Here is a 131,592-nt window from a genome sequence, read left to right as displayed (position 1 = left end):
GCTTTCCACGCTCTCAAAGCTTGAAATTTCAAAATATTATATTCATAGATGCAAATTTCAAGATGTCAACCCTAGTTTTCAAGCTTACAAGAACATGGTGAAAGTTAAATTTGGCACAGAATATAAAATTGCTGAAAGCAAGGGAAAACTGGGTAACCATTTTAAGAAATTTTCCTTTGATCTTGGTTTTTAATGGGATGCAATTTTCATTTATCATGGTGTGTTTTATATATTTTTACCCCTTTTTTCAATTTTCTTTTTCTTTTTCTTGCCATGGTGGACCATGTTATTTGCACTGTGATATGGGAAAGTTTTCAGTGTTTTGTTTTGTCACTTGTCCTGCATGTTTGTGTGTGGGGTGTCTGGGGGGGGGGGATTTGTGTTGTGTGTAGAAAATCCCTGGTCTAATTTTTTGATGCACTCGTAACCAACATGAGTTGCTTGATCTTATTATGCATGTTGTATGGTGCTGATTCTGCCCACCCATAGCAGGGGGACCCAACAGTTGCCTTTGTGTTTTCATGCTTTTGCTGGGCTACCACTTCTTTTTCTGCTTGCCTTTTTCATCACTCTTGGTAGTGTAGCATTTGCTCTTTTTTTTAAATAATTTTTTAACAGGGGTATTGGTTGGGTCCTGTTGTCATGGTGGGGCGGTATTATTTAAATCTCATTGTCATAATCTGATTGTATCTTTGCATCTATCTTGGTTACCGTTATTAAGATGGGGTCTGGTGGACCATGTCTGTATGTTCTTTTTTCCCTTCCACCAGGTCCAAGTACAGGTGAATAAAAATGGGAAAAAAAAAAAAAAAAAAAAGCTTGAAATTTCACATCAGAACTCATACTAAAGAAAACCCATATCAGTGTGAGTATTGTCAGAAATGCTTTACACACCCTCATAGCGTGAAACGTCACATCAGAACTCATACGAAAGAGAAACCATATCAGTGTGAGTATTTTCAGAAATGTTTTGTTTATAGCGACCAGCTCAACAAACATACCAGGACTTGCACTAAAAACTCTAAACTCTCTAGTAGTCTTGAAGATCACATCAGAACTCATGTTCAAGAAAACCCATAGCAGTGTGAGTATTGTAAGAAATATTTTGCATTATTACCTTAGGGGCTGTGCAACAGGGCGTAGCCAGCTTTCTTGGTCAGGGGGGCAAAATAAAATTTTGAGGATACAGACGAAGAAAATTGCAGTTGCATCATACAATACATAGCGACTGTATGTCTTCGAGCTTCCCGAAAAGGGCCTTATTTGGATGATATCCGCACCAACACGAAAAAAAATGGTATTTTACACTATTTTTCGCCCATTATCTGGCTAAAAAGGGCTTTATTGTTACAATGTGCTTGGCGTGTAGCTTGGAAAATTTTTGTATTTTACACTATTTTGGCCCTGAATTTTGCTAGAAAAGGGCTCCTTGCCCTTTTCTTTTCCCTTTGCCCTCCTGATTTTCTCTTTCATTTTTTGTCAGAGGGGCACTTTTTTTTCTTTTTTTTGTCAGGGGTGGCACTCTGCCCCCCCTGCCCCCCCGCTGGCTACACTCTAAATTTCAAGGATTTAAAATAAATCCCAAGGGACTGTGATTAGGGACCAATCAAGTGTTAGATTTAAAATTAAATCTTTAAGATTTAAATTAAATCTTTTAGATTTAAAATTCAAATCTACAAGATTTATTTTAAATCTAAAATTGATTGGTCCCTAACTACAGTCTTAAGGATTTATTTTTAAATCCTTATAATTTAGAGTGTACGCTACTGCTGTGCAATAATTATGTGTACCCGTCCCCAGGGTGGTGAATTCTCAAAATGGTCTGCCAAAAATTGCTTTGCTCCCACCCCTTTTGATGTGCCAAAAACCTTTGTCCCCCCCCCCCTGTTATACATGCAAGATTTTGGGGAACCCGAATTAAAAACCTTATCGTAAAGTGCGAGCGCATCAAGTAGGAAAATTTGCATATTTGAATGTGATGTTTTCCTACACATGTTTATGGCGTAATATAGAAACAGTGGCCAAAATATCTCTGCCCAAAATCGCTTCCCCATTCTGACCTGCCAAAAATCAATTGACCCCCTCCTTTCGACCTGCCAAAAAATGCTTGCCCCCTATAATTCACCACCTCGGGGTACACATAATTATTGCACCACCCCTTAAAATGCAGGGGCGGCCTATCTGCTGTGTAATTCGCCACTTGCACGGTTCCGCCATTATGCACTATATGCGGGAGAGCCTCGAACTGGCAGCATACATGAAAGGAAGAATTACGTAACCTTACACAGAATGTTATATGACTGGTTCAATTCCCATTCATGTATGCTGCCAGTTCGAGGCTCTCCCGCACATAGTGCATAATGGCGGAACCGTGCAAGTGGCGAATAGCAGGACATCAGTTAATGACTGATGAGATAATAAATGTAGGGATCATAGCAGATACATGCCTGAGAAAATGTATAATACATAAAGAAATGGAGCTCAGGAGAGAAAAAAATCGGAACCGTTCGGATTCAAAGAGTGCACTCACGATTACATGTTGTTGAGTTCACCACACGCCACAACAGCTCATAGTGGATCTGCCGGCAAATTAAACATGTAATGATTTAAAACAAAATTAATGGTTAAAAAAAAATTAAGCCCCCACCCCCCATTTTTACATCAGGCTCCCTTATTACAAGTGTTTGTGAACGGTCCCTAAGAGGCTGGTCGAGTGCAGATCTGTCGGAACACGCTTTTCAATACGGAATAAATCCCTCCTCATTGTGACATCCAAGCAGCAAAGTTCATTTCCCATTGAAAAAGCATTATCCAAACGGATCTACAGTCGACCATTCTTCTAACAGTCTGCCGCCTGGACAACCAATTCTTTAGAAATGCTTAGTCGCGCTAAAAGTCGATCGATACATGTAAAATCAGCACAATTCAGAGATACACCTTTTTGCTATGAAATTAATTTTCTCGGTCAAATATAAAGCAATATTTTTTTTTTCTTCAGTAATGTCAGTTAAAAACTTGGTGCTTGGATATAAATTTTTTTTTTAATCCTGGTGTTAAAATTAAGCATCAAATTGTGTCTTTTAGTGTGATATTTTTGATTTTTATAGGCCTTGAATTCGCCTGCGAGCTTTTTACGGAATTCATGTTTTAGCGTCTCAAACTAACATAGTTTGCTAAAGAAAGATATTTCCCACCTCTGTAAAGCACATCGTGTGGGTCTATATGTTATAGTTTTGTCAGAATTTCCGTTTTTGTTTTACCCTTTTTCCATTCAGTCTCCGAAAATGTCAAACTAAGTAAAAGTAGGCAATGGTGAGTACTTTTATCTCGAGAGCAACCAGCTGAAATAGTCGATATTTCCTTTGTTGTTATCCAGGTCAATTTTTCATTGAAAGCAAATTGCCCGACCAGCGATTAAATCCCCAATTGGGTGTTCTGGTTAAACATGATCAGTAGGAGCGCTATAGGTCTGGGAATTTCTTTGCTATATTGAAGTTCTGGCAACACTATAGCCATGCCGGTATTCCTATTAAACCCAGGGATATCGATCCACAATGCTAGTACTAGCCTTTAGATTTCACGTGTTGATTTAGAAATTTTTTCAGCCGACAGTGAAAGATGGTGAAATCAAAACGGAAATTCTGACAAAACTATGATATATAGCTCACGGTGATGTGCTTTAGAAAGTTGGGGAAAATCCTTCATTAGCGAACTATATTACTTTGAAAAGCTAAAAGGTTGATCCAAGAAAAAGCTCGCGGGCCGAGCTGAAGCCTATAAAAATCGAATATCTTACACTAAATGACTGAATTTCAGGCCTAAGTTTAACACCAGGATTTAAAAAAAAAATCAGTATCAAGCATTATAGTTTTTCCAGCCATTTACTGAAAAAATGAAAATTATTGCTTTTCATTTGGCTGAGAAAAATTTTTTACACTGAAAAGGTGTAACTCAAAATTTTGCTCATTTCAACACCAATTTCGATCGTTTGTATTGCCTCATTAAATGACTGAGTAAGCCTTGCAGAACAAAAGAATCGGTTGTGCAGGTAGCTGACTGCTAAAGCCATATTGTATAACATTTGCTGAGGACGACACCCTCAATATTTTTCAAAATTCTGATTTTTTTTTACACGATTGTAAATATGTAGTAACCAAACGTACCTTAAAAAATCAAGTCTTTAGCTGTAGTTGTGACAAATTTGAGATTTTGAAGAAAACAACAGAATAAATTGTTCAATTAGGCCGTATAAAATTAACGCTTTGGTTCTCGTTCAGAAGATTTTCATGAATGGATGAGGGAGGGAGGTTTTTTTTCAATCCAATATAAAATGAGCATTGTCAGTAGTTTTAGGTCTTTTCCAACAGTGCTCGAGGAATGATGAGGCCCCTTTTTTATCAAATAAACCCCCTAGAGTACCATAAAAAGACTTGGAAGTGATCCTTGTTTTCTAATAAACTTTGTATGACTTGTATTGAAATTTCCTAAATTATTCCACAAAAAAAAGTCGAAAAAAAGTGACAAATCTAAAAAATAAATAAAAAAAATCTGACAAATCCCAGAAATTGAGAAGAGAGAAGTCGAGAACCAAAACATAAATTTTATACGGCCTTATTGAAATATTAGTCAAATGCTCACGTGATATCCATAACACTGTAGTTTCAAATTCTTATAGGCCTACCATTACGTACCCCCTTGTGACCCCCACCCCAGGGACGGATTTAAGCAGTGGCCCGGTGGCCCGGGGCCAGTTGATTTTGCTTCGGGCCAGTAAACTTCCAACAATGCTGGCCCGGCGGGCCACTAGATTTTTGATCCTTATATAACTCATATGAGGCAAGATATAATCAGTGATGGACACAATTGGACACAGTTTCTGCTCCACTTGTCACCAGTGTGTAATTTATATTTAATGATTTTTTTTCTATTTATTCTTATCCTTGCGTTGCAAGCAAGTTGGAAATATACGGCCGCTTTTTACGGCGATAGGCCTACATACTATTTCCAAGCTCTTTCATGCTCTATCTGATGATGATAGCGATATCGCAAATACCGCATACTTGAACCTTTTCTTTTGTGAACTTTTGGAACTATAGATTAAGGAAGGACTACTGACTGAACTTGTGTTAGTGACTAGTCTCTCTATATTGAGTACGCTCAAATTAAAATGTTCAGGTTTGCTTGAATTAAGGTGGCACCATCCTGGAAAAAGATTTTTTAGGGTCCATGGTGGCACAGAATAAAATAATGTTAACACACAAGTAACATGTGTCAAGTTTGGTAATTGGTATAGTCTCTAACTTTTAAAAGTCGCATTGGAACGTGCAGGCCCGTAACCAGGATTTTTAAAAAGTGGACTTTTGTTCAAAATTTGGACCTTTTTTGACCGACAAGGACTGAAAACCTCTATTTTTCGCTTGCTACGCTCGTGAATGGGACTTTTGGGTCATAATAGGGGACTTTGTTTTTTGGCATTTGGCGAGGGGGGTGTTCACAACTGCTTCTTTATTTGCACTTTTTGCAGTAGAACATATTGAAAAAGTTGGGCCAGTAAATTTATTGCAGGGCCAGTAGATTTGCCGTTTCACTGGCCCGGAGGGCCAGTAGAAAACTGAAACCTAAGTCTGTCCCTGCCCCACCCCACCCACCCCATGGACTCCTTTGGGCACATAATTATTTTAATTGGCATTTAGGGGCTGTGCAATAATTATCATCCCCCTCCCCCGTAAAATTTCCAAACGGCTCGCCAAAAATCACTTGCCCCTCCCTCCGCCCGCCAAAAAAACTTTGCCCCCCCCCCTTGCACATGCCCGATTTTTGGGATCCCAATTTGCAAACATTAAATGGTCTATATACATGTTGCGAACGTAGCAGGAAAATTTGCATATTGAAGCGCTTCCGTATGGTTTTCCTAAGCCTTTTTAGAGTGTTTTATTTAAAAGGCGCCCCAAGAATATGTGCCCAAAATCGCTTGCCAAAAATTGTTTGCCCCCCCTTTTGGCTCGCCAAAAATTTCTTACCCCCCCCATTTTATCCTCCCCAGGGCTCATAATTATTGCACAGCCCCTTACTAACATGTTCACCTGACCTATACAAGCTAAAAAATTTTAAAAGGCAGAAATTGTCAAATATCATGTCTATATATAGGGCAACTCACAGAGCAACTAATACAGATATGACCTGATTTCAGATAATATGTAAAACAAGTTCATTTTATGCATTATGTGATATTTGTGTACAATTGGAAAAGGACAATAGGCCTACTGTTGACTAATAAACTAGAGGAAAATAAATACAATCATGAGTGGTCGCATTTATTCTTTGTGTGTAATGGCAAAGTTATAACCTTCATTCAACTAGCATAGCTTAAAAGTTAAACCTTTTAGATGTGGCAGTCCGGGGGCGTTATTTCTTTCTGCAACCATAATGGGCCGCAATGCGATAATACATAGTACATACATGTAATTATAGGCCTATGAGGCTAGATATAACACGAGTTTATTACCATTATTATTTCCTCTTACTTAATAAAATAAAAAGCAATCGATAGAATTAAAATTCTACAACGGTTTACCTGGGGTTTCGAACCCACAATCTATGTATCCATAGTCTAATGCCTACACGACTGTGCTATGATTCGTTGTGCCAGAAAAGCTCAGAAAGGTGTTTGTTTATGATACTTATTGATTACGGAATAAAGTGCATACACACAATATACTATTACTAGTATATTAGTACTAATAAATACGTATATAATCCTAACCCTAACCCTAACCCTAATCCCTAACCCTAACCCTTACCCTTACCCTAACCCTTACCCTAAACCCTAACCCTAACACTAACCCTAACCCTAAACCCTAACCCTAACCCTAACCCTAAACCCTAACCCTAACCCCTAACCCCTAACCCGTACCCTAACCCTAACCATAAGACCCTAACCCTGACAATAATGAACCTTGCCTCGGACTATGCGGTTAGTGATATATTGCGGCCCATTATGGTTGCAGAAAGAAATTAAGCGTCCGGGGGGGCACTCCAACTTTGGAGGTGACGCATATGTAGGGCTGTTAAGACCCCCTGTTTCAGCGTCGCTGTCCTGACCCAAAGACCCCATATTTTTTTACGAACACATGTTCTGTCACGCGAAGACCCCCTATTTTTTCATTTGATCTGTAACCCAAAGACCCTTCTACTTCAATTTTAACAGTAACTTTCATTTATCACAGATTTTGTTACTTATTTTGAGAAAACAAAGAAATTTGAAGTAATTTAGAACTAGAAATTCGATTTTCGAGGTTTCTGTGGCGCTGTTAATTCGGCTCTCACCCAAAGATTCCATTTAAAAAAGGGTCATGTTCTCACCCAATGACCCCATATTTTTTACATTTTGCTCTCACCGAATGCCCCTTAGTGCGAAAGTGCCAGCCCTACACCTACTAGTATATCCATTTCAAATTGTAGTGCCCCCCGGGTGACAGTATGAGTTTTGTACCCAAGTAACACTCAAAGGTCACTAGGGCTGTGCAATAATTATGAGCCTTAGGGGAGGGTAAAATTAGGGGTCAAGAAATTTTGGAGAGCCAAAAGGGGGGTAGCAATTTTTGGCACACATTCATGGGGCGCCTTTTGAATAAAACGCTCTAAAAATGCTTAGGAAAACAGTACAGAAATGCTTTAATTGTGACCGTCAATTTTGCAGCGGGCAAAAACTCAATGAAGTTGTATTTTACACTATTTTGGCTGATTTTGGCCCATGATCGGGGTGAATTTTGATGGGAAAGGGGCTCCTTGCCCCTTTTTCTTTGCCCTCCAGATTTTCTCTTTCATAGTTTTAGCGGGGGGGGGGGGCAACAAAAAATATATAAATGTATTTAAAAATGCCCATTTTGAGCTTAAAGGTGTCATTTGTAGCCAAAAACAAGCAGGGCCTATATATTTCTTCTCAAATAAATAAATAAATAAATAGCGTAAAAATTGGCAATTTTGATTTTTTTTAATGATAAAAATCATGAAAAATACGTTTTGACCCAAATTTTACTTCAATATGGTACCGCCGGTACATGATAGAATATTTTTGTTCACAGACCTCCGATTCATAAGTTATATGCCCTCTATCTATTATATTATTCAGAGCAAAAGGTTGCAATGAGTCCATTCTTTTGAAGTTGTATGGTTATTTGACATTTTGGGGTAAAAAATTTTTTTTGGGGGGAAGTCACAAATTTTTTTGACCGTGTGTGTAAAGAAGGCGATGGAGTGCACACAAATTTTGTATTATATAATGACAGATTGTGCGCACATTTTGATTGTTAAATTAATAGAATGGCGTGTGTCACACGTGTAGCACGCAAAAATGTTGAGTCACCAGCCCTTAATAATTCTATAACCCCTATTTTGGGTGTTCAAAAATTATAACCCCCATATATTTGGTCTAAAAATTCTATGGCACCCCCCGTATATTCATGACCCACCCCCTTCCGAAGAAAATGATAGCCCTAAAGGGCTGTGCAATAATTATGAGCTCCCCTGGGGGTAAAATTTCAAACGGTTCGCCAAAATTGCTTGTGCCCCCCCCTCTCGGCCCGCCAAAATTGCTTGCCCCCCTGTCGGCCCGCCAAAATTCTTTGCCCCCCCCTTGTGCATGCCAAATTTTTGGGATCCCAATTTACAAACCTCAAATGGTCTAGCGCAGCGAGCAGGAAAATGTGGCGTTTCCGTACCGGTACTGTTTTCCCGGGGGGGGGGGCACTTCCATGACAGATATGCATCATGTGCCTCGGGATAGACCCCCTTTTTCAAACCGGCTCAGGGCCGGATTTACCATAGGGCCAAATGGGCCCGGGCCCAGGGCCCCCAAATTTTGGGGGCCCCCAAAATTGCTCTGTGCAGTGTGCATCTTCCATTTTAGCCGAAAAACACCATGTTTTGGGCCAAAATAGGGTACAAAAATTGCAAAATTTTGCGCGCTTCGCGCGCACTGGCCTGTTATTTAGCAAAATTCAGCTTCAATTTGGGAAAAAAATAGTCTAAAATTTAAATTTTTTCGCGCGCTTCGCGCGTAAATGTCCTAGTAGAATCTAAAAACTTGGCTACTTGAGTGCACATGCCTTCCACGGTGCGTTTGGGGGCCTCCAAATTTTGGTCTGGCCCAGGGCCCCCAAAAAGGTAGGCCTAAATCCGGCCCTGAACCGGCTTGTACCCAATGACCCCCTTGTTTGTGTTATGGTCCTACCTATTACCCAATGACCCCCTTTAAAAAAATTCATGTACTCAATGACCCCCTTTTTCTATTTCCTGCTATACCCAATGACCCCCCCCCCTTTAATTCCCAAATTTAGGTGGTATTTGTGTTCTCCTCCAGAAATAATGAGATTTTTCACATTTCCAAGGTGGCCAAGTTGTTTTTACGCAGTTTGGCACTTATTTATGTGTACTTTTATGATACTCTTTTGGCAATCCTGTACTCAATGACTCCCATTTTACTTTTTGTTACCCCAATGACCATCCTTTTTCCAAAGTTTCATACCAAATAACCCCATTTTTATTCAGGTTGTGTACTGAATGACCCCATATTTTTGTAATTACATTTGACCTGAATGCCCCCTACTTTTAACATGGCCGAGGCACATCCCTGCCATTTCAGATAGGGAGTGCCTCCCCCGGGACTGTTTTCCTACTTTTTAGAGCGTTTTATTTTCCCTGGGACCCGGGGGGGGGGCACTTCAATGGATATGAGGTGTAGGGCTGGCGCTTTCGCACTAAGGGGCATTCGGTGAGAGCAAAATGTACAAAATATAGGGTCATTGGGTGAGAGCATGATTTTTGGCATTCGGTAAGAGCAAAATGTAAAAATATGGGGTCATTGGGTGAGAACCATGACCCAGAGCCGAAACAGCGCAACAGAAACCTCGAAAATCGAATTTCTACTTCTAAATGGCTTCAAATTTCTTTGTTTTTTCAAAATAAGTGACAAAATCAGTGATAAATGAAAGTTGCTGTTAAAATTGAACAATAAGGGTCTTTGGGTGACAGATAAAAAAAAATAGGGGGTCTTCGGGTGACAGCATATCAAAACGTTTTGGCTGTGATAGACCCTTTACAAACTGCGACTTATTACTTATTTCCAACACTCTTTATAGGGATCAGAAGGTCAAACGAGATCTGTGCATATCGTTCTGTGCAGGCTCATGTTACCAGTCTTAACCTTTTGAAACCTCACTATACCAACCGCCTCACTGCACGTATTGTGTACAGAGTGCGGAAAGACCAGTGGTATCTGGTTCACGCAGAGGTGATTTGGGGGTTGCTGTATTAAAAGTTCAATACTAGTTTTTTAGTTTTTCCGCTGTTTGCGAGTGAGATACTTGGCAAATCAGATTCTTTCTTAGATGATAAGCTTGGAAACATCCCAAGCTCCAATTGGATACCAGGAAGCAGGTATACAAATGGTGTCATGACGTTGAAAGGCTTTGAGACAAATGGTCAAAATACATAGAAAAGCAGTGAAAAAAGCTGAAAAACGCGGATTGCAGGCAGAGAATGAAGCAATATTAATGCATAGGTGAAGGTGAATAAAAATTATTTGCGAGTAAACAATATCATCTACATTATTGTCGATACGATCATAAATTGCAGGATATTCTCATGTTTGTTTTGGTGTAAAGAAGCATGATATAGGACTAATAATTTCAAAGTTATGATTTTAGTAATACAAATGTTTTGAAAAAATGTCTGATTTTTGTTTATGTCAATGGATGGTTGTAATGGAATGAAATAAGAAAATGGTCAATGGCACTTAGGGTACCCTAACGTTTTGATATGAACATGTGTTCGTAAAAAAATATGGGGTCTTTGGGTGACAGCGACTCTGAAAAAGGGGGTCTTAACAACCCTACATACGCATCACCTCCAGATTTGGAGTGCCCCCCCAGGGTTATACAGGCGCCGCATGAATGTGTGCCAAAAATCGCTTACCCCCCTCTCGGCTTGCCAAAAATTGCTTGCCCCCCCCTCTTTCGGCTCGCCAAAATTTCTTGCTCCCCCCCCAATTTTACCCTCTCCAATTTTACCCTCTCTCCAACATTCCAGGCTCATTGCACAGCCCCTAATGGCCTACGGGCTGTGTGTAATATGCATCCAGAAATTTTGCTATTTGGACTGAACAGTGAGCTGAAATGGTTTAGATTTTACAGGTTTTAGTCGAGAAAAACTCTTTGGAACAAGTCAAGATGAAATTGGTAAGTTTAAATCGCTAATATGTATTGACAGTGTTGAAAAATTAGGTACGAGTCTCCCAATTTAGGCTGTAAACTTGAAGCAAAACCCGAGCAAAACAAAAGTCATTCAAGTTGCATCAAAATTCGTCACCCTTGCATCAAAGCATACACATTTGCACGGGTACCCCGAGAAATCTTTCCGAAATTACAGGTTTACAAATTTTCGCATTACCATAACCACTCGGGTATAAGCCCACCCCCTAGATGGCAGATTTCACTTCAAAATGGGGGTGGGCTTATACCTGAAGGTGGCCTTATACCCGGGTGGTTACGGTAATTAATTTACTGTAATGTGCACCCAGAGTATGTCTACTTGTATACAGCCGTTCTTCCGTGAACAGCTGTTTACTGTACTACAGCAGGGTGGAATTTCGGCGGGAGTCCAAGAGTCGACTCTCGCAGAGACTCCCGTAAAAGTCCTATTGCGAGAGTCCATGTGGACTTGCGCTGGAAGTGATCGGCTCAGCGAACTTACATTTAAGTTCAACGCACCTTAAAACTCAAAGCCTGCAAAATATAAAGGAAAAGTTGCCAAAGATGCAATGACATATATATGAAAGTGAGAGTATGATGACACATATTAAAAACTTTTGTTACTATGTTACATGTAGTTTATTTGTTAGTTAGTTTGAATGCATTTTACGTAGGCCTACATATAATACATGTACCTTTTGGACTCCCGCAAGATTGTACAACAAGAATCCAATTACGGGAATCCATGGACTCTCGCAAAACTCTCTTGCGAGCAGTGTTTACTCAGAGGCAGTATGTCTCAATTTTGGCCATGTGAAAATTATTTTTGGCGCACACAAATTTGCAATGCTGTATTACAATTAGTCAATGAGGAATTACTGAGCCAAAATTGGGCCAATTTGGGAAGAAAATGTTTCATTTGGCGCAACCAATTTCCAGAGAGAGTAAACACTGCTTGCGAGAATCCACTTGGACCCCTGTGGCACTTTACGAAATTCCATCCCTGCTACAGTCATGATTGACAGTTAGTACAGCGTCATGAGCGTCGCTATAATTCACCAGCGAATGTTTGTCGGTTTTCACTCATGTGCACCAAATACAGCCCTCGAAATGGTCTACTTTTAGCGGACCTCAACTGAACTCCGAAACATTTTAGTGATAGTTAAAAATGTGATCCCCAACCCTTTGTTTACCTTTGGATGAATTTAGTCTCTGTGTCGTAAAATGCCCGGCCATCATCATCAATCACCATCAGTCGGCTGCAGAACAGGTGACTACAAGCTTTCTCCAACTATTGCGATCTTGGGGGCAAGCCAAACAATTCCGTTAGGCCCTTCACAATTGATTCTTAGTTTCCTGTTTCATGGTTGAAAACAAAGGATGAGGTGACTTTTAATTGTTAATTATCTATTACTTTCTTTATTTTAAAACAAGTGGTCGCGACCTACATCAACCCGTTTTGACAAGAAACACGCATTTAATTATTTTACAACTATGTTTGATTTTAGTAACATAAGTACAGTTTTGTCTTTGTTTATTATCATTATAGTTGATATGAGCAAAGTCAGAAAGTAGCAAATGAAAGTCATTAAAATCATTTTAAAAGAGAAAATCCAAAATAAAAATTAAATAATTAAATATTTTGCAATTCTCTATTTTGGACGCGGGCGGGAAACAGACTAAGAATCAATTGTAAAGGGCCTTAGTCTGCAGCAAAATGCCCCGTACAAAAATAGTCTTGCCAGCAATACTTCAGTCTTTATCATAAACATTTATGACATATCTACGGACCTGAAGTCTTGCAGCGATACATGTACAGGGATGCACTGTACGTTTAAGAAATCCAAACTTCAAGCATCAAGAAATATGCCCAAACTCTGGTACAATGGGATTAAAATCATCCATGCAGGCCAAAACTGACCTTGAGAGAGTTCCTCGGCTACATCCTTGGAGCCCAAAATGAGCCCACATATTGTGATGTTTCTTATTTGTGGAACAGATATCAATAGAGTGCTGTAACCATAGAGTCTATGGTTACAGTTACTGGAACTAGGTACAAAAATAGAAATGGCCACATTGCTTCAGTCCTGTTAATGAATATTTCTTCTGTACTCCAATTGTTCCAACGTGGACGTCACATTGTATTTTATGATAGTCTCCTTCACAGCCAGTTTGTGTCAGTCTGACGCTCGTCGATCCTAACAAACACGTGATAGCCATAGGCCTACAGTCTGGCCCGAGACTAATTTTATGAATGAACTAATTTCATCACTCGTGACCCATTTCAAGAGCCATACGCATGCGCGATGGAGTTCTTAGACCCACCATTTTGCCATGTGCATTCTGCTTGCTAGATATAGCAGGTGAGAAAAATTACTTTTTGTTGACGTTTATCAAACAAAAGTTTCGTTTACGGGTCTGAATACAGGATTTCAATTTTTTATTAATGAAGCTACATGTTGTTTTGAGGAATTTAACAAAGCTTTTTTGGGGAAGTTTTGATTTTATTTCAACTGGTGGTGTAGGATCACCAGTGCAGACCTTCATTTCTATAAACTGGTGGAGCTCTATTAATCACTCTCCCAACTTTATTATGGAGCTCAACAAGGAGCTCAATTTACAATGTCCAGCATTTAAAACGTGATATTTTCAAGAAACCAGGAGCTTGATAAATAGCACTCCTGAAATGTTGTCAGGAGCTCTCTGAAGAGCTCCGGAGCTATAGAGCTCCTTAAAAATGAAGGGCTGCAGTGTTCGATTTACCAGAAAAAAGATACTTGCATTTGTGCAGGTAACATAGATCTACCTGCACAAAGTGAAAGTAACTTTCACACAATTTAACCATGTAAAATAAGAAGTTTGTGCCTTGAAACTAATCATCTTTTTTATAGATGAAAAATAAAAATTGGTGTCATTTTATAAGGGATATTTATATTAATTCTTTGATTTAGAGGCACATTGTATGTTTTAGATTCCAACTGTATAACTACCGTAACCACTCGGGTATAAGCCCACCCCCCTAGATGGGCAATTTCACTTCAAAAATGGGGGTGGGCTTAACCGGGGAGGGGCTAGTAGTTGAATTTAAAAATAAGAAAAATCTTCCCCATTTGTATATGCCCAATGTATCAGTAATTTCTATCATCTTTGGCCTATGGAATGTTAATTTTTAACTGATATTTTTTTAATATTTGGTCTTAAATGAGAAAGAAAAGCATTGATATGATTTAAGAACTAAGCCAAAATGACTACTGGGCTTGTACCCGAGTGCACCCTTGTTCCCCGAATGGTTTGAAAAACAGGGGGTGGGCTTATAGCCGAAGGTGGGCTTATACCCGAGTTATTACGGTACTAAAATTATATGCACTTGTGCCTGTACATTTGAAAAGTTACCTGCACAGAATCAAAGTTACCTGCATACATGTATACGCAGGTATGCAGGTGGTAAATCGAACACTGAGGATCACAAGCCAAGGTGAGTGAATTCGGGATGAGGTTTTCTTGTTTCAACGATAGCAGGATATGAGACGTAAGCTAAAAAGATCATACACATGCGTGGTGGTGTTCTTGAATTCTTGAGCACAAAAATGCCAGTTGTTGCATCTTCTCAGGCACAAGCCCATACCGTCTAAAAGAAAAAACAAAGACTTAAAAAGTGGGTTTTCTTATTTCTAAAGATTCGCAGTTTTCGTGAGATGCTAATTTCTATTGTGTTAATTTCTGATTGTGACGAACATGCATGTATTCATGTGAAGAGATTCATCAGGTTTGTAGATAATTATAATTTGGAGTTTTCTTATTACAAAACCAAATTTTTGACACTGACCTGACAGTTTCGTATGTCTTGGACGGCATACTTCCTCAGAGTCATACTTGCCTCTGAGGAAATATGTCGTCCAAGACATACGAAACGGTCAGGTCAGTGTCAAAATGTGGTTTTGTAATAAGAAAACTCCAAATTATGCATGTATTCAATTCTCTCTCACTTCAATGGACATGGTGAATAAAAATTATGGCCATCGAGGTTGTGTCACTGAAGTCATGAAAAGATAGCCTGTTTGTAAATTGTTCTCAGAAAAAAAAATCAGGGTTTTCTATCTATGGTGCTCTAGCTGAAATACAGCAAGGTAGTATGTGTAAAACGTAAACCTGTATATAGCTAGGGTATCTCGAGCTACATCTACTAACTAGTACTAGTTACTACTAGGCTCAGACACTTAGACAGTGACAGTTTTATAGTAACTACAAATTTCGAACGGTTCTGAAGTTGTAGGACTTGCCATGTCGCAAAATATTAGTTGACAATATGGACGAGATAAGATTTTTGATTCTCCTTTTTTTGTATTCTTTGTGTCATTTTGTCAACAGTATTGTTTATCAGAGAACCCCAATGCACCATGTCTGCTGCTAACCTTCAAGGGAACAAGCATCATGCTGGACTGTGCTCTAGACTTGTCTCCTCTCATGCATTTTCTACCACTAACATTGGTACCCAGGTAAGGTTGATAGTTCTTGGTGGTCTGTGCCTAGGGTGGGAAGGGGAGGCAGGGTGCGTGCAGAACCTTGAAAAGCCAAAAAAGTGCTTGAAAGTACTTGAAAATCAAAATGCCTTTTCAAGGCCTTGAAAGTCCTGGAATTTTGTTGAAAAGTCCTTGAAATTTATGGAAAGTCCTTAAAGAAAAAATGTGCTGAAACAATAAAAATTTATGTTACAAATAAGTAAGAAAAGAAGTTTGGAAATAAATCTGTCTTGTAGGCCTATATATTTTTCATTTTATGTAGGCTATATATAGGGGCCTACATATTAACTCTCTCTTGACTCATATATTTCCAATTTTAAAATGAAAATTCCTTAGAACCCTGACTGGATGACTCGACTAGATAAAGGTACTCATTTAACATGCATGTGGTCAAATTTTTATCTTATTGAGAACACCTTTTCATGCCCAAAATTGATAAATTTTAGTCCATTATCGGACCAGCATGTTATATGATTGTGTCGGTTTTGCGTTCAAAAACTCATCTCTTTTTCCTCAATGAATATTACCCAAGTAAGAAGTATGTAATGCGTATTAATGAACGATGACGTTTGAGATGATGCTGGACTGATGATGCTGATGCTGTATAGGCCTATATGTTATACTCTAATATCAAGTCATGTTTAAGTCTAAATGGAAACAAACTTCGGTCAAAGGTTTGATATGAACCTTTTAGCTGTATCCTTTGGCTTTGTGTAGATGTCCTTGTGAACATGGGGGTGGGGTGGGGTGAGGGTGAGTGAGTGTGTAGGCCTATGTATTTCTTTTGGGATAGGCCTACTATTTTAGTCCCAATTTGTAATGACATCACTCTGTATGTTTAACATACTGAATTTTACAAATTACTCTCATCATACAATGTATTCTTCATGCACATTCATTAGTACCCCCCATGTGGGGGCCCCTCCCACATACCGAAGAGGGGTGGGGTCAAAAATTTGATGAATCATTGTTTTTGTATTGCGCATTATTATATATATCAATTTCAATCATGTAGGCCATGTTATTAGGCCAAAAAAACACTTTGAAGAATGTCTCTCATGTACAAAAGTATAGGAAACTAAACATTTAAAACCATGTTTTTAGGATGAAGGAAGCATTTTTCAAAAAAAGTCTGAAATAGGTTTTTATGTCAAAAATGGTCTCTTTTGGGGTGCTAAATATGCTAAAATGTTTGTGGTCCTGAAATTTTAACCAAATAGCACATTGACCATCTGGCCCAGGATGGGGTGCCAGTTGGTGGGTGGTGTGGGGTGGGGGTGGTAGTGGATGCAAGCACAAATGGTTAATTATTGTTTTATTTTTCTGCTTCACATCAACATCAGCCATATTGGTCATGTAATAAAGCCAAAAAACATTTTTTAAGAGGGTCTCTTGTGCATAAAAGTATAGGAAACTCAAAACTTTAAAGCCTGTTTTCTGGAAGAAGGAAGCACTTTTTATTAAATAGTGTAGAACAAGCCAGGAGCTTTGAAATGTTCTTTTTACCCTCTGAAATGGCCTTTCCTGTGGTGCTAAATGTACAGAAACCATCTGGCTTCGGGGCTTCGTTCCCTCAACCCCCACCGGGCTTCGCCCTATGGACCCCACGGGGGGGCCCTTAAGTGAGCCCCTGGACCCCGGCCATTATCGTGAGCCACGCTCACTCCGGCCATAAGTTTCCCTATTTCTAGTTTTCAAAAGTTGGCAGGTATGCCCTGGGCTGCTGCCCCTAGACCACTGGGTATTTTTCTACATTTTTATACACACCTATCTCTGGGTCGTTCCGTTCAAGGGTACTTGAAAATTAATTTTTGGGTACTTGAAAGTCCTTGAAAAGTCCTTGAATTTGAAATAGAGGTGGCTGCACGCACCCTGGGGAGGTGATAGGTGGGGTGGTTGGGGTGGGGATGACAGGAACAAGCATCATGCTGGACTACGTACTGGACATGTCTCCTCTCATGCATTTCTTACCACTCACATTGGTACCCAGGTAAGGTTGATATTCTTGGTGGTCTGGGCATAGGGTGGGGAGGGAGGGGATAGGTGGGGTGGGGATGGCAGGAACAAGCATAATGCTGGACTATGCACTAGACTTGTCTCCTCTCGTGCATTTTCTACCACTCACATTGGTACCAAGGTACATTATAAGGTTGAAGTTTTTGATCATAGTTTCAAAAAATATACACCGGATTTCTTTTTAAGTAGGTTGTCAATTTTCAGTGGCCTTAACGTTTGAAAATGGCCAATGTCCCATTTTGCATAATTTTGAAGTCTTGAATTTGTGATTTCAACAATTGGATGACTGACACTACTTGATGTTTGTTTTCTTTCAGTGCAAGGTTGTCAAAGCTTGCAACATGGAAATCCAGTGACAATGTAGCATCTAAAGCACTCAGCCAGGTAAGATACGCTTATAATCATAACAACTTCTTTCATTGAAAATATATATTTGATTCAATTATGTACAAGTACTGTGAAAGTGGAATTTTTTGTGATTAATTTTTCGCACTTTTCAATTTTTGAATTGTTTCTCTTGTTTTCATATTGCTATTCTTAAGTTACCTTACATTGACTTATATATACAAAAGGAATATTTGTGTGTTGTTACTGGTATTCATTGTTCGAAATAAGCAAATCTGTTTGTCCCCGTACCGTATCCAAAACTCACTGTGGACAAGTACGATGAGCCATGCACTTGTCCGATGGACAACCAGATATTTTACCTCCAAAATCACTATTTTAAATAAATTATAAAAATAATAAAACTGGACATAAATTTGGAACTTGTCATGTTTGAACTTGTCATGGATTAAATGGTAAGTCTTTTTATCACCAAGATGTGTAGATCACTGTTAGCACACAAATATGCTATTCGCTGTCGTAGTGCACGTTACAATATGACCGTTGCCAGGTCAACTGGATCACGCTTTCTTTGTTACGAACCACTGATCGAAATGATCACAACACAAATGCCTATGGCATATCAAAATTCGGAAAACAGGTGTATGAGCCCAGGCTTGGAGCAGTAACCAATGGTTACTAACGTGCACTACGACAGCAAATAATGTCTGCTTCTCCAGCATGCTCAGTTCTGAATTAAATGGTTTAATTAATCATTTCACTGAGTTAACTGATAGTGCCAGTGATTGAGATTCACATGATCAGATCATCATCATCATCATCATCATCATCAGTCGGCTGCGGAGCAGACTACAAGCTTTCTCCAACTATTGCGATCTTGGGAAGCGAAACAATTTAGTTTGGCTGCAGGATCCCTTCAGTATCTCCCAGGAGGTGCTGGACATACTGTAAGTACTGTGTGCACGGCCGTCCCGGTTTCATGTTTCATATTTTTTCACAGGCTCACCATCTGCAAGACGCAGTTTATGGCCGAAAAATTTGAGTTGATGAATCTTGACTCTGGAAACCAGTGGAGTGGTGTTGGTCAGGTTGATCAGATCAGAATGGTCAATTTGGGAGTCAGTGCTCACAGGATTTCCAGAGCAAATAAACATGAAACAAATTTATTTTTTGCACCCCAAAAAATCACAAATTTTTGGGACAACTGAAATATTTTGAGGACAAGCAGAATATCTGCTTACATGTAGGTTGTCCTCAAAAGTGCAAGTTCTTCTAGTAGTACATACCATTAGTTAATGACAACGTGTTGTTGTTGTTTTTTTGACAGGATTTAAGGGAATGCGGTGGTCAAGTGTTTGTTGACAGCGAACCAGAGGTTTGTGTACCAGAGGTAAGCTTAAAGGTCCGTGCAACAATTTGCTTATTCGGAGGGTCGTAAAAAAATCACCAAAATTCAGTTTTTTGCATCTTGTTTTTAAAAGTATCATAGTGGTTGCATGGCTACGATACTTAAAAAAAGTTGCAAAAATCTGGATTTTGATGATTGTGGTGTGCAGCATGGTATATACAAAAAGCTGAAGTGGCATACAAAACTTGGTAGTTTGGTGTACCACCCAGAAAGTCATATACTGTTCTATGGGCTACTGGGATTCACAGTTTTGCATACCAAACCAGTGAATCACTGCAGCAAGTTAACTCAAAACCTAGATTAAGAATGTTCTGATGATGTAGAAAACATCATTTGTTACAATTGGAAATAAATGGATGATGTTAAAAATGGAGGCGACTGAGATTGTTTGCAATAAGTGAAAGAGTATCTAAAGCTGCCCTCGTGAAATAAACCACACAAACGATGCGGAAGCATTGTTATTAAACGGTGATGAACAACAGTGAAACATGATTGAATCCCTAAATCACAAACTGGGGTTAAGTGATTTTACAGAGAGGTCTGTCATTTGCACAGAGACCTGTGAATTTACTGTGCCCCTTGCCCCACCCAACTGATCTGGTAATATTTGGTGATTGGTGATAACCTTTACACATACATTAGGAATCCTGATTAATTTGGGGTATTTCATCATTTCAAAGTTTTCACTACCCCTGTGGAATATGTTGGAAATATGGGGAGTATGTATTTCAAAGCGAATGAGTACCGTACATTAGGCAGCTCCATTTGAATTTCATACATCTTAGAAAGATTCCATATGTTAGCTTACAGAGAGAAGGTGAAATTCAAATACAGGGTGTCCCAAAAAAAGAGGCCCCTCATTGCGCCCTCTTTTTCTCCTATTTCTGAAAAGTTGGTCAAATATATTTTTGGTATGTAGAGAAACCTTAAGTCGTTAGCTTTAATAAACCAAAACAATTATATCAATCGGCTCACAACTTTTGAAGATATGCTCTTTTTAAGAAATGTACCAGTTTTTCACTCTGTCCACGGAGAAGGTTTGGCTACTTCAAAGATTGAAAAGGAGTACACATACCATGCATGAATATCAAACATTTCTCAATGATAACTTTATAAAATAACTTTATTTATGGAATGGGCTTTACCGGTGGGTTTATGGGCAATGGATTTTGTTAATAGTGTCATTAATTTGTGGGTAAAATGGATGCCGAATGGGACTTCTTTTGCTTTACTTGCAATTACTTATTTCTTCTTGGTTCTTTATGCCTTCTTGTTTTATTATGTTTCTTACTTTCTTACTTTTTTTTTTTAACAACATAAGTCATTTCTCTTTTTAGGATAAAAGGTAGCCCTAAAAGGCTGTTTGGTTTGTCTTTGGTTCTTCTGAAGTGAGTTTACTGTGCTGCTCTGCCCTCTACCTTGTTGCCTCCTTGGCGAATACAGGTTTCAGCCCTGGTCATCATTGCATCAATTGCATCAATTGCATTGCGTACCATCAGCTGACCATCCTTGTGCGCCGGATACTTGCGAATGCGCCGGATACTTTTGCGAAGATCTTGGATTTTGCCACAAAGGAAAAAATCAAGTGGTGAGAGGTCTGGTTATCGTGCAGGCCACTCCACAGCATGCGCCATCCCAACCACTCTGTTTGCTATCCGTGGACAGAGTGAAAAACGGGTACTTTTATTCAAAAGAGCATATCTTCAAAAGTTGTAAGCCGATTGAAATAATTGTTTTGGTTTATTAAAGCTAACGATTAAAGGTTTCTTTACATACCAAAATACATTTAATCAACTTTTCAGAAATAGGAGAAAAAGAGGGCGCAATGAGGGGCCTCCTTTTTTTGGGACACCCTGTACATGTAGTTAATGTGCTAATTCCAATTGAAATTTGTACATGTACTGCCCTTGTGGGAAATATTTCCAACATCTTCCACAAGGGTAGTGTGGAGTTTAAATGGAATTGCCTATTTTTGTATCAAATTTGATTCCATTAAGGGGGTACTACACCCCTGGTCAATTTTGTGCCTATTTTTGCATTTTTCTCAAAAATTATAGCGCATTGGTGACAATTAAGATATGCATTTTGTAGGGGCAAGGACTACAACTATTGCTCTGAAAATTCAGCAACTCAAGGCAAATAGTTATTGATTTATTGATCAAATACTGGTTTTCCCTCATTTTTGACTGCAACTCCACAACTGCTGTCTGTGCTGAAATAAAATTTCCAGTGCAGTAGTTGTAGTCCTTGCCCCTATAATATACATATCTTACTTGTCACCAATGCACTATAATTTTTGAGAAAAATGAAAAAATTGGACAGGGATGTAGTACCCCCTTTTAAGCCACTTTTTTTTCTATTCTTTGCATATTTCTACATATACAGATTGGTATAGTTGACATGTCTACTGTAGATGTCATCCTCATCTCCAACCATCACAATATGCTGGCATTGCCATTCATTACAGAGGTTTGTACCCTTAAGTAAATTTGTATAATTCTTCCATAGTCTGGGACATGCTGATGGGCTGATGACTAATGGGTCAAATGAATGTCTTGTTGTCATGAGTGTTGATCAGCCAATCAGCATCAACAGCGTGATTGTTTATCACTTCTGCATTCACGGTCGTCTGTACAGCATGCACAGCACAGCATGCACAGCACAGCATGCACAGCACAGCATGCACAGCACAGCATGCACAGCACAGCATGCACAGCACAGCATGCACAGCACAGCATGCACAGCACAGCATGCACAGCACAGCACAGCATGCACAGCACAGCATGCACAGCACAGCATGCACAGCACAGCACAGCATGCACAGCACAGCATGCACAGCACAGCATGCACAGCACAGCATGCACATACCATTGAAGAATTTAAACTTTATTCTACCATAAAACAGTTTCTGTTTTGTTCAAAATAAGAGCATTGAGTTATAGTGAGCCATCATAGACCGTTTATGGTCAATGGAGCTATGCATAGGCTAAACCCAGGAATGTGTTGACTTACTTGAATAGATAGAGGCTAATGACTGAATACGATTTTGTTGTAGTACAAAGGACAACAAGAAATGTCTTTAAAAAAGACAATGCCTCCAAGATACCAGTGGACACCTTTTGTTTAGTTAAGGAGATACTTATAATGCTTGGATATAGATTTTTGTCTGATTAAAATATGCGAGTCCATTTTCTCCTAATACAAGACTGAAAATTTTATTTTAATCGGATATTCGGTTACCAAGATACCAGTGGACACCTTTTGTTTAGTTAAGGAGATACTTATAATGCTAGCTTTAAAGTACCGCTATTGGATATAGATTTTTGTCTGATTAAAATATGCGAGTCCATTTTCTCCTAATACAAGACTGAAAATTTTATTTTAATCGGATATTCGGTTACCAAAATATGGCCTGTCAAAATGGAGCGAACCCAAGTCGTTGGCAACAACTTTCTTTTATTTTTGTTATGCAATGTTGTCAAGGTAGGCCTTATTTTATATATGCAAGACAGAATTATGCAAAGTAAAATTTTCAGATAGGCTACAAAATAAGATATAAAACCCATGGATGCATTTGGCAAATTTGAACACCACTGCAACAGTCCGACACACCGCTAGTCTGAATCTGAAAACACTTTAACAGTCCGACACACCCCTAGTCCGAATCCGAAATACACTGCGCTAGTCGAGTCTGGAAAACACCCGTCAGTCGAAACTGCAGAAAACCTAGCGGTAGTCCGAATCTGAAAATCACAGCGCTGGTCGAATCTGAAAACACGGCGCTAGTCCGAATATCGGACTAGCGCAGTGTTTCTAAATTCAGATTGAATAGCGCCATGTTTTGCAAATTCGGACTAGCGCAGTGATTTCAGTTTCGGACTGGCAGAGTGTTTTTTAGATTTGGACTAGCGCTGTGTTTTCCAGATACTGCCAACTGCCAAGGGCTAGTAAAGGACTAGCCCCGGGCCTAGCCCTAGACTAGTCATGCTAGCATCATGCACTCAGTCATGCACTACACATAACTGTGCAACATACAATGTAGATTTGACCATGGAGGTAGTAGGGTTCTGTTTTGTATTTTAATTGAGGTCAAACTCATGAACTTACCATTTAAATGTTGATATCAAGATGAACAGAAATTAATAATCCATTCTACTTTCTAGTCATAAACTGGCAGGGAGCTCACTGTTTAGTGTCATGTATGGTCACTGATGGTCATGAGTTTGCAATATTGAAATTGTTATTGAAATCAGTTTGCTAGCCCCGGGCCTAGCCCTAGACTAGTCATACATGTATGCTAGCATCATGCACTCAGTCATGCACAACACATAATTGTGCGACATACAATGTAGATTTGACACAGGTGCTGTTTTGTATTTTAATTGAGGTCAAACTCATGAACTTACCATTTAAATGTTGATATCAAGATGAACAGAAATAAATAATCCATTCTACTTTCTAGTCATAAACCGGCACGGATCTCACTGTTTAGTGTAATGTATGGTCACTGATGGTCATGAGTTTGCAATATTGAAATTGTTATTGAAATCAGTTTCTTCCAAGTTCAAGATAAAAGTAACATGATTGTATTGAAATGTAAGTTATAAACATTCTTCCTGCTGTCCAGCGGGTATGAACTATTATTACACGCATGCACAGCACAGCATGCACAGCACAGCATGCACAGCACAGCATGCACAGCACAGCATGCACAGCACAGCATGCACAGCACAGCATGCACAGCACAGCACAGCATGCACAGCACAGCATGCACAGCACAGCATGCACAGCACAGCACAGCATGCACAGCACAGCATGCACAGCACAGCATGCACAGCACAGCATGCACATACCATTGAAGAATTTAAACTTTATTCTACCATAAAACAGTTTCTGTTTTGTTCAAAATAAGAGCATTGAGTTATAGTGAGCCATCATAGACCGTTTATGGTCAATGGAGCTATGCATAGGCTAAACCCAGGAATGTGTTGACTTACTTGAATAGATAGAGGCTAATGACTGAATACGATTTTGTTGTAGTACAAAGGACAACAAGAAATGTCTTTAAAAAAGACAATGCCTCCAAGATACCAGTGGACACCTTTTGTTTAGTTAAGGAGATACTTATAATGCTTGGATATAGATTTTTGTCTGATTAAAATATGCGAGTCCATTTTCTCCTAATACAAGACTGAAAATTTTATTTTAATCGGATATTCGGTTACAAGATACCAGTGGACACCTTTTGTTTAGTTAAGGAGATACTTATAATGCTAGCTTTAAAGTACCGCTATTGGATATAGATTTTTGTCTGATTAAAATATGCGAGTCCATTTTCTCCTAATACAAGACTGAAAATTTTATTTTAATCGGATATTCGGTTACCAAAATATGGCCTGTCAAAATGGAGCGAACCCAAGTCGTTGGCAACAACTTTCTTTTATTTTTGTTATGCAATGTTGTCAAGGTAGGCCTTATTTTATATATGCAAGACAGAATTATGCAAAGTAAAATTTTCAGATAGGCTACAAAATAAGATATAAAACCCATGGATGCATTTGGCAAATTTGAACACCACTGCAACAGTCCGACACACCGCTAGTCTGAATCTGAAAACACTTTAACAGTCCGACACACCCCTAGTCCGAATCCGAAATACACTGCGCTAGTCCGAGTCTGGAAAACACCCGTCAGTCGAAACTGCAGAAAACCTAGCGGTAGTCGAATCTGAAAATCACAGCGCTGGTCGAATCTGAAAAACACGGCGCTAGTCCGAATATCGGACTAGCGCAGTGTTTCTAAATTCAGATTCGGAATAGCGCCATGTTTTGCAAATTCGGACTAAGCGCAGATGGTTTTCAGTTTGGACTGGCAGAAATATTTTTAGATTTGGACTAGCGCTGTATATTCAGATACTGCCAACTGCCAAGGGCTAGTAAAGGACTAGCCCCGGGCCTAGCCCTAGACTAGTCATGCTAGCATCATGCACTCAGTCATGCACTACACATAACTGTGCAACATACAATGTAGATTTGACCATGGAGGTAGTAGGGTTCTGTTTTGTATTTTAATTGAGGTCAAACTCATGAACTTACCATTTAAATGTTGATATCAAGATGAACAGAAATTAATAATCCATTCTACTTTCTAGTCATAAACCGTACGGATCTCACTGTTTAGTGTCATGTATGGTCACTGATGGTCATGAGTTTGCAATATTGAAATTGTTATTGAAATCAGTTTGCTAGCCCCGGGCCTAGCCCTAGACTAGTCATACATGTATGCTAGCATCATGCACTCAGTCATGCACAACACATAATTGTGCGACATACAATGTAGATTTGACACAGGTGCTGTTTTGTATTTTAATTGAGGTCAAACTCATGAACTTACCATTTAAATGTTGATATCAAGATGAACAGAAATAAATAATCCATTCTACTTTCTAGTCATAAACCGCACGGATCTCACTGTTTAGTGTAATGTATGGTCACTGATGGTCATGAGTTTGCAATATTGAAATTGTTATTGAAATCAGTTTCTTCCAAGTTCAAGATAAAAGTAACATGATTGTATTGAAATGTAAGTTATAAACATTCTTCCTGCTGTCCAGCGGGTATGAACTATTATTACACGATGATTGCGGCCTAGTCGAGCCTAGCCTGCATGTCAGTCTGTCTGCTGACTCACCGCAAAAATACCTCCAATTTTGCACAAAACAATCCATGATGTCAAATTATCACATCCAAAGTGTCGCCATGAACGTCAGCTTCAACTTCTCCAGCCAAAGTTTTTCCATTGATAATCAGGTTTCATGTAATCATGAAATTAAACATTGTTTGATGTGTATTCCCATTGCCACACACAGCATAACGGTTGTCCGACTTGATTTCTACGATATTGCTGATGTGATGAGGCTACAATCCATAATTAAATACCGAATAAAAAAATACTAGTTTGCGTCTGACGTCATGACAAAGGCGCTACGAGATTGGTCGCTGACCTGCGCAGTATGGCATTTTTGGTCTGGTTGACAGGACGGCATACGCAAGCTTGTCTTTTTAATTCGGTCTTCAATTATACAACATATGAGTTTAAAAAAATTCTAATGCATAATTCATGAGCTCGATAGACCCGCACCATTGGCGCCATGTGCTAGGTGTTTCTAGAATCCCTATAGAATAAGATTAATTTTAATGCTAATTTATTGCACATGCTGAGGAAGCGTGATTACCTTTTGAACATTCGGAAATGGCGATAGGCGAATTTATGTATGGCGCAAAGAGGTGGGGGATATATATTGGGCTCTCGATATTGGGCGGAAATTAGAGTACTTGTCAGAATATAAATGTGTACAATCGGCCTACTTGCCGCGCAATGTGCAGCATTTTAGGTGTAAATTTCAAAGCATACTACCTCCTGCAGAGGCAGAAAAATCAATGCAGATGCCCTTTAATATTTTAACCAGAACAATGCATTAATCCCTGAAGTTGGAGTGCATTGTGATGGGGAAATAATTAAAGGGCAAGTGACCCAGCTGTGAATAACTAAGTTGATGATTCATACAAGTCACATCACATAGTACCTTTTACAGGCATGAGAATTTTCCTTTTTATGAGGAATCCCATTTTTTTCCCCAAATTTCTGTGTTTTTATTTCTTTTTAGCCTGTTTTGAGCATTTTTCCATATTTTACACACTTTTTCCTTTTTTTCAGAATTTTCTTTCTTTTTCATTGAAATGTATTCTCATGCCTGTCTTTAAGGCCAAAAAAAAAAAAGGTTTGTCTCAAAGCTCACGAGAAATTTAAAACAAATGCGAAATGCGATTTTTTAATTTTTTTTTTTTTTATTCGTGACTTTTTTCATGGTATTTTAAGAAAAAAGTCTGATTTTCGCCGATTTTTTCTAGAAAAAACTATAAAATTTTTTTTTTTTTTTGAAATAAAACAATTTCGCATTTGTTTTTTGTCAAATCGTGGGATTTTACAAGCAGCAGCAAGCTTTGAGACGAACCTTTTTTTTTTTGGCCTAATGACAAACCATCTGCTACCAAAGTGTAAGATTTGTAGAGACATGTTTCTTCATTTCATTGTATGGACAAAAAGGAGATAGAATGTGTTATCCCCCCCCCTAAAAAAATCATACAACAGAACAGGGTGTAGGTTTTAGAGCCACTGGGATTCAAAATGTTGCTTCTTATATCCAAATTGCTTTGCCAGTGTTATGCAAAGTTAGAAATAGAAAGAGATATAATCTATTCCAGTTAAATTCCATACACCCCCTATGGAAGATATGACCTTAACCTCCCACACATGCAGGGAGTGTAGATTTCAAATGGAGTCACCCATTCCAGTAGGCCCATTTGAAATTCACACAACTTGCGTGGAAGATTAAGATCACGCCTTCAGTTAGGGGATGTATGGATTTCATCTGGAACAGCACACAGTTTGAGTGATGGGACCCCCTTAAGGCCAAAAAAAAAGTTGTTGTGTTGCCCTCAACCGTCCGACCCTAAATCTTTTTTTTTTTTTTGAATGATGATTTTTACAGATTTGTTCAAAAACTCAATGTTTTTCACTTAAAATTAATATTTTATTGAAAGTCTAGTCTTTAATTGATGTCTAACAGGTATCCAGAAGGCAAAATTGACAAATGTCCTCTCATTGAAGAAGCATTATTTAATATTTGAGGGGATTTATAAAAACTAAAGGTTTAAAAAAAAAAAAGAGAGAAATCCGACCGTCCGACTCAAATTTCACATTTTCCCACTTGAGGGCAACACAACAATATTTTTTTTTGGCCTAAGATGATGATCAAATCACACCACCTACCTTCAATGACGTCCTTAGTTTATTTCTTTGTTTCATTTTTTGATATTCTGACATGATTTATTTCTCTTACAGTACTCTGGATTTAAAGGCACAATATATGCTACAGAACCCACACTGCAGATAGGAAGGTAAGCAACAAACAAACTTACAGTAGAAATTTCAATCACACAGCCTGACATAGCAGGACGATTTTTTGCGTACACTGGGTTTCGTTTGGCAGTTGAGGATATTTTTTGGCAGTTGATAATATTTTTATCTGCTGTATTTATCTGGAATGGTTTGTAGCTAATCACTGATTGAACATTTCAATGAGGAAGAACATTTTTAGTGACCACTACATGTATGTTGAGGGTTGAGAGGCAAAAAGCCTTTCCTTTGTGAGTTAAGGCATTCTGCTTCGCAACCCTCGATATACTTCTCATCCAAACCAGGAAACAAGATTATTATACAGAGAGTACAGGTTAGTGTTGGGTCGATTTCAACAGTACAACTTTGTATTTTTCTTGCATTCAGGCAAATGATGGAGGAATTAGTTGAATACATGGAGAGAGTTCCCAAGAGGCGGAAATCCACCCAGTGGAAGAAACCTAATATCCTAAAGCTGCTTCCCGCATCACTGAAAGACGCCCTCTACTTGTCGTCATGGAAGAAATGCTACACTAAACACGATATTAACTCATGCATGTCAAAGATTCAGAAAACATCTTTTGGAGAAAAGTTGGTAGGTTATCATAATAAAGTGCATTTATCCCAATGGGCACCTTTCTTTACAACACTCTGTATTGGTTAATTACATAATATAATCATTTGAGTAACCAATCAAAATAAAGCTTTTAGACCTCTTCACAATTTAAGCTTAAAATCTTCTTCAGTCCTGTGGATTATTCTTACCTCAATACATGATATATCCCTCTTTGTAAACAATCAAAATAGTTCTTAGAGGCTACATGGTAGTGTCCATGCGGTTATGTCCAACCCATTTGAAGAGGAGAGTGAACTACAATTCCAATATATTTCTTCAAACTAAATAAGCAAGACAATTGCAATGTGGTACATGGACGTAGCAACATGTACATGCAGTTTGATGTTCTTTGAGTACTGTGTAATTGATGCATGTATTTATGAAGTGATGCAAGCTAAGTCGGGATTTTACTGTCTTACCGTATTTCCTTGAATAGTGTCCCCCTTCAATTAAATGCCCTCACTACTTTTTTCTACCAAGATGTTTCAAAAATGCTGATGCTATCTTATGGAGTAAGCTTACCACACATTGTCACTAATGACATTAGTAATTGGCGAAAATCTGGTCATAAAGCCAGAAGTGAGCCAGATGTCATTGTTCCTACGTTCATAGTTCGTCATTTCAGCATGAGTTTTAAGCTAACCTAATGATTTTAACAGGAATTATCTTTCTAAAAATGATCTCTAATAAACACCCCCTTTTGGAAAATGCAACCCCCCCTGGGGCGACTATTCGAAGAAATACGGTAAAAGTAATTTCATCTTGAAATACCCAATGTTCCATTTATGCTTTTTTATATTTTCAACAGTGAGTAAGGCCGTATTGTTGCCGTATAATAAAGCACACTCTAAATCACTGTGCTGAAGTTTTTTATGATTTTCCTGCCTGTTTAAGGCTGACCAGCCTTTTTGTGTTGTAATATGACTGTTTTTAATCTTTTCTTCAGCCTTTGTACGGTGCATTGACTATGGTCCCAATGAGTTCAGGGTTCTGTCTTGGGAGCAGCAATTGGGTCATACAATCACAGTTTGAAAAGGTAAGTTTAGCAGATACAAGCACCATATTGAATTGTCATGCATGGGAAGATGTGACCTTAATCTTCCACATAGGGGGTGTGAATTCTAGATGGGGTTACCTCAATGGTAGACTCCATTTTCAATCTACACCCTTGTGTTGGAGATATAATCTTAACCCATCCCATGGTTTTTATGCTATCGGAAGGGAAAGAAGAAATGACAAAGGAGAAAAGATGAACAAATAAGTCACTTGGTACCCCCCGGGATTTGAACCTCAGACCTCTCCCATGCCACGCAGAAGATCACCAGCCTCTAGCCACGGGGGTTACGCTGGGCCGGACAGGGTTTTCCCTGGATATATATGACTTGATTGTGTCATCGCATCACGTGGAATGCATGCACGAGTAGTGGTTTTAATAGTGACCTTCAGTGAGGTCTGGTTGGGTTAAGATTAAGGTCACATCTTCCATAGGGGGGTGTATGGATGTCAAATATGCCAGGTTATTGCCATGTGCACTGCTTATTACATGTAGAGCAACAACAACAAAAACATACATTGTGATTAAGTTTGTAGGGTGCATGGTGAAATAATCTGTATTTCGCCTTCCAGATTAGATAAGATTAATATTAGGGCTAGGATTAAGGGATTGGGATCATAGATGGGGTGATGACCACCACTATACAGTTGTTCATTCCTTGGACTTTCATTCGTCACTACATAATTATTTGGATTAGGGTTCAGATTAAGTGATTAAAGGCATTAGGATTGTGGTTGGGGTGGCAATTCCCATCATACTCATGTTGGCTCTTTTCTGCGTTCTTTCAGATTGTATACATGTCAGGGTCATCATTTCTAACCACACATTCAACACCCATCAGCCAAGAACCTCTCAAGAACCCAGACATCTTACTGCTTCTTCGTTCTTTGTCCTTTCAGATTGTATACATGTCAGGGTCGTCATTTCTCACCACACATTCGACACCCATCAGCCAAGAACCTCTCAAGAACCCAGACATCTTACTGCTTACTGGAGTAACACAAACACCAACACACAACCCAGATAGCATGCTGGGAGAATTCTGTAGTAATCTCAGTAAGTGTTCATATGAAAGGGAAAAAGAAGAAGAAAGAAAGTCAGAAGTGGCAATACTACAAGGTTTTCCGAATAATGCAATGTATGCAACTCTGGTGACTCTTGAGTTGTCTTTAATTCATGAACAATGGAGGCTCCTTGTTATCTTTGTGGTGACATATACAAACCATTCAGATTGCAGGGACTGCCTTTTGGATTTGCAGGAGAGCATTTAGTAGCTCTTCTGGAGCTTTTAAGGAGAGCTGTTTAGGGCATTTACAATAGAATGTAAGGAGAGAATGGTCAACTATTGGAGAACTACAAATCACTCTCCTATATCAGATTTAAGGAGAGCAGTAGAGAGAGATTGCTCTCGCACTCCTCAAAAGGCAGTCCCTGAGATTGTGCATCGGTTATTTAATCCCGTAGATATTTGTGACGTGTCATGTCAAAAGGAGACACTTTTGGGCAGGATCGTAAATGGAGATATAGCCAAAAATCTGCCCGAAATCTGTTGCGAATTTGTAATGTTATTAATGTTAAAAATATTGTCTGATAATTTCAGACCGAATATAACCGCATCTTGTATTTTTTGAGACATTTTTCAAGGTAATTCCTACTCTCATCATTGTCAATAATATTTTTAAAGACCGATATCTCAATTTCCAATTTTATAATACCATAACTTACGAACTCAATATCTTCGCTTAGGAATGTCCTATTTTATTTGGGAAAACGGCGTTGTGGAGCAAAATATCTCTTTATTTAAGATATGTAAAAATCTCAGAATTGATAACCTGCCCAAAAGTGTCTCCTTTTGACATGACACGTCACATTTTTGCTTGTATATTTCAGCCGTCACCATCAAGAATGGAGGCAGTGTGTTAGTTCCCTGCTATCCATCTGGCGTCATTTATGACTTATTTGAGTGCCTCTCTGGGTCATGGACTCTGTAGGCATACTCTCACTCATTTATTGCTAGCTATTGTTTCTTTATTTCAGCCGTAACAATCAAGAATGGAGGCAGTGTATTAGTTCCCTGTTATCCATCTGGTGTCATTTATGACTTATTTGAGTGTCTGTCAGGATACATGGACTCTGTAGGCCTGATGCAAACACCAATGTATTTCATTTCACCAGTCGCTGATAGCTCACTAGCATATGCACAGATTTTCTCTGAATGGTAAGTACCGTATTTGTCCGAGTATAGTCCCACGTTCGAGTATAGTCCCATTTTTTTTTTTTTAAGTTTTTTTTTTTGGTTTTGGAGTGTCCCTGGACCTAGACCTAGATGCTAGGATCATTCATGGTTGACCTAAAAAGAAAAATTTCAAGATGTTTTGTATTTTTAATATGAAAATTGATAATTTGTACTCATGTCATTAATGATTCAAAATGCATTCAAATTCATTAACTTTTTTTGAAATTCGAGTATAATCCCACCCCCCAATTGTGAACATTTTCACCTAAAAAACGGGTGGGACTATACTCGGACCAATACGGTAATGATAGACACTGACCCATTTCTTTAGGCAATAGAAACAAATTAACCAAGAAAATTTTAAAACTTTCAACGGAAACTGAAGGCAAATAAATAAATATTTACCTGCTAATATTTTCGGTAACTAACTGTTACCATCCTCAGGCAGTAATGACTGGCTGACTGTCTTCTTCACACTTGGATGATTTTGGTGTTTCTAGAAGACAGTCGTAAATTCTTGGAAGATCCCGGCCCCCGTCTCTGTTGAGCTTGACTTGTTTTTCCTGTCTGATGGCTATGGACTCCTTTATCTTGCGATTTAGGAACTTGCTTTCCTTCTTGACAATCTTGATATTGGGGGAGTCCAATTTGTGACCTGTGTTCTTAAGATGTTCTGCGACAGCAGAACTCTTGAAGCCAGAAACAAATTAGTTTGAGCTTTCGATCAACCATCGATGCTTGGTCGATAATTATTATTAATGAAATCAATTAAATGACTATTGTTAATTGTGATAACATATGAATCTTTGCCTGTATTAACAATATAAATTAAGCATTAATTCTGACTAATTAGTTGTTAGTTCATTAATAAAAAGCATCAAAGCAGCATCGGCGGTCGATCCAAAGATCAAACCAATTTATTTCTGGTGCCTTAAGTCATGCAAGGGTTATTGTAATGTAGGATTGTACATTTTTTTTAATTATCATGTGTATTTCCAAAAAAAAGAATCCAAAAATATGATTATCATGTGTATGAAAGGTTGAATATAAAAATATGATAAACTGATATAAAATATATCTAGCTTATAGCTTGTTAATTACTTTGTACTCACAAGTTTTAATAATAAAACAACCATATTCAAAGACCATGACTGGTCAGTTCTCAAATGGTCACGCTTAATCCATTGCAAATATCTTTGCATACCGAGTGAGCTCAAATGACCGAGAAGTAGATTTTGATTGTAGTATGATACCAGTATGGGGATAACTTTTACAATTAGATCCACTGTCAGCATGTCCTCTTTTAAGAGCCAGCTCTCTGAGTGGTACAAGAACAAACTAGAGGAGAGTTTTGATCCTTACAACACATGCTCTTGGGTTACATGTTGCCAGTGTTCTGTTGTTGTAGGCTTGTGTAGGTTTTTTTTTTTTTTTTTTTTTTCTTCAAATATTTTGGGAGGGGGAGGGGGTGTCCTCATTGTTTTGATCCTTGGTGGGACTGTCCTAGAGGTGCTTTGCACCTGTTAGTCCTTGCCTTTCACTGGTGCAAAATTTTATCTATACTTCCTTTTTTTTGTATGTACTTTTGAATATTCATGTGCAATATATTTTGATGTTATATTATAATTATTGTATATACCAGTGATCAGTGTTCGAAATAAGCACTTATCCTCTTGTCCTCTTGTCCAAAAATCACTGGGGACAACCATATTGAGATATGTACTTATCCTCTGGACAACCACTATATTTTACCTCTTAAATATGACACATTTTGGGGACAACCTGAAATGTTTTGAGGACAAGCAGAATGTATGCTTTAGTTGTCCTCAGGACAACCTCCATATTTCCCTTATTTCGGACACTGCCAGTGATAAAGTGTAATAAATAAATAAATAAATAACTTATTTTTTGCAATCTTATGCAACAGGTTATGTGCACCCAAACAGTCCAGGGTGTATCTTCCTGAGCCACCATTCCCTCATGCAGAGCTGATCAAGAATGGCAGGCTAGAACACTTCTCTTCATTACATGGTTAGTATAAATTGATTGCTTTATTTTTATCTATAAGGCCAAAAAAAAAAGATTGTTTGTTTGTCCACGTCCGACCGACCGTGTACCCTGATCCCGACCGCGTTTTTTTTTTTTTTTTTTTTTTTTTTTTTTTTTTTTTTTTTTTTTTTTTTTTTTTTTTTTTTTTTTTTTTTTTCTTTTTTTTTTTTTTTTTTTTTTTTTTTTTTTTTTGGCATCGATGGGACATCGTATAAAACAGTGGTTAGTATAAATTTAAAGAAAGAAAATGTAAAGAAAATGAACAGTATACCATGCAGAACCATCTCAAGAGTACCAGTCTTCAAATTGTCAGTTTCAAGTGCAATATCTGTAAAAAAAAAATTTAAAAAAAATCCGACCTACCGACCCAACTGTTTCATAAGCCTTTATGGACAAACAAACAATTTTTTTTTTGGCCTAACTGCAAGGTTGAGCGTGAACAGTTGTAAGCTCTATCAAAACTAAGAAGCACCAGACAATAATAACTGCATGCTATCTCTTTTGTGGTCATTTCGGGAAATCGGAGGAGTTTGTTTTGGACCGAGGTAAAAATCAGAACAATAGCCGAGGCCTAACACAAACCCCGGCAATTTCACACAATGACCGTAAAACAGATGGTGCAAAGTTATTATTGTCATTTATTTCCACCATTTTATAAATTTGTTTCATAAAAATAACACAATATTTTGTCTTTAAGACCATTGAAAATGTATCTCAATTCCAGTTGCAATTTTATTATTATTATTATTTTGCTTTCCTTTATGACAGGTGATTTTAGCAGTCAATTCAAGACACCGTGTGTGGTATTCGCTGGTCATCCGTCATTGAGATGCGGTGATGCCGTACATTTCATTGAATTATGGGGCAAATCTAGTAATAATACCGTCATCTTTATAGGTAAGTATTAATTTGCATAATTTCCCAAAATTATTTGAATGCTCACAATGTAATAATAGAGTAAGAAAGTACACAGTCATATGAAAGCCATAATGTGTGATTTGCATAAAGAATAAGATTCCTATTTAAATGTTGGTTTTTACTGAACACATTATCCCCTTTTTAATTTCGAACCAAACAAATGAGGGAAAACAAAGACAATTGCTATTTCACCCCAGAGCCTACAATGCGTGCTCACCGATCGTATTATTATCATTAATATTGGCATAGCTTCACACATGCACAGCTAGGACGAACAAACAAGACGTAAGACGAATAGAGATATGCACACAGTTTATACGTCAAGATGTAAGACAAATATCAATATGCACACAGTTTATACGTCACTGATTCAGTGATTCAATAATACACATACACGCGATGTGTTTAGCCACCACTCGATCTGTGAACTCTGAATAAAACAGGAGATCTCCGGTTTTAATATAAAACTTAAATTTTACTGTAATTAAAGCACTTCAGGCTTAGTCTTTCACATGGTATTTGAGTACACCATTTGGCATTACAATCATACAAAAAGTAGAAATTCAAACTAATAATTGAGTGCGTCGATGTGGAGCAAATCTCACATTAGGCAAAAAAAAAAAAATGTTTGTTTGTCCATAGAGGCTTATGAAACAGTTGGGTCGGTAGGTCGGATTTTTTTAAATTTTTTTTTTACAGATATTGCACTTGAAACTGACAATTTGAAGACTGGTAAATAAGTCAAAACATACAGCACTTTACTGGTTTAACTCTTGAGATAGTTCTGCATGTTATACTGTTCATTTTCTTTACATATTCTTTCTTTAAATTCATACTAACCTTTTACTAGCACATTCAACTCAAATCAAAAAAAAAAAAAAAAAAAGACACGGTCGGGACCAGAGTACAGGGTCGGCCGGACGTGGACAAACAAACAATTTTTTTTTTGGCCTTATGGCGTTACATGTAATTGGAAGATTAAATGCACACTGACATTTTGAATATTGTACAAAAGAATTCCTACCCAAATATTTGATTTTCAGGTTATTTTTAAGGAATTATAAACTTTTTAATTTTCATGCCAAATTCAACATAATCCTGAAATTAACACTTGGTATACTCATAACATTAACTGAAGTAGTTTAAATAATCGTTTATGCCCATATATTTATACCCCTCAATTCAAATGTTTACAATGAATAATGATCCGACCTACCGACCATACAAATTTTGGAGCCAAAAGGGCAACTCCTTGTTTTTCAAGACCTTATCAATGCAAAAATTGTGTCTGTATTTCTTGTGTTTTTTCACAGAGCCTGGCTTTCCTTACTTGGAGGCATTAGCACCATTCCAGCCATTGAGTATGAAGGCTTGTTGTATCTCATAGATACAGTGATGAGTTATGCTGATCTCAAGACCTGCATCACTGATTAATGCAATATTTTGATACATGTCTGTATTGTTTTCTTTCCATAGAGCCTGGTTTTCCCTACTTGGAAGCATTAGCACCATTATTTCAGTCATTGAGTATGAAGGCTTGTTGTATCTCATAGATACAGTGATGAGTTATGCTGATCTCAAGACCTGCATCACTGATTAATGCAATATTTTGATACATGTCTGTATTGTTTTCTTTCCATAGAGCCTGGTTTTCCTTACTTAGAAGCATTAGCACCATTATTTCAGTCATTGAGTATGAAGGCTTGTTGTATCTCATAGATACAGTGATGAGTTATGCTGATCTCAAGACCTGCATCACTGATGATTAATGCAATATTTTGATACATGTCTGTATTGTGTTCTTTCCATAGAGCCTGGTTTTCCCTACTTGGAAGCATTAGCACCATTCCAGCCATTGAGTATGAAGGCTTGTTACTGCCCTATAGACACAGCCATGAGTTATGCACAGGCAAACAAAATGATCAAAGATCTTAAGGTAAACTACATGGTTTGTCTCTCTATTAATATTAGACTATGCCATAGTCGAATTTTGATTTAAATAAAAATTTGTTATTATTAATAATGATGAACGCATCCTGTTGGAGCTCAAAATTTTACTGATGTGTATATTAATAGTAAAATGGTCATAAAGAGTTTATATAATTAGTGACAGTAAAAGTAATTACTTATGTTATTGAATGCAACATATCTTGAATAACGGCTCACTTTAATACTGAACAATTCTGATTTTGGAATCCACCAGTTTATTCGCTAAGGCCCGATTAAAAAATTCGACTATGTACTTTGACTTTTAAGCAGAACTTTGCCTTGGGACTTCGTTCTCTAAAACACACTGTCAATCATACTTGTTTATCAATCAAATCTAACCACAAGCACTAAGGATGGTGGTACAATACGCGCTAGATGCGTACATTCATCCACCAACTTTCGCGCCAGCACAAAAGCACTGCATTCCATAGATAGTTGTGTACCATGTATAGTTAATGGTAATGGCATGTGCCCGGAGGATTTAAACAATAATGAGATCTGGGGGACCAATCACAAGCCAGATTCATTTAAAGATGCATTACATCATGACCAATTTTAGTTAGGCCAGAAATTGGCCTAACTCTCCATAAAGTCCTGTGTTAAAGATATTAACCGCAAGTCAAAGTCAGTAGTCCACTTGGGAAGCTAACAAACAGAGGGAGTACGGTGACTGAACTAAAGATCAGATGTGAAAATCTATCAATTTTGCACAAATTAATTAAGCTTAAATGCAATAGCCAGAATATGCACAATGGGCAAGTGGACTACGGAGAAGTCTACTCTATTATAAGAGCATATAATATGTTTGTTTGTTTAAATGTGTATCATTGTGATACAGCCTGTACATCAAGTACATTATTATTAACCCCCTCATTGCTACAATATTCAACAGACTGATAGCACCCAGTGGCAAATGAATTAAGAATGTGCCTATATTTTCTTCTTCTCCACATAGCCTCTTCATGTGGTAGTGCCAAATAAATACCAGAAGCCACCAGTATCACAACCATTAAGGACTGATTTAGTCATTGAAGCAGTAAGTAGCCAGTAGTATCAATAGTTACATCTAATAGTAAACCCTAACCCTAACCATTGAGAACTTTGTGACAGTAAGCAGCCGTAAGTACATGTGTTTAGCTGACCAGGGTCAAATGGGGTATTAAATTTGGATCCTTCATTGAAGCGTACAAATGGTCAACTTATGGGGAGCGATTCAAAATCGGGGGCCTCCTGCTCCCATTAGGTATGCCACTGCCCTGTCTGCAGTCTTCATTCTTGCTTATGCCAATAGCTTACTAGCAATCGTAGCTTACTAGCAATCGTAGCGAGTTACAGAATTATTGCTAGCCATCAAATTGCATTCGCAGTAGTAATTTTATAACACTGCTACCAGTGTTCACTATCGATGGTGAAGTCAACTGGTTGTGACTTGATTCTGCACTTAATTTAACCGACAGAAATATGTCACAAAAAATATAAAAATACAGGCTTTTATAAACTCAACCCAGAAAGTATCGAAACGATTATAGATGGTCAGATATATCGGGAAATGAAATATATAGCAAACATTTATTTAATGTATATAAAGCGCAGCTTTCTCCTGCACATTTTGATACCTCTTTTGTTGCTCTACGATATCATTTAGTCGAGTTATGGCCGCTTGAGTGGCTTCAAGTCGGATTTGGAAAGTTGCACTTACCTCCTATTCAAGCCAAATGCGTTCGTCGTGTACAACCCCCCCCCCCCCATACACACACACACACACAAAATCAAGACAAAGGACACCGATGTGCTTTATTTACTTAACCATGAACTTTACTTTATTTTACTCCTTCGACTTCCAACTCCAATACTTGCTACCCTTTACTTATCTCGGACTTATCTCATGAACTCTTTCTGCTGAGACATCTCAATACTTGGTGTGCCTACCATCACTGGATGCGCCGAAGACCTTCTAAGGTGGTGTCAGGCTTGATTACCTTGTTAGCTTTCCTCTTAAGAGTATCCCACAAGTGTTCTAGTGGATTAAGGTCAGGGCTCTTTGCAACACGCAACACACATACTCGATTTGAATTTGGCGGACAAAAGCAATGGTCATTTATTGGTCACAGTACAACGCATTTGGCTTAAATAGGAGCTAAGTGCGACTTTCAAAATCCACCTTGAAGCCACTCAAGTGCCCATAACTCAACCAAATGATATCGTAGAGCAACAAAAGAGGTATCAAAATGCACAGGAGAAAGCTAGGAGAAAGCTGCGCTTTATATACATCAAATAGGTTTTTGCTATATATTTCAGTTCCCGATATATCTGACCATCTATAATCGTTTGGATACTTTCTGGGTTGAGTTTACTTTTGTTTACCATGCTCATCACCATCAACTCAGTATTGGGCTATTCCAGTTGAAGACTAGACTGCTGCCCTCAGTCGTCAACCGTCTGGATTGACGACTGAGAAAACTACGACGTGGAAAAAAAGTGACGGATTTTGCAACAGGATTCCTGTGGCATAGAGCATGCGCAGTTGTGTCCAAATTGACCTTTTGACCGAGTTTGTTGTTTTTAGAAGTTCAGAGCGCGATCTTGTCACAGCGACGCGGTACACAGGCGCCGCTAGTCAGTCGGCGCACTGGCGCACAAGCAAAGTCGCATTGAATAGTTTTCAGAAGTCCGTCATGATATTGGCTGTAAGATAATCAGTCGTCACTACGAAGCATACACAGTACATGCGAAGTGTAGACGGCTGATTGGAATTAGTCTAGTTGAAGACATGGCGTTAATCTTCCACACAGGGGGTGTAGATTTCAAATGGGGTTATCTGAATGAGTGATTCCATTTGAAATCACACACCTCCTGTGTGGGAGATTAAGGTCATGTTATCCTTTCTTTGGCAGGTTTGGATTTGTCTAGGTATTTTAAAATGATTCTCTTTCTCAGAATCATTTAAAAACATCTCTTAAAACATTGTTCTAATCTTGCAGCTTAATTGAATTTGCTACTTAAACATGTTGTTATTTCTGTTGTTTTGTTTAGGATTTTTAGGAAAAATGAACTACCGCTTACAAACTTTGACCTGCTATTCTGTCATTTAATTCCTAGGACCCAGCACCCATGTCATTCCATAGAGGTGAAGTACTGAATCTACCCATCAGGAGACATTCAGAGAAAATTGAACTTACACCAGAGGTAGGACAATAAGATACAGAATGAAATAATTAAACAAATGAAGGAATGAATGAACAAATAAATGTAGGAATGACTAATTGGTAGGACAGATATAGATAGAACATACTACTAGGGGTGGGCACTGACCCAAAAAATGTTCAGGAAGCAGTTTTTGTATGGCCAAATTTCATCAGGAAAAAGAATCTGTAAAAAAAAAATTCACTAGATGAAGTCTTAGGTCGGGTTTTGGCGAAAATTCAAAATGGCCGCCAAAATAGGTGTTTTTTAGGGATTTTACCACTATTAGTATAGTTTTAGGCCAAAAGCACCAAGTAATATGTCTTTCTATATGCTTTTGAGGCCGCTGATTCCATATCTGCCATTAATATAATGGCCATATGAATATCTAGATGGCTAAAATTCAAAATGGCCGCCAAAATAGGTGTTTTTTCAAGATTTTGCCACTTTTTGTATAGGTTTAGGCCAAAAGCACCAAGTAATATGTCTTCCTATATGTTTTGAGGCTGCTAATTCCAAATCTACCATTTCTATAATGGCAAAATGAATATTTAGGTTAGATAATGGTAAAAATTCAAAATGGCCGCCAAAATCACCTTTTAAAAAAAGACTTTCTGCGGACAGTGAGCCATTTATATTAATACATTGAGTAATGTGTCTTTTGAGGTGTTTTCATTTCGCAGACTATGAATCTCTACTCTATTAAGCGATATGATTAATAGTGGCAATAATCACCTCAGATAATACATTTTATAATGGTACATGAGGCACCATTATGTTAAATGTACCGCACCAAGGCATTTGTTTTTTATATTATTGGTAGACACGACTGCAAGCTACTGCATATGGTGTCAATTGTGTCATTTCAGCTTCATAACAGCTCACCATATAACAGCGGAAAAGCAAATATGAAGCCATAATATCGCTAAAGTGTTGCTGGATCACCGGGTAGTTCAGCTCTACAGCAAGGAATGCATGGTTAAGTCTTTCGCAAATCTAAGAAATGGATCCTTTGTGATTGGTAGAATGATATTTCAGTGTCCAAGGGCTAAAAAAGACAATGAACAATATAAGCAAATGGTGCCAGCCAAATTGAGGCAAGTGAAATGACAGAGGACTGGATCAAGAAGAGTGTCTGATGACAGCATAATCTCTGGGCAAAAGAGTCCTCGCTGACTATGACCAATTCAAATCTCTACTCAAAAATCTGAAGATTGGTTTGATGAAGTCGGGCAATTCAATTGGGATATGAACGAAAATACTTAGGACATATGTGCAAAAACAGATACCTACTAAAAGAAACAGAAGCAGAATTTGATGTCAAAAATGACTATAGAGGACGAAATCTACATGGACAATTGCATCGGGGAATACTTTTTACAAAGCTACTTTCAATGTTACTGTTTCCAACTCATGGATCCGATGGTCATGTAAGGAGCATCCAAAACCGAATCCGCTGAAAGGGCTAGAGAAAAATGCGAGAATCAGAAAGATAGAGAGAGAGAGAGAGGAAGGTGTTGCCAAGAGACTGCAGATGTAAGCCTTGAATTTTCGACATAGCCAGTGGTCATTGTATTTCTTGCTACGCTAGGCCTAGACCCATCGACCATGTGGTCACTCACCTATCATGTCATTGAGCTTGTGACCAGCAGGTTTTGTGTATCGTTGCTGCGGTGACAACATTGTCTGCTCTATCGAGCGAGTGTTGGAGATTGAGAATGTCCTCCAAGTAGCGGTTCATGGCTCAGCGACTTGGAAATGTGTTAGACCTCCATTTGACCTCCGTTGTTTGGAAGTGGAAGCAATATCAGCTCTGTTTGGCTCAGGCTCTGCATCATCACTGTTAATAAAGTGTCACTTTGAAAATCAACATTTTCTTGTTCCCAACTCCTGACCAAAGACAATGTTTACTGTGTGAAATATGATGCCCGCTAGATCATCCAGACTGACTTCATAGTCTGGTAGACATGACCATCTATCTGGATTTGATTTACCACAGCTTAACAGAGCTCGGAGTACTTAATGGCATGCTTCTTGTAGTCTAATTGCTAGTGTATAGGCATTCAAAGTGCTCAACTCTGACAAAATATTGAAGTCAGGGTATACCAACTTGTTTATTGGATTCAAGGCATCCTGCATCTGTAGGCTCTTAGCAACACTTTCTTCTTTTGGCTGACATTGATTATTTGCGAATATTGGCTACTGTCTCTTTGACACTGAAATATCACTCTACCGATCACAATTCAAGCATCCATTTCTTAAATTAGCAATAGACTTGAACTTGCATTCCTCATTGTAGGGCTGATCTACCCGCTAACCCAGCAAGACTTAAATAGCGATATTGTGGCTTCATGTTTGTTTTTGAGCTGCTATGGTGAACCTGAAATTACACAATTGACATACAGTTGTCCGTACTAAAAAACCTTGGTGCAGTACATTTGTCATAATGGTGCCTCTTGTACCATTATGAATATATTATCAGCTATTGCCACAATGATTAATCAAATTTGATTATTATCGAGTAGAGATTCATAGTCTGCGACATGAAAACACCTAAAAAGACATATTTTTATTACTCAAAATAAATGGGTCCCTGTCAGCAAATTCTTTAAAAAAGGTGATCTTGGCGGCCATTTTAAATTTTTGCCATATTTTGATCTAGATATTCATATGACCATTATATTAATGGCAGATATGGAATCAGCGGCGTCAAAAACATATAGAAAGACATATTACTTGGTGCTTTTGGCCTAAAACTATACAAAAAGTGGCATAATCTTGAAAAAACACCTATTTTGGCGGTCATTTTGAATTTTAGCCATCTAGATATCATATGGCCATTATATTAATGGCCGATTTGGAATCAGCGGCCTCAAAAACATATATAAAGACATATTACTTGGTGCATTTGGCCTAAAACTATACAGAAAGTGGCATAATCTTAAAAAACACCTATTTTGGCGGCCATTTTGAATTTTAGCCATCTAGATATTCATATGGCCATTATATTAATGGCAGATTTGGAATCAGCAGTCTCAAAAACATATATAAAGACATATTACTTGGTGCATTTGGCCTAAAACTATACAGAAAGTGGCAAAATCTTGAAAAAACACCTATTTTGGCGGCCATTTTGAATTTTCGCCAAAACCCGACCTAAGACTTCATCTGGTGAAATTTTTTTTGACAGATTCTTTTTCCTGATGCCATTTGGCCATAGAAAAACTGGTTCCTGTGTAAGTTTGCAGAAAAAAGTCCTTGTGTGCCCACCCCTAATACTACAGAGGGTATTAATTGTAGATTGGATAAGGAAATGAAGGCATGCTGTACACTGATGGTTTGGAATATATTTCCCTAGTCAGATTTGACCTTTGCAATCAGTGCATGGTAAAGCTAATAGAATAAACACTTATGGTAGCTTAGAAGGAAAAATATCACTTCTGCCTGAGGATAGTAAAACAGATCGGTACAGAAAATATTTGCAAGGTAAATGAAAATTTATCTTCATTAGTGTCCGTTGGAAGTTTCAAAACTACTTTTGTTTATTGAACCACTGGAATGTATGAGCCTGCACTGCTGAAAAAAATCTTATTGCTAATTTTTTTCAGAACTGAAACCCTACAACCTCCAGTCATAAAGAACTGCCAGAGAGGTGTACACAGCTGTTGAGCAAGGGCAAGAAAGTGGGGCTGCAGAAGTTACAAAAATGGGGCAAAAGTTACAAAAAGTGGGGGAAAAAGTTACGGTGTGGTGGCCATGGCCCCCCAGATCGCCCAGTTTGCAACGTGCTTGGGTGTACATGAACTGTGTCCTAGACTGTCACATTTGTATAGTGACACCCAGCGTTGCCAAACCCGCGATTTGATAGCCCAATTGGGCGACTTTTGAAGATTTTTCCTGCGACTTTTGACAATTTCCTGTCCCATAGAAACCAATGGTTAAGAAAAAATTTGGGAGACTTTTCAACATTGGCTCCCGCGACTTCCGATAGTTTCCTGCCCCATAGAAACCAATGGTAAAGAGAATTTTTTCTCGATTATTTGACCCGCGATTCGGGCTGAAATCTTTTGGCAACCCTGGTGACACGCCATGCCAGTACATGCCACCTATTTCTGTGTTTAGCCGATGCCATTTAATTTCATTTGTAACCAAAATTTCCCTTTGATATTCTTTATTTAGCTTGCAAACAGCTTAGCCCCAACAGAAGTAAAGCCTGGTATATTGGTGTCTACAGTCACAGGAATCCTGAATGCAAGAGATAATAGGTTTATACTAGAGGTAGGTAATCTAAGGGTGTGGGTGTGTGTGAGGGGGGTGTGCATATGTTAGGTGTGTGGGGGTGTGCTTAGACCCAACAGAAGTAAAGCCTGGTGTATTGGTGTCTACAGTCACAGGGATCTTGAATGCAAGAGACAATAGGTTTATACTCGAGGTAGGTAATCTAAGGGTGTGGTGTGTGTGTGAGGGGGTGTGCATATGTTGGGTGTGTGCGGGTGTGCTTAGACCCAACAGAAGTAAAGCCTGGTGTATTGGTGTCTACAGTCACAGGAATCTTGAATGCAAGAGACAATAGGTTTATGCTAGAGGTAGGCAATCTAAGGTTGTGTGTGAGGGGTGTGTGCATATGTTAGGTGTGTGGGTGTGCTTAGACCCAACAGAAGTAAAGCCTGGTGTATTGGTGTCTCCAGTCACAGGAATCCTAAATGCAAGAGATAATAGGTTTATACTAGAGGTAGGTAATCTAAGGGTGTGGTGTGTGTGAGGGGGGTGTGCATATGTTAGGTGTGTGCGGGTGCTTAGACACAACAGAAGTAAAGCCTGGTGTATTAGTGTCTACAGTCACAGGGATCTTGAATGCAAGAGATAATAGGTTTATACTAGAGGTAGGTAATCAAAGGGTGTGGTGTGTGTGTGAGGGGGGTGTGCATATGTTAGGTGTGTGAGTGTGCTTAGACACAACAGAAGTAAAGCCTGGTGTATTGGTGTCTACAGTCACAGGGATCTTGAATGCAAGAGAAATTAGGTTTATACTAGAGGTAGGTTCTAAGGGTGTGGTGTGTGTGTGAGGGGATGTGTGCATATGTAGGGTGTGTGAGTGTGCTTAGACACAACAGAAGTAAAGCCTGGTGTATTGGTGTCTACAGTCACAGGGATCTTGAATGCAAGAGATAATAGGTTTATACTAGAGGTAGGTTCTAAGGGTGTGGTGTGTGTGTGAGGGGGGTGTGCATATGTAGGGTGTGTGAGTGTGCTTAGACATAACAGAAGTAAAGCCTGGTGTATTGGTGTCTACAGTCACAGGGATCTTGAATGCAAGAGATAATAGGTTTATACTAGAGGTAGGTTCTAAGGGTGTGGTGTGTGTGTGAGGGGGGTGTGCATATGTAGGGTGTGTGAGTGTGCTTAGACACAACAGAAGTAAAGCCTGGTGTATTGGTGTCTACAGTCACAGGGATCTTGAATGCAAGAGATAATAGGTTTATACTAGAGGTAGGTTCTAAGGGTGTGGTGTGTGTTTGAGGGGGGGGTGTGCATATGTAGGGTGTGTGAGTGTGCTTAGACACAACAGAAGTAAAGCCTGGTGTATTGGTGTCTACAGTCACAGGGATCTTGAATGCAAGAGATAATAGGTTTATACTAGAGGTAGGCAAAGTAAGGGTGTGGGGTGTGTATTTGTGGTGAGGGGGTGTGTGCATGTGTACGGTGGGGCTGTGTGGGTGTGTTAACTGTCAGGAAAAGTTTCTGTCCATTTGAAGCAAAAATAAGGTAAAGTGAAAGAAACACCACTGACCATTTTGTCTGTGAACTTCTATGGAGGACTTATTGTGTGAATTATGACAAACTTGTACAAAAATGCACCAAATTTCATATACTGGTATCAATCTTTGTCAATTTAGAGAGTTTGGTAGCAAATTTGGTATTAAATTGGAGCTAACAAGATTCTGCAGACGACCTTATCAATCAAAATCTGGTTTTGGTGTAGGACAGGTTAAATAAGTGCAGACTTTCTTTTTGTGTTACGTTTATATAGCATGATACAATGAGATCTTAACTCTCTTCACGCGGGTGTCGACTGCAGACGACAAGTTTCAAAAAAATTTTAAAATTCAAAAATTTCAGAAATGTAAATTTTCATGACCATATTTGGAATCAGCATGAAAATGCATTAAAATGAGTACAAACAAGCCTAGTATTGATTCAGTAGTTCTTAAGATAGCTCTTGATATTTTGAGAAAATATTTCAAAACTTGAACTTTTTCCATTGAGGCGCATGGCTAGCATGCAGAGCATTAAATAAGGTTATTTGATGAGAGATGATGCCATACAGAGTGTTGTATAAAGTGTAGTCCGTTTCTAAGGTACTGAAACCTGATTTCATTTTAATTCACGTAATACAAAACAAGAATGGTATTAAACTGTAAGGTTGCAATTTGCAGAAAAAAGGATAAGAGTTGAGGCAAAATGTTTAGAATCACACCTGTGGATTAATTTTTAGAATCTCACCATTATAGTCACTTGATTTTTGTATCAATCTATAAATATCTTTATGCAAAATTCTTTTTATTTCAACAAATTAATTAGCAAGACCAAAATAATACCATTAATAATTTATATATATATATATATATCCATTTTGTTAATCTGCAGGAACTCCCCAGGCCACCCTCCAATGGTGCTTCCCAGTCTCCGGTACCAAGGAAGAGAAAACGAGATGATGATCTGAGTGCCCTGAGTGGCGTACACCCTAAGCAGTATGTGTATGGTACACTAGATTTAGAGGAATTTGTGCAAAGCCTTATTAAGGTAGGGTTGATATTTCATGAAAAACAGTGGCTTTTTCGACGGGAATAAGCAAACTATGATGCAATTTTATCAGTTTCGCCGTCGAGCAATGATTAAAGGAGGAAATATGAAAAGTGATCCCGCCCTGGAATTGAACCCAGGACCTCTGGTTTTCCTATTTCCTCCTTTAATTATTGCTCGACGGCGAAACTGATAAAATTGCATCATACGTTTGATATTTATTTGTATGTTTGTTTGTTGTTCCTTTGTTTTTGTGTTTGTTGATGATCTGAGTCGGAAGTATGTATATGGGCCTGTAGGTTTTTTTGTCAAGAGCTAAAAATTGTCATAAAATCAACTAAATTATATTGCAATTGTAAGAACAAGGTGAATACCTAGAGGCTAATGCATCGTACACAGGAACATAGAAATATTCAAACATTAGGCAAAAAAAAAAATTGTTTGTCCACGTCCGACCGACCGTGCACGCTGGTCCCGACCGTGTCTTTTTTTTTTTTTTTTTTTAGAATTTTTTTTTTTAGAATTTTTTTTTTTTTTTATTTATTTTTTTTTTTGGGATTTTTTTTTTTTTTTTTTGGAATTATTGATTTTTTTTTTGGCATCAATGGGACATCTTATAAAACAGTGGTTAGTATAAATTTAAAGAAAGAAAATGTAAAGAAAATGAACGGTATAACATGCAGTACCATCTCAAGAGTTAAACCAGTAAAGTGCTGTGTGTTTTGACTTATTTACCAGTCTTCAAATTGTCAGTTTCAAGTGCAATATCTGTAAAAAAAAAAAAAAAAATCCGACCTACCGACCCAACTGTTTCATAAGCCTCTATGGACAAACAAACAATTTTTTTTTTTGCCTTACAAACTAGCACACAAGTTTTCCTAATTTTTTACTATAAACCCAACATTTAAAGTAATTAAACAATTCTTGAAAACTATTCTTTAAAAACCTCTTGAAAAATAGTTTTAAAAAATATTTTGCGTCGGCTTTGTAGTGAAGCGATTTGAGCATGAAGCGGCCAAAAATACCCTGTTCTACGCGCCGGACTGACCCATATTTTCCATTTTCGAGGTTTTTGACAGAAATTGTTGTATGCATGTAAAATCAGCTGTTTTGGAAAATAGTAATTTATTTACAGATTTTGGTGATTTTTTTTTGAGTCATTAGCTAAAAAAAAAATTTCCATAAATATCTTTCAATTTTGCTAATATTATTATTTCTCCTTTCAGCATGGTATCCCAGATGTTAAAGTGGAAGAAACCGCATCAGGACACATTGTTCTACTGGTAAGAATTGAAGCATGTAGTTTTGGTCATTTGGCTTATTCCAGGCATAACTTAAGGGGGTACTACACCCCTGGCCAATTTTGTGCCTATTTTTGCATTTTTCTCAAAAAATATAGCGCATTGGTTACAATTAGATATGCATGTTGTAGGGGCAAGGACTGCAACTATTGCTCTGAAAATTCAGCAACTCAAGGCAAGTAGTTATTGATTTATTGATCAAATACTGGTTTTCCCTCATTTTTGACTGCAACTCCACAACTGCTGTCTGTGCCAAAATAAAATTTCCAGTGCAGTAGTTGTAGTCCTTGCCCCTATAATATACATATCTTACTTGTCACTAATGTGCTATAATTTTTGAGAAAAATGCAATAATAGGCACAAAATTGGACAGGGGTGTAGTACCCCCTTAACCAATCTGCTGATAGCATGGTCCGAGCTTCTGACCTTTACATTGGAAATCTTTAATTTGTGGGGACACTATCCTGAGATGAGAAACCTTCTTAATGGTGCAACTAGGCTGTTCCATATGAAATCTACACTCCCCCCATGTGGAAGATTTAGCTAGTCTTCCACAGAGGGAGTATGGGTTTTAAATAGAATACACAATTGGGTAACATCATTTTAAATTCTCTCTCTAGTTGTGGAATGGAAGATATAGGCAATTATAGGGAGAGTTTGAGTTTCAAAATAATTAGCCATAGCCAATTGCATTTGAAATACATACTCCCTCTGTGGACGACTTTTCTTAAATCTTCCATAGGGTATGGTCAATGTTGCCAAAACTTTTCAGCTCCAAGGCGCGGCACATTGGCTCGCCAAGCCGCGGTGAATGAGTCTCAAGTAGCCCAATTTTTAAACTTTCTAAAAAAGCAAATTTAGAATGCAAACCACCCAATTGGGCGGAAAAGCACTTGACTTCGAAACTTCCGGTACTTAATGGGAAGTTAAGGACCGATCAATAAATGGTCACAAAACCCATTGTAATTGCAATTTCGAGCTTCAAAGACTCAAAACCTTTATAAATCGGCTAAATTGAAAGGAAAATACATCAAATTACTGCAGCGGCCTGACACTGGCAAAAGTAGCCCAATTTTAGGCAAGTAGCGGCATGCTGTTTTGAGTAGTGGCAAGTGATCGCCAAGTAGCCCAATTGTGCGCCTAAGGCGCGGCGTTGGCATCACTGGGTATGGTAGATTTCAAGTGGAATACGCTGGCTAAGTTATGTAATAATCGGATTAACTACCGTAGCAATAGGTGAAAACAATTTCTGAATATACCGCGCTGCACAGGTACGTTCAAGCGGTACCTCTGCATTGAACCATATCATGCTGATTACTTGCAGCTGTAAGATTAGTATCTTTGAAAAGGGTCGACATGTGACTCATTCCTCTTGATCATGTCACAATATGGATTACCACAAATGTGACCGTCCACGGCGAATGAGCCGTAAATTCCTCCCAGTCAATTTTGTTTTATTTCGTGTTTAAAAATAAACATCATAAACTTAAAATGGTATATCATTTGACTTCAAAGCGATATCCAGAAGCGGAGTTATGGTTTGTTAAACTTTGTTCCTTCAACAAAACTATAGCTTTTTATGTTTTTACATGTGTCTCTTTTTCCACATTGTTGGCAATAAATATCAAACAGTCATAATTGGCAGTCATTTCAAATCATCCCCAAGTCAACGAGGTTTAAGAAAGTTCTCTCATTGTTAATTGTTGGTTATGCATACCTGTACAAAATACAATGCCTGGTAACCCACCACTTGAACAGGATTTAGCAATATAAGCAAACAAAGACCAGAGCTATTAAAAGTTCTATAGCCATCTAAGGTAGAAGCTTATTATCCACTTCAACAATAGGATTATTGATTAGTTTTTGACTATCGAAATGAGACGGATGTCGGGCCAGCAAGTTACCGATGAATATGACCTTCGTACACATTTTACACCGTAACTCAGAATACAATTTAGGGAATTTACGGCTCATTTGTGCTGCCGGGTCACAAATACAGATGAACTTACATGCTAATGTTAACATCATATTTGTTGTTTCTTAATTTCAGGCCCAATCAGAAGACACCATTATTCAGATAGAGGAGGGATCCACACATATATTCTGTGACGGTAATGAGCCATTAAGGAGGAAACTCAAGGATGCTCTCATCAGTTGCTTACCTACATTCTGATTCAGTGTGACTTAATCGTGATTTTGAATTTAAAATATTGTCAAAAACAAGTACTATACAAAATGTAATCTATCTTACAGAATTAAAAGGACTAGATTGCATCTTGACGTCTCTGTGCAGGAGTGCAGGTGATGTCATCATGCTATGTAATGTAATATGTGGCAGAAGAAGCATTTTGAAGGTGTGACCCTTGATTGGTTTATTTAGTGCATAAAGGTATGTTGATTCATCTGGTGCTTATCGGAAAAAAAGGAATTGCACAAAATGGCGGAAAATTACAGTATTTGTCATGGCAAAAAGGAACTTTTCTAGGCATTGTTGACAAGACTCTCATTGAAGATCAGAGAAAGGACACACCTCGCTGGACACTGCTTCAGAGTAAGAGCAAACCTGTCACCAATGAATTGCACCCAAATATGGAGTAAGAAACCCTGGTAGACACCATAATGCTGGTTTCATATTTTCTGCCGCTTGCCGCTGAGTGGCATGACACTTCATCATGCCGCTTGCATTTGTCTGCAAGCAGAGCGGCACACCACTGAGCGGCAGCGGCATGACTCTGAAAGCCACTGTTGCCGCTATTTTGTTCTCATATGTCAGAGCGGCACCGCTATGAGTCAGTTGACTTGAATTCAACTCCCAGCGATTCTGCCGCTTGGGCAAAGCGGTGGAGTGATCGACATATCGGCTTGCCGCTGGTCACCGCAGTGAGGCAAAATCATCTTCAAAGCGGCAAGTGACAGGAAAGTATGAAACCAGCATTATTCATATTATTCATATATTCTGTTGTGATGGTATTGAGCCATTGAGAAAACTCAAGGATGCTCTTATTAGCTGCTTACCTACATTCTTATTGTGCGACATTTAGGGATTCAATCATGTTTCACCGTTGTTCATCACCGTTTAACAACGATGCGTGACGCGTCGTCTGCGTGGTTTACTTGGCGAGGGCAGCTTTAGCTGCCCGAGCGAAAGTAAACCACGCAGACGCCAACGCGAGTTGTTAAGCGGTGATGAACAACGGTGAAACATGATTGAATCCCTTTCAACTAACGAAAAGAAGCTAAAGATCGTATAATTCCCGATTATTTCACGAGGAATATCACTTAATCATTGCCACTCATCTTTACAAAAACTTTGATGATTTCTCTGTTGATATCGGCAATAAAACTAGGGCCTAAAGAATAAAACAGCAATGTTTAGCCGCTACCTGAAAAATACTGAATTCAACAGCTCTCAGATTCAACTTGCAAGCTTGCTGCGCATTACGCACAAAAGTTCCAGACATGGCCGAATTTTACGCGCTCCAGCAGAATGCGTAGTCTCGCTTCAGCGTTCACGTATACGCTACAGTAAAAGTGTGGATTCATCACGGTTTAACAACGGTTGGCTCCTGTGTACAAAGGTATAGGAGAAGTTGTTGAAAATCTGATGAATCAGGACAATGTAGCATGATTTTGAGTTTAAAATTTTGTCTAAATCAAATACCTAGTCATCTGAAATGTATTCTCATGCCGGTTTAAAATAACACACACCTTGTTGAAAAGTTTGAGAAACCCTTAGGTCAAATACAGTATTGTGCTCAATCTGGTTTTTTTTTAAGTAATCTCAAAAATGGAAACTACAAGAAGATGTCCTATTTTCAAAACAGGTATAGCAACTGGCTATGCAAGAACAAATGTTGAAAAATAAAATGGAAAGCAAAATGTGTTTATCTTTGTATTTTATGATTTGTTATAGTCTTTGTTGTAGAATTATGAAAAACAAAAGGGAGAAAATGGCACGATTGTTTTGTTACACAAAAGTCCTAATGAAAATGAACATTAGGGGATGTCATTTTCTTAGGACGGGGGTCATGAATATGTCGGTGACCAGAGTCAATTTTTTATGACCCCCCTATGGCTAGCCAAAAATATTTTACGACCCCCTATCTCACGTTGAAAATTTGTATGATCCCTCTTCTGCCCACACAGACTCAAGATAAATTATTCATTGTTGGAACTAAGGCACGGAGCATGCAAACATTTTTATTGCAAGTAAAGATTGTGCACATACTTGATTGTAAGGGAAAAGAATTATGACCACCCCCACCCCCATTTTTGGTATAAAAACTCTATGATCCCCCCAGTATATCCATGACCCCCCACATTCCGAAGAAAATGACAGCCCCCTTACCATGTTTTTACCAGACAGACTCAACATGAAGCAATAATGAAGAATCTCGAGGTCGGACTAGTAAATACTACAGTATCTTGCCCCTTAACCCCCTGAGCACTACCTGCCGATCTGACATTGCCTCTGATTGGTCAATTACATGATATCTTCACTTTAATCACCAATCAGAATGGAGCTTTGCAAATAATTCGCCCCAATTTTTTTTGAGTGGTGAAATTATTCTAACAATGTTGCTGAGTGGGCCAACTGATAATGTTAACTACCCCACTGGCAGGCACACTGAACACAGAGAAGAGAAAAACAGTCATAAGTATAATACTTAGTACTACTTTATTATCACAGATATATTAAAAGTTATAAAATTCTTCCCTGTCTCTCATTTTTCGCCTCATATTCCAGCAATTCAGCAAACACAAAATGTTTTTGACATTATTCATGAAAGGTTAGACAAGGTTGCCAGAAAACATTTAAACTTGGGCATTAAAATTTTTTTTAACATTCAAACGCATTTCTTGAAAACGTACTGCAAAATACTCTAACATAATTGGTTAATGTAGTGTGTTTTCATACGAAATGTTTTAAAACATTTTCATGACCCGACATATAATGTTATTAAAAAGGTCTTTGCTAAAACCCAAAATATAATATAACCTGTTGTGTTTGCTGGGATCTTTCATTCATTCCTTATTTGAACTTTTTATACATACAAAATACATTTTATCATATTTATTGCACTATTACTATACACAATGCTCATAAACACTATATGGAAACTATAACAATATCTATACATGTATATTATAAATAAATATTAAAATCAGGATGGCTTGTGTAATATATATAAAGACATCTGACTTTGTTATGTACATTAATATTATGGCCATTAACGACCATCCTGATAGGTGTTGTATATCATGCTATTAATATCTTTCTCGGCACTTTTTTAAATTGTTCAATTATTAGGTTTTGTTTGATCTACATGATATGTATTTTATATTTTAATTTATGTATACATGATTTTTTCCATTGTTCAATAATACAGCTAGACTTGCTCCAAGTCCTCAGGCTTTCTATAGACTGATGCATTTTTCTATCAATTGTTCATTTATATCCATTGGTATATAAACCTATTTAAAACCATGGCCACACAACATGCACAGAACATCATCCAGCCATGCCTCTGCCAGTTCTGCTAAAACTGGAGGGAATGTCCTTTAGTGTGAGAATACCCTGTCTCTTGTATACAGTGTGCTTGATGCTATTTTAAGCAGCCAGCAGGGATTTCCAGGTTAGATCAGGGAAGGCAGACCATGGTCAGACACATGAACCCTCAGGCCCCTCTGTGGCCAAAACCAGCATGCTCAGTGCATGCATGGATAGAATGACATCCAAGAATGATTTGGAAATACTTCAGAAAAAACATTGATCTATAAGCAATATAGGCCTTTTATAGTCAATTGGGTATTTAAAGGTTTCATGTTCACGGGCATGTTCAATTTCGAGCAAAAGTAAAGTAATTTTTTAAAAAGGAAGAAAGAAGAGGAAAAGGCAGAAGCCTTGAATCAAGGCTATAATACAGCTGACTGCAGGATTTCTTTTTTCTCCTTTCCATTAGGCAAAAAAATTTGTTTGATTGTCCTCATGCACCCTATGGAACACCGAATTACCTTAATAAAAAATAGATAGACTAATAGGTGTGAATTGGAATATTTCTCTACAGCATCAATTCATTCATGTTTAGAAGTGTGAAGAAACTAAAAACATTTCAAGGTGTTTAAAAATTCTGAAAGAAAAAATTTGCCTGGAATTTTCCAAAATTAGGGTCGGTAGTCAAAGTAAAAATCTGTTGGTTTTTTTTCAGATTTTCAAAATTAAAATTGATTGGTGGGGGAAAACCAACCAATTATTGTTTTTGGCCTTGTTTTTCCTCCATTTGGTCAGCTGTATTGACAGTTCAGCATATGAGATTTGTTTGTAAGGCACCGGGGGATGTGACCATACGGGGATGTTCCGCAAACATACACAGCCTTTTGGTATATCAATGGCCCCTTTTTCTAGGCCAATTTCGGTATGGATGGGTCCTTCTTTCAAAATTTGGATGAGTCCAAATTTCTTGAAAAATTTGTATTTTCAAATTCTCAGCGGCACACCCCTACCAAAACCAAACTTGAGTACCCCCTCCCCCCAGGCTAAGGCACTTTTGAAGACTATAAAATTTATAATAATTTAATTTATAAACCTTCACATATATCAGAACTGACAATGTTGTTGCATGATTCTACATCTTTAAAACTAGATATATACATTGCAATTATTTACAAAACGCGGTTCTTAAATAGTTCATATATGAAAGTTAAAACACATTTGTTGAAAACTTGAAATTATCATTGCCACCTGTGTCTGTTATTCCAGGCATGTGTCTCTTCCAATGGAAGTGTATTTCAAACAATTTTGTTACAAATTGGTGAAAATTGTGAGGTCTAGCAACCCCTCTCCAATGACACTGCACAGTCAGGTGTATATCAATGCAATAAAGGGTTCCTCCTCTGGCTGGTGTCATTGTGTGATTCCATAGTAGTTGTTACCATGGTTACTGCATTGATGGAACTGGAATAACGGCATCCTTTGGCTCTGTCATGTCAATTCTAATACCTGTTAGAAAGTATCAAAAAAAATCCAGAAAAGGTCAACATTTTGCAAACTAATATTGAAGTCATGTTTTGATAACTTACAAAAGTTTTGATAACGTTACAGTATTATCTATTCAGAGGGAAGTCTGATGCGATATCGCCATTTTTGACGTTGCCATTGGATTAACACATCTTCACAATTTTAACTACGTGTTATACGTGGTACACTAAAACTGTTGGGGCATGACAAAGTCCGGGGACAAAGTGCCCTGCTGTAAGTATGGGTTTTTTATCAATTTGCAACTGCTAACTAGCTATTTTGTACAGGCTGTCTGTCTCGTATGTCCTATACCGCATGTATATATTATAGCAGACATGGTCCCCGGGACATGGTCATCAATCCTGGGGGATGGGGGACATGACTTTTTGGCAAAATAAGCCTTTCAGCTACTTTGTGACAATTCAGGTCAAGTGTCCCCCTCCCCTTCCCCTCCACTTTTCAAAATGGATTTATTTTGCTGATAGCCAGTAGCGGCACCATGAATTTGGGGTTTTGCCTCAAATGTGGGGGGAACAAGAAAAAATATTGGGGGGGGGGGAGTAAATGATCCCTTGCCCCACTCCCTCCCTCCCATAGCGCCGCCACTGCTGTTAGCAGATATTCAATGATAATTCTCTGATTGCTGATCAATAACTTACCTACATATGAAGGAAATCTGGGCATACCACTATTAGTGAGCTCCTGAAACCGATATGTAATAATGGTGCCTTTCTTGGGAGGCTTATTTCTGTCTTTATCAGACAAACTGCAAGAGAGAAAACAAAACAAGAGGAACAATTATTTAAATTATTACTTTTATAATTTATTTAAATTATTACTTTAATATATAATTTAACTTGGCGACATTAGAATACTGTTAACAACCAGAAAATGTGCAGAATGATTTATTTCTTAAAAGGAAAGAGTGGGTGCACTTTCAAATTCTCAGCGACACACCCCATCAAAACCAAACTTGAGCACCCCACCCCCCGGCACACCCCTTCCCCTGCACACCCACTGACAGGTACACCTCTTCCCCTAAAAACACCAACCATGCACACATACCCCAGTCACACATGAACATCATGACAATGATGATGCATAAATCAATATACCAATAAATTTTTCAAGAAATTTGGACCCATCGATATACCAAAAGTCAAAATTTTCAGCCGAATTTAACCCAAATTATTTGAGTTTTTACAAATTTTCCCCAAAATTTAGGTGAAATTTCAGAAATTTTGGCTAGATTGAGGGAAAATTGGGCTATTTTCCGAAAGGACCTATCCATATACCAACATTGGCTTAGAAAAGGGGTCATTGATATACCAGAAGGCTGAAAATGCTACCCATGTTTGCAGCACGTCCCTGTATGGTCATTTGTACTGAGTACAAATGCCCCCGCCAGTGGGGTAGGGGGGTGTCTGTCAGGATGTGTATGATTTTGAATACATGTAGACTTACCCAGACCCAACATGGAATTTTTTGCCACATTCCATTATGCAATGGAATGCCCCCACACGATGAGAATTTCTTCCTTGGCCCTGCTTGTATCCAATAATTCTAGCCTGGGAGAAATTAGAAAAAAGAATATCTTTAAATATTGGAATTAAAATGAAAATAAACTGAAGAGATCAAATGCAAAATAGACAATTGCTGCCTTTGTTAACCCCCTGAGCACTACCTGCCGATCTAACATTGCCTCTGATTGGTCAATTACATGATATGTTCACTTTAATCACCAATCAGAATGGAGCTTTGCAAATAATTCACCCCAATTTTTTTGTGTGGTGAAATTATTCTAACAATGTTGCTGATTGGTCCAATTCATAATGAAAATTTCTTTTTGACCAATCGGCAGGTAGTTCTCATGAAGTTAAATATTGATATTTAATATGAAGAAATATCATTATAAAGAGTACCCAAATAAAGAAAAAAAAGAATAGTTTATTCATTAAAATGGAATAGATAAATTAAAAATGAACTAAGCACACAACAATAAATTTGATAAACAGAAATTAATTGCAATAATAAATTATTAAATACAGAACACAACTTTTTTAATATAATTATCCCATTTTGCATCTGAACTCTTCAACTTATGGCATATAAAATGTAGAGTAAATGAATTGCGCAAAGTATTTATCCATCATACACCTCGTGCACATTTTTACTGTTGACTCACCTCTGCATCATAGAAGGTCTTGATCTTGAGTAGATTATATGATCTACATTCCTCATAAGATGATCCAGGCTTGCGTATCATCAAACCCTCACCACCAAGATTTTCTACGCGCTTCAATTCAGTTTCAACATGTTCTTTATTCCGACACTTGGTGTGACTCAGTACAACGGCAGTTGAGGACCTTTTGATAAAATGGAATTGATGAATACATAAAATTATTGCTTTGAAGTTTTAACCTATTGCTCTTCAACTAAGAACTATGAGAATCAAATTAACAAGAGTTTTAAGGCTAAAAATATTGTTTCCCAAAAGTGGCCTAAAAACCATTAATGTCTTAATTTTAGATAAAAAGAAAAAAACATTAGATATATAAAAATGATAAATGTTAGAAAGAAAAAAATAATTGCCACATAATTATTAGTTTTTTATATTGCATATGATTATGAATTAATTTTTTGCCTGAAAATATTTTTCTTCAGAATTTCTCAACAATAAAATGCAGTAAAATTGCTCCAAAAATGAAACAGGTGTGGCTGTTGGGAAATAAACTTGTTTTGATTTTTTAGTCTTTAATCATTATACAGGCCCTAGTATCCACATTAAAAAAAGTATCAGAATTCAATAATAATCAAAATATTTACCCCAAAAATAAAATAACTTACTCATTTTCTTTGAAGTATTGTGCTATGGTGTTGATTCTGTGCTCAAATGTACCACTGATGTTTGGTGCATCAAAGATGTGAAACTTGACCGTCTTCCATTTTGCATCATCTATGTTAGATTTGGTCTTGACTATGCTCACTGTTGACCGGAATTGACCTCTTCCGACAAAAAGCTCACCATCCAGCTCATAGTCGGAAGGGAATGCCTGTAAAGGATTTAATTAATTAACAAATGTTAATGCTATGCGTGCTAGCCATAGGCCTCAACATAAAAAGTCCAAGTTTTGAGATTTTTTGTTAAAATATCAAGAGCTATCATAAGAACCACTGACCCAATACTAGGCTTGTTTGTACTCATTTTGATGCATTTTTCAAGCTGATTCCAAATATGGTCATGAAAACTTACAATTCTGAAATTTTTTGAATTTTGAATTTTTTTTAACTTGTCGCCTGCAGTCGACACCAGCGTGAGAGAGTTAATAATCAATTGACTGTTGATTGATTTATAATTCAATTGGTTGGCCTATTGATCGATCGATTGATTGATAGTTAATTAATTTATTTAATTAATTGATTGACAGTTTAATTATGATGGTCTACCTAGAACCTTGTCTTCTGTTATATAGTGTACCTACCTCAGTGAACCAAGCAGGAGGAAAGAACCTGTTACCCAGTCTGGAGTAGAAATGTTTGCCATCCCAAAAAGCTCTCACCCCATCCAGTTTCTCGCTGATCCACCAATTCTTGGGGTTGGTGCTGCATAGAGAAATGAAAAAATACATTTATAGGTCTAATTGAAATGACTATACAGAAGTCTAAATAAAATGTTTGGGTTTGCCTCATGTAGTCATCACCCAAAGGGACCATTCTATATTTTAAAAAAAAACTTTTGTTTATATAATCTGGTGCCTGGATAACCTACTTTATAGCCATTTTGAAATTCATATTTCAATCATTTAAAATAGCTGGGGTGAATTGTTGATCAAAAAGAGACTGTAAAGTGATCTAGTGCTTGGACACCTGGGGGAGGGGGTATAGGGGGGATGACAAGGGTGTATGAGGGGTGTTTTTGAGTGAAGGGGTGTGTGTGCAATTTACCTGTCTGTATGCTTTTGTGCTAGCATAACCTGCTTGCCTTGCAAACCACGACCAGATGCCTTGCGAGTTAATACAGTGCCATCAGGTGATGGGGTCCAAGTTGATGATGGTAAGGTAACGTCCTCCACACATTTTTCTACAAAACAAAATCATAATTAATATGATGATTAATATTTACCTCAAATTTAAAAGAGAGCTGCTGTAAAATAGCTTATCCTCACCAAAGGCTTATATTTCAGAATTCAAAATAATAAAGATTATCTTTGCTTTTGATAAAGATCGACGAAAGCTACATTGTAGCTCAGGCCACTTTAATTTTGGATTAAATGTTGTGACACCAATTTTTGTGTTCGTTCTTTCAGTTCCCTGCCTCCTGCCTCTCTCATTCCCTTTAGACCAGGCCCGTACCACAGTGACATCGCCCCGATATCTTCATAGTAGAAATCGCCATGGTAGGTTGAATCCACAGCCACCTATGACCATTTTATTCGGACCTTATGAGATGCATATTATTAGCGAAGTGACTTGACTAAGGCTACTGTATAGACGGGTAATTGATTTCTCGCTCTGTGAGCAAGCTTGTATACGACATTGCGGTCAATGGTTATACTCTCTCCACTTGAGTGAGTGCCGCTATAGCCTGCTGCGCGCTGTAGTCCATATAGGACCAACGCAATATAAAATTGAGAGTTTTGGTCATATTTTGACTTCAAAGCGCACGGCCAATTTACAAAGCGCACGCTAACGACTATAATATCTGTTCAACACGTATTTTCAAGTGTATGAGACCACATCTGGTTTCTTGAGAAAAATTCATTTACGGGAGATATTCATCATTTTGTATCCCAGTATCCGAAGATTTTCGTCTGATATCAAAATCGTGCATAGCAATTCACGTGTATGGATCCCGTGTATTCATTTTAATGTCTCTGCTGCACCAAATAATTATTAGCCAGGCGATGTCGGTGTGCGACGCAGGGGGGTAGCACGTAGCGAGCAAAAAAAAATCAGTTTTTTACGGGTTTTTCGTCAAAAATGTCCAAATTTTGGAAAGAAAGTCCACTTTTCACAAAATCGCCCCCTCCCCTTGGGAAAAAGGTCCACTTTTTCAAAATCAGCACCCCCCAAACAAAATCCTGCGTACGGGCCTGCTTTAGACCTACTGCCATCCAAGATATACTCCTCCCGAATTAACTTTTTTGTTGTTACAGAACCAACCAAGTGACCTATGCTAACCTGTCATTTTCCTGTTTATTGCGTGCAGTCAATGCACCTTCATTAAAAAAGATTCCCGTGAAATATTCAGACACACACGGAAACAAATAAATGTTAAAATTACTTAAATATCATAATTAAAATACAATAAAATAAAGCTTCTCGAACTTACTTTTGGATGACAAACTTTCATCTGAAGACATCTTTCTCTTTGCAGCCGCTTTTTTAGATTGGTCCATTTTTATTTTAGTTGGCAAGTTGAAGTATAAAACTAGTAGATATCACGAACAATTCGATTTTTTTTCTGTTCACTGTGCGATTTCAACTAATTTGTCAAACTCTTCCTAAAATTCTTTAGAGCACAATGATCTCTACAGCCAACTTGCTGTGCTTATATTCCTTCTCATAATGAATGAATCAATATTTACGACAGGATCGTACATGTTGAACCATTGGACTTATCATGTTCTATTTTTAGACCATGATAATGAATTTCCCTTAGTGTTTCTAGAAGTAAATCGCATCACTCATATGCTAAACAGATTATTTTATTCGAATTTATACAGTCAAATTAGTTGGTTTGTAGCTGAATTAAATGAACAACAGGTTCTAAGCATTTCCCCTCAGGTTTTTGCAGGAAAATGTGAATTACACACTGCCAGTTTAGTTAGAAATTATTTTATTTTTACAAACACTTGCTGCGAGTATGGACAAGGACAAGTTATTAGTACACACGTAGGAGGAAGTCATGACGTCATGTTATCTACGTCACTACACAACGAATACGTATACTGAGTGTGAAAAAAGATTTCAATTAAGTCTAACCTATTATCCGTTACAGTGATAGCGCTAGACTCAAAGGAGTCTGCAGTTGTAATTAAATTTGTCAATGTTTACATTAGTGACCGGTAAACACAGGCCTGGTAAACACGCCCCTTCAAACAAGAAATTTCTTTTAAAAAAACCAGGTGGTGGTCGCATTGCATTCTCTAAATTCAGTAAATTTTCATCGTCAACCGTGTAAGGGTGGTGCAATAATTATGTGTACCCCAGGGGTGGTGAATTCTCAAAATGGTCTGCCAAAAATCGCTTGCCCCCCCCCCCTGGCCGTGCCAAAAAATCTCCCCCCCCCCCCTTTTGACGTGCCAAAAAACCTTTGCCCCCCCCCTTTTGATGTGCCAAAAATCTTTGCCCCCCCCCTTACACATGCAAGATTTTGGGGAACCTGAATTTAAAACCCCAATTGTCTCATCATATAATGCGAGCAGGAAATTTTGCATATTTGAACGTGTTCCTAACGTTTTCCTACACCTTTTTAGGGCGTAATATAGAAATGGTGCCCAAAATATCTGTGCCAAAAATCGCTTGCCCCCCCCTTTCGACCTGCCAAAAAATCGCTTGACCCCCCCTTTCGACCCCAAAAAAAATGCTTGCCCCCCCTTTTGGCCTGCCAAAAAATCTTTGCCCCCCCCCTATAATTCACCACCCCGGGGTAGGCCTACACATAATTATTGCACCACCTCTATAAATTGAATGGGATTATTTTGAAATTTTAAAACGCTTGAAATATCACAAACAAATAGGCCTATGTTAATAAATAATATAAATACAAGCTAAAACCATTGGGGTTCGATAATGAACCCCACAAAACTAACCAAGTAAAAAAGTATATGGAAAATGCCATACGGCCGGGCGCATTCACAAGTTGCCGGCTCGATCATGCCATTCGCCGCCTGAAAAAAACATACGATTGACCAGGGAAGTGCAAACCTGGTTTGCACTTCCGGATTGACGGACTACTTTACCGTAAAATCATTAATGGGGTAACATTTTTCAGAGTTTTCAGTTTTTAAACCACTTCTTCTAAACAAAAAACAATTATATTTCTAATTAACTCTTTTTATGACATAGGGTTCCCTTCTAGCTCTACATATTTAAGTTGAAAAGGATTTTTTAATAATTTTGTAAGGGTGCCCTAAGGGTTTAAAATACATTTGGAGCCACTTTGGTCAGAGTATTACATTCCGTGAAGAAAAAAAAATGAAGTTGTTGGGGTTTTGCTCACAAATATCGATTTTTATTTTTTTCTGGAAAATGTTAAAAAATTCTCATTTTTGGTCAATAATCCTGATTGTTTCGTAAATTTCAAGGAAATTGGACATGAGCGACTATTATTTCTTCCAAATATATTTCTTAACAAATTGACTCCAAATATGACTAAAAACAATATTGCTGTACAAAAATATGACCATTTATAAATATATATTTGACCGACCAAAGTTACCCCGCTGACCGAAGCGTGAAACTTCAGCTATTCCTGGCTATTCAGCAGTTGTGCGGGTCGCATGTCGACAGTGGTGTAGTGCGAGCGTGAGACATCTTCGGGTCACAAGCGGATGGTGGGGGGGGCACCGACCTTCTTTCATTGGCACAAGTCAATCTCAATTTTTTGTGATGAATACCGTACATGTTCAGTTTTCCTTTGGCTTTAATATCAGACAACGATTTCAAGACACTATAATTAGGATTTTCATTTCAAATTACCACCTATAGGCCCTAAATATAAAATATAAGGTGCTGTGCAATAATTATGAGCCCAAACGGCTCGCCAAAAATCGCTTGCCCCCCCCTCGGCCCGCCAAAAATCGCTCCCCCCCCTCTCGGCCCTCCAAAATTCTTTGCCCCCCCCTCGAACATGCCAAATTTTGGGATCCCAAATTGCAAACCTTAAATCTCAATGGTCTAGATGTACTGTATGTTGCGAGCGGAGCGAGCAGGAACATTTGCATATTTAAGCGTTTTCGTATTGTTTTCCTGAGCCTTTTTAGAGCGTTTTATTAAAAAGGTGCCCCTTGAATGCATGCCGAAAATTGCTTGCCCCCCCCTTTCGACTCGCCAAAATTTCTTGCCCCCCCAATTTTACCCTCCCCAGGGCTCATAATTATTCCCAGCCCCTAAGTGAGCAAAGAGTCATTCAAACAACCAAAAAGTTTCATGGGAGTCGGAAAAATGCCTTAAATTTTAACTTTATGTTGGGGTTACAACAGAGGATGATTTAAGCACTTCCCAGCAAGTCTTGCGGTTAGCACAGCTGTGCATGTGTGAGTGAACATGACACCACTGCCCGCCCACTGCATACACACGTGCATGGTTAAATTTGAATTTGGACAGATATATTTACAATAAAAACGCCTTCAAAAAGTTGGTCGATTTCACATTTTATGTTATCTACAGAAGGTGTGAATTATCCTTCATGCATACATCACTTTAGATCTGAAATCGACCAAGAAATAATGACACACGGGCAATTCTAAAACAACATATTTTGCACAGAGTTCAATGGGATTTGAAAAGTAAAGTGGCAGTTGAAACTCTAGTGATAACAGTGCATATGGGGCTTCCTTAAATCACCCTCTGGGGTTACAACTTCATATAATTTAGGGTAAGATAGGGTAAATGGGACACTTAAGGATTATTGGATATAAAACTCAAGTATAATCCTAGGACAATGTCTGGTGTTAGTTTTGGGGCGATACTCCAATTCAGTATAGAATCGCGGAAAAATGAAAGAAAAAGTGCCCCTCTGACAAAAAATGAAAGAGAAAATCAGGAGGGCAAAGGAAAAGAAAAAGGGCAAGGAGCCCCTTTTCTAGCAAAATTCAGGGCCAAAAAAGTGTAAAATACAAAATTTTCCGCGCTACGCGCGCACATGGTAACAATAAAGCCTTTTTTAGCCGGATGATGGGCGAAAATAGTGTAAAATAAAATTTTTTCACGCTACGCGCGCACATCATCCCAATAAGGCCCTTTTCGGGAAGCTCGAAGACATACAGTCTCTACGTATTGTATGATGCAACTGCAATTTTTTTCGTCTGTGCCCCAAAAATTTTATTTTGCCCCCCCTGAACAAGAAAGCTGGCTACGCCCCTGCATATACTCGGTTAGTTTTGTGTGGTTCATTATCGAACCCCAACGGTTTTAGTTTGTATTTATATTATTTATTAACATAGGCCTATTTGTTTTTCATTTTTTGATATTTCAAGCGTTTTGAAAATTTCAAAATAATCCCATTCAATTACACGGTTGACGATGAAAATTTACTGAATTTAGGGGCTGTGCAATAACTATGAGCCCCCCGGGGGTAAAATTTCCAAACGGCTCGCCAAAATCGCTTGCCCCCCCTCTCGGCCCGCTAAAATTCTTTGCCCCCCCCCCCTTTGCGCATGCCAAATTTTGGGGATCCCAATTTACAAACCTTAAATGGTCTACAGAGGCTCCGGAAGATGTTAAATATGGGGGGGGGGCCAATGGTGCCTGGCCAAAATTATTGGGGGGGCCCCAATGGTAATTTTCCATAGGCATCCAAATTATTGGGGGGCGGGCCCCGGCGGTTCCGGAACCATGGTAATAAATTGTCAAAAATATTGAAACAAAAATATTTGACAAAAGAAACGAAAGACTTTAAAAAATAAAGATAAAAGGGAGGTGAATATAAATTTAAACCCTGATGTTTCCACGTCGTTACACCGCTGACAGAGCCGAATCTCTCTGCGATTGCGCAAACCAGCGTGGCACAAAATGACGGGAACAGAATAATACACTGCAAACAAGTCATATGTATTAAAGCAGTTTTTGAGGTCTAACGAGCGTGCCCGTAAACTTAGAAACGGAGAATTGCAAGGTACGTTCGAGTTTTATTAGTCTTTGTTGCTTTTGGGAACAGCTTCAGCGCACCATATGGTAAAAAAGTGCATAGTAATTTTAAGCTTACTTGCCCTAATGGAAGACGGGCTGTCGTTATCTATGCCCAAAACAGTGAAAATAGGGCTAGTCTTCTTGTCTTGTCTTGTCTTGTCTTGTAGTTTACTGCTCGTGTAGTTTACTACTCAACGCTCCAGTTGAATAAATCCAAGTTGGAGCCACACTAGTAGACTTGTCTTGGTTTCATTCAGATTTCAACAACTCTTCATATACCTTTGTACAGGACTCAGGAGCCAACCGTTTTTTTTATATTTGATTTGTTCGGGTTTTGACAACCCTGGATATCCCAAGAAAGCCTCTATTGAAGCTTATTTCCATTGGGGTCCATATGAACACCGGGACGGGTTGGGAACAGTCGGGGGTTAACACCCTACTCTTTTCGGGAAGCACGGTGGCCCAAATGGTTAGGGCTCGAGCTTCATGATCGGACGGTTGCGGGTTCGAGCCCCACCACGGCCAGTGTGTTGCGTCCTTGAGCAAGATAGCTTAATTCCCGATTGCTTCACTCCACCCAGGTGTAAAATGGGGAGCTGCTGGGGTAATCACAATCTAAGTCGCTGATAGTACCTGCGCATCAGTTGCGGACTTGGTGAAGCGGAAATGATTCTGATATATCCTAATGGCAGCGGAATAATTGTTGAAGTGTGCTGATAATTAGGCCATGCCTAGCTGAAGCGCACGTTAAATCAAACAACATTTTTTTTTTTTTTTAACTGGCTGCGAGATACATGTAGAGGCTGAGGTATGGCTCTCTGTACACGGGACCAACGGCTTAACGTCCCCTCCGAAGGACGGAGTACTTTCATGATTCGTTTACCCAATTCTAAATGAACCATGGGGAGAGCGGAAGTCTGAATCTCATCTACAGAAGTTGCCAATCAATTTCAGACTGTTTTTTCCAAGTCAACATCCCAGCAAATCACCACCGCCGGGAATCGAACCCGGGACCCCATGCACCAAAGGCAAGCACCCCAACCATTGCGCCACGCTCTCCCTTCGTTGTTGTTAATCCGTGATGAATCCACTGTTCAGTAGCGATACGCTGTAACGCAATGTTACGCAGACGCATGAGCGCCGTAAAATTCATCATGCCTGGAACATAATGCGTTAACATGAACTCTCTTATGTTGGCGGTAGCAGCTAAATATTACTGCTTTATTCTTTAGTTTTATTGCTGATATCAACATAGAATACCGGTATCTTTTTGTAAGGTTGAGTGGGCAATGACAAACGGACATTCCAAATGAAAGAATCATATGAATTAAACATCTTTAGCTTGTTTCGTTGTTGAAAGGGATTCAATCATGTTTCACCGTTGTTCATCACCATTACTTCGTGAGGGCAGCTCTACTACAGTACTTGTGTAAACATGGATGGTAAAAGAAAGTCAACTAATTATAGGTATGCCAGGTGAATTCAAATTTGCCATCAAACTGCATCATTTTATATATCAAATTAAAGCCCTTGAGTATTTAGAAAGCCAAAACTGAAAACCTATTTTTCATAGCACTTTCCATAGCAAAGTTACATCTTGTCAAAGATTGACTTTCATCAAAAAGATTCAGCTAGCAAAAAAAAAAAAAAAAGCATTTCGGTGGTGTTTCTAGATCTTAGTCTCATGTTGATAGCAGCATTTTTAATGGAACTGCTATCAAAATCCCTCTAAAATTCCATGTGCGAGTGACTTATCACCATAAAAAATCATATATTTGGGTTAAGTGAAGTAGCCTATAGACAACATATTTATGTAGTTTTCCTTGACCGCCAGTTCTTTTATATTTCTATGTATATGTATTGTGTTCTAGGCGAATTTGGCTGACTAGCAAATGTGTTAATTAAGGTTTGCCTGGCATACCTCCTAATTATGTACAATTAGTGATATGCTGAGCTGATTAACGTTGGTTTAGATGTGTTGCAGCAGCCCCGGGGGGATCACTCACATAAATAGTCTGTACGCATGAGTGACCAAAAAAAAACAAGTAAAAGGGGGTGGTTTTTTTTAGGCAAGGCAAGTTACGCATGTGACACATTTAGGGTCTAAAAAACACTGATTTTCAAGAATAAGGGTAGTTTTCCTAGACCTAAAACTATGTTACAAGTAGATACCAAAAATACATTACATAATCCTTAAGGGGGTACTACACCCCTTGCCAATTTTGTGCCATTTTGCATTTTTCTCAAAAATTATAGCGCATTGGTGACAAGTAAGATATGTACATGTATATTATAGGGGCAAGTACTACAGCTACTGCACTGAACATTCAGCAACTCAATGCAAGTAGTTATTGATTTATTGATCAAATATTGGTTTTCCCTCATTTTTTACTGTAACTCCACAACTGTTGTCTGTGTTGAAATAAAATTTCCAGTGCAGTAGTTGTAGGAGTCCTTGCCCCTATAATACACATCTTATTTGTCACCAATGGGCTATAATTTATGAGAAAAATGCAAAAATAGGCACAAAATTGGGCAGGGGTGTAGTACCCCCTTAATGTGATAAAATGTCCTTTAAACTAGAAAATAAAGGTCAAATCTGCCTCCCTCCCCCATTCTGTGTCATTATTTGGCCGGCACTGTCTCAATTTTTGGCTGATTTCAATAAAATTGGTGTCAAATTACTCAGAACACCACACTGCATCAAATAAGCTGTTTGCAACGTCACCATTTATATACAGCCTATCACAAGTACAATGTAGGTATAGAGGCAAACCTTTAGTTAACACATTTGCTAGTCAGCCAAATTGGCCTAAACCGTTCCCAAACACAATACATATTTACATAGAAATTTAAAAGAAAAGATAGGTCAAGGAAACCTACATAAATATGTTGTCTATACTTCACTTCACCCAAATATATGATTTTATTTTGTGATGAGACAATCGCACATGGAATTTTAGAGGGATTTTGATAGCAGTTCCACATTAAAAAGCTGCTATCATCATGAGACTATCACTGTTTTAAGATCTAGAAATACCAGCCGAAATGCTGTTTTGTTAGCTGAATCTTTTTAATGAAAGTTAATCTTTGACAAGATGTAACTTTAACTACGGAAAGTGCTACATGTATGACAAAACGGTTTTCAGTTTTGGCTTTCTTTACTCAAGGGCTGTAATTTGATATAAAATGATGTGGTTTGATGGCAAATTTGAATTCACCTTACCTATACAATGCAATGGCAGGTATAGTTACAATTTGAACATTTTAAATAAAGGCCCTTAAATTTAATCAAGGCTGTCAACTTTTCACCATTTTCAGAATTGCATAACATTTAAGTCGAGTGAGCATGGATGGTGACTTGGTTAGGGGCTGTGCAATAATTATGAGTCCCGGGGGGATTTCCAAACGGCTTGCCCAAAATCGCTTGCCCCCCCTCTCTGCCCGCCAAAAAATCTCTGCCACCCTTTGCACATGCCAAATTTTTGGGATCCCAATTTGCGAACCTTAAATGTCTATCATGTTGCGAGCGCAGCGAGTAGGAAAATTTGCATATTTAAGTGTTTCCGTACGGTTTTCCTATATGGCTAGCCTTTTTAGAGCGTTTTATTTAAAAGGCACCCCAAGAATATGTGCCAAAATCACTCCCCCCCCCCCCGTTGGCTTGCCCCCCACCCCACCCCTTTCGGCTCGCCAAAAGTTTTTGACAATGACTTACTATAAAAAAAGCAAGTAATGCATCATTTTTCATTACGGTGATCCATTTTACACAAAGGCAATTTTCACTGAACTATCACTGAATGATGACTTCTGTATCACGGATAAAGTACCAGCACTGTTTAGGCTACGTCTCCAAATTTCTAGTGTCCAAATTTCAACATTTTGTATATCCCTATGGGGATTACACAGTTAAGCCATTTACTGTGATCGCAACTCTTTGAGTTGAACGTTGCCCTCTATAATAAGCAATGTGGACATGCCTAAGTTGGTGAGGGTAGTCGGGATTATGCAGTGACTTTCTGTTTCCCACGCGTTTGAAAGGGAATTATTTTGCCTACTTTCCACCTGTTTTGGGGAGCACATTCTTCAATATTTTGACAAGTTGACATCAAATATTCTATTGATTCTATATTGTTTGGAATAACATATTTTGTCAATAGTACGTCCAAAGTTGTACTTTTGTTTTGTGATTTTGATTGCAAAGATCGGATATTTTTATTCCCGATTCGAATTCTGCACCGTACTGCAGGTTGCACATTGGCCTGTGATTGATACAGTAGCTGGGGAGGTATTTAAAAATATTTCTCTCGCATATTTCTTGACATGACATCCTGTGAAACAAATTTTTAATTTGATGTGGCCTTAAATTGATTTGATTTATTTCTCTCCTTGTCAGGATGGTATTATTTGCTATGATAGCCCGTCTTCATGACGGTCTACCTCTGTCAGCCACTACAGATCATGATCCAAGCCAGGCAGTGTTACTTAGCAAGAAGTACGCCAAGATATTGTCCAAGAAGGCCCAGTCATTCCCTGATAGGTGCTCACTGTTCACAGGAAGTCATTGGCTATAGTAAGTTTGAATCAAATTTATCAAACTTAGGAGGCTATCATTTTCTTCGGAAGGGGGTCCCAAATATATGGGCGGGGGGTCATAAATATTTTGATTACCAAAATGTAGGGAGTCACAAGATGACCACAGATAGTATGTTTATTTTATTCAATACAATTTTAGCCTGTTTAGGGGGTAAGGTGTATCGGTGGTGGGGAGTCATGCAATTTTTGTTGCAGAATTAGGGGGTCACAATTTTATTGACCCCTCTCTCCTTCTGAAGAAAATGATGGCCCCTTAGCTTCATTGTTGCTGCTGTAGTCAAAGGGTGAAACATTCTCCATGGGTTCCCAGCCACTCTAGGAAATCAGGGCCATTTTTCTAGTCAGGGAAAACTTGTGGAATATAGAAAAAAAAACGGCAAAAATCAGGGAATTTGTACGGAATTTTAGTTGACCATTCTCTCCTTAAATTCTTTTGTAAATGCTCTAAACAGCTCTCCTGCAAATTCCAAAAGACAGTCCCTGGTTCATATTTCATACAGTTTGGAAATAATTTGCCCTTAAGTAGTTTTATTTGGAAATGTATTGATCATTGAACATTGCGAATCAGCTTACTGTTTTTTTAACATTCAAATTTATCAATTCCAACTTTGTTTTTTCAGTTTAATCTCATCCCTTGGTGTGTGTTTTATAACCTTGTGTGAAGAAAGCTACCCAGCTGTACTAGCCTATTGTTTCCTAGACGAAGTACAGAGAGAATTTATATCATTATATGACGGCAAACGTGTGGACAGTTGCAGAAGACCTTATGCACTAATTGAGTTTGGTAAGTGCTTGGAATTGGGCAATCCTCGGTTTTAGGGTCTAACTTATTTTGCTCAAATGCTAATCTTAACCTTGACTCTAACCCTAACTGTGAAACTTAGCCCTAACACTAATTCCAACCTTCACCCTGCACCCTAACCCAAAGCTAACTAAACCCTAACCCTAACCCTAAACTGCACTAAATAATAAAATCCCTTAAAACTGAGGATTGCCTGGAATCCTACAAATGTACATGGTGAAAATAGATGAAGAGAAAAGACCAAACAGAATATATATCATTATAGTGATAGTGTGGACAGATGCAGAAGATATGCACTAATTGGGTTTGGTAAAACTGTGCTTCGTTTTGGAAAAGCTGAAATCCTTCAAATGTATTAAGGTGAACAGAGCTTAAGACCAAAGAGAATATGATAGTAAATGTGTGGCCAGTTGTTGAAGACCTTTGAAGTTTTTGGTTTTAGATAGCAATACTATATCGTCGCTGGGCAGGAAAAACCTCCTATATGTCATTGGCCCCTGAACATGTTTATAAGCAAACCCTTGTATGTAACCTATTGGCATTTTTGTCTTATAAACATGTTCAGTGGCCACAAGCACATAGGTTTTTCCTGGCCAACGACGATATGGCCTTGTGACCATGGCAATCTCAAACCTATGTTATATCCATTAGAACTGCTAAACCCAGTGATCTGTCCCGACCTGTATGAAGGCGAAAATAGCTGAAGACCAAAGAAAATTAGTATCAGACTGTCCTAAAAATGTACCGTAAATTAAATCTTATATAATTTCTTTTACAGATCAAACTATTGCAAAGACCAAACAGAGATATCTGAGCACAAGGACATTACGTACACGGACAAGCTTAACAGATATGTCGCAAGAGGTCAAATTACGGCCGCCTCACCGGTTGAACTTGGATGACCTTGGACCTGTACCAGGATCAGTTACACAAGATATGAATTCTAGTGGTTATACATATAGGCCACAAACAAGTAAGTCAGGATCAGGGCCAGATTTATTCCAGGGCCAAGTGGTCCAAGTCGGGGTCCAAGTTTAATATAGTGTGTATAAGTGGTAATTTTCGCGAGGGTTTTTTTTCGCGAATTTCGCAATTAGAGCTCCAACTGCAAAAATAACTCCTCGTGAATATATGCAATAATGTATTACAAGTATAGGAAGGACTGGGCAATCGCGAAAATAACATTCACGAAAATGTGTTTCTCACTTCAAATCGCGAAAATAACTGCACACGAAAATTACCACTTATACAGTAATGTTGTATATTCATATTTATTTATTTTCAACTTTCTTTATACAGGGTAGCTCCTTCAGTGTAAGAGCACTGTTATTCTTGGAGGCCCTGTGAGTGGTAAATGTAAATAGAAAGCAAAACGAAACTTCTATGGTACTCAAATTTGGTACACTCACAGGAGTGCTTTCACCTGGTTAACAGCGTCTTCAGCAGATGTTATTGCTCTGATAAAGATCCAGGCTAAACTATGACAAAAGGTTAGACATTGACCCTGTTTGGGACAACCTTCTGACCCCCCTGAATCAATGGGGTACCACATCATCTTCTTTTTTGTTATCATCTACTCCTGTGATGTCATCGGAGGTTCCTCAACATCATTATAGCAACAAGAAATCTTAAGAGCTATAGTTATAGCATCCGCTGAAGACACCGGTTGAACCGGTGAAAGCGCTCCGATGAGTGTACCAAATTTGAGTGCAGTAGCATATAAGTTCAATTCTGCTTTGTAATCTGAAGTTAGTGAACTCAATGTAATTTCTTGACAATCCTAGTGTTCTCACTCAATTCTCTCATCACGAATGGAAATGTCTGTTCTATTGTATTTATTTAATTTTGTTGAATCTGATCCAAAGCAAAAGAAAAAAACCTGGCCCGCTAAAATTTGGCGATAACCTGTCAATTTTTCCCCATCCTCCCGACCTGTAAAAATTCTACTAGTGGACAGACCATTCAAAAAGGGTCAGTCGGTCGGGAATTTTATTTTTTTGTTTTTTGTTTTTTTCTGGAGGCTAAAATTTCACCAAAATCTGAAGTGTTTGTGGAAACATTTTCTGCAATTTGTTTCAGCAAAATTTTAAAAATTTTGGCCCCAAAAGAGCTGATTTTACATCATTAGTGATTTTATCAAAATTAAAAAAAAACATTCTCTAAAACACAAGTTCTGGGTTGGTTGGGCCCATAGAACAGGGTGTTGTTTTTTTCATTGCCTTTTGGCCATCATTGAAAAATGCCCTTTGTCTTCAAAAAGATGCATGTCATTTTTGTGCAAAAAAAATTAAATTCATCCACCACCACTGATATAAATAGTGACCATTTCCTTAGCTCATTATAAGTACCGGTATTGAATTTGCACCACAATTGAATACCTTGAACTCTGTACTCTTGCGCAATCATTTTGGACAAACCATTGTGTATTTAGATAGATAATATGATAATTCAATAACACAAGTAACAGTTGTACTACTTAAATGCCTACACTGTTATTGTTGCTGATATTATCAAGTTTGGGAAGATTATGCAATGGGCTGTTCCAGTTGAAATTCATACACCCCCTATGGAAAATATAACCTTAATCTCCTACCCAGGGAGTGTGAATTTCAAATGTGGTTACCTGATTGGGTGATTCCATTTGAAGTCTACATCCCCTATGGAAAATTTGACCTTAATCTTTTACCCAGGGAGTGTGAATTTCAAACGTGGTTACCAGATTGGGCGATTCCATTTAAAATCTACACCCCTGTGTGGGAGATTAAGATTTTGTCTTCTATCGAGGGTGTATGGATTTCCAATGGAATTTCCCAATGTGTCATAGTGTACCATATGTAGCATATGGCAAACAAGTTACAGAGACCAAGCGTTTAAGTGAACAATTTTGATAATTGGATTTATCAATTTTATTACACAAATTTTATGTTTTTCTTTTCTTCAGAAAGTGTACATTTTATCCATATTTGTGTCTTTTTTTGGGAGGCACATAACAACATTGAATTCATCTGAAAGCCCATTTGCAATTAAGTGTATGGTATAACATCAATATAATCTCCCCTAGTAGCTGATGGATTCGGCAGGGGGGGGGGGGGCACTCAACTTTAATTTTTGTAGGGGTGTGCAGTGCAGAGCTGAATTTTGGGAACTAAGGAATGTTTTTTTTGGGGAAAAAGCTACAGCTTCTGAACTGAAAAATAAAAAAAAAATTGGGGTCTAGAGAACTATGGGCCATTTATTATCATATAATGACGACAATTATACGCAATTATTTCCTACAAATACAACAAATTTGGCAGCTGAGAGGTTTGAAGGGAAAAATTATGAGATTTATTTAAACAGATCTTATATTAGGCCTTTAAGTTTAAGAGATGTTCCCTGTTTTAAAAAGCAAGTCAATAAAAGTTTCTCTCTTTATTAATTACTTGATCACTTTGTTTTTCAGATTCCAAACAAGTAGAAATGTCTTGGATAACCAAGCTGACATTGGTGCTATGTGCAATGTGTAGTGTCATGAATTTCTTCAGAGTCATAGGACTTCTTAATGCGGGAGCAATGAATCTAGATGTAAGTAAACCTAGCTTTCACATACCTGTCTAGTTCAGGCACATATCCAGCATTGTCAGTCAGGGGGGGGCAAATGTCAGTATCGTCCCTATTTTTCCCTCCCCTTCTTCGCCTTTCTCTTCTCTTTCTCCCTCTCCTTCCCCTTCTTTCTCCCCTTTTTCTTTTCCCCAGTTATCCTCTTCTCCATCCTCATTTTCTGTCCTCCACCCCTGACTCGCCCCTGCTCCCCCCCCCACCTGCTGCTGGCTACGCTACTGGTTTAGTTCATCTGAGGTTTGAGACAGTGCTCGAAATAAGCATATGCCTGCATGTGGATGCACTATCCTTCAGGCCCATGGAATTTTGTCAATAAGACAGAATCAAAGCTGATTTCAACCTCAATCCATGTCATTACTTGTTGCTGATATGCGATTCTCAAGTCTAAAGGCCCAGTATTTTTTTAAATAAAGCACTTCAGGCCCCATAAAATCCCTTGGGGATGATCGGCCCTTGAAGATCTTGACTTTTTCAGGCTCTTGTTTGGATTGGAATACAAGATCACCCCAAGTTTTGTGTGTCCATAACAAGAGCTAACAGGCTGTTCAATAAGTTTTGACAAAAAAGTCAACAAAAAGGAAAAAAGTTTAAAATTTCTCATGTCCACGAGTAAATATTGAACAGTACGTCGGTTCCTAAGGATTTTTGGCACATCATGCAGAGATGTAATTTCTCCGTATTTTTACGGAATTCGTATTTTTTTCATCCCCAAAATCTCTGTATTTTCAGTATTTTCCCGTAATTTTCCGATTCACGAAAATTTATTTTTTCTCCGCTTTTTTCCGTGTCTTTGTATTTTTTTCTCCGCGAAAATACCCCGTCTGGAACAGGGGGAACAAAAAAATAGCGCCTCAAGCGATTATGTTTCGCTCGCGTCTCTGTGGCAGCACGTGGCCGCTTGCCGTACGGCACTCGCTATAGCGGTGAAACGATAGCTTGTGCGTGTTGTGTATTACTTGTATCTAATCACCAGCAACCATACATTTACTTTTAACTAGTTTTTATTTTTCTTGTATTCCTTTTCACACTACAGAATGAGTCGTCATCGTTGTTTCGTGGCGCCACCATGTTCTTCCTAGCTTTCGCATTAGCTACGTTTCAATCATATCTTCTGATCTACAATTCCTCGTGGAGGGAATTTAAATGTCTAATGGCCACATTCCTCACATTGTTTGCTAACTTTTATCTCTACATTCATGGCTTAAGGTTTGGCTTCACCGTAGCTTTTCATGCAGTCGTGTTTTTACTAGCGGCATTTCAGATTATGCAAAAACCGGACAGGCTGAAGTTACCGGATTACACCGTTTGAAAGCAAAATTAAGCCACAGATTTCGGTGTATCCTTATTATAAGATGTTCATGAGATAGGCTAGTGTAAACTGACTCTAGCAGCTTATGGAATAAAGCTTAGCTTATGGAATAAAGCTTAGCTTATGGAATAAAGCTTTATAATCCTTCAATAGAGGATGTCTGTGCCAGGTTAATTCCATGCAGTTTTTGCTCAAAAAAGCACAAAGAATAAACACATTTTTAGAAAAAAAAAGAAGAGGAACTACCAAAGGATTTCTGTAGTGAAATCGCTGACCAAATTGGTCCAAAACACACCATAATATATGAACCCTTTGAGCATCATACAGCGATGCAGATCTACATGTACACATGCACAGCACAGTACCCTAAGCAACCTACATCTATAGGATTAACCATCACAGCCAGCCAGGATCAGCTCTGAAGTTTTGCACAGGAAAACGGGACAGTTAATAGCAGAAATTCTTTTTTTGTCAAAGTAGAATTTCAAGCTAGCTCAATTTGTTCACAAGAACAAAATAAGGACATTGCAAGGGCTCAAACTTGTACTGCCAAGTTTCACAGTATTATTAGTTATTAGGTGAAGAGGCAGTATGGTACAGGTAATTATCGTGCGCGAAGTGTCATACTGGGTGAACCGAAGGCTGAACCCAGTATGACACTGAGTGCACAATAATTTCCCGTACCATACAGACGCTGAACCTAATAACGAATTTATTATACACTATATATATATTGAAATAATTTCGTTTTAAAACATTTTAATTGTAGCAAAATAGGAAAAACATTACAAACATTAGAGACTGTTCCGCGTATTGTTTACGCGAATCGCCTTTATACGCGTACCTCGCCATATATGCGTATCGTGCTTGCGCATTATGCTCTCAATGACTAGAGTAGATATAGAGCATTAATACACACTCACTGACTAGATATGAAAATATATCCAGTTTAAAGCGGTGTTATTTGATGTTTGCAGGGTTAGCGGTGACCTGCCGAGGCCAGGGGTCCAAATTGGCAAATAAAGGGGTCCAGGCATCTAATTCTACACAGGCGCACAAAATTAAGGGGTCCAAATCACGGGGACCTGCCAAATCAAGTAGTCCTGGACCCCAAGACCCCTTAAAATGCTACCCCTGGATGTTTGCCTTAGCGGTATGATAAAACGCAGTACCGATTGAACTAACTTGACTATCATAGTATCATTCTATGGTGAAAATGGCCATAAGGAATGACCAGGTCATGAACAGATTATATGCAACAGTATGCAGTATATGCAACACAATATTATTAGAGAAGTCCCCTTTGTCCAATTAATGGTTTACACTGCTCTGCTACTACATGGGCTGATGCCCTCAGTCGGTCAACATTCAGGTTGGCGACTGAGAAAATTTTGTGTCGGACTTTTCTGGGGAACTGATTCTACATAGTTGTGTCCAACTACAGTAGGAATTTCAATTGAAGGAACACAGCCTGTCACAATAGGTAATAAGATTGTTGGTGAGATTTATAAATGAAAAATTCAGATGCAAAAAAAAAAGAAATTGTACATTATGGTCTGTATGCACAAAGAGTTAGACTAGGTCTAACTTGAATTTACATGTAGTTCCATCAGGAATGGGCCTTTACTCTTATTTCCATCCTAGAGTAGCTAGCAAATTCTAAAGATTTTAATGCAAAGTTCATAAATAATACAAAACAACTACAGCAAATGTAAAGGGAAATGTTCTTTCACCTGGGATCTAAGTTCCACTTAGATCAGGTCTAACTTTAGACCAGGTCTAACTTTAGACCCGGTCTAACTCCTTTGTGCATACGGACCTATATGGGTTTAATGTTTATCATTTACTAAAATTGATGTTTTGTGATCATGTGGTATAGGGATGTGGTATTAGATGTTGGATACACATGTTGAATGTCATACTGGTTTCATACTATCAGTTGAACAGTTTATTTTCAGGTACTACATTTTAGTGACATTTTTAAAATATGTAAAATATAATTCCAAATGGTTTAGTTATGAAATTTCAAACATTGTGGAAGGATAAATAATGGTGTTATAGAAATTCAATTTTATAATATTTTGCACTTGCAATAAGGGCAGATCCAGGGGATGTGGTCACTGTGGAATTTTGACTAATTAAGCGACTTCGACAACATTTTGGACAATTTTCTACTGCAAGGGGGTCCCCATTTGACATTTTGGACTGATGGGTCAAAATGAGGTTAATTTTTTTCTGAAACCGGTCTGAAGAAAAAAGTGCATCACAAATTTTGGTCAGAATGCATGGTGTCCCACAACTTATTTGCCCAGAAATTTAGCCACAGTATTATTAAATAAATCTGCAGAGCAAGTGTGCATATGTGGTGTGATCAAGCAAAATCAGTCTGAAGTCGGACGACGGACATATTCAATTTTCAGTTTCGTATAGGATCGTAAACAGCATCGTTGAGCTTTTTGCAGAAAACTCCATTGAATTTGGACAAACAGTTCAAAAGATATTATGAGCAGTTAAATGAGTTTCCAAAACAAAAGGAAGTACTTCCTTTGTTTGGCTACATCTCAAAATCAACATTTCTGACTTATTTTGCTTGATCGCATCAAATAATAAAGTATTATTTAATATAAAATGCTATGTAAAAGTGTGACCTGCTCCCAAAAAATGAGATGGTACATTTGTAGTTTCAAGATGCTCTGGCTGCTGAGTTGATGTTCGCTCAGTGGGCACCTGTACAAAACCATGATGTGTCTTATACAAGGGGGCATTCTACAAGCCAATAGCATCTACGTCCTTTGTGAATGGGGCGCAACATGCACAATGGGCCATTCACAGAGAAAGGACTCGGCAGCCAGCGGTTTTGAAACCAAGTACCAACTTGCAGCTTTACGCTCATTTTGTGGGAGCAGATCACAAATGTAATCAATTATGATAATAAAGTTGTTGATACAAATCCCCCACCCCCAAGAAAAATAAATCAGCAAAAATGTATGTGAATGTTTAAGGCTACATGTAGTGGGCAAGATGTTGTCTTGCCTTTAGCTGTATAACCCTGTGGGTACTACCTCCTCACAATACATCTGATGATCTGATTGGTTAATTACATGATCTAATCATCTGAGTAACCAATCAAAATAGAGCTTGTAGATCTCTTGGAACTTTTAAGCTTAATCCCCATCCAACTGACTATTCTAAACACATCTCCGATTGGCTCAATACATGATATAGCCCTCTTTATAACCAATCAAATTAGTTCTGAGAGGCGGATATTCTGATCGGTAGTGCTCATGGGGTTAAAATTGAAAGATGTGGTATTTGTTTTAGAAAGATTTATATATTCAGTGTTTGGTACTCATTTATATGTATTTTATATGTCCATTTTATTTCATTACTCAGATAATAAAATCATAGTAGAGTAGCCCTCTCACAGGGCAGCTTTTTAAACATGCTATACTCAGTACACGCTCTACTCTAAGAAAAAAGGGTGGAGGGGGGGTGAGTATCGGTCACTGGGTTTTTAGCAGTTCTTGGGAGTATAGTGTGTTCCCGGCCCCCGCTCGCCGTGCATCCGCCGGTGCCGATGTGTGTCGGTGAACTTCAAAAACACCCCCTTTTGCATCTCATTTTGCGAAGTTTGTAGGAGAAAAACACCCTTTTTTAAGCAATTTCGCGAATTATTTTTTTCAATTTCGTGAACTCATGGTTTGAAAAAACACCCCTTTTTTGTGTGTTTTGCGAATCGCGTTTCGTCATCTGAAAACAGCCCTTATTTAGCGAAATTTTCAACGAGCATAAATACCCACGGATGCACAAAGTGCGGGGGCTGGGAGTGTGTTTCAGAGTATAGTGTGTTAAAGAAGCAGCCATGTGGTAAGGCTATACATAATAGGTCACTATTATTTTATATTGATGTTAGGCCTCAACAGAATTAATCCCCATTGGTGTATATTGCTGTCCTGGGGAAAAGTCCCGAGTGGGGCACTCAGCCCGGGCACTCAGCAGGAACTTCGGGAACTAAGAACTGAGTTTTGGGCAAAATAGGGGCTTGATGAACTGAAGGGCCAAATTATAGGCTGTGGGGCTAAAAATAATCCAAATACGGTACTTCATTTGTCCCAGCTCAGTAAAGATGTAGTGCATAATATGTGTGTGTCCCATATAGCATAGATTGTACTTCTGTGAGAAAATTAAGTGCATTTAATTTGAAATTGAAAAACCATATTTGATCTGATTATCTGAAATAAATATTGTCATTTTGAGCTGTTTTGATACTAGTATTCAAGACAGCATATTGAACATACATTGTGTAAGGGGCTATGCAATAATTATGGGCCCTGGTGGGAGGGTAATATTGAGGGGGGCAAGCGATTTTTGGCACACATTCATGGGGTGCCTTTTAAATATAATACTCAAAATAGCCTAGGAAAACAGTACAGAAACGCTTAAATATGCAAATTTTCCTGCTCGCTGCGTTCACAACATGAATCTACACCATTTAAGGGGTACTACACCCCTCGATAAATTTGTGTTTATTTTTGCATTTTTCTCAAAAACTAATATTACAGTGGTAACAAAAGTTATGTATATTATAGGGGCAAGGAATCCAATTACTACACTGGAATTTCAGTGACCCAAGACAAGCGGTTCGTTATTTATGATAAGAAATAAGGTACCGCTAGGATGTACCTCATTTCCTATCGTATATACTGAACCGCTTGTCTTGAGTCACTGAAATTTCAGTGTAGTAATTAGATTCCTTGCCCCAATAATATACATAACTTTTGTTACCAATGTGTTATTATTTTTTTGAGAAAAATTAAAAATTAGTCACAAATTTATCACAGGGGTGTAGTACCCCCTTAAAGTTTGGAAATTGGGATCCCAAAAATTTGGCATGTGCAAAGGGGTGGGCAACATTTTTGGCAGGCCGAAAGCAATTTTTGGCGGGGGGGGGGGCAAGCAATTTTTGGCAAGCCGTTTGGAAATTTTACCCCCCACCCGGGCTCATAATTATTGCACAGCAGTATGTTGTAATATTAAATGAATTATAAACGGTTTATATAAATATATGTGTATCAAATCAAACTAAATATTATGTCATGATGTAGCAATGCAAGGCAAATCAATTCCCAGTGTTTGCAAATAGTTTAAAATCGTATGATCATCGTGGCCTATTTATTCACAGGCATAGAAAAAGGAGGGAATGTGGGAATGCAGGCAGCAGTGGCGGCACCATGGGGGGGACAAATGCACCCCAGGAAAAACCCAAAATTACGACAATTTCCACTTTTTGCGGTAATTTTGTGCAAAATTTGTTGATATTGCCCGCCCCCCTGAAATTCACTTTTTCCCCGAAGCCCCCCCCCCCCCCGAAAAAATTTCCTGGCGCTGCCACTGGCAGGCCAGTTCCCAGAACATCTTGAGAAGAATATAATATTACACAAAGTATTACACCAATTTGTGTAATTGGCATTTTTGTTTGTGTAATACTCATATTATAATACATTTATGGGACCTTTTTTGACTATGTTTGCTTGAAAAGAGGTAGTAGGTTGGAAATGAGGTGCATGTACTTGGTTCAGAATGGTATTTAGAATGTGAAAATGTTCATACCAGCGTGTATGGGCATCTGCAGACGTGTAACGATGTTAACCTTGTAGATGTAGAATATGCAAGTATGAATACAACACCATTCAAGTGTACAACCCTTATAATCTTTAATTAAACACAATAACGAAAATTAGAAAAATATCGAAAGTGCTAACCAATACTTTGCAATTCTTAATCATACAATTAATGTATTTCCATTTAAAAAAAATTAAATACTGTGGTTATTGATAAATGTTTCAACACTATTTTTGCCCTGCAACACAACAATAAAACTTAACAAAATGCATATTGTGTCAAGCAGCATGATTTAATGTAATATTCATATGTTTGGGTCACTGCATATTCATGATATAAGGCCCTTCACACTAAATTCTTAGTTTACTGTTAACCGCCCGCGTCCAAAATTGAAAATGGCTAAATATTTAATTATTTCATTTTGGATTTTCTCCTTTATAAAAATAACTTTTAACGACTTTTACTTGCTACTTTCTGACATGAATCATATCAACAATAATGATGAATAAACAAACAGCACTAACTGCACCTTATAGGCCTACTATGTGTAAAAGTAAGCATATTAATAAAATAGTTAAATGCCGACTCCCGTCAAAACGGGTTGATAATTGGTTGTGATAACTAATACTAAATAAAGAAAATAATATATAATTAATAATTAAAAGTCACCTCGTCCTATTTTTAAAATTTTGAACAGTAAACTCAGAATCAATTGTGAAGGGCCTAAGCTGTGTTTTATAATATTATTACAGCCATGTATTATCTAATGATAATGTATAATTGTACTCGGCAGTCTACATCACATTAAAAATTTCAGTTTGAATGCCTATAGTGATTTACACGTTCAAAAAAATTTTCGACATATTTTTTTCCACCATGGTGGGATAATTCTGAATTGACACTTAATTTGGGTGTACTTTGATCTCTATCATGGAAAGTGTGCTATATCTTTCTAAATATATGATTGTTCTAGATTTGGGTTTTAGCGTTTCATATTTGAAAGAACTAATGTTTAATTGCAACATTTCGAAACCACAAACCAAAACTGGGTGCTATGATGTACAAGATTGGGCTACGAGTATGCATTTTACCAAGTTAGCAATAGGTAATTGCTTCATTTTGCATATGCATGACTTGCTTTATTATACTCAAAATCGGATTTTATTATACAGTGTTATAAGGAAGTTGTTTACGTGCATTAGGCTCCTTCACAACCGGTTTCTGTCGTGTATGTTTGCGAGTGAGCCACAAGCAGACTGGGTTGCCAGGGACTACAGGACAAAATACCTGTTTCTGACTATAACTATTAGCAAGGTCTGGATTTGGCACCATACTGATAATGGTTAATTGGAAATCTGAAAATAAACACTTATTTTGTAAACAGATGATACTCTGTGATTATTTATGGATGGAAACTTAGGAAATTGCTGTTAATGGAATAATTGATATAATTAACATACATTTTGTTTTGTTAACGATAAAAAAATCCATTCACAAATAAGGTTTTTAGGAACCATTTGACATTAAATATTTTGAACAATTGCTCTATGAAAAATGATATAAATGCACCTCTGCTGATCCATGCTACTGATAAGCTGTCAACAAGTGACCACTAATTCAACAATTATAATGAGCAATTATCTGACCAGACAGGAACCAAGCTGGGTATAAGGTGCCCAGGCACCTGCACTTGATGTTGGGAGTGATACTATAGTGGGGGGGGGTTAAAATACCAGTAATTGGGGTAGATAGTTGCTTTGGTTTTATACATTTTGGTAGAGCAACTGGGCAGTTAGTAGTAACAATTATAATCAACACATTCAGAAAATAAAGATTAAATTGAGCCAGGGAACCCCTGGGATTGAGTAATCAGTCTTTTTGATTATAATTGTTAAAGGTCATCTGAGCCTGAGGTGGAATAAGTATTGTTGGATTGTCAGAATGTTCAAAGTCATGTCATAAAACGTAATCACAAAGTCGTCTGAATATAGATTGTTGGATTGATGCGAAACTCGGTGGATGTGATTTCCATTGATCACTTTGTACAAGTATAAATTAAGTATAAATTAAATGTAGACCTATTTAACACACATTTTTCAATTTAGCTTATAGTATGTCATTGGTGGTATTCGTGGTAACAACATTTCCAACCCGGTTAGTTGTGCATGTGCTACACAAAAAAAATTACTAGCATTCCAAGTACTTGTCAATGTAAAATTATGAAACATGAATTTCATCCATGGTATTGTCTTTTTAAAGACATTTCTTGTTAATTAGTAAGTACTATAACATTAACAATAGGTCTATTACGTAACAACAGCACAATTTCGTAACACATTAATCTTTTATATGACTGCCGACAATCACATAGCTTTGACTACATTTGCCGACAATCACATGGTTTTGATGACAACAGTCAATTTTTGCCGACAAAAATTGTGTATAGGGGTACACCCCCATCCCCCCCCCCCCCCTCTAGCGACGGCCCTGTTTGAGACAGGGCCCGCCATGGTGGAGGGGTGCGACACCCCACTGGCGATCCCTAAAAAAAGAAAGGACAGGGCCCGCCATGGGGGAAGGGTGCGACACCCCCACTGGCGATCCCTAAGGAAGGAAGGAAGAGGGAAAGGGAGAAAGAGAAGGGGAGGAAAGAGGGGGAGGGTGAGAGTATAAGATGTGTCTCTCACTTTCATGTAAGAGAGGGATGGGGTGGTTAAACTACAACTTAAGTTTGTCATAATATAGGGCCTATACTTTTAGGCCCCATGACATAAGGGAAAAAGCGGTAAAATGAGCAAAATCGCTCAAAAACGCTAAGATCGCCAAAATTTCCCACAATTTCTGCTAAGTAAGCTTATAATCTGAAAAAAGAGGAGAGATTCTGCAAATTGTGTACTTTGGAGCTGTGGAGCAAATTGATTTAAATTTCCCGCTTTTTTTACACTCCTCTGTGCAAGATTGACGTCATGACCTCCATCTAGAGGGTGTAAGGATTTTAACTGGAACAGCCCATTAAGCATTGGCTGCATTTCACACATCGGACATACAAGGTAGGCTGGTAAATCACTGAGTGTAAGCACATTGTGTACTTTGGAACCTGTGCAGCAAATTTGATTTAAATTTCCCGCTTCTTTCGAAAGCCCTAAGTAATATGCGCGTTCTCGTTGCGAAACTTTGATCCGGAATCAATTCTAATTTTTTGACGCCAGAGGAAAAAAGCACTTGAAATTCAGGAAAAAGCCATTTAAAGTTTGAATTCTCCCATTGAACCCTGTGGTAAAGCCACATTTTGGAACTCAAATTGGGCAATATCCTATATATTGACTGCCTTAAAATTGCAGGGGTTGAAAGTATGGGCAATTTCAAACATTTTATTTTTTACCCCCCCCACAATGCATTTTTCCCCTTCAAAAAATTTGGTGTATGGCGGGTGATACAGGCCCCATGACACAAGGGAAAAAGCGGCAAAATGAGCAAAATCGCTCAAAAACGCTAAGATCGCCAAAATTTCCCACAATTTCTGCTAAGTAAGCTTATAATCTGAAAAAAGAGGAGAGATTCTGCAAATAATGTGCAAATAATGTGAAATAATGTGCGATTTACCGCGTTTTCCCTTGTGACATGGGGCTACTTTTGGGCGGTTGGGCCTATACAATTATGTTGGCCAAGCGCGTTGAGGTGAGGTGGTCCATCATAGTAGGCCTACATACGTTTTCTTTATTGAATGAATGAATGAATTTAAAAAACACGGTCATGGAATGTACACAAGAAATATCAAAATATAAACAAACCTGAATCATAGACAGTAGGTTGGCCTTAAACGCAGGAAATATAATCATTTTCCAAGCTATTTTTAGAACGTTTTCTAATAATTTAGAAACGAATATTATTTTAAGGTTATTTTTGGAATATGTGTCATATTACAACCCCTTAAATTATACGTGTAAGTTTCTTGGGTTAATTTTAAAATTACAGGGAAAATGAAGTCCCGGAACATGCGTGTATTTTTTTTTGAGGGGGGGGCTTGGGGGAGCCAGCCCCCCGGGGTAAAAGCAGGGGGCGGCCAAAATGAAGGGGCGGCGGAAGAAGAAGGAGCGAAAAAAACAGGGGCGGCAAAAACGAAGGGGCGGCAAAAAGAATTAGTAAATAAAAAAAGGTAAATTTGATAAAGCATAAAAAATTTTGAAAAAAGGTACTATAGGCCTACATCAAAATGTGCTGCTTTTAGGGCGCCTGCGCCTGAAACCCTTTTTTTCCTCTTCACTTTTTCAAACGACCGAGAAAAAAATTGGGTCGGGGGTTGGGGCGGCCACGGTATACACGCCACTGCGGAATGAAGTCTTCTTCCACATGTCACACATACAGGGTGTCCCAGAAAAAATTACCGAGTGAATAAAATTGAACGTAAGTCGAGAAATAGACATCAGAATCAAAAAATTTAACATATAGCGCATAGCCTATTTTGTTGTGCATCACATACGAAAATTTTATTTGATTCGGTTGACTGGTTCCGAAGAAATGAACAATTGCATAAAGCGTGCATCAATGCAGTTCATTCCAAGTTTGATAAACAGGCGCTATTTTTATACTCGCTCACCACTTCCTAAAGTTTGTGTATCTTATTAAATTTAGTCCACATTATCTATTAAAACCCCTCGGTGTTATGTCATTCATGCTTTCACTGAAGATGAATAACAGTTTGTCCGAGAAAACTGTGATTTCTGCAATTGGAAGCTCTCCAACTTTAATTCTGTAGGTTGTGCAAATATACTTTGCAAACAACATTTGAGCCAAAACTGACAATGATCAAGTGCTAACAGCTTTACGTGTGATTTTTGATACCATGCAACATTAATGTTAAAGTTTTAAAAGATTTAAACTTTGCATTACAATTCCTTGGAAATATTCCGGAAACATTAATGTGTGTGAGAAATTTTTAAGCCAGCTGGAATTCTTTATGTAGTAATTCTTTATGCAACATTTTTATCAACATTAACGAAAAAAGATATTTACAAATGCTGAGCATCATCTTACATGCAAGCTTTCATTTTCAAAACCGTGCAGGTTTTCAAATTTGAACAAAACCTAATTAAATGTTTTGCAAGAAACAGGTGTTTAAAAAGAACGAAAAGGATTTCATAGAACAAAATATGAAGCCCATTGATAGTTTAACCACTAGTGCGCACGCATTGTGTTGAATGCTCTTTCTTTCAAACTTGGAATGAAGTGAATTGATACATGCGTTATGTAATCGCTCATTTCTTCGCGATCAGTCAACCGATTCCAGTCAAATTCGCGTATAAGATGCAGAATACAATGGGCTACACGCTGATGTTTAGATTTGTGGATTCTGATGTATATTTTTCGACTTACGTCCAAATTCATTTGCCCGGTAATTTTTTCTGGGACACCCTGTACAGGCAATTAATCTCAAAATGGGACCAATATTAAGTATTTCTTCTCAAACATTTCTGTGTTATAGTCCGAAAAGGAGCTAAAAGGGTTCAAGTTATAGGCCGTGGGCACTCGCCTTTAGAAGTGACGGGGATGTGCGGACAGCAGTTCGAAACTAGGAGCGTGTTTCTACAGGCGCTCCGCTAAGTTACCGCTAAATGGATAACGGTATCTTACCGTTATCTTACCGTTTAACCTGCTGTTTCCACAGACAGGTTTTTGCCGTTGGCGTGTTCATACCGTTTAAGCTGAATGACGTCATATGATGTCCCTCTACCCTAACATGCCTAATATTGGTTTTAGAGCGTGTTTCTACAGGCGCTCCGCTAAGTTACCGCTAAATGGATAACGCTATCTTACCGTTATCTTACCGTTTAACCTGCTGTTTCCACAGAGGTTTTTGCCGTTGGCGTGTTCATACCGTTTAATCTGAATGACGTCATGTGATGTCCTTCTACCCTAACATGCCTAATATTGGTTTGCATCGTACCAACAAACATGTTTTAAAAGTGCATTTTGTTAATACCTTTACTGTAGTATGGCCAGAATCTTGCATCGTATTCGTAGGCCTAGAATTAATGCTAGAATGGGTTGTTTAATTGGTTGATTACTGCTAAATAATCACTTTTCTTTGTTATATTTTGAAAATCAACAGAAAAGTTTAACATTTTACACAGTTTTTCACTATTTTGTGGCATTTACAAATTTCCGTGAGCAAACCCCGAATTCTGTGAATTTTTCCGTATCACGGAGAAATCGTGGCTTTACATAATAATTTGGACTTGTTATGTTGCCCAGGCTGTTATCGTGGTTATTAAGGTTTTTGTCATGTCGTCCGTCATGATTAACCTGTTGATTAACAGCCATTTTGCCTGATTTTGCTCAATAATCGGCAAGTTACCGCTTCGGTCTGTTTCTACAGAAAATTACCCGCTTCGTCAACGGCAAAAACCTACTCTAACGAGGTTTCCGTTGGCGATGAAAAGGCGTTGCAAAAAGGCGTTGGAGGCTGTTTCCACAGGAGTGATTAGCGGTTCCATACCGTTTCCAAAACGGTATTTGGCTCTGTAGAAACACGCTCTTAGTTATATTTGCATCGTACCAACAAACATGTTTTAAAAGTGTATTTTGTCATACCTTTTACTGTATGGCCAGAATCTTGTATCGTAGACCTAGAAGTAATGCCAGAATTGATTGTTTAATGGTTGATTACTGCTTAATAAGGCCAAAAAAAAATATTGTTGTGTTGCCCTCAAGTGGGAAAATGGGAAATTTGGGTCGGACGGTCGGATTTTTTTTTTTTTTTTTAATTTTTTTTTCAAACCTTCAGTTTTTAAAAATCCTCCCAAATATTAAATAATGCTTCTTCAGTTAGGGGACATATTGTCAATTTTGACTTCTTTGGACCTGCTAGATATAAATTAAAGACTAGTCTTTCAATAAAATATCAATTTTAAGTGAAAAACATTGATTTTTGAACAAATCTGTAAAAATCATCATTCAAAAAAAAAAAAAAAAAAAAATGCCGACCCTGATTTTTCAGGATTTAGGGTCGGGCGGTTGAGGGCAACACAACAATTTTTTTTTTTGGCCTAATCACTTTTCTTTGTTATAATTTGCAAATCAACAGAAAAGTTTGACACTTTATACAGTTTGTCACTATTTTGTGGCATTTACAAATTTTCGTGAGCGAACCCCGAATTGTGTGAATTTTTCTGTTTTTTCCGTATCACAGAGAAATCGTTGCTTTACATAAATAGTTTGGACTTGTTAAATGTTGTCCAGGCTGTTATTAAGGTTTTTATCAAGTCGTCTTGTTGATTAACAACCATTTTGCCTGATTTTGCTCAATAAACGGCAAGTTACCGCTTAGATCTGTTTCCACAGAAAATCTACCCGCTTCGTCAACGGCAAAAACCTACTCCGAGGTTTCCGTTGGTGCAAAAAGGCGTTGCGTTGGAGGCTGTTTCCACAGGAGTGATTAACGGTTCCGTACCGTTTCCAAAACGGTATTTGGCTCTGTAGAAACACGCTAGGCCCGGGGGTCTTTTGGTTAGAGCCTAGCCTATAGACACCGAAAAAGGGGGGGGTCTTTCAGCATGTTCAGTGATAAGGTCCCAAAAAGGGGGTCTTTCTGTGCGTCGGACTTTGGAAAAGGGGTCATTCAGTGAGACTGTTTGGGAGAAATTTTGGGTCATGATATAAAAGTTGATCAATACAAAATTTGAAGAAAAAAAATGAAAATTTTTGAAAAATTTGATGAAAAATTGGGGTCATTCAGTGGGAGATTACAAGAATTTTCCCCTAATTATTTTTTAAAAGGGTGTCTTTTGGTGACGGGAAACAAAAAAAGGGGGTCATTGGGTGAGAAGGAGTTCAGTAAAACAAAAAAGTGGGTCATTGGGAGTTGAAAAATGGGGTCAATGTGGTTGCACATCCCCGTCACCAATTTTTAGTGAGTGCCCCTTTAATCATGATAGTGTTCAGGTACAGGTAGCATGCGGCATCCCACGGAGGGGTAAGATGTCCCACGGGGCAAGCAGGGAAGACAGCATCCAGCATTTCCCCCCGGAGCGGGGACAGACATGCGGCATCCCACAGAGGGGTATATATATAGATATCCCACAGGGCGGGCGGGGGAGGCAGTATCCGGCATCCCAAGGAGGGGTAAGTTATTCCACGGGGCCAGCGAGCGGGGGAGGTAGCCGTGGTCCGTTTCTAACACCAAATCAAGTAAACAGAACGACACAAAAAACTTGCTTCAATTGTGATTTATCATGTTTATGTAGATCTATTGTTTTAAACAAATTTCAAAGACTTAGGTCTTGTTCAAATTGCCATCATATAAGTACCGGTATATTCGTCTAAACTAGTATTATAGTATATAATATTATACTGAGTATTATAATATAATACAATCTTTTCACCAAACGTATAATACACGAATGCTTCAAAAGCGGTTAAAAAGTCAACAAAATATATCTGAATACGTAAACTATTTGCATGCTTCTAAAATTCATAACCTACACTCCAGTCAAACAAAATAAGTTATGTTTAAAAAATCACGACATGAGCAACAAGTTATTTCACACCAGCCATAAAAAATCTTTGGGATAATATAATACCGTACGGTAGTTATGTTCGATTTGGGTCCACAAAACCTGAAAACTTTGGAAGTGCATAAAATATTCAACATGATCAAAAACTAAACACAATCAATCGCACATCAAAGATTTGTTATAGAGTGTAAATTGAATTTAGATATAAAATTATGCGGAAGACATGATTTTTAGCGTGCATTGTGCAGCTTTTTGCAAATTCATTTTAAAATACATGTAGGCCTCAGTAACTATTGGCGCTACTTTCCTGACATCTGAAGTCTCGGAATCGGAAATGATTCAGGGGCATAGCCTGGGCCCCTGAAATTTTCAGGAATAAAATGGATTCGGCCTTAAAATGACTAAAAATGTGACAAAATTTGTCAATGGGGACGAAAACATGGCTTTGCCACCACCCAGGCCCGTACGCAGGATTTTTTTTGGGGGGTGCTGATTTTGAAAAAGTGGACTTTTTTCCAAAGGGGGGGGGGGCGATTTTGTGGAAAGTGGACTTTTCCCCAAAAATTTGGACCTTTTTTGACCAAAAAACGTAAAAACCTGATTTTTCTTCAATTTTGGGACTTTTTGTATACTTTTGCAAATTTGGGGAGGTGCGGTCGCACCCCCCGCACCCCCCCTGCGTACGGGCCTGCCACCACCTTACACTAAAATCCTGGCTGCTGAATTGATAGCATGGTGCTACTTAAAATGTGCTTACTACTTACTTATTTCGGAATGAAATTTCAAGCTGCAAAAGTTGCAAACCTAGGGACCGTTCACAAACACTTGTTAGGGGGCCCTGATGCAAAAAGGGGGGCCTCAAAATTTTTGACCCTCAGAGGGGCTGAAAAAAAATGACCTGGGAAAATAGAGTATATGCTTTTCTATGGGGTTAACCCATATTTCATGTCAAAAGGGGGGCCTGAAAATGTTGAGGTCTGTAAAGCGGTGGGGGGGGGTGGGGTGAAAAATTTTATCGATAAAATTTGTTTGCATCATACCCCCCCCAACAAGTGTTTGTGAACGGTATTTTTAAGGCCCGGTATATATTCGACGTAGAATATTCGACGCAACATGTCTTCATTTAATTTTAATCTTTTCCCATTCTATTTCCAGTCACGCTACATGTATTTCTAAACGAATGTTTGATGATGTAAAATGATAAAGATAATTAATTCCAGGGCTGTCAACTCTCACGTATTGGCCGTGAGTCTCACGCATTGGGTCACTTTCTCACGGTCTCACGCCAAGGTAGTATAATCTCACGCCAAGGTAGTAAATCTCACGCAAAAAGCTAGAAAATTAGTAAAATCTCACGCATCGTCAAAATAATTTGCTCTCCCCCACCCCCACCCCCCTTTTCAGGTTATCGCGAGCGCCGTGGCTCCACTAATGGGTCAAAATGAACATAGTTGTCGGTAAAATCCCTGTACGCCTCGTGTCTCACGCCAAGCAATTCCAAAAAGTTGACAGCCCTGTTAATTCCCACCAGACATTTGACATCAAATATATAAATTGATTTTCCGTCAACAAACATTCGTTAAAAGATACAAATAAATTGAAATAGATCGGATTCAACTATACCAATAACAACTTAATCATGTTGCTTGATCTTTTTAATTTATCACATTTTGATGTCTTTCAATGATTTCATATGAAATTAAACTTATTTAGGCCCTAAAGATTCTCCATGGATATAGCATGATAGTTAATACAAATATTATTCTTAACAATATTTCAATTAAATTGATTAGGCCCTATAGATTCTCTATCATTCGATGGGGTCCATGCATGATAGTTGATACAAATATTATTCTAAAAATAGATAGGACATTGTCCTCATGATATCGCGTCAGAGAAGATACCCTTCCCACAATCCTTTGCAACATGTTACACCACCTCATGTGATAAAAAACACACTCCTACTGACTTCTTTAAAAATTCAGACTTCTGGCTATACACTAGGGATTGTTAGTGCCATAAATTGCTAGATTTATAATAGGAAGACCTCTGTTCATTGAGATATTTTCTCGGAAACTAAACAGTCACCTATTATAGTGTTGAACTGCACAGCCGGCAGCCCTCACCTCAAGTAGGACAGGAAACTGAAAACAAAATGCATTGTGGGAAGTATACTGTGATATCGCATGACCTGGTCATTACCATTTCCACTTTGGTAGCTAGGTCAAGGGCATGCACACAATTGGTTTCAAACATGTCAAAGTACATGTAGTACCATTATTTTCTACAGTCCCAAAGTCCATGGTAGTACCAACTTTGCATTTCTTTAAAATGAATTTATATTAAAAAAAATTCACACACATGCATTATATTATAACCACAGGTTAACATGGTTAAGGCACATGTCTTTTTAAAAATACACGGTAGGCTAGCTGTTATTAAAACTGGCAACAAAAAGTCCTAGTGAACATGGTGAAATATGCCTTTACAAAACAGTACATGTAAATGCAGTGGTGGCACCAGAGGATAACCCCCCCGAAAAAACAAACAAACAAAACTATAACTGCCCAGGGCCATCATTGCAATTCTGAGAAATCCGTATCAAAAGATACACGTTGTAAATCCGTATAGATGAAAACAAGCACTGACATAATTTCCTGAAACTTTTAACATTTCCTGAAAATGTGTATTTCCCTATACTTTGTACAGGGAAGATCCAAAATTTCCTTAAGATTTACATCCCTGGGTATAGCAATTGCAAAATTACATGTACCGGCAGACAATACTTAATTTAACGATGTGGCCTTTCACAATTTCCATTATTTTGAAATTTACTTTTAGTTACATATTAAAAACTCATGATTGTGCCCTCCAGCATGGGCTTGGGGTAAAATGCCCCCCACAAATTCCCAAAGGGCATGGCAAAATAATGCACCCCTTTTTTTTGGCACAAATTGATTGCCCCTCACCCCCAATTTTTACCTCTCCCAGTCCCAGGGCTCATAATTAATTTCCATTATTTTAAAATTCACTTTTAGTTATTACCATACATGTACGGTATTAAAAACTCATTTATTTGGGTTGTGCAATAATTATAAGCCCTCCTGCATGTGCCTGGTGTAAAACTTCCCATGCCAAAAAATGCACCCCTTTTTTTTTTGGCACTAATTGATTGCCCCCACCCCCCGATTTTTTCCTCCCCCAGGGCTCATAATTATTGCACGGCTCAATAAAGTTCATTGATTGTTGAGATGAGCCAAGGAGAACAAATCAGTACTCTATGAGCTCAGAATCTGTCATGAGCTAGATAGCTTTGCTTCGGCAAATTTACAAGACACTAGTCTTGAGCCATGTTCCATAATAGGTTACATGTATAGATACGCCTCAATATCACCCTTGCTCTTTTCAACAGGGAGTATTAATAAGCCATGGTAGCGTATTCTCTTTTCATGACCATCGACACCATCTATGCTATCAATTATGATCTTCGGACTGGGAGTGGGAACTCCAAAGAACCTTTTGTGGTTCAATACAATGGTATTTGAAGGTTTTTTTACATTTTCAATCACCATTTTGAGGCTTCCTCTGGCACATTTTGAGAGACCATATCTATATCTAGGCAGCTATAATTGACTTTTGCTAAGAATAAGAGGTCACCTGGTGGTCTTTCTAATGAAAGTTTGCGATTTAAAGTTATTTATGTCCGGTGACTCCGGTCTCCAGATTTTAGTCACCACCACCACTGCCACCATTATTATTGTCCTCTTCACTGTCGTCTCCATTACCACCTGTCCACTTGAAGATCTTCACAACACTCTTCTCAGCCACCACAACGCTTTTGTCGCACAAAACCCCAACCCCCAGGGGTGCCTTGACATCATTTGTCACACACCCTAAATGTTCACCGGTAAAAATTTGGTATCGGTGGATTCCGCTCTTTCCCGGAGTCTTTCCGGTAACTTGGTTTGCTACGTAGACCTCGTCGTCATCACTACAGCATACGCCTCTGGGTCGCCATGTTGGCATCCCAGGCGGTGGTTTGAGTGAATGCAACACTACTCCTGCTTGGTCTATAATCATGACCTTTTGCTGCGACCAAGAACCAATCACGACGTACCCATGGAGAGTCGTCGCCATAAAGCCTGGGGGAATCCGAACCGAGATGGAGTTCAGATGGCATCCCTCGCGTGCCGCGCTATGAATGCTGACGTAGAAGTTGCCAGCCCCCACTAGGACTTCCCCCTTGGAATCTGTGGCAATACAATACAAACCAACATCATCCACATCCGATCTTTCCCCATCAGGCGAGAAAGCTGGGAAACGACCTATAGACTTTCCTTCCGGGTCATAAACCTTAACATACGGGGTCTTGTCCGTGACTAAATACTCTCCTTCAGAGCTCACGGCAACATCCCACGGTTTCGAGTCCGAATCCCACTTGTTCCCTTGTTTCGTGTCCACTGCGAACTTGAAATCTCCTTTGCTAGTATAAATCTTCACCTGTCGTGTGTCGTAATCAGCCACAGCTATATCATTGGTGACGGGCGAGACCGCAACACCTCGCGCGTGTTGTACCTTCCCATCGCCGTCGCGACCAAATTCGTGAGCAAGTTCTAAAGTCTCTTCATCTGAGGGTTTTTCAGTTTTCATGATATTGATATGATTTGATGCATCCTTGAGATGATTTGATGCATCCTTCGGATGATTTGATGCATCCTTGGGATGATTAGGTGCATCCTTCGATGCATTCTTCGGATGATTCGATACATCCTTCAGATGATTCTGTGCATCCTTGAGATGATTTGGTACATCCTTCAGATGCTTCGGTCCATCCTTGAGATGATTTGGTGCATCCTTGAGGATGCCTGTCCCTGTTGACTTAGCAGGTAAGGTTATTCCATGACGAGCAAGACTTGCAGCATCAAAAGCTTCAGCAGGTGGCTTCACATCATGAGACCAAGAAACCTTCCCTCGCGTTCCAGGTCTTGTGATCACATTCCCCATATCTTCGGCTTTAAACATGTCGACACACGTATCGTGTTGTCTGAACGCAATTTTAGCGTGCGCTTTACTGATCACAGTAGGCTTTATCTCTTTTAACCGTTCCAATTTACGCGCCAATGTTGCGTAAGTTAACGCGACTTCATGCTTGGTTGCCGAATTAGTAACCTGTTGCGCAACCCTGACAGCATTGCCCAAACGATCCCGATCTTTCTTCAGACACTCCATATGCCCTTGTATAATCTGTATCCGCTGTTCTTTTAGTTGTTGTAGTCTTTTCATAGAATTCTCGCGACATTGCCGTAGTCTTCTCTCAAAATCAATTCGTACATTTTCTTCGGCTCTGTCCATGTCTTTCAATAGATCCTCATAACATGAGTCGAGATCGTCTAGCACAGTCTGCCCCTGACCAAAATTACCATCAACATCCGACTTCAGATCTTGACATTCTTGAGTCAAAGTCTGCATGTTCTGTAGTCTTTCTTGTACAGCCGTGTCCAAATCTTTCCCAGTATGATCCGGCTCCGGATGATCCGCTGCTAGACATTGTGAACAGCAGGGAGCCTCACATGTTACACAGTATAGCGATACAGGTTCATTTTCATGCTTGCGACATATGTCCAAGCCGGGTATACCGGTGCGAGCCGGCATAGTGGATTTACACGTAGACGCCGGTGGCAACGCCGCTGCCATTACGGTACAAATAAGCTTCTATTTTCATTAGTAAATTGTTCCCAATATTAGGGGATTTTCGTGTACAAGTAGTTGTCGTCACCGGTATTGTGATGTAAACGATGTCCTCAAAAATGGTGCACTGTACAGCTGATTAACCATGACATTGATCTTATTCTATGCACACGGCAATACATGTACTATCCCGCTGATTCGCCGCACGTACAGTACTACAAGTACGTCTGTATGCTCAATACAATAAAATGCACCATACATGTACAATTTGACTGCACAGTGACATTTCCATTCCAATCAATGGGCCGTGGCAAGTGTGTTGTGCTGTGTTGTGCAATCGCTTTACGGCACACCACTATCGCTATATACTCATTACTCAGTGATGCAATGTGTTTCTAGACTATATCCGGTGGCGGAAGGGGAGCAGTCATTATTTACACCATGGGGAATGGAGAATTTAGAGGGGGGAATGCGACATTTTTTGGTGAGCAAGAGGAGGGAATGCGAATTTTTTTTGCCAGGAAAGGGGGGAATGGAAATGGAGAAATTTCATAAACGTAATGAATGCAGAACTTGATTTTTGAACGGAAACGAAGGGCGAAAGCGAAATTTTTCATAAAATTGAAATCCTCCATTTCTCGACATTCGGTTTACCAAAATATGGCCTGTCAAAATAGCGCGGAGAAGTTGCCCTGTCGATCCCGCAAACACAAAAGTTGGCAACCAAGATCTTTCAAACACCCCCTTTGCAATGATTTTTCATCAAATTTACCCCCTTTTTCAAGCAAAATCGAGGACAAAGTTTCGCCAAAAACAACCCTTTTGTGGTTTTCAATGACTAGAATTTCAAACACCCCTTTTTAATAACACTAAATATAAATTTCGCGGACAGTGCAAATTAAATACCCACAATTTCGCGGTCCTCGCTACTGGTAAAAGACCCCTCTGCGCTATTTGGTAACTCTCATTAGATCATGATTACCAACTTTTGTGTGTTCGGAGTTGGGAGGGGGGCGCCGGGGAATTAAAGTTGCCAACAACTTTCTTTTTATTATCTTTATTTTTGGCATGCAGTGATACCAGATAATTTTCTAATTACGATGTATGAATCATTACAGATTCATGTAAAATGTCTGATTGTCTTAAATATGTGACTTTCGGGTTAACCACTAACAACAAATCTCAGTGACACTAACAAAATTTGAATTTGATGATTGTTATACGACTCCTAGTCCAGATGAGCAATTAATTATGAAGCCATTTTCAAATAGCCTTTACCAAAAATAGACCTACTTGCCCACACACGCCTCGATTAGATTTTGAATTTACTTGAGGACTGTTATATATATCAAAATGTGAAAATATCAAATTTTTATAATTTGTCATAAAATTTGTATAATTTGTATCGTGAATTTCAAAAAATGAAAATTATTTGATATCAGAAAGACATTCTTCGTATTCAGAATGCAATTCGATACGGTATGTCTGATGTGCTCTCATGTCCCACAAAAAATACTGTCGAAACGCTCAAAACGCTCATTAAACCGTAATGGTCTAGAAGCATCCGTAAGAGTGGTCCTGCCGTCATGAACAGAGACGAGGGCCACGAGGGGCGTACCATTTAAGTCACGTGTATGACCCTCTCCAGCTCAAGACAACTTGCCTCAGTAGGGATGCATGGAGCTCTGTTACCAGCAAAGAGGACGATGGGATACCAATCACTCCGATGTCATCCAAACCTGATATGATGAATATCTTCACAGGTGTAATCAAGAGTAGCGAGTCATTTGTTTAAAATGTAGGCCTACCCCATGACAAAAGGGGGGGAAATGTTGGCAGGCCAAAAGGGTGTAGGGGGTCACAGCACCATTTCGATATTACTGGCGTGTTTAAGGGTGGAGGAATATTACAGGCCCGGGTTACAGGCATGTCGAAAGAGGGGGTGGGGAAAACTTCCGGCAAAGATGTTTTGGAACTTTGAAAGGAAGCAATCGATTTTTGGCAGACCATCTTGAGATTCACCACTAGGGGTACACGCAAATATTGGACAGTCCCTAAACCATGCTATTTTCTTGTATGATATACTAGTCTTTAGGGAAAAACAGCTATCACAAATCCTTGTGTGTAGGTGGTGTGTAGTTTTGACGTGCCGTGTGTTGCACTTTCGACCTGTATAATTAAATGCAATGTCTTTAAGGGCGTAGACCACCAAATAACTTCTCCATTGAAAAGCACGTAAAAGTCCATACCAGGCGTAGCACGTTTTCTACCTGGCGTGACAATCAGGGCCAGATGGGCCCGCCCCCAAAATTGCCCTGTGCATCTTCCTTTTTAGTCCAAAAAAACACCATGTTTTGGGCCAATGATGGTAAAATTGCAATTTTTTGTTCTTCGCACGCACTAGTCTGTTATAGAGCAAAATCCAGCTTCAATTTGGGCTAAAATAGTCTGAAATTGATTTTTTTTCCCGCGCAAATGTCTTCAAATCTATGCTCGTCCGCCTAAACCGCGCTGACGCCGTCGATAGTATAGTAGGGCCTACAAACTTGGCCACTTGAGTGCACATGCCTTCCTCACGGTGCGTTTGGGGGGCCTCCGAAATTTTGGCCTGGCCCAGGGCCCCAGAAAAAAGATAAATCCAGCCCTGGTGACAATATTTGTAACTTTTTACGTCATCCCTGTTTTATTTAAATTGAGGAGTGATTTTTAATTTAAGCTTCAATTTTGGTTAGCTTTACGGATTCAATTTTTATTAAAAAATGTTGAAAAGCGACGCCGCTCTTTCAACGCCAAAACTAGCATTAAACCATGTTCCATTAGAGTAATTCTATTCGGACACTCGGCCTACTTTTCTTGTGACATATGAGTCAATTTGTAAGCGCCCGTCCCGGGGGCGCCCGTTAGCAAAGTCATACGATTGAATTGACCAAACTCACGAAGAACAGGACACCATCACCACATTGTCATTGTCAGGCTATTTCATTCATTTGTCTCCAGTAGCTTAGGCTATTGTCTCCAGTACATACTTTTAACGAACTCATCGCCATTGCACCTTTCGCGTTGTGATTTGGTGTAATGCGCCCTTAATACGGTACTACGGAGGCATAATAGGGCCGAAAGTGCACTTCACACACCTACACCTGAAGTGACGGGTATGTGCTTATCGGTACAAAAGTTGTTGTTTTTGGGGTTTTTTTTTAAAGGGGTGGGGGGTTATTGGATACAAAAAAATGAAAAGGGGGTAAATGTTTTTTAAAAGAGTGGGTCATTGGGTATAAAATTTCATAAAAGGGGTCATCAGGTAGAAAATTTTGAAGACAAAAATGGAGCAAATTTCTTGTTCCAACTTTCCCAAATTTCCAATACAAATTTGTTGTTGAAATAAGAGAATTTGAAAGTTTCTGCATTATTTTGTAGCATTTTGATATTACAACTAGGGGTCATCGGGTAGACGCATCTAAAAAAGGGGCCATAGGGTAGCTACTCCTAAAGGGGGGTCATCGGGTATGACTTTTAAAAATAGGGAATCATATTCGATTTAAAAAAAGGGGGCCTGGGTAGGCACGCACCGCCACTTCTAAAGTCGATGGTCCAACCCCCCACCCCGGGGGTGGTTTAACTATAAGAACTACAGAATCCCGAGGCTTTAAGTGCACACCCCTAAAGAGGAGAAACTTTTCAATGAAGGAACTGTCTGGATTTCCAAGTTTGCTTTTTAAAAACGACTGGAATTCTTGTAACCAATGTCACTGGAAATAGCTTGGAAATGCAATTAAGGGGGTACTACACCCATGCCCAATTTCGTGCCTATTTTTGCATTTTTCTCAAAAATTATTTCTCTTTCAAATGGTTTTTGGTTCTCTAAAACTTGACAAAATATCAAATAATGAAATCTTTGGAAACAATGAATTGTACGGAAGACCGAGGCAGGTAACGAGCCTGGTTAACAAGAAACTGGGACTCAATTTTACCAGGTGGAACCCAAGAGTTTGCTTTTTGGTATATTATTTTCATACTTTTTTTCTTATAGGGGGACCGGGGGAGTAGGCCTACAAAATGAACTTTATCTGTCATCCCCACCCTATGAGAAATAGAAAAATATTGTATTCTTTCAACTTCATTTGTAGTTTTCTTGAGTAGATGCAGTGGCGGCACCAGGATTTTTTTCGGGGGGGCATCATGAATTTCAGGGGAAAAATCAACAAAAATGTTTGGGGTTTTGCCCCTAAAAGTGGAGTGGGGAACTGGGGAGGGGGCAAGAAAATATTTGGGGAAATGCCCCCCCCAAGTTCTCAAATATGTTTTCTGGATGTTATTAAAACGTTTTATATCCTTTATATAACCTGACCTCTATGCCTTTTCAATTTCAGTTTTTGCTATCTTGAGTAGATGGCAAACTTCTTATATAGATATAGAACAGCCCTTTGGAGATTTCTACAAAAGTTTGTATAAAAGGTATATTATGAAAATATAAAAATAAAACTTTCTGTGGTCACACACCCCCACCTCCCCCCTCCACACACACACCCCCACACATTTCTCCTAACACCAAAAGACCATTTTGTCTGAGTTTTAATTCAAGAAAGTCGAGGAAAACCAATTACGGTAATACTATACTTATTATTTTGTGTTGCTATCTTCGGTAGACAGCAAGGGTTCTTTTTTCAAAAAATGTGACACTACCAAAATAACTTTCCTGTTCACCCCCTTTTTGATAAATTAGAAAAAAAACATGTAGCACATTTAAAATGGCCTATTTTTTATCTTGTCCAACTTCAAGAAATCAAATATTAACATTTCCCATTTTAGAAACTTTTATTCAGTTCGGATATTGAAAATGAACTTTTCCGTTTCATTCAAGAGAGCTTGATTCATTATGTTTTGAACAAAATAAAGATTAAAATATTTTTATTCATACCGGCAAAAGTTAATTTTTATTCTGCAAAGGAATAAAGTCGGTACTAAGTCTGTAATGTACCCCATCCAATATCCCTACCTTTTACCCCTCCCCCACTGCCCACAAATATTTGAAAATATCAAAAAGACTCTTTTCCCTTGATGTTTTAGCAGGTTCTGTTCATTCCTGTGGTTTCCTTCTAAGTTTGGAGGGGGGCACTTTAAAGGTGACGCCTATATGTACCGGGCGTATGTAGTGCTGAAAAGACCCCCTTTTCAGCATCGCTGTCACCCAAACTGACACATTTGAGTCATAGTCCTGAATAATGCCCGGGAATAATGATCACCCAAACCCTTTTCCAGCCCTCATTTTCAATTAGAACTGTCATGTCAACAACCTCTATTATTTTTTACACCTGGAACCATACTATTTAAAAAAAGGGGCTAGGCTACGTACTTACCTTTAAAAAGGAGCTACCATCAAATTGTTGCTAATAAGCCAGATTGTTGATAAAGTTATATAGAAATTATATATACCAGTACCAGGGGCGGTCAGTATGTAATGAAAGTTGACCTTTGACCCCATATATTGAATATTTGGATGGAATTTCTTTATATGAACACATAAAGACTGTACCTTTGTCTTTCAAACCAAATGTGTAAATGATATCATCTATCTACTTGACTACGTACGTAACAGCACTTTCCCGCAAACTTTACGGTTATTTACCGTAAAATTGAATCACTATTTCATTGAAAATAGGCATGTTACTACGAGGCCGGTCGAGTGCAGATCCGTTGGAACACGCTTTTCCATACGGAATGAATGCTAACCTCATCGTGACATCATCCAAGCAGCAAAGTTCATTACCCATTGAAAAAGCGTTATCCGACGGATCTGCAGTCGAGCATTCTGCTACCATTAGACTGTATTAGAATGTCACACAACCTAATCAAAGTTGCTATATGCCTGCTCATAGACTACGCAAAAATGTTTCCGCACTTCTTTTAAAAAGGAATTGAGCTAATTCGTCAAACCCGACCTGGATACCTTCTTTCAATGATTTTAACGGCACGAAAAAGGTCATGATCAAACTCGCGCAATGCACTAATAAACTCATCGTATGCATGTACATCTTTAGTTTTGAGAATTGCGAGTAGTATTTTGACCCTTTCTCCAAGTCCAGATATCCTGTTTATCTGTGCCACCTCGTCATCAGTAAGAACCTGTCTATTTTGGAGTCGCAATACAATATTGATTGGATTCAAGTTATTGTATAGGTCTTCCATGGCATCATCAAGAATCAGTTGAAACATCTTAAATGTCTGGTGTGTAGACTTACCAGATGATGACGGGTTCATATCTGAAATTATATAATAATAACAGAGTTGTAGACTTGTGTGACTTTGACTCAAGTCATGACTCGAGTCACTATTTTTGTGACTTGTAACTTGACTTGCAACTTTCGCAAAATGACTTGACTTTACTCTCCTGTTTACATGAATATTAGTACAATTGCATCATGAATTATCCAGTGGCTGGACTTGTGGCCAATTTATTTATTTTTTTACTATGGCTATTGCTACATAAATTTTCCAAAAATACTAAAAAAATAACTGTTTTGAAAACACATTTGCTGAATGCTGACACATTTTGAGTGAGCTTGAGCAGGGTGAACACCATGTACCAGATCTGGTGAACATTGAATAGCTCTTTGTGTCTGGTGCCATTATGCTAAAAAGTACATTTTGCTATTGTAAGTTCAACTTCAAAGTTATAAGACTGCTGCTTTTACACTGAGATAACTGAAAGAACAGCTTGTTATTAAAGTTTAGGGAACTGCAGAATCCAAAATAATTATAAAGCTTCCCTAGAACATCCTAAATGTCATGTTCTAAGCTGTTATACCTGTATCAGTACAATTATTTTGCCTTTCCTTATGCAGTCTCACAAACTTTATTTCAAGATGTCCTTTCAGTTCGTAATTCGCCATCGAAGTGACGTAATAAATCGGATTAACTACCAAAACAATTTTTGAAATACCGCGCTGCATTGGTACGTTCACACGGTACCTCTGCATTGAGCCATTTGAAGCTGATCACTCGCACCTGTAAGATTAGTGTATTCAATCTATGATTATATACACAGGTGATGAGTACAACCTGCTTGTAGTGTAGTGCAATACATTCAAAAATTGTTTTACCCCATTGCTATGGTAGTTAATCTGATTATTACGTTACTTCGACAGCGAATACCGGAGATGCTGCAGTAGTGCAGCCTGCTAAATAGACCCCTGCAGCTGATATGTTGTTGGCAAGTCAAGTGACTTTGCTTATTATTTGGTATTCGCCGTAGAAGTGATGATGTAACAGGATTAACTGCCATAGCAATAGATGAATACAATCTTCCTCCAATGTTGAAAAACAGTTAGTACTTGGAGATTGTTTGTACTCACACTCACACAATACACCATCTGTCTGATATGTTTATGCAGAGAAGATGATAAAAGAGGAGGTCGCTCGCTGCCCACATCAAATAAATAATGTGTGCATCCGCCTATTGATGGAAACAATGATCTAATCCGATTGATCAACTAATACGATAAGTGGCTTTATGAAGTCACGACTGTCTAGCTCTAAACGGCGCATGCCCGGATATCAATTTGTTACGTCAGTTGACCGCGAAATATAATTTCTGTATTGTTTGGCATGACCGGCTGCTATAAGTTTGACCCGAGTTCCCTGTGAAAAAGACCATCACTTTTGATCCAAATAGCAATTTTGAACACGTTTGGACACAAAACGGGAGTATATGGAGAAACTGACACGAGTTTGAATTACTGATTACACTAGTTTTAAGTTTCCGTAAACAGCCGCAAATATTCAAATGGTTATCATTTAAATTTCTTTTTCTTTGACCTTATATTAATTTTACTGGAAAATTAATTATGCTTGACTTTCCATAACTTAACAAAACTTTGAATTTTTCAATGGGAGTTGCGATATATATAATGCTTTTTTTTTTTTTTAAAAATCATGGTCACCCTAGAGTTAGTATTATTTTTTTTAAAGAAAAAAAGCATGATTTGACTGCCAAATTGGGAAGTTGACCATGTACTTCCGTGTGTGGAATATCTTCTCCACTAAGAGAACTACTGAATCAGTCGAGCGTGTGGCGGATGAACAGATTACCACAAAGGAATAGTCAAGTGGTGTTTGAAGTACTCCAAACAAAGAAAAGTGAATGGAGGTTAACTGTGGGCAATCGGATTATATGTTCGAGCGACCTCCTCTTTTCTCATCTTCTCTGGTTTATGGCAAACAAAATGCAACAGGAGATTTACTCACTTTAGACCATTTTTATACATAAAACATCTTTTTCTTTGTACATAACTTTCTAATATCCTCATTGGTTTTTGGATTCTGTTTTGGACATTCGTAGCCAACACTTTTGTTTTATGCAAATGGTATTAACAATCGTGTCAAAATGGTCCACAAAATGGTGCCAATTGCAACTTTCTGATTTTTTTCTTCAAATACTCTGGGGACCCATCCCCCTCAGACACCCCTGCGTATGGATATGGAGGTGTCCATTTTGGCTTCGTTTTTTGACAACTGTACACTTATTGTTTTAAGTAACGATAACAACAATTAGTGTCAAAATGGTCCAAAGTTGAAATACTTTTAATACTAGACACAATATACAGGGTTAAAAAAAAAAACTTCCCCCCTAAAATTACAAAATATTTCTTTGCATAACTTGAAATGTGTTTGGTTGATTTGAAAAATTTAAAAACCTGTGAATAGAGGAATCTTTTTGCTACCCTCCCAATTTCCTTCTTTTTGAAAATCGTTTTTTGTTGGTCAAAAATTATCACATTTTCCAAAAATGATGCTTTCAGAAAAAGTTGCACTTTTCAACATCCTATACAGCGTTCGAAATAGGGCCGGTCAGCCAACTTTTTGGCCGGGCCGGTAACTTTCCTGACTAGCAGTCTAGTTGCCGGCCAGACTGGCCGGTAACTTTTTAAAGGTCAAAATATTATAACTATTCAAACACATGATTCATGAATGCATCTTCAATCTGTCATTATTTAAAATCACTCACGAAGCATGGTATAAAATTAATTTAAATTTGATCCCAACATAATCCTGATCTTGCCAGAAACATTTCAACGGCCGCTTCGACCAACCCAAGTTCTATTCTGTGTATTTATTATTTTAGTGCCTACGTATTTTATCATACTTGATTTGTAGTAACGTGATGCCCGTTTTGAATAGTCGAGTCGCACTCTGTCATCAGTGATGTGGATTATGATGATGTAGAAGAAGAAGTTACGATCACGGGGAGGGGTACTCGAATTACATTTTGACAGGGGTGTGCCACTGGAACTCTGAAACCTCTACCCAAATTTTAACCTAAAAACGGCTGATTTGACCATTTTATTTCTCAAATAGGGACCCATGTTTGACTTTTTACGGCTGATTTGACGACTTTGTTACCAAAGTTTCTCAAATCCATGTTTAGGGATTTTTTTCTCAAATCAGAACCAATGTTTAGGGATTTCTTGCAAAAAAAAGTGACCCGTTAGAGGGGCGCACATCCCCATGCGTGATGGACGTACCTTCATGATGGACGTACATGCAACAGTAGCCATTTAAGTATAGACTCTGTAACTTCTCCGTTAGTTACAGCTGGGACAGATTCCCAGGAACTGGGGTAAAACTACACGTAATCTACGCGTCCCCTAAGGTACTTGTTCAGAACTAAAATAAACATACAAGATACAAGATACAATGAATTATTATAATTTGCAGTTCATTTTAAATACTCATGACAAATATAATTCCTTGGTTTAATACGTCACTATTGAACTTGATGGAACTTTTAATTCACGGAAATATGTTGATATGTGTCCGGCTTAATTCCCCATTTAATTTAAGCTCTAAAAGTTTTGGCCGGTAACTTTTCACCTGGGCCTGTAACTTTTCAAAGTTACAGACCAGGCTGGCCTGTAACTTTTTGAGGCATATTTCTAACACTGATCCTATACATGTAATGTACAAACACGTTCTCGATATCAACGTGATCAATGTAAATTGCTAGTTAATTTGTCTTAAATTTTATGTATCCGATTACTCAGTCACCCATGCAATCATCTTTCAGTATAAAACAATGATTCATTGACATGAATTTTCAATTTTGACATGAATGGGGTTTTCAATCGGTGTTTCAAAAATGGTAAAATCACTATAGGAATAAAAATAAGGTTTGCAGTGTGATGCTTTCGCTGGCTTGAAGAGATGAAAAAATTACTTGCAAATTGTAGACTGAAACAGTTGCAAAGATCTATAGCAACGGCTTTCTTGAATAAAGGGGTATGACAAAGAAGAAATGGCCAACAAAGATTGGAGGTTGGAAGTCAGCATTCAGCCAATTAATTGCATGCAGCCAATCTCTTGTGGCCACATCATGAAATTCATTATGTTACACCTTTATCCAAGAAAGCCATCATTTTAAATCAAAATGCAAGATGCTTCAACTGACCCAATACAGGTACATGTTTACTCTTTTGGTCAAATTTATGCGTGTACAGCTCATTTCTCCTCCCTAGTGATTTTATCATTTTGAAACAACTGCTGATTAAAAACTTCAAAGAAAATCTCATTTTACGCCGAAATTAAGTTCAACAAAGCTTTGTTTTGCACTGAATGATGGTTGCATGGGTGCATGACGGATCAGAGACGGAAAGGTGAAGGAAAAAAAATCAATAATTAAATCAACCTTAACATTAATATCGATAATGTTTCGTACATAATGTGGTAAAGTGCAACTTTATCTGAAAGCATCATTTTTGGAAAATGTGATTATTTTTGACCAAAAATATTGTTTTTGGAAATGAAACAACATTGGGAGGGTTGAAAATCGATTCCTCTTTTCACAGCTTTTTGAATTTTTCAAATCAGCAAAATATATGTCAAGTTATGCAAAGAAATGTTTTGTAATTTTAAGGAGGGAGTTATTTCTTTTGAACCCTGTACTATTTCTGTAGTTCATAAATTATTCGTGAAAAAGTCTTAGGATGACCAAGCATACTGCGTATTGTGTGGTGTGGTCACTTTCATTGCAGTATAGACTAGAAGCCATGTTTTTAAACACTTTAGAAACTTGCTCAGTAAGGTATAGGGAACTACAACCATGCCTTTTTACTTGACTGTTACCCTTTTGCTTTGAATATTGTTGAATATAAATTGGATTCAGATTTGTGTGATTCACAGCCAGCCCCGGTTCTGGGGTTCTGTGGGTACTCATGCTTATCGGCGAACTTTGAAAACACATACCCCCTTTTGCATCTAATTCACAAAGTTTTCAGGTTAAGGGGACTCGATCTTTTGTGCATAATTATAGAGGGCCAGGGGATTCACTTTATCATTTAAAAAAAAATATTTGAAGAAGTCAAAGAGCCCTAAGAATAAAAACTGTAGTGTAATTCACGCCAGACCCAATTTATTTATATGAAAAAAAAATTTTTTTGTAATCGATCAAAAAACAAACGTTTTATATCAATTTTAAATTTAGCCTGAATCCGTAAATGTGGTACCTCTCGCCCCTTTTTTAGGTCAAGGCTGTTTTTACCATTATGCAGCGAACCATTGTTGAAGCTATTTCACATACATGTATAAAACATTTCTAGAGAAAGAATGATGCCATATACTGTTGAAATATCTTTTGTTGATTTCAAATGATAATTTCATAAAGTCGAAAATTTTAAGGTCAAATTCCTAAAAACAAAACATTGCGACGCTGATATTTCCCGACTTACGCAATTTCATCATCGTATCAGTGTCTTTATTATTTGTTTGAAACCTTTCCCAAACGTTTGTGCTATTTATGCATAAAACGACCAATCTATCTTTACAAAACGCGCGTCTTTTTTAGTAAACAAAAGGCTAAAGATGGCATTATGAGATTTATCTTTTATCATTACACTCCTCCGCTCAACTGCCACCGTGGTCGAACGGTAAAGCACTAGACCCGTAATCAAAGGAAGGTTCAAATCGCTGGTTCGAATCCCAACGAAGCCTGTGAAAACTTTTTTTTCTTCAAAATTCATGATCGCATTCCGAAATTAGTCACTTGTCGGTAAATCATGTGTCGTATCCTTAAAAATACCCTATTTTTAATGATTTTGCAAATTTTTAACCCTTTAACATAATAATGCCCCCTTTTCGCTAAAAAACGCGAACAACATTTCTAAGTAATATACCCCTTTCTGACGAAAACGCCTATAGGGTATAATGCACGGTACCCCTGTTTGTATGCGTTGTATATTGATGTAATGTGATGTAAAATGTGTGCCAACGGAGTGCCGGAACCGGGTTCACAACGACAGATATTTAGTATCTTTCAGTGATTATGGCAAGTGGAGAATCGCTCGAGCGGTGGCAATTAATTAGCGAGAGCGATTGCTCGCCTCAAATGGCAAGGCCTGGAATAGCTTGAAATATTCTGTATTGAGATCTTGGTTGACAATTAGTTTTCATTATTGCACTTACCTTTGTTTGTCACAGCCAAATCCTTTTCTTTTTTGGTACAATTATTGTTGCTATCTGAGCTCTCAACTTTTTGTTTGCCAGCGGCTCCTTGCAATTCTTGGGGATTTGGTTGAGGTAGTAGCTCTTTCATGATATGTGCTATAGATACATCAATGCGGTCCTTATCATTTTCTTTCCTCTGAACTGAAAGTGTTGCCATGATACTATCTACCTCGATATCATCTCGTGTCAAATCAAACTGGCAACATGAATTGCCTAGACCTCTGTTGATATGCGAGGAATTGATGTACTAAAACAAAGATAATATGGAAAATCAGTGGAAAATGTGGAAATTTTCTAAATACTGGGGGGAAGTGGGGGAAAGAAAAATATGGGGGAATATCCCTGTAATGCCGCCACTGCACACCACACCAATGAAACTTCACACAAAAAACAAACTCAACCTCTCAAAACAGTATACAACCCTGGATACCATGTATGAAAGAATGCCTGGCAAACAACTGATGGATACATCATGTATATAAAAGCACAAAAAGAACCTCTTGTGACAATTTACTTAATTTTGGGGATTTTGCCTCAATAATGGGGGGAAGAAAAATATTGGGGGTTGCAAATCCCCCTCCGATAGCAACCGATTTTATTCTATAATAAAAGCAAGAAGATTAGAAACAAACAGAAGGCTTCCGATTTTGAAATTTGCAAACATAGATAAAGATTTTCATGCAGAGAAAAATAAAATTAATAAATCTTTAGTGGGGAAAATTTTGGCTAAGACCAACATCCAATCAAAATTTAAAAACTGGAAATTTGAGTTTGTCCTGGTGTTGATCAAATCAATCATATCATTCCACACATTCTGAACTGCAGGGCATTCACAAAAGAAATGCGCATGGGTTTCAGGGATTGGAAGCAGAAAGCACAGTTAGGATTGTTCGATCTACCAATTTTGTACAAATGATAACACAATTGCAATGATCAGGTTTGCCATTCTTGATTCAGAAGATAAAAGGAGATAGAGGAGAGAGGAAGACAGTTAGGGGATATTGGCACATTCATTGATAAGGCCAAAAAAAAAAAAAAGGTTTGTCTCAAAGCTCACGAGAATTTTTATTCCGACTTTTTTCATGGTATTTTGAGAAAAAAGTCTGATTTTCGCTGATTTTTTCTGAAAAAAACTATAAAATTATTTTTTTTTTAAATTAAAAAAAAAAATTCGCATTTGTTTTTGTCAAATCGTGGGATTTTACAAACGCACGCTCAAGCTTTGAGACAAACCTTTTTTTTTTTTGGCCTAACAAAAATAGCACACTTCATCACACAGGGATGAAAACAATCACTGACATAATTTCCTGAAACTTTAACATTTCCTGAAAATGTGTATTTCCCTATACTTTGTACAGGGAAGATCCAAGCAAAATCAGGACATTATTTCCTGAAGATTTTTACATCCCTGATCACAACATACCTTTGGGGTTTCTTTAATTTGCCATAAATTCATCGCATTCTTGTCCATGACATCTCTAAGGTTAATTTCCAGTTTCTTGTGTCTGGGAATGTCGTAGACCTTCACAACACTATCTAGGCAAAGTATGTTATTCTTCTGTGCCATGAAGTTTTCCACAAACTGCATAAAAAATCATTAAAATGTTAGGAATCGCAGAATGCAAACTACTGCTCTCCAAGCTTGGGGTTCCAACCTTACAAGACATAATTTACTTAAACGTCAGACAACCTCAGAGCTGTGTTGAACATACTGTTTGCATCTACAATCAAGGAAATTAATGTTGGCACACTCTGGCATACTAAATGTAAATCGCCACCCCTCTCCCCCCAGTTCAATGTTGATGACAGCACTTTTTCCATTGGGCTCTCCAGTCTCCTCAACATTAATTGAGGGGGAATGGGGGAGGGAAGGGGAAAGAGAAGGTTTGTACTTCTCATCAAACATAGTTATACTAATTTCACTGAATTATCAGAGCGGCAATGAAGAGATTAATTAATGAATTAATCATAATTAATCAAATTTCCAGCCGCATTCTTCATTAACTTGTGGAACATCAAAAGAGACGTATTCGATTCCACAAGTTAATGAAAAATGCGGCTGGAAATTTGATTAATTATGGTTTTATTACTCAGAAAATCAAAACTGCAAATGAGAAACATGTAAAAATGACTTAGGCAATTAGCGTAGCAGGCTGACGATATAGAACATCATTCACAAACGTTCACAATGTACTTCTCGCACCTAACGATTATAAGGGATTTATACACTTCAATGATGTTGTATATTCAAACTTGCATCTACCACCTTTGAATATGCTTTTTGCATGGAGTGTGTAAATAAATAATGAGTTAGGTGTGATGCATGCATGAAAGGCTAACATCGTTGCACTTCTGTTGATGCCCATAGGTGCTAGTATGAACTTTCATTTGTATTCCGTCTAAATACCATTCTGAACCAAGCACATGAACCTCAAATTCAACCTTCTACCTCTTGTCAGGCAAACACAGAGATCATGCCAACATTAACATCCAGAAAACGGGAGAAATCAAACAAAAAATAGGGAGGTTTTCAAAATTACAAGCAACTACAAAAAGGCACTAAACTTGCCACAAAAGGGAGGTTGCCAAATTTGGGTGTCAAAATGGACAAAAATGTTTACAAAAACAGTGAGCCTCCCTCTAAAATAGGGAGGGTTGGCATCTCTGCAAACATAGTCCAAAGGTGCCTTAACGTACTCTGATTTTAAGGACTATTAAAAGAGATCTTAAATCATTACCTTGACATCACAGCTCTTCGATGCGTATACAGTCAATCTGATTTGTTTTGAACTTCGCAAATCAGCAGGAATGAACGGAAGAATCTGTACTCGAAGTTTGCTTCCTCCTAGAAAGCACCAGAAGCAAAAATGTTTGATTCGAATCGTGACTTCATCTTTTTTCAGGAGTGTGTCTTGGCTACTTCCTGTTTGGCCACCAAAGAATAGCTGCCATGATACATACGGACCTGAAAGTGATGCAAGTTTTTATTTATTATTCCTGAAATCTTTCAAACATGTATGCTTTATGAAAAGAATAATCATGGTAAAAATTATATGTGTGGTATTGATAAACGGGCCACCAATTTGTCATTTGTTGCAGCTTCCCCTTTTGATTCTATCTTAAATATTTCACAAAAACAAAAACAAATTTACTGAATGACAAACTAAGCACAGACCTGTCTCAGACATCTATGTATACCATAAAGGTATTTAGGCAGTGGCGTAGCCAGCACTTTTTCAGAGGGTGGGCAAGGGGGGGGGTAAGACAAATTTTAAGGGGGGGCACCTTTTGGCGACAAAATCAATGAATCTTACAAATGCGCGAAGCGCGTGAAAAAATTTGCCATATTGAAGCTAAATTGGTGAAATATGGTACAGGAAGTGAATAAATTCGGGCGAAGCGCACAAAAATTGGCACTTTATGGCAAAATATAATGTAAATTTGGTCAGAAACACAAAAAAAGTCTTAAATGTCAGGGCGGTCACCATCCCACGGGGAACAGTGGTGCATCATGCATTCAACTATTAAGATTAAAATATTTGGTATTATTCAGTGGCGGTGCCATGAGGGGGAAAATCGCCCCCAGTCAGAACTCTTGCCCCCCCACCAGTAAAAACCCAAAATTACAAAATTTCACCTTTTTGCGGTAATTTTGTGCAAATTTTGTTGATTTTGTCCCCCTGAAATTCACTTTGCCACTGCAATGCCCCCTCCCCGAATAAAAATTCTGGCACCACCACTGGTATTATTGCAAAAGTATGCTTTGAGGATAAAAAACAAAGTAAGTGTGGATTTTATATAAAGGCATAACCATGTGTACCTGTTATCTTTGTCCAAACCTCGAGATCTCTTAGTGCTAAATTTACTGCCGCATGCTTCACAGTCAATGTCACTGGTCTCAAAAACTGCAACCTATCAGGTTCTAATCGCACTATTGGTGCAATGATGAACTTGTCGCCTAGTGGTGGAAGCTTTGTTACTGGTGAAACAATGAAAATTGATATCTTTTTTGCCTTGTCCAAAGCTCCAGGTGGAATCTTTAGTTGTACAAGTCCATCTGTAATTTGTAGAGTGCCCCCATCGGGTCCAACAACCTTCGATATTTCATGCAAATTGTTTACTGCTTCTGATCTATTTGCAAAATCTATTGAAAAATACAAGAAATATTATTGCAAAGAGGGGAAATATAAGTTGTTTGAAAATTGTGACTTTCTCTAAATCATTATGATCAATGAATACTAACAAAAAAGCATCCGACTATAAACCGTCTCAGTCCGCGGATTCAGACTAGCAGCATGATAGTGATACTGTTTTCCCCCTGGTGGCCCTGTTCCCATAATATAAGTATACGCACTGTTTCATTCTACGCAAAGCATTACACTTTGTTACGCTTAAAATATTTCCGCAATGTCACCTATACGCTTTGGATATGCGTACACGCTCCACCTTGAAGTAAACAACTTCAGAGTGTGGACACTAGGGCCGGTTTATTGGTTGGAATTTTTTTTTTGAAAAAAGGGAGTCATTCAGTGGGGGCTCCAAGCAAATTGGGGATATTCAGTGTGAGAACGCTAAACATTGGGTGTCATTGGCTGTGATAAAGTAACTCTGGCCAAAAATGTGCTAAACTTAGCAGTTTTGAAGCTAAAGTGGCTTCCACAATATTAAATTTGTTCAAAGTGTGCAAAATATTGCAGATAAATTTTCATAAAAAAGTGGGTCTGGGTTATAGCTTTGCCTCAAAAAAGGTATCTTTAAACAGGCACATGATGCAATTGATGCATACCAATATAATGTGGAAATTGTATCACACTCATAATCGGAAGGTTATAAGCAGGGACAGGCAATTTGTGCGGAAAAAATAGCAAATTGCGCGGAACTTTTTTTCAGTGCAAATCATGTATCCCTGCCCATAGGAAAAAAATAGCCAATTGCGCGGAATTGCGTGGAAAAAAAGTTCCGCGCAAATCGCCTGTCCCTGGTTATAAGGTTGCAGGTTATCCTCTTCATCCCATGCAGGACATAAAGCCACAACCAAGTTCCTCCATCCAGTTCTGTCTTTAGCCCACTTCTCTGCCTCAACCCATGATAACTTTAGTTTCTTGAGTTCTGCTGCCAATGTTCTCCTCCAATTTGTTAGTTTCCCTTGAGGTGTCCAGTAAAGTGCTGTTTTAGGGATGTTGTTTTGAGTCATGAACACATGACCCAACCACCTGAAACGTCTTTGGGTTATTTCTTGAACAATGTGTTTGGAGTTTGTCTTTCTGTGATGATTTTCATTTGACATCATTTGATATTTTTCTTAAACATTGTGAAATGCTGAGAGTTTGTTCATGTCTGCCTTTGTGACATGCCAGCATTCTGAGCCATTATAAAGAAGAACTGATTTAACATTGCTGTTGTAAAGTTTGATCTTGGTTCATGTTTTGAGTTCCAAATTGGATGGAATTTACAGAGAGCATTTCTTGCCTTGCTGAGTCTTCATTTAATGTCTTTGGTTGTGCCTTCCTCAGCATGCTCAGTACTGATTACTCTTCCCAAATATGTGAATTCCCCAACTTCTTCAGGTTTGCAAGCCTTTGCATTGTCTAATCTGATTGGCCCTTTGGCAGGTGCTGTTGATTTCATAACTTGAGTTTTCTTGGCATTTACAGATAAACTAACTTGTTTTCCAAAACAACAGTCTATCAGTTTTGTCTTGAATATGATAAGTGTACCCTGCTGATCCTCCAGGTTGGGGGTTTGGCATGAGGTTGACAGCCTTTTTCAGTGAAAAACTAGATAATCGGAAGGTTACACATTAATTCGAACCCCGATGGTGGTGCTATTATATTTTGTGTGTGCCTTTTAATAGACAAGGCTGTTTACCTCTTTTCTTTCTCCAGCCAGATATATTTAAGCATGGGTGAATGCTATGCCTAAAAGCCCATGACAGTTTAAAAAATGAATGCGGAATGCGGTCTTTTTTAAAGATTTTTTTTTAAAGATTTTTTGAAAATCTAATTTTGAGTTAAAATGTAATTTTCGAGTGTTCAAAAGTACACATTATAAAATTGTGGTTGATCTACACAACTGAAGTACAAATATCAATACCTAAACAATGCGAGTATCAAATCAAGTAAATTTTCTTCAAAATTGTCTCAGAATTTCATGATTTTACTGCAAAAAACTATTTAAAAAAAATGAAATGAAAAATGAATTTGCTGTTTCAGCTTACATGCACACGCTATTACACTAAGAAAAATGAATGCGCATGGCAGCTTTGAGACATAGCTTTTTTTAGCCTAATATATTGGGAAGGTAAAAGGGATTCAGAAAAGTGGTGACCCCGGCCACAACAACAGGGGACCCAAATGCTAAGGAAAAAGAGATGCACTTTGGCACATGAGCCCGGGGGAGGGTACAGTGACATCATCTATTGTTGATCAAAATCAGGGGTTTTCAGTGCACAATTTTGGTCATATTCAGGGTACTTTCTGAGCTGTGTGGTTCAAAAAGGGGGGTGGGGGGTCTTTCTGGGGGAGCATATCCGTATGGTCATTTGAGTTAAGTGCCGCCCCCCCCCCCCATGCGAGCATTGCTCCAGCATGACTTTCCTTGTATTCACTCAAACAACACACTGTTACAGTAATCTTAATTCCATTATTTATTTGCACCATTTTCAATGTATTTTCAGTTTCTATGGTATAACATTTGATCAAAATCACAGTTTAAAGTCACAACGACTATATAGTACAAATTTATTCTTTAAGCCATATTGTAACAGTAGCTGAGCAGGACGCCCTCAAGTTTTGTCAAAATTATTGTAATGTACATTAATGAACTAACATACCCTGCAAAAATCATGCCTATAGATGCTGTGTGCCATTTCCGATATTTTCAATAAAAAAATGCATCATGTTGTTTAAGTCATATAAATTGAAGTCATACGATCAAAATATTGGTTGAATGCATAGTGATGTTGATAACACATAACACAGTATGGGATGGTCATAACACCATTAACCTCGGACATTGGTACTGGAATCAAAATGTGATTCTCTATGCATTACCTCATCAGTTATTTGGCTTAAATTGGGACGTGATATCTGACCGTTTAAACTGTTCTAAAATTTTGTGGAAAAGAAATATAAATCTCTTTTTGTGAAAATGTTACAATATGGCTTTGATAAGAACAATTAATTTCTTGGATAAAATAGTACTATTAGTATTACAATAAAATTAAATATTGTACAAAAATAAGATAATATTCACAGTTGTAATTGCATAGATGGTACACTGTAAAATAAAGTGATGTGATTTTATGGGAATTTCGGGCAGCTGTTCTTCTGTAAGTTTAAGTATTATTTCTGTAAGTGTAAGAATAAGGCCAAAAAAGTATGTATCAAGCTGCTGCGCAATCATTTTAGGGTGTGCTTTGGACCCAGCAAACACAAAATGTTTTGCAGAAAATGTTTTAATAGCATTCAAAAACATTATAGAAAACGTTCTATATTGTGATTCAAGTAATATGTTACAATAACATTTTACAACATTCTTAAAATATAATGCTGTTGTGCATTTTCATATAAAATTTTTCATTACCTTTATAGCCTATAACCTGATATAGAATTGTTATTAAAATATTTTGACCAAAACCAAAACATGGTTATAAAGTTTCAACAACAGTTTTGCGCCTGCTTGGTAGAAATTTGCCAATTTAACTTTTTTTTAAATATCAATGAATATGTTTAAAAACTGTGGTGATTAACACTACTGTATGGGATTTTTTTGCTGAATTAATTTTTACGATTTTAAAAATTATTTAGTGGGTGTTTAATTTGTGTTTCCAAGTATATTCACATTAAAGGGGCACTTCGTGATCCACAGCCTCATCCCCCACTTTTCTCAAAAAAGTTGAGATTTTTATATCACTGGAAACCTCTGGCTACATAATGTTTATGTACAAAATATTTCTTGCAGATTAATTCGTTTGGCAAAGATATCGTGAAATTTGAATTTCGTTCTGGTGCACCAGAACGAAATTACAACGTATTGTCTATGGAGCAGTGTAATACACATAATCATGCATAACTCGCATAAGCGCAATATCGGAATCAACTGAAATTTTGGGAATATGCTTTTTTCGTGGATATGTACTGAAAAATGTCATAAAAAGAGGATGCTAGGATCACGAAATACTCCTTTAAGTACTACATGTAATAAATGTTTTTGCAGGGTTTAAAATTGTGACTGCCTGTTAGTCGGCAAAAATTTCCCCTTGTGCAAGTATTAGTGCAAATAATTATGCTTTGGATTTCAAAGTCTTCTCCAGCTAGCTTTGAGACATACTATTTCCTTTCTATTTTGGCCTAATGGGCATTTATTATGGTAAGGTAGAGGTTAAAAATAGAATCTCAGAAACTGAGAAATTTTGTAAAATTACAGCACTTGTTTTTTACAGTGTGCATGTGTCATGTTAAAATGATCAGCCAAATATTCAAGTTTGAACCTGTGATTTGGCTTTTTAGTCAATAATTTTCTGTTCAAAATGAACCTTGGTGGCAAAAACATTGAAACAAAATTGCAAATTGTGAAACAAAATATTGAATATTCAACTTGTTCTCGGGTTAGTTTGTCAGTGTTGTGTGTTTAAAATTCCAGTTGCACATCTTCACCTTTATATCCAAAATCATCATCAATCCTAGTAAATATAGCAATGATTTGTAGTACTGTAAAAGTCTGTATATAATACATAACATCCTATTTTTTTAAGTAGGCCCTGTTCATGTCACGGGATTTCGGACCATATTGCCAATAACTTCATGGGTACCAAATGCCTTTCTTACAGTGCCCCTGATTCGTTAATTACATGATATAATCATCTGAGTGACCAATCAAAATACAGCTTCTAGATATTTTAGGTTAATCCTCTTCAGCCTTACCACCATTCTTACCATGCTGTTGATTGGCTCAATAATAATATAGGGCACGGTGGCAAAGTAGTATGGGCCCTGCCTCTCGGAGGATTGTGAGCTCGAACCTCATTGGCCCTGTTGTGTTGTGCACTTGTGCAAGGCACTTTACCTCACTTGCCTCTCTACCCAGGGGTGAAATGGGGAGCTGTTATGATATTGTCAATTGAAGCCCCACACAAAGGTATGAGCTGCATGCCTTGGGCATTGTATGGGAGCTGACATCATTCTAGCGACAGCGGAATAAGTGTCAAGCCATTTGATACACCTGAAAGGCGCTGTATAAATGCACAGATGATAAATGCCAACATTTAATTGATAAATATTAAGTCATCTTGTAACCAATCAGCAGGTAGTACTCATGGGGGTTTCCTTGCATGACAACTTCCTCTAAGAGTAAAGGTTAAAAAACATTTTCACAGTTTTACAATGATTTCAAAAAGGTCTTAGAACACGTTGTTCATAATATTATTTGAAAGTTGACAAAACATTTTTTAATCAATGTTATTTTAACCTGGGGATCAGATAGCAATGTTTGCACTGTATTTTTTCTGGGACATGGGAGCACATTAGACATATCAAATTGCATTCTGAATACAAGGAATGTCTTTCTGATATCAAATAATTTTGACTTTTTGAAATTGGAAATATAATACACATTTTATGGCAAATTGTCAAAAATTGATTTTTTTTCGTATTAAATAGTCCTCGAAGTGAAATCGATCAATCTAATAAAATGTACTTATAGCGTATGTATAGCTGGGATGGGAGAAAAAGCTGACGATCATTTGAAAATTTTGACCTTTCGTATTTAAGATACACATTTTTTCCCAAAAAGACCTAATTTCTTTTTGTCAAAAATGTCCATTTTTAATAATTTGCCATAAAATTTGAATTATATCGCGAATTGAAAAAACAAATTATTTGATATCAGAAGCACATTCCTCGTATTCAGAATGGAATTTGATGTCTGATGTGCTCTCAAGCCCCACAAAAAATACTGCGCGAAGGTGGGTGATCGATCCCTTAAAATGCTTTCCTAATGATATTTCATATCATTAAAACATATAAGGTCCTGTGTCACAACCTGGGGTACCTTTGTGTTACACGTCTCATTTGAAGTGGTTCATCCTCCTGAGCATTTTGACATCTTTTTTATGGAAATCGGTTAAAAAATGAGAGAGTGCGGGCAAAAAAAAATCACAAAGTAGGTGGGATTTAACCCCACCTCTTTTTTCTACATTTACAATCAGTCTGAGCAAGTATTAGTCTTTTAAATGACCTTCTGTATTTTAGATGTTCATTTATACATTTTTTTACTAGATTCAAATTTTTAATGGGGTTTTAGATCAAATTTACGATATGAATCCCTCCCCCTAATCCTCAACCACCCTTGGCACATAACATTTCATGCCAAACATCATAAGAAAATAATTATTTTAAAACAGGTTAAAAACATGAGTAATATAGAATAAATTAGCCTCAATTTAAGACCTTATTGAATCTTCTAAGTGAAGGAATACCCAAGAGACAGTGTTTTGAAATCCAAGCTGCACATCAAAATGTAACAAAACCACCTTTTTGGGTACCCCAGTATATTACACAGGATTATAACCTTTTGGGGAAAATGTTTTCCAACAATTTTATCACGTTTGGTGTTTGTTGGTAACATACTATTGTATCCTGTACGCAGTGCACAATTTACAGCAGGGGTCCATTTCACCAAACTTTTTAACCCTTTGTAAGTCAAGTAACTGTTCGTAAAGTTACGAAACCCAATACTAGACCGTTCGTAAGTTGAGTGAAATGGAACTTAAGACTCGTCGTAAAGTTACGAATGATTTGGAGACTTACGAAAGTTTAGCTATTCCAGTTCATCCACACACCCCTAAGACATGAACTTTACCTTCCACACAAGGAGTGTGAATTTCAAATTACGCAAATGGAATTACTTGAATGGGTGACTCCATTTGAAATCTTCACCCTCTGTGTGGGAGATTAAGGTCATGTCTTCCATAGGGGGTGTATGGATTTCAACTGGAATAGCCCAATTTCAATTATTACCAGCCATTTTTCTCCAATTTTAGGGTTTTTTACCATGAAACTTTGTATATGGCCCCTCCTTACCAACAGCCCGCGTCCGGCCCGGATCAGCCGGTAAATTTCGATACCTCCCGGTCATCTTTGGATGTTTCATAACAGGTTCATTCTGATAAATCTCACCCTCCTCCTCTATTACTACCGGTTTCCGGGGAGCGTCCGGCACTCCAAACCTCCCGGTATTATCTGTGACTTCATACACTTCCTGAGTGTCACCCACACCAACCGCCTCATAGTATTCCTCCTCCACAGGTTCACCCGGAACCGGTAACCGTGGTCTGTCTTTTGTACCGGAGGTAATATCATCTTCCATTACCTCATATACCTCTTGTTCAAAGTCTGTTGATTTTGGCGATGGAATTGGGGGCGCTTTCTTTCTGTTCTTTTTGCCGGTAGGAGGCGGTAATTTTCCTCTAATGGCAGGGTCTTGAGGCAGCGGAGCTGGCATTCGTCCATCCATCCCATGGTGAACGGGACTTGGTAGTTGCTCGTCGGGATTTTCAATGACTTCGTATTCATCATCCATTTCACTATCTGAATCTGAATCATGTTGTACTACTTTGGAAAAGGCTGGAAAAAATCAAAGAATATGAGAAATTGTTATGATTCCGGCAAACATGATCTTAAATGTTATTATAAACATGTTTAAAAAACAACAACATTAAAGATGTTTTGGTTTTATTCAAAACATTTTTAAATAACATTTGAACATCGGGTTACACAAGGTCATGAAAACGTTTTTAAAACATTTGACATGGAGAATCACAACACCATTTAAATATGTTTAATTTAGGATTTGTCAAAGGCAAACTGCCATCTTAAATGACAGGCAGATGGATGGCTAGCTAGCTCATACATTGGTAATAAACATGTACTTCATCATCAAGTCAAAATCAAAATATTCTTGAAAATACAGTCGACCACGCCCACAAAATCTGAGAATGCCCCTTTAATTATCATAAGCCAGACTTTACCATCCTATTCAACTACATGCAAAATGGGGTACTATATACCATGTTCACTAACCCTGTGGAAAATTTTTGAAAATATCTTGGGGGAGTATGAATTTCAAATGGAATGAACACATTAGGCAGCTCCATTTGAATTTTATACACCCTCTGAGCAGCCCACCTCTGAGAAATTTTAACATGAATCTCCACAGAAGGAGGGTGAGTTTCAAAGAGTTGGTAAATCGGTACTAATTCCATTTGAAATTCATGCTCCCCCTGTGGAAGATATCTCCAAAATCTTACCCCGGTGGGTTCAGTCTTCACTGACGATGTGTACGCATGATGGTTCCAATTAGGGGTACTTTTCAAGAAATGTCCATGAATTTTCGAGGACAAAATTGTTCATGATTGTCCAAATTAGGGGTGTTTTGGAGCAAAATTGTCCTTGAAATGAAAAATAGGGTGTATTTCTAGGACTTTCCTCCGCCTTTTACCGCTACAGTTTTCGTTTTTGTGTATATTTTCTGTCCATTTTTTTAGCAGTTCCACACAAAAATTGATAGGGTATTTTTCCGAAAAAAATTGTCCTCATTTCCCCGTGAAATAGGGGGGAAATTCAAAAGCGTCCTTGAAATGGTAAAGATAGGGGTATTTATTTCGGTAAAATGTCCTTGATTCCTCGTGATAAGGGGGTGAAATAAAAATGCGTCCTCAAAATGATAAAAATAGGGGAGGTATTTGGGGGCAAATTTTCCTTGATTTCGCGCAAAATAGGGGGTAAAATTGCTGCAAATGTCCTCGATTCCCCACGTAAAATAGAGGGTCATTTTCAAATCCTGGAACGGTCATACGTCCTACCTTTAAATACAGACTGAACCCACCGGGAATCTTACACAGGGGGAGTGGGGACTTTAAATGGAATAGGCCAATGAACTAAGTACAAGCACATCAAAGACGACCAAGGTTTAAATAACACTGAAATATATATATATCAGAATCAATCAGAATCAATCTTGACGGCTTCCCAGTAGCACGGCATTTCAACCATCCATCTATGTGCACCATTGCTGACATCAAAGTTGGCGGCGTCATTGCATCTAGAGGCTCCAACCAAGATCGTCTTGCTGCTGAGAACCGTCTCATCTTTAAGCTGGGAACGCTACAGCCACAAGGACTTAATACCAAATTTGAAATGTTTAATTTATAATTTATTTTTTCAGTATATATTTTTTATTTAATTCAGCATCTATCACAGCAAACTTATCTCCCGCGTGTTTATTTAACTTTTGCGTCTTTTCGCTCCTGGCGTTAGTTTTTTTGTGTCATCATGCGCATACGCATCCGCGTTTATTTGGTCTGCTTAACAACGACGCGATATATTGTTTTGTTTTGTTTCGTTTCAAGTATTTGGCATCACTTGATAAAGGACCATTGGTCCGAAGCGTCGTGTGTTTATATTAAACCATTGTGTGTTTTATACAACAAACTGGTACTGTTTTTACTTATTATCTACGACTCTACAATTTCAATACAGTACTACATAGAACTTACGACTTATATATATATATAGTTATATACATCATATATAGATTCCTGTCATCTGATTGGTTGAAAGTGCAGTCATTGAATTAACTATGCCCGCAAAATGAACTATGGACCGGTCCATGGAAATGAACTATGGACCGGTCACGTGCGTCACGATCAAACTGCGTGTTTTTCCCAGCGTAAAATGGTATTACGCACATGTTAATGTTTTCATGCGCTATAATTACGCATAAATCGCAGATTGTAATCTGTGTGCCGTTCGCTTTGAAACTACTAATTTCTCTTCCCAATTATGGTCTCAGCCAAAATCGATGCTTAACCAAACAGATGACAAGAATCTTAAGATTTGGTATATAAAACAAATATTGACTGCTTTTTATTCGTGGCATGGTTAAAATTATAGGCCCTTGGTGATCTCAAAACCATGACTATGCCCTCGGCCACGCCTCGGGGCATAGTCATGGTTTTGAGATCACCTGGGCCTATAATTTTAACCATGCCCTCATAGCAGTCAATATTTGTATACTATTCCTGTGACATTGCAACAAATATTATCTCAAAAGTCAAGGAAATTAAATAATGAAAAGCAAATATTTTGGTTTGAGATATTTGAAGTACTAGTAGGTCATCTTCAAATTTGATCATTTTGTTTTTTGTTAGTGGTAACTTTGCGGGAAAACTTTGATAAAGTATTTTGCTCATTTTTAATACAAATCAAACAGCAGAAACTCAATCAGGATTAGTTATTTATCGAGTTAGTTTTCTGGGCTTTTAAATTGTTTTTTTCCCAGAAACATCAAACCCAAAATGTCAGCAGGCCAGTAACCAGGATTTCATTGGGGGTGGCAATTTTGAAAAAGTGGACTAGGGTCGGATCTTGAAAAAGTGGACTTGGGGGCCAATATTTTGAAAAACTGGACTTTTCTTCAAAATTTGGACAATTTTTGGCCAAAAAGGGCTAAAAACCTCACTCGCTACGGTCGCAAATGAGGTTTTGGGGGTCAAAAGGGTACTTTTTTGCCATGGGGGTGTCCAGCCCCTTGCCCCCCCCCTGGTTACGGGCCTGTCAGGCATGCATGTGATGAAAATTTAAGGATCACAGATGATGTTGATTACAAAAATTGCACATTTCTTTTCATTTAAATAAAAACAAACTCAAATCTTTTCTCAATCTGTTGCAAAATATCTATAAAGATGATTTAAGCATTAATGCCTGTTTTAGCATTGTCTTAGCAACAACATAGGCCCGAACATCATCGGGCAATAATGAAATACATATGTTTTGGTGGTCACGGCCCGTGCACAGGATCTTTTTTTTGGGGGGTGCTGATTCTGAAAAGGTGGAATTTTTTCAAGGGGGGGGGGCAATTTTGTGAAAAGTGCACTTTATTCCCAAAAATTTGACCTTTTTTTGACCAAAAAAGCGGGAAAAACCTGATTGCGATATTTTGGGACTTTTTGTACACTTTTTCAAATTTGGGGGAGGGTCAGAACACTATTTAACAGCTATCACTGTAATGCTAGGAGTTTCAAACAAAAACATTGCTAAACTCCTGTTCAAGAAGACTAACTCCTGCATTTAAGCTCCACCCACTTTACAGATCAATGGTTCATATTTTGTCTACACTTTTTGCAGCATCACCAAATACCCTCAGAACCATACTGTTGTACCTGTATCTTGCTGCAAACATACAACTATGAACTTTGAATAACTTCTGTATCTGCCATTGATCCACTTGAGTTACAGGGTTAACTGATAGTAGAGTTTTTTGCGACTTTATTAATTTCAAAGTTTTGAAGTCAGGACTCTCTCTCTCTCTCTGTGTCAGGTGGCGCTGTGTAGCGCTGCTGTGGTCTTCACAAGAGTACGCCATCTCACTCGATCCGATGCCAAGTGTGTTGCACCTTGCATTCCCTGGTTAGAAACCAGCTTCACGTCATTAGTCCAAGATGTTGGTGGACGTCCTCTTCCTCGTTTGCCTTCCATGGCCCCTTGCAAAATCTGTTTTTCTACACCTCCATGTTTCCTGACAATATGGCCAAAGTACTTCAGCTTTCTCTCCATTATCCCGCTTCTGATGGTTAGACTTGTACCAATCTTGTCAAGGATCCAGGAATTTGTTCTCCTGTCTTTCCATGTCACTCGTGAGAAGCCTCCTGTAACACCACATCTCAAAAGCATCTACTCTTTTCCTATCATTCTTGGTCATAGCCCAAGACTCGCATCCATAAGTGGCAATGGAAAACACAGTTGCACGGAAGTAGGCGTACCTTGAGGTCAATGGATAGGCCTCTGCTTTTCCATATGCTTGACATGCCCTGCACAGTTGTCCTTGCAATAGCCAGTCTTCTCTTAATTTCAGTTGTGCTGTCACCACTGTTGTTAATCATTGAACCCAGATATTCAAATTGCTTCACCTCCTCAATCTGTTGTCCATCTATCACAAACTCATCACTTTTTCTCTCTCTGTCTACAACCATTATTTTTGTCTTCTTTGTGTTCAGGAGAAGGTGTTTTTCAATCAATCAGCTCTACTCTGCTGCTACAGGACTCAAAATGATATAAAACTGTGTAAATCATAAATTCCATAAATTCAACTCTATTTCCCTCTGAGATATACATGTTTTGAAGCAGTTTGGAGAATGATAAAAGTATAAATGTGATTGATTTATTCTTCTTGTGAAAATAAATTCCATCAAAAAATACTTGGGGGAAACAAAAGGGAATTTCCCATTTATTGTCCAGACAATGGTTTCAATGACTATAAATAAACCAGTTGTGCTTGGTTAAATTCCAATTCTTTCAGTGCTTCACTGACTACAAGAAATAGGAAAAATGTAGAATTTAGTGTGACAGTAAAGTTAACATTTGGTAGTATTTGACTGTTTAACTTACACAGGCAACACACTCTGTCTCTGTTTAGTAAAGTGAAACAGAGACTCCAGACCTCCAGCTTTGAATATACACACAATAGTGATGTATTTCAGAATATAAGTTGCCATCGTGATTCAAACCTGACCACAATCTTTGTGATTGAACTTTGGAACCAATCTCCTATGTCATATCCTCTGTGTCATGTTATACATGTATATAGGCCTACACACTAATGCTTATGATAAGCCTAAAATATTTGTGGCAAGATCTGCTCCATGGAGGTATTTTTGAAAATTGGGTTACTATATTAATTGTTACCTTATACAAAAATTAGGCTATCATGTATTGAAAGCACCAAATGTCTAGCATACTTGGTTCTAAAGTTCTGAAGTTTGTGATGTGTATTTTCTTATGTATGTTATTGGTATTTTTACTCCATATTTTTGCTCTTACATGTATTTCCATTTCAAATGTGCCACCCTATGGACCAGATTGTGTCACATATTAATTTTATATTTTCCAACAATTTTATTATTATTTTCATAAAAAACAATGTAACAAAACATTGCACCACAAAGTTATTTAAATCATAAACATTTCATAACCTTTTGATAAAATGTTTACAAAATGCTTAAAAGATATTTTGTGTTTGCTGGGTACACACTAAAAACTACGGGGTTATATTTTCCGTGGTCATTTTGAATTGACCACGTTTGGGGTTGTTTTGACCCTTCAAGGGGGTTGTACTGTTTTAATTTGACCACATTCACGAGGTCATTTTAGCCACGATTTAACGTGGTCAAAAACTTAGTGGTCATTTTGCCGATACCGTCGCGCATTGATATCAGTTTCAATCTTCCGCTTTGAAATCTCAATTCATCAATGAGTTTAAACATGAGCTGCAATTAATGTTTGTTGATTAATAAATAAAACTAATTTTTGACCGAAGTTACCCAATTTGTCAACTTTATAATGACTTGCATTTGAACTATTTGCACACACGGTGTGCATCGGCTCACGTGGTCACATCAGCGCCATATTTGTTCTGATTGTGCAGCTCAGCGGATTGTCGTGTGTGCTTGTCTGCATGATGGAATATGAAAAGTTAGTTGAAAAGTGAGACTGCAAGGATGCATAGACTGTCTATGCACGCAGATTCATTCAATTTCATGCTGTCGTGGCTGGTGTCTTGGCTGCAGTTGTTATAAGCTTATATCATGTAAGCTTATAATACGTGAACTGTCATAGGCGATGACTGACTGTGTGTGAGTGTGATACACAGATGCCTTTTGCAGTTTGCTGTTTATGTACTGCTTTCTCTGTGCAGAAACACACTTATGTCCTGGTGGGACCAGCATGACCATAGGCCTACTAAAAAAATCCAAACAACCCCTAAATGTGGTTATTGAGTAACCCTATAAAACAACCCTTTCAAATGGGTCATTTCATTTGACCCCGAAATGAGGTCATTAAGTAACCCAATAAGGCAACCCTTTTGAATGGGTCATTTCATTTGACCCCGAAATGTGGTAATATTTTGACCCCAATGGGGTTACTATTTGACCCAAATACGTAGTCATTGCAATGACCCGACCAATGGGGTCAAAATGACCCTGTTAGTGGTATGGTGTTTAGTTGATAACTATGCTGGGGTCAAAAATGACCCCGTTTGGGTCATTTTTTGACCCCGTAGTTTTAAGAGTGTAATTGTATGAATAAACAAATATATCTATCATCTCATATAACATGCGACACGTTAGTTTGGGCGTAAAACAATTGTTTTACTTAAACTAATGATGTCGCCCGTGTTATATGGGACAATAGATGCACAGCAGCGGCTAAAAACCAAAAACAATACCTTACTATCTAATTAAGGGGTACTACACCCCTGGCCAATTTTGTGCCTATTTTTGCATTTTTCTCAAAAATTATAGTGCATTTGTGATAAGTAAGATATGTATATTATAGGGCAAGGACTACAACTACTGCACTGGAAATTTTATTTCAGCACAGACAACAGTTGTGGAGTTACAGCCAAAAATGAGGGAAACCAATATTTGATCAATAAATCAATAACTACTTGACTTGAGTTGCTGAATTTCCAGTGCAGTAGTTGTAGTCCTTGCCCCTATAATAAACATATCTTACCTGTCACCAATGCGCTATAATTTTTGAAAAATGCAAAAATAGGCACAAAATTGGCCAGGGGTGTAGTACCCTTAAATCCTGCATATTTTCATATATTTTTTTACAAATAAATCAGCTTTTGTCTTTCCAGTTTATTTATGAAAAAAAAATCCCCTTCCAATACATGCAGGATATAATTATATTATACTTGCATTTCCTTGATATTTACACTATCTATGCATTTCAACAACATAAAGAAACAAACAGTTGTCATGGCAACAGCCATGTAATCATATCACAACAACTACTGTCTATTGTCATTGGTTGTGATTCAATGCACACTTTGCAGATCCAATTAACCTGGTCCACTTTTTACTTAGAAATGTCGTAATATGCCTTTAAAAAGTGCACACATTTTGAAAGAGAGAGAGAGAGAGAAAAAAAAAATGAAGCACTATTGCAATGTCGGTCATCCCCTTGAAGGAAGATACTAAAAGAATTTGTTTTACACTTTTAAAAAGTAGGTCATTCTTTAAAAAGGACTTTAACTAGTTTTAAGTTCAAGGGATTTAAAAAAGGACATTAAAGGTCTATTCAGTGATGCCAACGAAGGTGTAAAAACATTAAAATTGTTAATACATTATGTAAGAGTAAAGGATGAGTCACTAAAATTGTCATTCGGTATTTTTGCTTTGAAAAATTTGGTAAGAAAACAAGGAAAACAGCAGTGGTGACAAAGTTGAAGTCTCATACAATACATGTAGTTAATTTCTCCAGTCAAGTATACCAATTACATATTCATTTTTAAGTTCAAGGGATTTAAAAAGGACATTAAAGGTCTATTCAGTGATGCCAACGAAGGTGTAAAAACATTAAAATTATTAATAAATTATGTAAGAGTAAAGGATGAGTCACTAAAATTGTCATTCGGTTTGAAAAAATTGGTAAAACAAGGAAAACAGCAGTATTGACAAAGTTGAAGTCCCATACTCCCATACAATACATGTAGTTAATTTCTCCACTTTTTAAGTGTACCGATTACATATTCATGTAAAATGTCTCATTTTGTCTTTTTAAAATGTACGGTAACTAGCAGGCTATGTTAGCACAGCTATGACACTAACATAGGTGCCAAAATATGAATGATGATTTTTACGATCCTCTGGATGAGCAAATCACTGAATAGGTCTTTAAGATAGCTGTTAAAGGGACCTTTCCTGGTTTTAAAAAAAGTCCATGAAAACCAAACAACTCAATATCATGGTTCCTAACAACAGAAGTAAATATTTATCTGCATTGCCTGCACCTGTATTTTAAATTGTAACACTTCTGATTTTAGCAATTGGTCAGCCAACACACATCGACAAAGTGCTCAATGCTAAAATTCAAAGGAGGATGTACCGGAGTCACCGAGTCAGTGGCCAAAATTTCCAAATTGTCCCCGAAGCGCGAAAAAGTTTCCATGCTAAAATGACCTGAACAAAATTGAGGACAGAATGACTTTACCGAGATAAATGCGCGTGAAGCCAGTGGCGTAAAGATTTCTTTTTGACATTGGGGGGATTTGGGGTTGGAAAAATGCATGAAGTATAGTGAATCCAGACTTGAGTGTTTAATCATCATATCACACCCAGAAATGACAGTTTCAAATTTACCATTGCTGCACATTTTCCTTGCCTGTTCTGCCAAATTCTCTATAGCAGGCTTCCTCAAATAGATTTGTTGAAGTGCCACATGAAATAAAAGAAAACGGCAAAGCGCCACTCAATGGCTGCGAAGCCGCCATCACGGTGCTTTAACACCGGCGGGGGGATTCGGGGGGTGTCCTCCCTGTGAAGCTATTGATTTTTTAAAATTTGAGGTGCAAATGACGCCATTTGGTGCAACATTTTGTACTATTTTAGCCTGTCTTTACAAGGATGAAATGTAGAATATTGGAGATATTCCTGATTGACGAAGTTTGATCAAAGGGTTTGATTTGATTTGATTTATTTTTAAATTTATTTATTTATTTATTTTAATCTAAACGGCGCTGCGCGCCACTCGGAAAGCCATGGCGCGCACGCCGCAATTTGTGGACCCCTGCTCTATAGGATTATCATCTTGCCTATATAAAGGGCACAAAGTCTTTTTAAAAACATCTGAAAAATTATTTTGTGAATAACAGTATTATATTGAAGAGCAGGACTCTTAAATTTTACTATTTTTTTATATATCAAGGGGTGAGCAGCGTTGGAAATAGCTGGTATCTCGTAGCAAAATGCTACACAATTTTATCAATTTGCTACACAATTTTGGAGTTGAGTAGCATTTTTATGCCATAGACTTACACACTGAAGTATGTAAATGTACCAAGGGCAAAGTAATGAAAGCAAATTTTGCAAATTCCAACATTGGGGCCTGGGGGTGAGAGTCAGACAGCTTTAACTCACAAAGGACTTCTGGGAGGTGCTTTGGGGGATGAAACCCCCGCACTTTGTTAAAAATCATGTAAAATCAGCCGTTTTTTTGGTGATTTTGCCATTAAGCCCCCCCCGCATAACTCTGAAAGCCCCTCCGAACCCCTGCAGGAACAGATCCTGAAGTCTTATAAAGTGTCACAAAAGTGGACCAGTTTAACATTGAAAACTGCCAAACCGTACAACATGTATAGAGGTGTACCCAGGACTTTTTCAGAGGTTGCAAAGGGGGCACGGTAACTTTCAGGGGGGAGCAAAATTTGACACAAATGGGTTAAAAAGTATAATAATGCATAAAAGTCTTAAATATCAGGACAGCATGCATCCAACAACAGGGGGGAGCAAGAGGGAGGCAGGGCCATAGCAAGTGGGCGGCCGGGGATGCCATGGCCGCCCCACTTTTTGAGAAATTTGTTATGTTTTTCTTTATATCTTTATTTCAATTTGGGCATATATTTGTATTTTGGCCTCTCCACATTTATGATGGCCGCCCCACATTTTTCAACCTTACTACGGCCCTAGAGGGAGGGAAGACTTCTCACAGGCAGGGTGGGGTGACAGATGTTCCCTTTGCCCCCCCTGGTTACGCCACGTACTGCATGTACACAAGTCTACAATGTACACTCATAGAAATGACTTGTTCGCCTTGTTGGCGCAATTCAAAAGGAGTAAGTTTGGACAACCCAAAAATAGTGTAAAAGTTGCCAAAACAAAATTCATTTTAGTTATCCGAACTTAAAAAATGCTGAAAAAGCTCAAAAAGTTCCGTCAACTAATCAATTTGTTGGCATTACTTAAAAAGTTGATGTCAACTTCTGAATTCAAGTTCAGGAAACTTAGAAAAATAAACAAGGTTCAAAGAACCAATTAGTTGAGTTATTGTAACTCAACATGTAAGTTGATGTAACTCGTTCATATTAAGTTACTGGTACTTATTGTTTTGAGTTATTCCAATTTGGTACTTTGTCACGTAATTAGATCATTTTCTGCACAATTAGCAGTATTCAAATATTTATTTTTGTAATCAGTGCAAAATTTTGTATACTATAGCACACCTCTAGAAAATTATGCTAACCTAGTTTCATTTTCTGAGTTGTAACAACTCAATAAAGTAAGTGCAAATGAGTGCGACGAACATAATGATATCGAGTCAGCATTACTCAAAATTGTACGCGTTGGCATTACTTGGAAAGTTGACGCAACGACTTACATCAACTTACTGAGTAATGCCAACGAACAATTTCTATGAGTGTAGTTATGGCTGTAAAAAATTAGGAGGGCCTGTAGAGTTTGCGACCTATTCAGTATGAATGAGACTTCTGTACAATTAATACAAAGTTCAGATTCAGTTCATAAATCATTAAATCTATTTGCTTAACCTGTGCAATATTTGCTTCCATGTTTACTGTAATAACAGACACCGAAACCATAATTCACCATACAAGACATGATTATATTGATGAACAAATGAATGAGTCACATTCTGATCATAGGGTAGCTCCTAAGTAGTTTCTTGCTTAATTATATCTTTTAACTGAAGAATACAACAAGGAAGTCATACAAAAAATAACACAAATAGAAGAATTCTAAGATCGTCAGACAAATGTTTATTAAAAATTCCACGATCTAATTATTCTCCGGGAGACCGTGCTTTTTCTACTGTTGCACCAATACTTTGGAACTCACTTCCCTATAATCTGAGACAATCAATTTCTGTTGATCAGTTCAAATCTGGACTCAAAAAAACTAGATTTACTCCGCAATTGTTGTGCTATTTTGCTAAAATTATGCCCTTGCTCAGAAATAAATCCACAATATGCTTGGATTTGATTTTATTATTGTTTTCTGTTATGCACAGGATAAAATGGTGTGCGTATATTCTTTGTTTAAAAGACAAAATTAATGGATTTGTAAAAACACCAAATAAATCGAGACCTTTGACCTTTGTAACCACTTTGACCTTTGTAACCAGTTTACCGCCTCTTAGAACCCGATGAGACGGTGACCAACACTATGGATTACAATAGCCTAATCTGAATGGCATAGTCCAATAAGCTCAAATAAACAATCATAGTGCAAAATTTGACCTAACTTGCAGAGTATGAGTTTTTGTACCCAAAGTTTCAAAGTCAGGCATCTTATCAAGATCAAGATAGTGATAGTGACATAACAATTAACACGCTTATCTTACCAAGGTCTTATCTATCTGCATGGGGTAATTGGACATTATGGTGTAGCCTATTTGTTTTAAGGATGAAACAACTGGCTCCTTTTGCATGGAAATTAGAACAAATTACTATACAAGCTGTATCAAAAGTTTGGTACCCAGCAGTTTTGATAGTAATTGAAAAGCCTGGTTCTTCCAAATGCAATATCGGGTCCCCCTTAAAATGATAAAATGATCAGACCATAAATCTTTTGTGACTGTTTATGACATT

The 131,592-nt window shown here is 38.0% G+C and overlaps 4 protein-coding genes across 6 annotated transcripts; 2 read left to right on the top strand and 2 right to left on the bottom strand.

The window, feature by feature from the left end:
* Positions 1-11,144: 11,144 nt before the first annotated feature.
* LOC140163166 (integrator complex subunit 9-like) lies at positions 11,145-51,730 on the top strand. The gene is made up of 19 exons (XM_072186553.1): positions 11,145-11,237; positions 15,618-15,745; positions 18,103-18,169; positions 19,458-19,520; positions 21,924-22,007; positions 28,443-28,498; positions 28,884-29,091; positions 30,059-30,148; positions 31,066-31,222; positions 32,204-32,384; positions 34,330-34,433; positions 35,220-35,348; positions 37,181-37,305; positions 38,314-38,394; positions 40,458-40,544; positions 44,721-44,819; positions 47,190-47,345; positions 48,572-48,628; positions 50,697-51,730. The coding sequence occupies exons 1-19, from the start codon at positions 11,229-11,231 to the stop codon at positions 50,817-50,819; spliced, it is 2,004 nt and encodes a 667-aa protein (XP_072042654.1). The 5' UTR covers positions 11,145-11,228; the 3' UTR covers positions 50,820-51,730.
* Positions 51,731-54,526: 2,796 nt separating this feature from the next.
* LOC140163164 (DNA ligase-like) lies at positions 54,527-61,250 on the bottom strand. The gene is made up of 8 exons (XM_072186550.1): positions 60,997-61,250; positions 59,610-59,745; positions 59,147-59,267; positions 58,512-58,717; positions 57,850-58,030; positions 57,129-57,232; positions 56,324-56,430; positions 54,527-55,646 (listed from the first exon to the last, which is right to left on the bottom strand). Exons 1-8 carry the CDS (start codon positions 61,061-61,063, stop codon positions 55,585-55,587), a joined length of 984 nt encoding a protein of 327 aa, XP_072042651.1. The 5' UTR covers positions 61,064-61,250; the 3' UTR covers positions 54,527-55,584.
* A 4,119-nt stretch (positions 61,251-65,369) lies between these two features.
* Positions 65,370-78,800, top strand: LOC140163163 (vesicle-trafficking protein SEC22a-like). 3 transcript variants are annotated; one of them, XM_072186548.1, is made up of 6 exons: positions 65,370-65,505; positions 69,916-70,092; positions 70,736-70,899; positions 71,696-71,890; positions 74,360-74,481; positions 75,551-78,800. In XM_072186548.1, exons 2-6 carry the CDS (start codon positions 69,917-69,919, stop codon positions 75,824-75,826), a joined length of 933 nt encoding a protein of 310 aa, XP_072042649.1. In that variant the 5' UTR covers positions 65,370-65,505; position 69,916; the 3' UTR covers positions 75,827-78,800. The 3 variants fall into 3 exon arrangements, with proteins under 3 accessions (XP_072042649.1, XP_072042648.1, XP_072042650.1); XM_072186547.1 differs by lacking the exon at positions 65,370-65,505 and adding an exon at positions 68,552-68,764; XM_072186549.1 differs by lacking the exons at positions 65,370-65,505; positions 69,916-70,092 and adding an exon at positions 68,554-68,764.
* Positions 78,801-100,451: 21,651 nt separating this feature from the next.
* On the bottom strand, positions 100,452-108,380 carry LOC140162360 (uncharacterized). Its single transcript, XM_072185572.1, has 2 exons — positions 108,103-108,380; positions 100,452-101,909 (listed from the first exon to the last, which is right to left on the bottom strand). Exons 1-2 carry the CDS (start codon positions 108,299-108,301, stop codon positions 101,578-101,580), a joined length of 531 nt encoding a protein of 176 aa, XP_072041673.1. The 5' UTR covers positions 108,302-108,380; the 3' UTR covers positions 100,452-101,577.
* Positions 108,381-131,592: the final 23,212 nt, after the last annotated feature.

Source organism: Amphiura filiformis, chromosome 10, assembly GCF_039555335.1.
Source record: "Amphiura filiformis chromosome 10, Afil_fr2py, whole genome shotgun sequence".
NCBI lineage: Eukaryota > Metazoa > Echinodermata > Ophiuroidea > Amphilepidida > Amphiuridae > Amphiura > Amphiura filiformis.
The sequence above is the reverse complement of the archived record's forward strand: the minus strand, read 5'-3'. Positions and strand labels throughout refer to the sequence as shown.

What these genes read in the sequence shown, in the direction of transcription:
- LOC140163166 (XM_072186553.1), top strand. An exon ending in CATCTTTTGGAGAAAAGTTG is followed by an intron (nt 29,092 to 30,058) that starts GTAGGTTATCAT and finishes TCTTTTCTTCAG; the next exon opens with CCTTTGTACGGTGCATTGAC. An exon ending in AAATGATCAAAGATCTTAAG is followed by an intron (nt 37,306 to 38,313) that starts GTAAACTACATG and finishes TTCTCCACATAG; the next exon opens with CCTCTTCATGTGGTAGTGCC.
- LOC140163164 (XM_072186550.1), bottom strand. Translation starts at nt 61,063, where the DNA reads ATGGACCAATCTAAAAAAGCGGCTGCAAAGAGAAAGATGTCTTCAGAT. An exon ending in CAATACTTCAAAGAAAATGA is followed by an intron (nt 58,031 to 58,511) that starts GTAAGTTATTTT and finishes TTTTATCAAAAG; the next exon opens with GTCCTCAACTGCCGTTGTAC. An exon ending in CAGATTTCCTTCATATGTAG is followed by an intron (nt 55,647 to 56,323) that starts GTAAGTTATTGA and finishes ACTTTCTAACAG; the next exon opens with GTATTAGAATTGACATGACA.
- LOC140163163 (XM_072186547.1), top strand. Translation starts at nt 68,709, where the DNA reads ATGATGTGGTTTGATGGCAAATTTGAATTCACCTTACCTATACAATGC. An exon ending in ACAGGAAGTCATTGGCTATA is followed by an intron (nt 70,093 to 70,735) that starts GTAAGTTTGAAT and finishes TTGTTTTTTCAG; the next exon opens with TTTAATCTCATCCCTTGGTG. An exon ending in TTATGCACTAATTGAGTTTG is followed by an intron (nt 70,900 to 71,695) that starts GTAAGTGCTTGG and finishes TTTCTTTTACAG; the next exon opens with ATCAAACTATTGCAAAGACC.
- LOC140162360 (XM_072185572.1), bottom strand. Translation starts at nt 108,301, where the DNA reads ATGGCAACACTTTCAGTTCAGAGGAAAGAAAATGATAAGGACCGCATT. An exon ending in TTTGGCTGTGACAAACAAAG is followed by an intron (nt 101,910 to 108,102) that starts GTAAGTGCAATA and finishes ATATAATTTCAG; the next exon opens with ATATGAACCCGTCATCATCT.